The sequence below is a fragment of the Platichthys flesus genome, chromosome 21 (genome assembly GCF_949316205.1).
Source record: "Platichthys flesus chromosome 21, fPlaFle2.1, whole genome shotgun sequence".
NCBI classification, from domain to species: Eukaryota; Metazoa; Chordata; class Actinopteri; order Pleuronectiformes; family Pleuronectidae; genus Platichthys; species Platichthys flesus.
In genome coordinates this window covers 1,523,525-1,646,770 of record NC_084965.1, presented here as the reverse complement: position 1 = coordinate 1,646,770, position 123,246 = coordinate 1,523,525, and the positions used below count along the sequence as shown (strand labels likewise).

Below are 123,246 nucleotides of genomic sequence, written 5' to 3'. Positions count from 1 at the left end.
ATAGGACCCTGCAACTTGATATTACCTTGCATGCCGATAGATAGGACCCGTCAGGTCAAAAGGACCCCACCTGCAGATATGATCCCACAATCCAATAGGACAACTCAGACCAATGGATAGGACCCCCAGGCAGTTTGGACCCCACAGAGCAATAGGACCCCACATCCCAGTAGGACCTCACATCCCAGTAGGACCTCACAGGCTGGCAGGAGCCTGCAGGCCGGGCACCAGGCTCAGCCCCCGTGATGAGGACATTTACATGTATTAAGCATTTGGCCGGTGCTTGAACACGGGGAGTGATTTACAGTGAGCGGGACCTGAGGGCAGAGGCTGACCTTGTGTGAGTCACTGCTCCTCTTTGTTTTATGATCTCAGCTGTGGCTGCACAGTCATGTTCCGTGAACACTGTTATCAGACACCAGGAGACGAGGTGCAGCTTTCCCACAACAAAAAAAACACTCTGTATCTCTGGAATGAACCAATGAACCTTGAAGCTGAGCACTAGCGCAGTGGAATGTGCTGCTGAGGCCTGACTAATGAACAAGCATTTTAGATCTGTGCACTAAGTGGTTCTGTTGTTTCCAGGTTCATGATGTTAAAGATGTTAAAGGATAAACGCTGGCTGGTGTTAACTAAGCAGGAGAGAACGACCTCGACCACTGATCACATTTTACTTGAGTCTACACAACTTTAGGCTGTTTCCTTGATCTAAGAGCAATGTGCTGCACAATATCAGAGAGAACAAACAAAGTGAACATTGAATCATTTTAATTAGAATTTAATTGACTTTGCATTGACTTTCATTCATTGTCGACAGTATTAAACTTGATCCTGAACCTAAACTAAGACCAGTTCATGACTAACCTGATTAGGATCTAGTTTTGGTCCTCATGAGGTCAACTGGTCCTGACAAGGCCAGTGTTCCTACTGGAAAAGGTCCTGAAGAGGAAATAACAATGAGTAACCCCCCCCCCACACACACACACCTGACATCTGCTGACTCATCCTTTAACTTAAATTTAGACGAACCCCACACGCGCCTCAACCTCTTTATTCAGCCAATCAAATCCCCCGTCCACTGTGGGCTGGATGAGGAGGAGACAGGAGGTAGGGTGACCTCATTCTGAATGAGCCTGAAACACTCTGACGTGAACAGACCGGAGGTCGACCTTTGACCCCTGTGAAGGATGCCGCTCCATCGATGCTCCTCTATACGTTTAGCCATGTTAGCTCTGTTAGCTCTGTTAGCTCTATGGATTCAAATGTAGAAACAACTGATCATATCTCAGGAAATGAACCAGTCTGTTTTTGTTGTGTTTTCACGTTTGTCTCTCATGTTGTCGATAAAGTTATGAGAAGCAGGAAATGGGAATTTAAGTGTGCCCTGAATTTTTTCACTCGCAGACTTTCAGATAAACAGCCTCTCCTTGTTTGATTAATCTTTATCTATAGATCCTAAAGTTGGACGTCCCTCTCAGAATCATGCTCTCTGATGAAGTTCAGCTCGTCATTTGTCTTTAAAGCGGAGCTGGGGCGAGATCGGAGGAACTCTGAAGTCGAGGTCGTTTCAAACGAACACCTCATCAAATCAGAGAACTGGCGAGGTCTAAATTAAAATCTCTTTTAAAGCTGGAACACATAACTTTTTATCCGGACTGTAAAATAAAAGATGAATAAAATATATCTCATTCATTATCAATCTGTCTCTGCCTGTGGCCGGCAGTTTGTCTTAAGGTCAAAGTTCAGTGAAGCTGCTGCGAGTTATAGGAGCAGCTTCATCTAAAACTTCATTATATACACATTTTATTTTATTATTGGAATTATTTCTTATTGTTGTTTTCTTGTTGTATCTTTAACCAAGTTGTTTTAAAAGCAATTTTAAATAAAGTTGACCAACTTAATTTGACTGTTTATCTTCAGTGTAATTACAAAATATAAAAAACATCTCAAGCAGTGAATTCAAAATAGCTAAAAGGGATTATTACCTTTTTTGTATGATTGAAATTCTGTGGCAGTATCGACTTGTATTCAATCGAGATGGTTGTTATTGATGATGGAGGAACTTAAATCAACCCAAAGAGCCATGGGGGTGGGGGGGGTCTAATCTCAGACTGGAAACATTGGTGACCACTGGTCCTGAAAATGGCCTCATGTGCCCCACATGCCTCAGAGAGACAGAAAATCACAGGTTGAACTTCTCTTTTGTGTCGTTTCACAACATTTAGAACATTCAGGGCAATAATTTATATTCTATATGGATCATTAAAGCAAAAATATAAATTAACCAATTGGTAGGAGCTTCTCAAATGTGAATATTTACCAGTTCCTTCAGTTTTCAGGACTTAAAATACTGATTGATTCCATCAGCCCCTGATCAACGTCTGTATTTCACAGTATAGTAGAATTGTGTTTGTGTCTGTGTTGAATGGCTTCACGTCGACCTGCAGGGTTCACGTTTGAGTTGACGAGGGACCCGAGTGTGGTAGAAAACCCAAGGAGCATAAAAGAAAAGTTCCCGATGCTCTGATGAGGAGGAAGTTGTCTCTGAGAGGACGGGTGTAACAGTCTGGAGGAGGAAGTCAGCGACGCATGCAGAACCTCAGGAGACTCACTGCCTCGACTTGATGGACAACACCAGGAGTTGTGTAAATCCTCACAGTCAGTGTGTGTCTCTGCAGCCGGCTGTTCGGTATCTCGCTCGGCAGACACACACTTCCAACGCCTCGGTACATATCGCCCTCTTTCTTTTCCTCTTTCACTCACTTTGTCTCCCTCTCATCTCTCAGGTTCCCCCCCCCCTCCACTCGTCTTCCTCACTCTCTGATCTCTCATTCCGTCTAATTAATTCTCTCCTCTCATGTGTCCCAGTCTGCGGGTGATCACTGGTCTCTCACTCATTTATTTGGCAGAGAGTACAGTGTGAGTTGGGCGCCGTGTCCGGGGGGGGGGGGGGGGGGGGGGGGTTTGGTGGTGGTCACATGTCGGCAGGCGCCCGTGTGCTGCCTCTCAGACCACAGGAGGACGGGTTAATGTCTGGAAATGAAGCAGAAATTGAATTTTGAGGCCGGCCGCTTCTTATTTCCGCCGCCTGACCTTCAATTCTCATCCTAAGTGGAGATGGATGAATATTACGATATGTTGTGTACACGGCAGGAAGGCATCCTCGCTGCAGAGGTTTCTAAAAAGCGTCAGGAGGTTTAAAGACCTTGTTATGAGACCATCTCCGGGGGGGGGGGGGGATTTCATGCATTTTGAGATAAACCAAACCGTGACGGTGAATGTGAGCACTTTCACACCTGGATGGCGCCTCTGCCCATCAGCTCCACCTCCTCCCCTTCATATCTCCGATTCAGCTCAGCTGTTCCATGATGGCGGCGCAGCAGGGCGTCCAGAGATCTGCAGCAGGGTCAGAGACTTCCAATCCACCCGGGTGTTATCAGAGTCTTCCTCGAGAGAGAGAGAGAGGAAAAGAAAAACTCCATATCTCGTGTGCACAGGCTCAGGAAACGCAGGCGGGAGATCAAATTATTTTTGGCTCTGGAGGTTTATTCACCGCACTCAAAGGGATGAGTTGATTTTAGTGGGAAAGCGTTAAATTCACTGAGGTTAAACTTTAGAGCTTCACATCTGAGATAAATCCCTGGTGGTGTACGGATTCAATCAGGCAGGGACATGTGAGGGTGTGTAGTCGAGGTGTCGATGCCGGCGCCGTCCTTCACAGTGTGGATCCGTCTGTACAGTTCTTCATCGAGTCCATCAGACCAGGAGCCAGAAGCTTCAGCACCATCTGCGCCTCAGCTTCCACGTCTTCAGAGGAACATGCACAACAGGGCTTATCACAGGAGAGGCACAAAGAGAGAGAGCTGAGCTGGAGGAGGCGTTCTGGTGACAGGAGGCTGAGCTGCAGCTCGTTGTCTAATAACACACAGGATGAGGTTTGTGTGGAGGAATATCACAGGTTGTTCCCGCTGCAGCTTATCTCATCAGCAGCCACGAGGATTCAGGGTTTGAGATATGGAGCGATTCTTAAAACACTAACACTCAACAATGATTTAGGATCAGGAAAAATGAGCTGTTTCCAGATCTGAGCTAAAGTCTGCACATTGTTTCCTCAACGTTTCCAGAGAGGCTGTTTGTGAAAACGCAAATATCCGAGTCAGGTTTCTAACACGTGAAGGTCGTGAAACTGGACCAATACAAATATCTCAGGATGAAGAAGAGGAGCCGTACACATAGAGAGTAGAACAGATTAAGCACTCTCTGAAAGGACACAGGCTCATATGATCAGGTCAGATAAACAGTTTAGCTGCCAAATTAAAAAAATTAAATCAAAATGTAAACTGTAAAAAGTAAAAACACCCAGAACAGAGGCTGCTCGGGCCTCACGTGTGCACAGCAGCCAAACAAAGAGCTGTTTGTCTCATGTGCATCACAACGTGATTTACTCTCTTGACTATAAAGTAAAAAGCTCCGACCACTTTCATCACGTGCAGCATCTCTGACAGCCTCCGTAGTTTAGCTCCATCATGGGTTTGGATCTCAGACCGGCTCTTCCTCTTGTATCTCATCATCTGTTCAACCTGCAGCTTCTCAGGTGGGTGTGATTCTCCTCTGCAGGTCCTCACCTCATCTCCGCTCCACGTTACGTAAACAGGATTAGCTCATCTCTCCATCCTGCACGTTGAAGTCCCCCCCCCGCTCTCCTGTAATCCTTTTCTGCGAATGAGAAGATCAGCCTGTGAGAGCCACATCTGCTGCGCCTCTCTGGCACTTAGGCCTGAGAGAGGAACACGGCGTTCCTCGGTGCCCGCCGAGAGGCCCCGGCTGCACGTGGAAGCAATCTGCCTCTTCCTGAACATGGTCGTCACTGGCTTCCCCCCCGCTGTGTTTGTTTGTGTAAAACGCCCTGTGCACGGGGACGTCCCTCTGCAGAGGTTTAGGCTGAAAAGCCCCAAACGCTGATTAACCCCGGGGGGGGGGGGGGGCAGCGCTGGCAAGAACTCCACCAGGAAGAGGACTCAGCGCTCTGCTATTCACACATGACTCATGTTGTGGGACTGAAATCTGTTGAGGTTCAAGTTGAGGAAAGTGGTGGTTTAGAAAATGATGTTTTCTAAGTGGTGAATCGATGGTTTTCATCTAAATAAAATTACATGAAAACCACAAAAGATCACTTTGCAGGACGGAAGTGGTGCTGGTCACCGAACATCTCTTCAGTTCTTGAGCGGATCCGGATCAAGAGACGACTTTCACAAACATATTTTCACCATTTTCCTGGAAAATACTTCATGGATCTTTAAATGATAAACAAAAAGTAGGACTCTGATATTTGTATTCATTGTGAAAACTGACTTTTAACTCATTGGATTTGTTTTTCATCTGTAGACATGAGATATTAATCATGTCCAGGACTGTGTGAACTTCATTTCTAAGTTTTGGAAATCATAATAAAGGCACAAAGAATTTGTCATCATTGCTGTTATTAATCTTTTTAAAAGATTATTTACTGACGTATCCACGGTGTCAGGTCAGATTTAAGGAAAAAGGTAGAAACCAAATCTGGAAAAAATAAAAATGCATTAAAAGACGTTACAACAACAACAACAACAACAACAACAACAACAACACGGCCTCTGAACTGCTCTGCACCCTCAGCAGCTTCACCCTCTGAACCTGCTCCCTCCTCTTGTAAACCGTCCGCTCTGGGTTCTCTGCCGCTGCCGCTCTGCAACTTCTACGCCCGCAGGTCATTTGTCAAAGTTAAAGTGGAGGAGCAGCAGGTCCTGAGTCTGAAGAGCAGGAGCTGATCCATCTGCCGTCACCTCGCCGGCGGAGGAAGCTGCTGCAGGTCGCTCTGAGGCTCTGAGGCTCTGAGGCTCTGAGGCTCTGAGGCTCTGAGGCTCTGAGTCTCTGAGGCTCTGAGTCTCTGAGGCTCTGAGGCTCTGAGGCTCTGAGGCTCTGAGGCTCTGAGGCTCTGAGTCTCTGAGGCTCTGAGTCTCTGAGGCTCTGAGGATCTGAGTCTCTGAGGCTCTGAGGCTGTGAGTCTCTGAGGCTCTGAGGCTCTGAGTCTCTGAGGCTCTGAGGCTCTGAGGCTGTGATGGAGCTGTTTTACAGCAGCAGCCAACAAGTGGACACGGCATCAGGGCGGGTACTGTAGAGCACACAACGCCTGGAGACCTCACACGCCATATTGCTCTTCACACTACACTAGCTCCATGTCCGGGAAGGCCACACCCTGCTCCTGCTCCTGCTGCTCCTCCTGCTCCTCCTCCTGCTGCTCCTGCTGCTCCTGCTCCTGCTGCTCCTGCTCCTGCTGCAGGGTGGGAAACATGCACCCTTGACATTTAGGTGTGGAGCTCGTGAGCAGCCGAGCATCAACCGCTTTGGAATTTGACCTTCTCGATAAACACGCGTTAAATAAATGTTTTTAAATATTGTTAAATACATTTGCAGATTTCAAACGGTTCAGATTTGATTTCACCTCAAGGATCCAAATGAAACCACGACTGAAGAGCACACGCTACATGTTTCACTGCAGCTGTTTGTCCACCTACAGGAATCATGTAGCGTGTGCTCTTCACGTGATCTTTTCGACTAGGCGTGTGACAGGACGGACATTTCCAGCTCCCGTGTAAACGTGTTCCGTGTTGTGCGACGGCAACAACACGGTGAAGGTCGTGTTCCACGGCTGATCTCCAGTTCCTCCAGCTCTCTGCTGCCAGGAGCCGAGCGCGACCTTCACTGTGTTACTGAGTCAACACACCTGAGAGAGAGAGGCCCCGGAGGAAATCAAACCTCCAACCCTGCGGATGTTACTGCCACTGAACCACACGGGACCCCGACTCCACTGACCACACACCTCACAGCAGCACACACACACACACACACACATGCAGACTCACAATTTGATGTGTTTATACATTCCTGCTGAAGTTGCAGAGAACATCAGACGTGCTGGTGCTGTGTCAGGGCACCAGCGGACAGTGGTCCACCGAGTGACTGATGCCGGCCTCCTACCTCTCAGTGCGGAGTGGCCAGCCGTAGCCGGCTCCTAATTGAGCGTCAGGATGACAGAAGGGATTCTGTGACCAAACATCCATCATGTCCGTCACAGAGCAGACGGAGGTGTCAGGACGCCGGGGGGGTTTGTCTCTCGCCGGGGGGGGGGGGGGGGGGGGGGTCTGATGATGTCAACAACAGGCTTCACACGGTGGTGCGACCTGTTCTGACGGTGCTGGAGATGAATGGAAGGTTGTTTCCGTCTCGTTTATGTTTCCAACAGCGTTCAGACCAGAAACTGTTAAATTACATAGTTTAGAAGACGAAGGGGAAGAGGAAGAGGAAGAAGAAGAGGAAGACGAAGACGAAGAGGAACAGGAAGAGGAAGAGGAAGAAGAAGAGGAACAGAAAGAGGAAGAAGGAGAGGAACAGGAAGAGGAAGAGGAAGAAGAAGAGGAACGGGAAGAGGAAGAGGAAGAGGAAGACGAAGAGGAACAAGAAGAGAAAGAGGACAGCTTTTGGTGATGAGGGACGCCAGTGAGGATGTGCATTAAACAAATTAGCTGGGTTTATGGCCAATACTGCAGCCAGCCACCAGGGGGTGATGGGGACTTTTGGGCGTTGCACATCTGGACGCCATCACCATGTCCATCTTGTTTTATAATCTACGACAGACACACACAGACAAACAGCGGTAAACTTCTGGCTGCAGGTGAAAACAATAATCTCTCTCTGTTGTTCATTTCTTTCTTCCTGTATATTTCTGTAAGAGGAGCAGAGACCCGTCCTCAGAATAATCTTCCGTCCTGATCCCGTCCACTCGTCTCCGAGACGTCGGCGGGTGACGAGCGTTTCAAAACACTTGAACCGTGTGACAGGAGCTCCGCTGTTCTCCGGGAAGGAGGCAGAATAGATGCTTTTAACCTCCCACAGCTTGTATAGGCATCTCAAGCAGCTGCTCACACACACTCACTCAGTATAGACGGAGGCGGCTCTCTGACATTGACACGAGCTGCTGAAACTCTCTCTCTGTCGAGGGACGCTCTCCAGAAGGGTTCTTGTCTTCTGTTCATTTGGAAACAGACTCAAACGAAGCTCGACACATGAGCAGAAAATCAGGAAATGGTTCAATCACAGTTCACAGACACATTTTGGAATAAGAGGCAGAGAAATCTGGAATTTAACCTCAAACCGTGAAGTGAACCAACGCCTCCAAATCCCTCAGGGTTGTCTCGTCCATTCTGTCTGCCGAAGTGTCCTTGGGCAAGGTACTGGATCCAAACGACCGTGCTGGCAGAGTTTGAGTGAAAATCATCGAGACTATAAATAAAAAACATTTGATCTTTTTGGTTATAGCTTGAAAAATGTGTTTTTTAGACCTTATCTTTTGTCATATTGACCTTTGACCTTTGACCGGTCAGCTCCAAACGTTAATCATGTTATTTCCATCAAGTTTGCTGTAAATCCATACGTTCATTTTCTAGTTATTTTATTCTCACACATGGAGAGCTGGGCACAAACAAACCATCCAGATGTTTCTTTGTTGATTCACATTAAACTGTGTTTGTCTGACTTCTCCAACAGAGAGAATCTTTTCTATCGACCCTGAAAGAAACATTAAAGTCTGGATATCTGTGTTTATGTAAAGAATATTCACCGGGGATTTGCATATGGCTGCTCAGCACAAACCAACATAGAACGGTCTCCACCCAACTACCAGTGGAGTCGTTGGTTTATTGGCTTCAGTTTCTGGACCCAGAGATAATGTACATGTTTTACATTTGGTGATTGAACATCAACACACGAAACAAGTCTCATAATCGCCGGCACGTTCATGTTTAATTTAATTTTTTGTGTGTTTGTGTGTTTTCAGTAAAACCGACTCACACACGTGGGTCGTCTCAAAGCGGATGAAGTCGCTGGAGAGGATGTTCTTCATCTTTCCCTCCTCACGAGGACGTTCTGCAGCTCAGGCACCGGAACCCATCGGCTGGCAGCAGCAGTGTGAAGCAGAAATCATCTCCACACCACGTGTCCTCCCCACGCACATCGTTTATGTCCCTCTGCATGAAATATATGTGCCTCCTCCGGCTTCATGCACCCTGGAGGGGGGGGGGGGGGGGGGGGGGGATCACTATTACACTATTACTGCTGCACACGTCAATCAAGGTCTCTAGCAGGACGTCATCAGAGGAACTGGTTTCATTACCTGGTTCCTGAGGCCTGGAGAGCACAGCATGAACTCTAATGGTCCAACTCCACTCATTATTTATTCAGTGAGTATCACCCCCCCCCCTCGGGCGGTGGCATTACGTATTATTGGTCAATAATGGAGTTCACAGCTGGACACGAGTCTAATAACGTGCGATTTGTCCATTAATCCAACGCAGAGCTGGAAACACGTTTCAGAGTGTTTCCATGATTCTGCTGACATGTCCAGAAACAGACTGAGACTCTTTACGAGGTCACATGTTGAACCAGCAAATAGCCCGGCCCCTTCACTCGTTATCCCCTCTGTGTCTATAGCTCAGGGAGGTTTGGTGATTGGTCCGTTCTACTTGTTTAGTTGTTGTTTTAAATTACATATTCAGGTAACTTCAGGTTTAGTGTTTATCTCCTTGATTCCATTCGTTCACTTTACTCGTGGCTTTAACTGTAAATGGATAAAACCACAATTTGCTGCTCATCAATTTTCACCCAGTGACAAAATGGAAAACTACTTTTGCAAAGTCATTAGAATTAGCTATGAAAGTTGAATCTTTAATTTACAAAAGGATTCAGAGTCTTCATTGTTTTGCAGAAGCCTCTTCAGCTTAGTTCTGCTCACCTGGACTCGAGCAGTTTATCCCAATGACCGAGTGAAGACTTGTATGAAAATCAGAAACAGGCTCTGGTCGGTGGGATACGAGTGAAGCAGCACATTTATTAAAAAGTTATTTTATCTGTATAGAAAATTTGAATTTAACGATTTACAGAAAGTACATTTTTTGACCTACAACATTGGGTTCTTAGATATTGCCTCATGTTTCTGAACCATGAGGCATCAGCCCTGAATTCAATTTATATAAATCTGATGGACAATATATGGAATAATTTATATTTTACATAAAATTAGAGCTACAATAATCTGATTGTCAATTTCTTTTGCGATATTAGACCAACTTTAATCTGGGAAATGTCCTTTCCATTTTTTTTCCAGTGGGTCATATAATTTTAATTTCCTGCTCCATGGTTCACTGTTAAAGCTACAGGCCACTGTGTTATCAAAAGGTCAGAGGTTTGATGCCCTGGCAGCCACAGGCAGACCACCGGTGACTCAGTGTAAAGATGAACACCTGAAAGTCACTCCAGATAAGACTCGGTCACAGAAAAGTCAGATCGAGGTTTAAACCAGAACCGACAGATTTTAGTTAAGTGAGTTTGTTAAATGACGTTTGAGCAAAATCCAACTGAGGGAATAAATTCTTCATCATCTAACCTCAAGAATATTCTTTATTCTGCAAGATGAAGATTTACTTTTCTATAATTTATACATAGTTTCATAATTTTGAAACGACAGAAGCCTGAGTGTGCCATCTGGTGGACTACCACTGTTACTACAGCTGCCTCTCAAAAACACGAGGGCCAAATTAAGATTAAGCTTAATATATTACTTAATCCAGACAAAAACAAAGTTATTATAAATTGTGTTTATTTACATGTCAATAAATAGTGCACATTGTGAAATATTTGTACAAATAAATTAAGTGAGATATTGAATTAAGTGCGTACAGTTCTTTTTAAAAATGTGATTTCTCCACTTTGTGCTCTTGTGCAAAAATCAGCATCTTGTGTCCTTCCTACGAGTTCCTGCAGAGAGAAAAACTAATTAACACAATGTAAATCATCATTTTACATATCTGAATACTGTGACACTATAATCTCCATAAAAATCTGATTTTATACACTGGATCTGCTCATGATGGATGAGATGAATTATTAAAATCCAACCTATTGCTTATAAGAATCGTGCCAGTTATGGTATAAATACTTATAATCAATGATCAATCTGAAGTTCTAACGGTTAATTTGTGAGAAATAAAACAGTTTGGAGATAATAAATATATATATTTATATATATCGATTTTAGTTTGTTAGGTTGATTCTGAACAAACCCTGTGATTGTGATTTCTTGTGCATATTCAAGTGTTGCCATCGGGCTTCATTCTTGGAGCCGTCGACGTCGGGCATCAAACCCTTCCATGATTTCTCTGTTGAAGCAGAAATTATAGATTTATTTATCAGCAGAAGTAAACCAACTCCCAAATGACCCAAAAGCTTTGAAACTCAAATATTAATTGATTCATCATAAAAAAGGTTTGGTCCTCGTTTTGAAGCGTTAAATAGTTTCCTTGTCCAGTAAATAACACAGAATTTTTCTCAATTATTTTCATTATTAACACGTCTTATATTCAGTGAATTTTAAAAACCCTGAAGGAAACTTGTTAATTTCCTCGGAGCCCAAATTTACGTTCAGATTTGTTTTCAGTCACTAACACAGAAAACTAACCGATCCTCCCGTGTGAGAAGGGAATCATTAACATGTCATGTGACTCACGTACCAGTTTGCCACCGGTGTGTCCAGTAAATCTGATCCACGTTCCTCCATTTGTCCTGCACAGGAACCGGCATGGCGCAGTTCTCATCCCTCTCCTGGATGTTGTGGCCGTGGTGACAGCGTCTCAGCCGCTCCCATGCGACGGGCTGATGCTGCAGCTCCACGCAGACGCAGTTCTTCTCCCGGAGCTTCTGGTACGCGGCTGCAGGACACTTCTCCTGGTTCTGCTTGGACGCCAGCGGCCTCTTGAAGTCCGCCAGCTTCCTGGGATCCTCGGCTTGCCTCCATTTGGAACCTCTGCGACACGAGCCGTTCTCAGAAGACTCCCCCTCGGTGTCCGGTCCCTGACGGAGACCAAGGACCTCGGGCCCGGAGCCTTTCGTCATCGGTTTCTTGGTGTGATATTTACAGGCGTCGCATGTGGGTACGGGAGATTCGTTCCACTGTTGGAGGGGACCAGCTTTTCTCTTCAAGCTCCTGCTGTCGAGTCCTGGACTGGCTGCCGTGCAGATCCTCTGTTTCACCGAACATCTGGAGCAGAGCCGCTCCCTCGTGGACGCGTACGGGGCGAACGCGTTCTCGTTGAAATTTCTTCGAAGACAGCATTCGTGGTCGGAGAGGCTTCGCCGATCCACCTTCCCTTTGGGTTTGAACCGTTCCTTGGGCTTGCGGACGTTGTTCTGCTCTTTATACTCTGAGTCTAGTTTTCTCCTTCTGACGGGCACGTCCACACCACAGCTGGCTGCAGGTCTGCTCTGCTTCTGGGGCGCTGGTGGCATCTTGCTGCAGTAGTAGACGTTGTCGAAGTCGGCCAACCAGTTGGAGGAGGGGAGGTAGGCGGGTAACGATTCAAACGAAGTGTCCTGATGATCCTGGACCTCCGGGTCTCTTCCACGTTGGTTTCCTTCTCCACTCAGAGGGGAACTACCCAACAGATTAACTGAAGGAGCCACCTCTGCTGTGGGCATCAGTTTGACGAGAGGAGCTTCCTCTGAGACATCCAGGACAGGACTAACCTGGTCTGCAGGACTCTCTGCAGCGGGGACCATGTCCTCAACTTCGTCCTCTGCCAAAGGCGACATGTCGGTCATGGTGAAGACCTCCTCTGCAGGAGCCTCCTCGTTCAGCGTCAGATCATCCTCCGACAACACTTCAGCGACAGCAGCCAGCGTCTCCTCATCAGAGCCTGAGCAGCCATTTTGGATCAGCGAGTCATGGGAGGGGATCAAGGTTTCCTCCACCGACCAAACGGTGGACTCCATCTTGCGCAGCTCATCCAGGTACTTGGGGTCGAAGGGCAGGTGAACAATGTTGAAACGAAAGTTACTGAGGTCTTCCTCCCTCTTCGTCTCATCATCGTCTTCATGAGCTGAGACTTGAGACGCCACATCGGAGACCTCAGCGATGAGCTCCGGATTCCTGGACTCCTCCAGAGCAGAGATGTCTTCACCACCGCCAACTAGAAGAAGGTCAGGACAAGCGTGAAGTGTCTGCTCCGACTGGTCTGCAGGAAGACACAGCCCGTCGTCCTGCAGCAGGCCGCCCTGGAGGAGGGAGCTACACTGGACCACGTCCTGTGTAAACCTGTGGGACACCTCTGCCGTCTCACGAGCGTGCAGAAGCTGCAAGCCCACCGGTGTCGTGCAGCACTCAATCCTCACTTCCTCCGTCTGAATCACGAAGCTGCCAGTCGGTGGCGTCCTGGTCGGGGAAGAGGGCAATGGATCTTCATGCTCCAGGAGATGCTTGACTGGTGAGATCATCTGGCTGGTGGAGACACTGGGGGAGTCGCTGCTGCAGGCTGAGGTAGCCGAGGCGTCCCTGGAAGCCGGCGTGCTGCTCCTCTGGGCCGCAGACAGGGGCTCCGTCTGAACCTGAGAGCTGGTCATTTCTCTGGCCGGCCCGTTCTGCTGGTAGCGGAACCTGCGGGAGTGGTAGGCCATGGTCTGGTAGTACTGAGGGCTCAGCAGGCGTCTGTAGTCCATCAGGTGGAGGTGGGTGTGGGGTACCACAAAGCCAGGGGGCTCCATGTAGGGAGTCGGCTGATAGTGAGGCACCATCGGCATCCCATAACCTTCAACAGAAAACTGAAGTTAGTGACCAACAACATGCTGTGAACCTGTTGATAATTGCAACGGACATCTCACAGAATAAAATAATCTTTGTCCAAACAAAGTGTAGGATATTTTATTTGCATGTTGACTCAGATGTGATTCTGTTTGAAGTCCACGTCCTTCAGTCGCACGTTAACAGCACATTATCCTCACCGATGGTCGATTAAGGATCAAACAAGATACAAAACAGGCTCCAGTGAAACCTCACGTTTCAGTTTTAGCTTCATACGAATTCTAAAGACACATTTGATTCCCAGTTTTAGTCTCACACAGAATTCAAACCAGTAAAACAAACTGGAGCCACCTGCAGATAGCAGCTCTACAGGAACTCATTTCAAACCACAAGAGTGCAGAATGCTAACATGCTAACAATATAAACCAAGGTACTTTATTCAACTGACGGATATTCGTATACAAACACTGGTGATCTGAGGAAATCATGAGGTAAACGTGTACAAAACTGAATCTGTCCCATAGTTTCATATTTCAGTTAAAACCACAAATCTAGACCTCATGGTGGCGCTAGAGGAAAAGTCAGGAGATCAGCCAACTCATGCATTCACCATCTGACCCATAAATGTCTTTACAACAAACTGTAGCAGGAAATTACTGAAATCGTAGAAGTGGCAGGAGACATGTGTGCATCGGAGGACAGGATTCTAAAAAGACCAAATACAACAGTGATTCTGTTCAGTGTAACATTTGCATTTAACAGACCTGCCTGAGACAGAAGGAGACGGAGTCTTCTTACCTAAGCCAGGGTAGCCGTAGTACGGGTTGTAGGACACCGGCATGGGCATCGGCACGGGCCACTGCAGACTCTGCATGGACATGTAAGGCTGCGAGGGCTGGATGTAGAAGAACGGCTTGTGGTGCTGCTCCTCAGCACGCGGAGCTCCTGAGGAGCATGGAGGTGGGTGATGGGGCCCCTGGGCCTGAGCAGCTCCATGTGGAGGCATGGGACCTCGAGGGCCCAGACCGAAGGAGCGGTGCAAGGTGGACGTGGCTGCGTTCATATCTGAGGAAGAGACGAGAGACAAGCGCTCGTTGTTTCCTGGTCACTACACACTGAGAGTTTCAGAGTAACCTCACAGAAGAACCAGTCAAAACGAACTTCTCTAACAAACCAACACGACTTTCCACTACGGGTGAAACTGGAAATCAATGGTGGGGACTGGAGATTCAGCTCTGCTCCTAAAATGTCTCACTGATTGGCCAGAGCTCGGTTCCAGGTGACGATTGTCCAATTAGACCTTAATGACCTGCACTCACGGCCAATGAAAAGTGTTTGTGTGCCACTGGTTCCCTCCCACTGCAGCCCATCACCTCACCTGGGGAAGGTCGGAGCACAGATCAGAGATGGGACAAAAGAGAAGATCATTGTCTCGGATCAGGTTTCTGTGAACACAGGAAACAGGTGTGTGATGCAGAGTGGAACATCGTGTTCATATCAGCTTCTGTCATCACTCCAGACTCGTTTGACCCCTGACTCCTCAGTTCTGAGGTGACATGACAGTTTGTGTGTATTTGTGTGTTTGTAGAATGTTTTATTTATGAAAAATAAACATGCTCTAATAACTTGACTTGACTTTAGAGAATTCTAACACAAATTGTTCATTGTTGATTAATCTGTCATTTTTGGGGGTATTTGCTGATTGTTTGATTATAGTGAAAAATTATTTAATGTGATTTAATGTTTTGTAATTAAGTTGAAAAGAATTTTTCCAAATATTTTGTTTTATCCATTCAACAGCCAATAATGCCTTGAATATTCAATACAGTGATGTGATGCTGCAGATCCACACTTTGGTCTCTTGAGAAAATGTAAAGATTGATGTATTCTATGCCAAGTTGCTTTCAAAAAGGACAGATCCATTATTAAACTAGTTATTTCCGCAAATCAGTGGTTAATTCCTACTGCTCCAATACTCCTACTGATTCAAATAATCATATTGATAATTAGAATATATGCTGTAGTGCTGGCTGATAAGTATTAGATGTTCACTGTGTCTAACCTAAGTAGAATTAATATAAATATATATATTTATACACTGTATCCAGATACAGAGTGAAAAGCTAAACCTGCTTCTTCAGGTTGTCGATCTGATTTAACGGAGACACACATTAACCTGGACATTGGAACAGTGACACAGATGATTTCACAAAGTAACTCAAACACAAAACTTAAATAATAATAACAATACTTTATTGGACTGGCCCCAAACAGTGGCAACACCTTCATTCTCAGCCCGTGTGCCTGGTCGTGAAATCCATTAATCATGAATAGTGAAAGGCAGTGTCTCTGCAGAAACTTTATACTTATATATATTTTTTTAATTTTTATATCCAACAAAAAGAGGCTTCCTGTGCAGTGCATTTCACCTGGTGCTCTAAATCATTACATTACTGGAACATTTACACCTTCAGGGGGACCTGAGGAGAGAAAAGTGAAGTTACAACTGGTTTCCATCAAGTGTTGCAGATTTGTGTCGAGAGAAATGATCATAAACTGTAAATAAAGATGGACGACGTCTCAACTTCCTCCCACTATCCAGACGTGAAGCCAAAATATCAGGAACACGACGTCATCTGGAGACTGAGTGGCAGCAATCGGAGTCGGGATCAATACACACGTTTTATATTTATAAAGAATCTAAGATATGTATTGTTACAATAATCTTATACCTACATTTATTTGATGTGTATTTGGACTTTTTGGTTTAAGCCCCATCCACCAACCTGGTGGAGGCAGAGTTAACAACCAATAGGATTGAGACGCTTCAGCTTCACTGTTCAGGAGTCGTCGAGGCGTCCATCTTTACTTTCCGTCTATAGAAACAGCAGGCCCCTGCAGAATACAACGAGTTTCACCTACAGTTCAACACGTTGATCAAAAGTCGGTCCAGGAACATTAACATCTCGGTTCTCCTCTCATGGACGAGCCTGCGTAAAGAAACGTAAACTTTATATTCAGAGAAGACGTGTGAACAAAGTCAGGGTAGAAGCAGTAAAACATTAGGTCACCTCTCTCCCAGTGTAACGGAGGCGGCTCGTCATCGTTGTCCTCGTCTCTCGGCCGCTGGTACATCACTTTCCTCTGAGAACTCATCTCTGTCAAAGAAAAGTGAAGCTAACCCTCAGCTGCAAGAAACCTCCTCCCCCCCCCCCCCCCCCCCCAACTGGAACCAGTCAGAGCTGGGAGACTAAATCTAAATCAAGACATCAGCGAAGTGATACACTGAAGGTTCTAGAAATGAAATCAAAACAGATTATAAATTTTATTCTCAAAGTTACACTCTGGAAAATTAAATAACCAAAACTTTCAGCCTTGTAATGACACCCTTTACCAGTAGATGGTGCTGGAGCCCCCTCAGCACATCCGTCTTCCATTCGGGGACATCGTTTGAGTTTGAGCATGATTAAGCAAAAACTGCGTGACGCATTCCCACTGAACTTGGTGGACGGTTGTGATTTGGGTCAACACAGAACCAGTTAAATTTTGGTGTGGATCCGAATCAGGGTGTAGATCCAGGAGGGGTTTTCCCACTTTCTTTAACATGGCGAATTAGAACGTTTATCAATGTTTTGCTTTTGATTTTTTCTGAGAAAAACTCGAGGATCTTAATTAAAATAAGGCATATTTAGATATTTACTGTCATTTAGGAGTATGTGAAATTCAATGCTACTTGATTAAATTTAAAAAGGACTGTTTGGCCTCTACATTCTCAATGTGCATGCTTATCTACAGACTATAATACTTTCTGCACTAATGTTCAGATGTAGCTTCTGCTGGCTGGTTTCAGTAAACACATACTGGGCCCACACTGTGAAGAAGAGCCTCCATGCATCTCGTTGTGTTTGTTTAACCTTGTCGTGGCGGAGCGGCTCCTTGTCTCCTCCTCGGGATCAGCTCTCCGTCCGCCCACCTGCTTTTCTCTGCACTGGTCGGATCTTCTCTGCAGACTCGCTCTGTAGAAGAATCCACACGTTTCACACACCTGGGCTATAGATGATTGTTGATTTAAAGATGTGAAAAGCGGAGACCCTCACCCTCACATGTTCTGAACTGCAGCTCGCTGCCAGTCACAGCTCCGAGCTCCCCCCCAGCTGCTTCCTGCTCGCAGAGGCCGTGTCCTCCCTCCTGGTCGAATGGATGCGAGGCGTCTTTGTACTGGTTTCTTTTATACCAGGGTTTTGCTGCCTGTCTCGGTGGGACAGCCTGAGGCTTCCTGGGTGCAGAATGCTTCCTCACCACCACCCTGACCGGCTGCTCACACCCTCTCACATACCTGCCTTCCTCCTCAGAGTCCCCAGCTTCGTCTCTGTAGGCTGTGGAGCTGTGGCCTTTGTTCCGACCTGCACCCTTGGCCAGGTTTCTCCCACAGCAGGCGCACATGAACCTCTTGGAACCCGGCAGCCACACTTCTTCCACTTCTTCGGCAGCTTGAGGCGACACACCCACAACCTCTGCCAGCCTGCGGCCCGTGTACACGTGTTTGGGGAAAAGCTCCACGTCGTCCAGATCTGTGGAGAACATCTCATCCCTGGAGGACAGCTCGTCCAGAGACGGACTGAGGACGCTCATCCGCTCGTGCGTGCTCTGCATGGTGAGGTAGTTGTAGAAGTAGGGGGCTGCAGGGGAGGAGAGGCGGCCGGCTCCGGCAGCTCCAGGCGGCAAAAGGCTCTCAAAGGGCAACTTGAGGATCTGGTAGCTTGCATCTGATTTGGCTTCCTCCCGAGAAGCTGCCTGATGTTCTGACTTGGAGGTGGTGTCGCTGCTCTTAGGTTCCTTGAGGACAGGCTGAGTGGAGAAGGAAGGTGCTAGTGAAGACTTCAGGAGCTCTTCAACATCACATCTGGGAACGCTTGCATCAGTCACAAGGACATCTGACTGGATATCTGTGACCTCTTCGCTCTCCAGAGGGGGAAAGTGTTGATCCTCCACCAGCTGCTCGAGGTCTGGGCAGTCTTCATGAACAGAGGAGCTGTCGAGGGGCAGCTCTTCCTCCATGGCGCCTGACCAGCATCCCTGAGGGCTTAGGGCGTCCAGGCTCCTGTGGCTGGACTCTGCATCATACACGGCTGTTGTGGAGTCACTGAAGGCCACGGCAGGAGTGTCATCCGGCCCTGGAGGCAGGACGTGACCCTGACCTTCACTCTTCTTCTCTTCCCCTGGAGAAAACATCCCAGAGGATTGGGAGGCGACACCAGAGTCAAGTTCTCTCTCGGCGCCCTGCAGCTCGTTGGCTCTGATTTTATCCAGGCACTCAATCAGCTTGTTTATAGCCTCACTGGGATCCGTCTGGGCCTCTGAACAGGCCATTTCTCGATGCCCGTGAGGTTGTGAGTAGGGCTGCTGGCTCCACGGGGGAGCGTGGAACCGAGGCTCAAACATTCGCCTGTTGTCAACCGGATACATGGGAGCCTGTGGGTAAACGTAGCCGGGGTACTGCATGTACTGGTAGGGGGGCATGCAGGGACGGTTGTAATTAAAACCTACAGGAATATTAAAAACATTAATGTGAGATTTCAGGAAATCAACATGGATGGCTGCTGCATCAAGTGGAGTTCAAAGAGCTTGATACCTCCAGGCAAACCATAGTGACTGTAAGGGTTGCTCAGCTGCCAGTGCTGGTAGACGTAATAAGGTTGAGATGGAGGCTGGACGTAGAAAAAAGGTCTTGGGTGGTGAGTTCTCTGTTGTCCATTCCCAAACGTGTGTGACTGTTTGTTTCCATCTAAGAAAGAAGCAGGGGAAGTATCACAATCAACACAAGATGTGAAAACGCTCTACTCGTCACCATATTAAATTGAATTTGGAAAAATGAACATGATTAGAAAATCTTTACCCTCCATTTCACGTTCCTGCTCAACCTTCTGGATAAAACTCTTCCGAGACAACAGCTCCTGGAAATCAAGTTTTTTTTACAGCCAGTTTACCTTTAAACAAAGAGAAGAAGAGAAGCTTCTGGTCGAAGTGAAGCTCGACTCACAGGAGCTGCAACATGTGAGATAATCAGTGGAACAGGAAACAGCTGCTGCTTCAGTCTGATGAGGATCAAATGTTCTGAGACAGAAACTCTCTGATTATAAACTCACACATAGGAAATATTATTCTACGGACCATGAGAGAAAAGAGATGAATACATTTATGCTTAAATAGATTTAAACTAAATTAAAACACATAATTCTGAGAATATCAAGTCAGCAAATTTTTGTATTCTTGTAGATATTACAGCCATATTTCATTAGGAAGCATATCTTCTATGGTAAAATACAATTTCATTATTTCTTTTAAAAAACATGGAGGTTTATTTAATGACTTTTCTTATCTAATTTTCACTTAACTTAAATCTTATATAATCTTATTTTAGCATATGTTATTTTAACATGTCTTATCTTATTTTATATTGTTTAAACTTAGCTTTAATCGTGTATCATCTTATCTCATTTTAACTTGTTTTATCTTAATTTATCTTAATCTGACTCAGTTTATCTCATCTCATTTTAACGTATCCTATGAGAACTTTACTTTAATATAATCTTATCTCATTTCAATTTATCTTAAATTAACTTTAATCCTAATTTATCTCATGTTATTGTATTTTCGCTCTTGTGTTGTTGCAGAGCTGCAGTGCGACCGTCTGTCCGGCAGAGGTCAGTGTGGCTGCAGTGCGTGCGCATGCGCAGTATCCTAACATGGCCGCTGTGGTGATGCGCAGAGCCTCTCCGCTGCTCGTCGCGTCCTCTCGCCTCCTTCGTGTCTGATTTCTGCCGCAGCCGCTCACTCGACTCCTGGAGCTGACGACCGGAGCCACAGCAACGCTTCAGCGTGTGAACAGCCCGCAGGGTCCCCGTCGCCCGCCGCCTGGACGCCCGCAGGTTCCCCCCGCCGAACTCCTCAGGTAGCTAGCCTCCGTCCGCGTAGCCCCGCTAGCTTAGCGCTGCGTGCTAGCAGCAGTGGCCGCTCTCCGCTGCGCTGTCTGGGCGGTTTCCTGCGGGTTTTCTGCGTCAAGTCTGGAACAAGTTCACGAAGGAGCGGATCGCGGTGGATACTAGTGTCCCTCACGGACACCAGCGGGAGATGCTAACACGCTAGCCGACCCCGGAACTGTGCAGTGGAGGGAAGCTAACCGTTAGCTAGCTTGCCGTTGGCTACTTAGCGATATAACGTGACACATCGAAGCTAGCTGGTCACATGTTTTTTATATTTAAAAACTAAACTGGGGATACATGGGAGCGGGTGTTTGGATGTGAACCCCCACAGGACGCAACCAGCCGGTTAGCTAACCCGTGCATGCTAACCAGCTAGCCAACCCCTGGGTTTGTTTTGGACACGGTGGTTAACGGCGACGGGCTAACGGTAGCTAGCTAGCATCGGGCTACTTCCAGTAATGTCGTAAAAAACTTTATAAATGTGTCGCGTTTGCTCCCAGGAAGAGCAGGGACGTCACGTGTGTTTTTGGGATCAGAGAAGCGTGAACACGAACATGCGTTGAGCAGGAAGCTAATGTTGATCACATGACTTCAGGTTGTGTCTCCATCCTGCTCGTGTTGTTGACCTGCGTCCATCAGGGGCCAGACAACACGTTGACAGGTCGTCCATCAGAGACACTAACGCGTCCTGCTGCTGCCTCCAGTCAGAAAGTCTCCTCTCGTGCTTTGGAAACCAGTCAGTATTAGCTCGGTGTGTAGCAGCGATGCTAAGTGAAGGTGGCCGGGGTTTTCTGGGTGTGTTCCCTGCAGCTTTGCTTCAGTGTGGTGACACAGCTCCGGGATGTGCGACCCTGGATTCAACACGTTTTCCTTATGATTTGATGAAGGAGGCATTTCCCAACACGTAGTAGCCTCAGAGATTTGTCTTCATGTCTGCTAAGGGCTGGAGCCAGTGATGGTGAAGTGGCTTTGTGAGATGGGTACCTGCCATAAGGCATCCAGGGTGTGAGCTGTGGAGCTTATGATGTTTTAGTGTAATATTAATATCTGAAATATCTGCTGTTGTTGTGTCTTATTGTCTAGAGTTTACGTCCATGACCCACAAAAGCCTGAAGGTCCCCTGTGATGGACATTATTTAACTGATGATTCAAAGATTATACAAATCTATCTTCAGATTGATTGATAGATACAGCGCTTTAATAATCCCCTGGGAAAAAGCAGTGTTGCAGCAGCTATATTTGTAGATATTATTGTATTTCTTTACTTTAAGCCTGTTTAGCCCTGTGGTCACCTGTGTTGTTTAAAATGTGCTCTATATGAATATAATATATACAAGATATAAAGATCTGAGCCCCAATTTATTCAAAGAACCTTAAATCTAAAATGATGTGACTGGGATATCTTCAGCTGTGAGATGAGTTTGGGACATTTTGATGCTAATAACAAAACATAAACTGCATCGTTGTGGTAACATGAAGTTGATTATGTGTTTTTATATATATTTATTTACAATCAAACCCTTCCCTCTGTTATTCGAGTGCTGTCTGGTTTCGTAGATGTCAGTAGTTTTCGCCCACTTCCTCTCAGACGCCCCTGTTAGCAGCTGTCTGGCTGTCAGTGCTGTTTCTGGCAGCTTTTGATGAAGAGGGAGGGTGTGGGGGAGGGGGGGCGACCTGCATGATGAGGCAGGTTTATCAAACTGCAGATGTTTATCCAAGTGACGTTAAAAAAGAAAATGGAATATGAAGGACGAGCTCATCGATTTACTTTTTGTTCTCGTCTTCTAATTTCTCATTTTGTGTTTCCTGTGTTTTCCAGACGAGCCCTGATGTAACGGTGTTGTGACAGGCGTCGCCCCCCCCCCCCCCCCCCCCTCTACCTCTGGTCCCCGGAGCCTCACTGCATGACCTCAGACGACAGACGTACCCACGGGGGGAAACCGCCCCTTCCTCCGGACGCCTGACGCGTACGCTCGGTGGCCACAACCTCAAAACCGTCTCATCTTTCAACTCATCCTCAGCAGAAGGAGCAGCAGACATCTTTCCACACAGGATCTGAACACCTCCACTCCGGCCAGTGGAGGTGTCGCAGAGCCACTTTCCTTCTCGAATCTATAAGAATAGATATCTTTTTTTCTCCTGGTTGTTTTGTGTCCGGTTCTGCCGGCCGCGTGACTTTTCAAAACTGGGGCGCGATTCATGGGATGCAACCATGTCGGATCTCAGTGAGCGCAGGCCGGTCAACACGGACTACGCTGTCTCCCTGCTGGAGCAGCTCAAGTTCTTTTACGAACAGAAATTACTGACTGATGTTGTGCTGCTGGTGGAGGACACGGAGTTCCCGTGTCACAAGATGGTCTTGGCCACATGTAGCTCCTATTTCAGGTGAGTGCGCCATGTCGTTATCGGCCTCCTGCTCATGGTGTATGGGGGGGGGGGCTGATTGGTGTGCGTTTGTCTTCTACGGTTTCAATAAATAATGCACCACACAGTTAGGGGTGGGGTTGTGATGAAGTGTAGGTATGTTGTTATTATGCAGAGCAGTTATTTACTCTTTAAATGCTCACCTCCTACAGTTACAATGAATAATACATTATATTGTTACCCACACTATACATGCAGGGTGGAAAACGAGGGCTTGATGCGTCCCATGTCCTCTCTCTCCGTCCTCCCTCTGACCTGCACTCACTTTACACTTTAACAATAATAACAACTCTAATCAGAAGGTGTTAGGAAACGCGCAGTACTTGAAGTTTACTTTGTGTGTGTCTGATCCGCTCGAGAGTTTGAAACATTTAAACACACAAAGTAAAACATTTAGCTCTTAGTCCACCTGCCACACACAAGATGAGTTGTGATGCGCACAGCCAGGACTTCAGGGTTCAAGTGACCGGAACGATTCTGAGTCATGATCCGACATCTTCGAGTTAATGTGAAACAAATGGGATCGGTTTTGTGCGACTGAGACACCGGAGAGGAATTCCTCCTGCAGATGATGATGACAGGGTTTTAACTTCATTGTTGCAGAAGAAGTGACGCCCAGTTTCTATCCACGAACATGAATATGACCTCAGGAGGTTTTTATAAGGATCAGTTCAATGTGTGTGTGATTAGAAAAGAGCAGCCGAGTCTGCGTCATGCGCCTGATGCAGGGCCGCTGCCAGAGGGGGCCACCTGGATACAGTAAAGGCTGTAATCAGTTTATCACCACACAAGCTTTACTGCATTGATGTGAAATAGTGAAAAAAATTACTTCCCTATTGAATTTATTTCTTCATCTAGAGGAAACACTGTATGTTTGCAAGTGGAACATACGCAGTGCTCTCTAACCTGTGGTGCTGCAGACGGATCCCTCCGGCCCCCGGGGGCCTCATCTGTACGCACAGCGTTGCATAATAAAGTGTGTGCACTGCGGTGAATGTGACAGAGCAGCAGCCTCGGCTCTGGGAAGAGTCCATCTGTACGTGACAGGGGCTCATGCAGCATTTGGACATGCTATCTACCCTGTCTGTCCCCCCCCCGCCCTGCACTCACAAGCATTCCAAGAAAAGGTCCCGACAACTCAATGCCTCCCTCACACCCACCGCTTCCCAAACTTCCCCGCTGTTTCCCACGCACTCGTTATCTGGTGTGAACATGCAAAGCATTTCCCCTCGAGGGTTAGGAGGTGCTGCCGTGCTTCCTCTGAACTGCTCCTCCCTCCGTCTGCCGGTCGGCTGCGTCTCCTTCACCCTCCGCCTCCTCTCGGGGGGACGGGGGGGCCGGCGGGACTCTGGAGGGAGCTCCTGTTCGAGGGGGAAAGTCTGGTCACGTAGGAGAGATGGAGGGAAAAGGGGAAGTGAGAGAGGAAAGGGGGGGGGGGGTATGCCTGCAGGGTTGCGTAATACAGCCTGGCAGTTTACTCCCTGCTGTGATCAACAGGCCCCCCCCCAAAAAAAACCTTTCAGGAGGACAGAAGTGTTTTTCAGATCAAATATCACGAAAGGCTGCAGCCGACGTTATTGATCAATCCTTTATTGTATTTGATAATCTTTTAATAAAATGTCACTGTCTGTAGAAAGTCAGAATCTTAAACAGGAGCTGTACGGGTTTGTTTTGCTTCAATGAAAACACGGTGACGGTCGATCCAAATCGTTTCAGCCTCACAAGACGACTGAAGTGACGCAAACACACAATCGGCTCATACATGACAACATTAACGTGAACAGCATCACATTCTTTTTAATATGATGTTTACATGAATCTTAATAATAAGAGACTCCCCTGTGTTGTTGTGTTGTCTGCATCACTGCGGCTGAATGTGTTTGTTCCAAAGAGATCAGCAGCGTGAATGTGAAGTATCACCGACCGGGCGCGGCTCCCCCCCGGGGAGAAAGACAATGTGAGAAACTGATGTAGTGAAAAGAGGTTAAAGAGTCTTTGTCATTCTGAGAACTGAAGAGTAGTAACTGGGAGTCGGAGCTGAGTCAGAGCTGCCGGTCTGTGCACAGTCATCCCGGGTGTCGAGTCTGTCCAGCTCCACGTCTCACTCAGTCTCTGTCTGTTAGGAAACCAGGGGTCTGTTTGTTTCACAGGAAAACATCGGATCGTCCACCGCAGGCTAAACGGTTGTTCTGTGTCCGAGGGGTTTCTCCTGTAGACAGGAGAGTTGTAGATATGATGGAAAAGGTTTTATGAATCTGAAGTATCTGTTCTCATGTGCTGCTTAGTCGTGATTATGATGGTTAAGAAACTAGAACTGGTGTCCATGTGTACGGCTTCACTTGTAAAAACTACGTGTGCTTTTTTTGGTACTGAAACATGTGTAAGAATTGTGTGTCTCTAACAATCTGCCCTCATGATTAAACCGTGTCAGAGCAGGTGATAGAAGCCACTTTTCTCTTATTCTCCACTGACGACCCTCCCTTGTCATCGCCCACCCCCCCCACACACAGAGCGATGTTCATGAGCGGCCTCAGCGAGAGCAAGCAGACCCACGTCCACCTGAGGAACGTGGACCCGGCCACCCTGCAGATCATCATCACCTACGCCTACACGGGGAACCTGGCCATCAGCGACAGCACCGTGGAGCCGCTGTACGAGACCGCCTGCTTCCTACAGGTCGGTGCACAGGAAGTCAATGAAACATTCATTTCATTTAAATACCTATTCTTACTTTGGGAGTCCTTATTAATACCTATATCATAGTGAGGGTCTTTATTATTATGATAGTTAATTTATCTTACTAACTGTCTCCTGAAGACATGTTCATTAATTACACAGGTTTTACTGTGACACGTTGTTTTTATATCTGAACACAAAGAGATGATTCAGCTTTTCTCTGACTGTGGTTTCCCTCCGACCTCCTTCCCTTCAGGTGGAGGACGTCCTGCTGCAATGCAGAGACTATCTGGTGAAGAAGATAAATGCTGAGAACTGCGTCCGCATGCTGAGCATCGGAGACCTGTTCAGCTGCAGTGAGCTCAAGCAGTGCGCCAAACGCATGGTGGAGCACAAGTTCCCCATGGTGTACCGACAGGAGGCCTTCCTGCAGCTGTCCCACGAGCTGCTGATCGACGTCCTGAGCAGCGACAACCTCAACGTGGAGAAGGAGGAGACGGTGCGCGAGGCGGCCATGCTGTGGCTGGAGTACAACATGGAGACCCGCTCGCAGCACCTGTCCTCTGTGCTCAGTCAGATCCGCATCGACGCCCTGTCCGAGGTGACGCAGCGCGCCTGGTTCCAGGGCCTGCCGCCCAACGACAAGTCCGTGGTGGTGCAGGGCCTCTACAAGTCCATGCCCAAGTTCTTCAAGCCCCGGTTAGGCATGACCAAGGAGGAGATGCTGATCTTCATGGAGGCCTTGTCGGAAACGCAAGTGGAGGGCTACGTGATGTCGGGGTCCCTGCCCACCACGGTGGTGTGTTACAGTCCGCAGGCGGAGAAGGTGTACAAGCTCAACAACCCCCCCGGAGACCTGCAGAAGGTGGGGACCCTCGTTACACCCGACAACGATGTGTTCATCGCTGGAGGTCAGATCCCTCTCAAAAACTCCATCACCAACCACGGCAAGAGCGGCAAGTTACAGGCCGTGTTCCGCTCGGTCGATGGCTTCTACTGGTTCGATGCCCAGCAAAACGCCTGGGTGCCCAAAACCCCCATGCTGTGTGCCCGCATCAAGCCCTCGCTGGTCTACTGCGAGGGCTACATCTATGCAATCGGGGGCGATAACGTCGGGGGGGAGCTGAACAAGCGCACGGTGGAGCGCTACGACTGCGAGAAGGACGAGTGGAGCATGATGAGCCCTCTGCCCTTCGCCTGGAACTGGAGCACCTCGGTGGTGGCACACGACTGCATCTACGTGATGACCCACGACCTGATGTACTGCTACTTCCCCCGGGCCGACACCTGGGTGGAGATGGCCATGCGCAAGACCAGCCGCTGCTTCGCCTCCGCCGCCGCCTTCGGTGACCTCATCTTCTACATCGGCGGCCTCCACGTGGTCAGCAACTCGGGCGTCCGCCTGCCGACGAGCACCATCGACGGCTCCTCCGTGACCGTGGAGATCTACGACGTCAACAAGAACGAGTGGCGCCTGGCCGCCAACATCCCCGCCAAGCGCTACTCGGACCCGTGCGTGCGGGCGGTGGTGCTCCTCAACTCGTTGTGTATCTTCATGCGTGAAACCCACATGAACGAGCGCGCCAAGTACGCCATCTACCAGTACGACGTGGAGCTGGACAGCTGGTACCTGCGGCAGCCGGTGTCCGAGCGCGTCCTCTGGGACCTGGGGAAGGACTTCCGCTGCGCCGTGGGGAAGCTGTACCCCTCCTGCCTGGAGGAGTCCCCCTGGAAACCCCCCACCTACCTCTTCTCCCCCGACGGGGCGGAGGAGTTCGAGGTGGACGGGGAGCTGGTGACCCTCCCTCACGTATAGCTCTTAACCTCCTCCTCCTCCCCCCCCCCCGCCTCGCTGACCAGACCAGGCATCTGTCACGCTGAGGGATGAACACGAAGGGGGGGGCGTGAGTTCTCTGAGACACGGAAAGGCTTCGCCGGCCTCGTGGACGTTTCTCTGGAGGCGTCGGAGGCTTCGAAGCGACGGAGCCCGACGCAACAAGAAGATTCCCCCGAAAGAAAACTAGTAATCTGAAAATCTCTTTTCTTATTTTGTCATTTGTGACATCTGTTAGATATTACTACAGGCCTGTCATACTGTTTCTACAATGTGATCTCAATGTCAACTGATTTTTGTGAGGATGATGAGGATGATGCACTTAACTGGTAAAAAAAAAGAAAACTCTCGGAATGGCAACTGTACCAAAATCTCCCAGGCCCCCCCCCCTCCCCCCCGCTCTCCGACCGTAGGCTTCCCTCTCTCCTCCTCCTCTTCCTCTTCTCCTCTTCGTCTCCTCCTCTTCTCGCACCACTGATAAAGTGAAACTCTGCAAAACATCTGTTTTTAAATGATCCAACTCACACCCGCTGTCGTCTTGAAGGTTCGGCTCTGAAAAGTTTGTGTTTCGCTTCGTGGTGGAAGTTCAGCTCGAATTAATCCACTTCCAACATCTCATTGACTTTAATGGAGGAAGTTAGTTCTGTGTTAATCCACTGACCCAAAACCTGATGCCTCTGAAAACTAAAGGACCTTGTGAATATAAAGTTAACTCGTTTATTCAGGTCGATAACGAACAGGTTGTTAGAATGTTCTGATGATTCTGAGCGGGGCGGCGTCCGTCCACATTCTTCTTCTGATGATTTCATAAAATGGCAGAACAGTGTAAAGTCGTAGCAGCCCGAACTTGAACCTTTTCAGGTGAGTCAGGCAGTTTGAGATGCTGACGATTTTAAAAATCGACTCATTGATGAATATTGAAATTGGCTGTTGCCTCAGAAATTTGAAAAGATATTTCCATCGTATTACTCTGAGCTCTGAAGCGACGTCTCCAGAACTGTAACAGACATTTCAGACGCTGGAGAATATAACTGTCACAACAATGTCATTACATCAGATACTGTTTTTATAACTAACTCAATTTTAAGTCACATTTGAATCAGATTAAGACTACTTAAAAAGGTAAATAATATATTAATTATTCTGCAGATGGTTTCCCGGATGAATTATCGATTTTATTATTTGTTTTCATTCATTTTCTCAATTTAAACGTCTGTTGTTTCCAAACTGCTCCAAAGAGCAAGAGACGAACTTTTCAGAGCCGCCTTTTAAAACCTGCAACTTCACACATGTAGATCTCTGCTCGGAGTGTTGGTCACCGACAGGATCCGTGGGTTCGATTCCCCTCGAGGCTTCGCAGACGACCGGGGTTCTCCTGGAGAGGGGGTGGGGGGGGCCGACGGGGAAACAAGTGAGCGGGGGAGAGAGCGACTGCAGGTCCGGTCGCCCATCACCTCTCCTCCCTCACCGCTCGGCCCCCCCGACCCCGCTGCAGCGCCTCCACCCCCCCCACCCGTGCACACAGGTCTTCCACACAGCCGGCATTGACACCTCGCCCTGTCCATCGTCACACGATCACGATACTTGTGTTTTTCTTTCCACACGAGTTCTCTGCAAACACACAACTCCACTCAGCACACACGTAGGTTTCAGGCTCATGCATTTTTCTTTCTTTTTTTTTATTCCCAAGCTGCTGAAATATATATATATAATGAAATATATATTTTTCATATGTTTAAAAGACAAACTGTTTTAGTGTGGGGAAAATAACCAGGTCTATTTTGTATTAGTGTCTTTTTTTTTATTTAATATCAGACATTACTGTAGTGTGATTGTGGGTAGACATCCATTTTCCTATCGGATTGAATTTTTTTTCTGAGTGAATTCTTGCTGCTGATTGGTTGTGAGAGGAGAGGGCTGGCCCAGGGCTGTTGCTTCGGGAATCGTCCCAGCAACCACTAGCAGTAGTGGAGGGGGGGGGTGTGGCGGGCTACCTTTAAAAACATGAGCACAGGTGCTTCATGACAAACCCTTACTAGCATGTCTGGCTGCATCATATTCCCATGGCACTGTATTTTGAATGAACGTTAATTTATTAAAAAACATACCAAAAACGTTCCTGAAACTGAGACTCCACGTTTCTTTATTTGAGCTTCGAGCTGCTGATGTTCAGAAGAATCCTCGTTGAGCTCAATGAAGTCTTTACTGGTTTCTCCTACTGGTTTCTGTTCATGTGCAGAAAACACAACTGGTTTTTAAACCTCTGGTCGATTCAAATCAGAGATCTTTGAAAACTGTGGAAGTCGCCTTGTTGCTTTTGACTTTCAGGTCACATCTTTATATTTTATTTCATTACATAGAATTACCTACATTATCAACTATTGTATTTGTTTTTTATTACTTTTGTTTTTCAGTCAACAAATGCATCACCCTTCCCCTTCAGATCCTAAATATCGTGAAAATGTGATGTTTGAAACTGAAAACAGAACTTTCTATGCATTAGTCAATTTACAGAATGTTTTTCTGTAAATTAACTTTTTAAAGTTAATTTACAAATCCATAAATGACAATGTGCTTTGTTTAAATTATAAACAGTTTTATCTGCGTGTGAGAAGTAAGAAATGTTTGGAACAAGAAGTTGATCAACGATACGTTTGAAGAAATGTTAAATTCCCTGTGAGTGACTGAAACGCTCCTGACGTGACCATGTGACGCTGGTGAATTGTTGTTGGGACGACACGCGGCTGCATTTTTGTGTGTCCGTGTTTCACAGCCACAACAACAACCCCCCCCTCTACCAACACACACTGAGTTTGGCTGACCTACATTTTTGCACAGACACAAACCCACGAGGAATAAAAGGCTGCGGCTCTTTAATTCTTTTTTTTAATACAGCAATATAATATAGTTTCACTTTCTTTCCCAAATACATTAAAAGCATCTGTCAATAAAAATACATTCAAATCTTTTTTTTTAAATACAAAAAGAAAAATATATCATCAGAGGGTAAAAAAAAAAAAAAAACCCGGATAATTTCTCAAAACTTAAACCAGAATCAAATTCCAGAAACGAGTCAGTGGCCGAAGAAGATTCTTAAAAGTGTGAAGAGAAAAGAAAGTGAAGAGATCGACCATTTAAAAACATTTCTCAAAGAAGCAGGATGACAGATCACAGCGGTGACACATGCTCGCTGGACCACGACACGTCAACACAACCGAGTGTCGGCAGTTACACTTCTACAGGATTCACAGGAACACAAGGAGCGGCTGCGTTTACACACAGTCGGGACGCGTTCCAGTGTTGTCCTGACAAAACATGGAATATTTATGAGATACGTTCATACATGACAAATAAATACGTTTTTACGATCTGCAAATATTCAATATAGTTCTCCCAATATATATCTATATAGATATGTATATAACGTGAGGGTACAGTAGAAAAGGGGGAACGGGGGGGTTCCTTCATAGTGAACGAGGGAGAATTCATCAGGGAACGAACTGGAGAGTCGGGTTCACGAGGATTCACCAAATAACATCGTGATTGTTTCGGTAACAACGTTCAGATCGTGTCGCAAAATCTCATATTGTTTGTGTTTGTGTACAAACAACATGGATCGAGATGAAGTATTTATTTGAATGATAAGTTAATTTAAAGAAAAAAGCCAAACTTTGTTTCCTGATGTGAGAAATCAGAGAATTATCTGTAATCTGGAGAAAATACATTAAAGTACATAGATTCACAATATTGTAAAAGCAAATAAGGCAAATAGTATTTTCTTGGTTTGGATTTTTGGAGGATGAATAACAATGATTTGATATTAATAAAACCTAATTTATTTAAATTTACTATTTATCACTGGCTCATTTGATTTTTTAACGTGATTAATTTTCCTATCTCTGTAATTGTCACTCTTAAGGAAGTTAACCATGTGTTTCTAGAGCACACCAGTTAAGGGCTCTTGTCATCAAAACCAGTTTATCTAACCTGGGAAATTAATATTTATAAGGATTTCAATTTACAGTTTGACTTTGTTACTTATTTGTTATTTTATTTTTACCGACACCTCAGACGCAGATGGACATTTTATAGAATAATAATAATAATAGTGTTTCCATGTTTATCTACATGAGTAAACCTGACACGTGTTGCAGAAACAAGCAGAATGTTATTACAGGGACGTCAGACTGTAAAATCTAAACTGTTAAAATCTTCAGCTCAGATCCTGGGACACAGATTCACGTGAACACGACAATAGAAACAAACTCTCGAGACAAAAAGCAGCAAAAACCTCAAAAACCCAACAACAACATGTTCAGCGTCAGGAGCTGGTTCAGCTGAGACACACGAGGTCGGTCGGGAGGCAAACGGCTGGAACCTCTGGTTTTTGGTCGGAAGCGGGGGGGGGGGGCCTCTGCCTCACAGTGGATGTGTGTGTACAGTTTGTGTAGTGGCAGTGATGCCTTCATGCCCAGAGTCGTGTCTGGTGAATACGAAGGGAGGAGCCCAGAACATCCATCAGAGGAGCGACTTCCTGGAACCAGCTCTCAGACCGATGACCCTCCGGCGTCTCAGGGGCCAGAAGGTCAGAGGACGACGGGGGGGGGGGGGGGGGGACAGTCACTGAGGGGGCGGGTCTTCACGGCTCCACCTCCACGGCGGCCTCAGGGGAGGCCGGGGGCGTTACAGCTGCGGGGGGGGCCAGCGTGGAGAACCAGGAGGACATGGCCGACTTGGCGCTGGTCAAAGCTCCGCCCACTGACTGACCTGCAGCAAGGGGGGGGGGGGAGATCGGATGTTAGAAAAGAAAACAGGAGAGAAGACATCGCATCCTCTGTGGAAGCATCAGTGTGTGTCGGGAATCGATTTGTGTGTCTCCTCACCCACGGCCTTGCCCGTCTGCACCACGCTGCGGCTGGTGGTCATCATGGCGTTCCCGATCTTCTTCCCTCGCTCGCTGTTCTGCACCGAGCTGCAGAGGAAACAGAGAAACGCTCAGCTGACCAGAAACACACCGCTCTGTCTGCGCTGTGGGGGGGGGGGGGGGGTAGGAGTTCTTCCTCCTTCCAGGAAACAAACAACACAACAGTGCAGCTTAAGGTCGCGCCGACCTCTGAGGAGCGTGTGTGTGTGTGGGGGGGGGGGGGGGGTCAATCAGGATGCCATGAACCCGGGCGGGAGTCCAACACGCAACCTTTATCACTGGATCCCCGCTGACCTGACATTCAGCAGGAATCTCCCTCCTGCATCATCCGGGCCGAGCGGCGGCGTGATTAGAACCGACCACGAGGGTTCGAGTCGGCAGCTGTCACTGCCCCCCCCCCCCCCCCCCCCCGTAATGAGCCAATTAGTTCATCTGAAAATAAGGAGGCGCTCACGTTCACGAACAGAGACTCCACGATCTACTGGTTTAGCTGCTGGGTGGTGGTGGTGGGGCCCACAGCTTCCTGAACACTAGACCTTTAAATTTGGTTATTTTACCATTTCTATGTATTTTATTGTTAATATTTTAGAAGCAGCAAAGTCAAAATTGAATATTGAGTCTGAGTGATTGAGAGAAAAAGCAGTAATATTTGGAGACATTATTTACATATCTATGTATGTTGTTTTACTGTTTATATCATTTTATTTTGTATTTTCCATAATTTCTTTGTTTTTATTTACAAATAATTCAATTTGGGTCTTAAACGAGGTGAAATAATCACATTGAAACTCTTTCTAACGGCTTCACTCTGTTTTTCAACCGCTCGTCCACAGAAACCAGTTTGTTCTGCTGAGCTGGACGCTGGTCGCTCAGGGAGGAGCCACATGACTCCATCTCTGTGCCTGACCCAAATAAACAGCTCCATATACACTAAAGAAAGATCCTCTGACGGCTCGTCACATGACACATGTTCTCTGAGAACATCTCGGCCTCCGGCTGCTCTTTGTCCGACGCCGATGACGAGGAAACACGAAAAGCCTCCGGAGCCACACGGCACCTTCACCAGGAGGGCGAGCGTAGTTTCCTCCTTCTGGTCGAAAATAGAGCAGCAGCAGCAGAGACTGTTTCACCTCCTCAAGAAGCATCCGGACAAAACATCAGAGCTGCATCTGTCCCACTGACCCCAGGTTCCCCCTGTCCCCCCCACTCAGGTTGCAAAACAGCTCCGTGTTTACTGATGCAGGGAGAGAGAGAGAGAGAGAGAGAGAGAGAGAGAGAGAGAGAGAGAGAGAGAGAGAGAGAGAGAGAGAGAGAGAGAGAGAGAGAGAGAGAGAGAGAGAGAGAGAGAGAGAGAGAGAGAGAGAGAGCTGCTCTGGGCTCAGTAAACTGTTCTGAAATTACTTCTGACGGACGAGAAACAAAAACAAGAAGAAAGAAAAGAAGTTCTTTGTCGTTATGTAAGAGTCATACGTCGCTTTATCTAGGATCCACAAATACTGAAACAATTTATTTTCCTATTCCCTGGACGTTCATCTGAATACATGGATCACTGACCAGGGGCCCAACGTGTGAAGAGGCCCCTGGGATTCAGACACACGGAGGACGTGTGACCGAACACCTGAAGGTAAAGTGAGAGCTCTGAAGATCCCGGCCGAGCAGATCAGCCCGTGTTCTCACCATGAAGCGAAGTTAGGGACGGAGACACACTTGATTATCTCTGTAAGTGTGTGTGTGTGTCAGTGTGTGTGTGTGTGTGTGTGGGGGGGGGGGTATTTATCCGTCACTTAACCCTCCAGCCGTGGACGGAGTCGACTTTCCTCCGCACCTCCTGGAATGAAAGCGGAGCCGAGGCTGCAGACGTCTCCAGCTCTGTTTTTGAGAATGAAACTCGTCCATAATTAATGACTGTGGTTGATACAAGAGCCTCACTGCCCCCCCCGCCTCCCCCCCCCACCACGCTGACCACTGCGCTGCTATATCCGACCACAAACACAGCAGGAAGTGAGACGCTGCCTGTCACACCCAGTTTGCACGAGGCTGATGAACTGAATCCGTTTAATGTACATTCTTATACATTTTTCTTTTCTTTTCAGTTTTGCAGATTTCCCTGAAACAACATCGAGGACGATTCCCTGTGATGTTTCCTGAATCCTGAGTTTTTATATTTGTTATTTTCAAGGCAGCAGGACATTTTCACAGTGAACCTGAAGTTTGGAGCTGATGTATGCTGCGTATCACTTGTCACCAACAGGGGGCGACGTCCTGCCTTGAGGGTTCTGCTGCTGCTCTTCAGCCACTTGTCTTGTGTGTTATTCATGTTACACGTGTTGTTGTTGTTGATGTTTTGTGCAGATTTACACAACAGGGAACAATGAAGTTGTCGTGTTTCGAAACAACAGAGATGAAGAACTCACTGTGAGAGGCGGAGCTTCATGTCTGTGACGCTGTACTGACCCTGGAACGGGTGACTGCAGCAGAGGAGAAAACAAACTTATACAATATGGAAATAATATCTTTAGGTAATACAGACTTTAATGTGTTTGTTCTAAACTCTCTGGTTTCATAAAAATCACCTGGAAGAAGATCTTAATCATCATAAATATCACAACGCAGAAAATAATATTGTAGGTGATGACATTTTGACAAAACATACTTTTAAAGATAAAATACATTTATCATGTGATGTAAACAAACTTATAGAAGCTATAGTATCTATCTTATTTCCCCCATCATTCAAAGTTTCTAAATCTGCCCACCTACCCGGGGGTGATGGCGGTCATGGCCGGGTGCTTGTTGCTGTACCACACCCGGTAGTTGTGGCTGATCTTCCACGCTGCCACGAAGGGAGCTCCGTAATCCGCCAGCAGCCGCTCGTTGTCTGAGCAGCGAGGACACGAGGACACGAAGGAGAAGCAGACGAGTCGGTGAACACAAAGAGCAACGCAACTCGATTCACTGTCGTTTTCTCAGTAGAGTAATTCTGTGTGATGATCGCGGTGCGAGCCCGACGCAGTGATTTCAGCGTAACGACTCTAATAACAAAGAATAAATTCAACTGAACGAGGAGCAAAACATTAAGAAAGACCAAATTAAAACCTTTTCTAGCTTTTCAATTATTCCTGGGGGGAAAAAAGTGATAAATTTCAAGAGGAAACGACTCCAGAAAATGTGTAAACTCTAAAAGTCCCACTGATGTCTGCCAGTTATGTGAAGCCCAAACGACTAATGGAGAAATAACCGATCAACAGAAACAAGAGTGAAGTAATAAACGACAGGTAAATGAATGAGGGACAGGGGCCGACCTTGCTGTATTGCAGACGACAGTAGTGAGTGCAGGTAGAGCGTGAACTGGGCTCGGATCCACTCGTCCCCGCCCTCCCAGCCGGTCCCGTCCAGGAAGACGTCGTCCCGGTTCTCCGTCACGTGCTTGACGAGGTAGTCGGCGAAGCGCAGGTCGGCCGTGGTGAGACTCAGGACCTTGCGGAGCTCCGGGTCCTGGATGTGGATCCGAGCTTCCTCCACCTGCGAGGAGAGAGAGGGAACCTTTCACGTTAAAACTACAATCTTCAACCGCCACATTAAAACGTGGATGAGACGGTGAAGAGGAGCCGGACTCACGTCCACGATGGCGTCACTCAGGTGCCGCTGCTGCCGGAAGAGGATGTTGGTGGCCCCGGCCACGAAGCCCCGCACCGTCACGTCTGACAGGAGGTGGTGCTGCTGCAGCGCCATGTAGGGCAGACACAGGTAGCCCTGGAAACACAACAGGAGGAAGGTCAGGGTCTTATCTCCGCCCGGCTGCCTGGTCCACTCGTTACCAGGTGACAGACAGGAGGACGTGTCGGAGTCAGTGTGAGACTCATTTCCTGTTTGGACCTTAAACACAGATGCAGGTTCTATCTGGTGAGTCAGCGGCTGAGCGGAGACGCTGCGGTTACCTTGGTGAAGACGGCGAGTGGCAGGCCGTACTGGTCCTCCTCCAGACCGGACACCAGGCCCTGGGTGACCCCCCCCTGCCCGGTGACCGCCTGCGGCTGCACCGTGATGGGCGTCCCCGGGTGGGAGTCGAATGCGTCTGGCAGCTCTGACCCCGTCTCCTTCCCCTCGGTGGCCTCTTTGGCGCCAGCCTCCTCTAACACGCTCGGGTCCAGGGTCTCCCAGTCGCTCTCCGAGGAGTCGGGCGAGGTGTGTGACGGGGGCTTGAGGAGGTGGTTGTCCCCCTCTGTGCTGGTCCCGGAGGACAGAGACTCGGGGGCTCGCTGGCCGGCGTCCTCCCCCACCAGCTCCAGGGCCGCGCTGGCGATGTCGGTGACGGACACGGAGACGAACTCCTCGGCTCCGGAGAAGCTGTCCACCAGGCTCAGGTCCTCCGACACGCTGCTCCTGGGTCTGTAGTGGGACGAGTCCACCAGGCCGTGCTCGATCATCCCTGAGGACACATGAGCAGGATGATGAGACGTCCTCGATTCAGTCTATTAGAAAACTTCAAACTTTAAACTTCCTGATTCTTCTTGACCTTCAGAACTTATTAAACATTTTATGATTCAAATCTGGAAATACATACATACTCAATACATTAAGATCATTTTAAAGCCTTTAAGTCTGTTTTGTGTCCTGCCTAAAGACGACATGATATTTCTATCCTCAGTTTTTATACTACTGTACAGGTGGGATAAATAAAACCATCAGAAGAGTTAAGCTTTTCTTTTAGTTTGTTCTTTACTGACCTGGAAACAGCGATAAAACCGTCATGAGAGCTCCAACGAGTCTGTTGACCGGAGACACGTAGAACAGAACCTGGAAACATTCCCCACAAATTAAAAATCAAGTCATGTTTCAAAAAGCACTGAATTAATTAAAAGTGGACAAAACGTGTTTGTACCTTCTTCTCCAGCAGAATGAGTTTGAAGAGGATGACAGCCTAACACGGGAGAGAAAGATGTTTACTGGTGTGTTAGAAATATGGAAATATAAACTCTGTTTACAGACAAATAGGATCAGGGAATGTGTTTTCTTCTACCTTGTGTTGAAAGTGCAGGATCAGATCTCTGGGCGATAACCCTGAGGAGAGAGAAACAAGCAGAGCTTCAACTAATGTGGAATTTGCCCTGAGAGAAAAATGCATGAACATTTTTGTGCAGTTAAATCACAGGGTTAAATAGCTGAAGACACAACAACAACAACAACAACTGTGTTCAGAGGAATCTGAGACTGCAGAACAAAACAACAGATGGACATATTTAGTATAAGTTTTACCGACCTAAATAGACCTGCGAGCCCTCCAGAGTGGAACCCCTCAAGGAGCCGTTCATGTGGTCGTAGAGTTCCTGCAGGAGAGAGGACGTGAGCGGAGGACGATAACAAGAGAAGAAGAACTTTCACAAGCAGAACGACTTCTGACCTGCAGAATGGAGATCTGTGAGAAGTCCTTCTCCTCGAAGTAGGCGTGAGTGATGAGCTGCAGCTTCGCCTGGAGGAGGCCGTAGAGCGGCTGGAACAAGAACAGGTTCCGTCAGCAGCAGAACATGCAGGTTCAAACTCATGTTTCTGGATGGGAGTCAGTTGCTCTGGACATTTTCTGGAATTTTCCTTGCAGCCTCTTCATATTTATGGTTACTTAAATAGAAATGTAGAGTCAAACCATTAAATGTCAAAACTCAAATAAATGTTTTTTGTCATAAGAGTTTGATATTGTCCTCGCTGAGTTCATTTCTGGACATTAGAGGAGAAGGACATAATCTCAAAATTCTCTCTGCTCCGACTCATTTTCCTTCTCCTCTCTTTCCCACATGAGCACAATCGTAGCAAAGAGGTCACGACAATATTTCACAGCCCAGTTATCTCATTATTTCCGGCTCTGAAATCAGGTCTTCTTGTGTGACGCCATGAGAGACGTGACTCACCACTCGACTGAGGACGCACACGCTCTTCTGAACCGTCTCTCTGGTGACGTCCGCCTGCCGCACCTTCAGGGCCTGATGGGACATTAAAACATCTGTTTTAAATGTGTATATGAAAATAATCCCTACGTGTAAATATATAAAAACCAGAATCCAAACGTCACTTTTGGAAACGAGGAACAATCGCTCTGCAGCCGACCTCTGGAATGTTTGTATTTTATTTCCTCTGGACCAATCAACACTACCACAGCTCAGTATTAATCTAAACAAACAAGTTATACTCTTTTATTTTGAAAGGCACAGAATCTGTTTCCTACAAGAACCCGAGCTTCGTGGCTCCAGGAGAATAGTTTAGAATAATTTCCCCGGACTGACCTTTGCTTCTATTTGCCGATAACAGGAAACTCCGTACACACACTTCATGTCTCCAGACAGCGGCGGCAGGTGGAAATACACAGTGTCTGTAAAACATCAGGATAAACGCTGTCATATAATAATTCATCTCCTGGATTTACGACATGTGTGACCTGAGAGGGAAAGTGAGCAGAATGAAGAGTCACAGTTGAACCGTCGAGTGCAGCTGCGTTCACGGCTCCACAGCTCGACCTGGTTTCAAGACCAAACTGGATGAACCTGCAGCACGAGGCCGAACTCTTCAAACTGCTGCTCGTTGTCTCTTAAGATCAGAGACGATCATGTGATCATAATAAATCTATAGAAAACCTCTTCAAGCTTCAGATTGTGTCTCAGTCCTGTACGATCCAGAGACACACGTTGAGAAGTGTCTGGAGCTTTTTTCTAAACACTGTGATGAATGATTTATCTCCAGTTCACTTCCACGCTGTCATGAGACGGAATCTGAATCTGGACGGTTTGGAATTGATTTGAAACCGAATGGAAGCGATGCTGTCACAGCTCTCAACCAAGTGTGGTGTGTTTGTCTAATACAGCAGTGAAATCACAGAGTGAGCCTGAGGACGGGATGAAGACATGAGGGTGGAGAGACGCTGCAGATTAACCAGAGTCGACAGGGGAGGCGGAGGCAGGGGGGGGGGGGGGGGTGCAGCAGCAGCAGCGGGGCATCTGGATGGAGGCCACAGCTGCAGTGCATCGACCAATCCTCCTGCAACAAGCCGACAAACATCCCGACTCGCTGCTGCTGCTGCACGTCTGCAAATGTCTCCTTGTGTCCAAACACAAAATATAAAACCCTCAATTTATTAAATGTGCAGAAAACAAAGCTACAGAGTCTTAATCCTTTAGGAGCTCATGTTCTGCTTTCTGGAAAAACATCATTATTCAACTCCAGGATTTATTTTCTGTCAGTCGACGTCGAGGAAATATTGATTAACTGTCACGGCTCTAAATTAAACGTGCAGAGCTTCACAGGTTCTCACTGACACACTTGCCTGAGGTCAGGTTGTTTTAGTCGGGATGTATTCGTGCAGAAAGAGAAAAGATAAACGTCTGAATTAAGATTCAGTTTTTCAGTGACCCACTGAGCTCCTCGTTCACCTGCAGTAAAACATGTCACCAGCACAGTAACAGAATTTGCTTATGGCTGTAGTTTTAAATCCTGAACTTTGAGTTCAAGTTTAAGTTCCTGTTGTTTGACTTCGCTGTGACAGAATGACTGACGCTGGCGAAGCACCAGAGCGCCATGTGTCACGTGACCACAGCCACGCGTCACATGACCACAGCCACAGGTCACGTGACCACAGCAACACCACACAGGACAAGAAGACGGATCAGTGTCACCGACGCTCGGCCCGGTTCTCACTTTACCGCCCGGATACTGTTTCTGATACCGTGACAGAATCAAAGATACTTAAACACACATTAAAACTTAAAGCCCATATCCTCTATTCCAGGTTTTACCCGATAAATAGATTCATAAAATATTGAAACAAACACGATATGATTTGGGGTTTTTTGTATTATTGAGGACACGTACCTTCCTGGTAGTTGTGCGCCCCGTCAGGCAGAGCGAGGAACGGCAGGTACCTCCACTCCTCGGGCGTCAGGTTACTGTCGTGACCCTCGTCCGGCAGCAGAGGAGGGTACGAGAACTCCACCTGAAGGGGGGGGGGGGGAGAGAAGGTGTGGTTAGATTCACTGAGATGTCTCTCATCTATGTATATTTGGAGGTGGGGATGGTACCGTCTTGTATTATATCTTCACCATCTTCTGTCTTTCTTTAACAAGGGACCACCTCCTTGTATTACTGTTTCAATGTATTTGATGTTTTAATATCGTGGTTTCAGGGTCACTTTTAAAATCCTAGTTGATATATTCTGGTTCTGGATGGTTGGACAGAAGACCAGTGACCTAAAGACTTTGCTGTGACTGCTGTTTGACATGTGACAGACGAGAAGAAGCCGACTGATCGATACTGAGAATCCACTGCAGCCCTGATGTGATCACAGAGAACATCCAGCTTCTGTCTAGAAGGTAAAGGTAGAAGAAACATCTGCACGTCAACGGCTGAACCCTTCTAGATCTTTTTCTTGGTGGTTAAGAGCCGAGTCCGTCTAGATAAACCTGAAACCTGCTGGTCCTGAACGCCCCACCCACCACAGACAATGATTCACTCTGAGGATCAACCCCTGCAGCGGCCTGAGGGCGAGTTCGCTCCTCAGTCCAAAGAAGAGCTGCTCACGATAAGAGAGACACCTGGGAGACTGACGGAGAGACAGATGGACGACAGGTCGACGAGGCGGAGGGAGACAGAAAGCCAATCATGTGATACGCAGCAGGAGGTGGCCGACCCTGATCAGATGACCAACAGACACTAACAGGCTCCTCACCTGATACACAGAGCGACGCTCACTGTCTGTTCACTGCTGCTTCGGTCTAGTTAAAGTGTCTCATCGTGTTTTAGCAGCGGAGACAGATGGAGAGCAGTGATGAAGAGGAGGAGGAGGAGGCACAGTGTTGTTAGATGAATTAGAGCCACTTGCGCTGAATGGCTCACGTGCACTCTCACTAATGAAGCAGGTGTTGAAGGAGGTCGGAGGTCACACACGTCGGTGACTGAATCCACTTAAATGTTAATGGCTGCAAAACCGGTTTGTAGACACAGTGACAAGAAAAACCAGCACGTGAGCTTTGTGTGAGGAAGAGTTTCTGTAAAATGTGAATCAAGAAGAAACCAAAGCTCTTTTCTGATAGTTGATTAATCACTTGACTCATTTTTAAAAACTGTTCCCTGGTCTGCAGCTTCTCAAACGTGCAAATCTGCTGCTTTTCATAAACAGACACAAATGTTGACTCTATTATTGAAAGAACTTCTAAAATCACTAAAATCACTTAAAGATTCAAATCCATATATAGGATTTTTACAGCTTTCTCACACTCTCCGACAGAAAGAACAATCAGGAAATGAATTTACAGATTAATCAATGTCTAAGTAGATAACAGCTTTATTGTCTTGGCCTCACTAAACAAACCTGTAGTTGCAGCCAGTTGAGTAACTTTCCTCTCAGGCTCTTTGTGTTTCCTGTTTTCATTTGAAATCTCTTTCCTTATCATGTGCGCAGTGACTTTACTTCCTGTCCAGTTTTCCACCTGTTTCTGATTCGTCAATCAGCTGCAGAGAATTTAAATCCCTGAGTTTCACCGGTCGAGTTTCCACAAACTTCAGGTGAGTCATCGTCTGATTCCTCGAGTTCAGCTCATATCTGCAATCTGGATTTTTTAGCATTTATGTTTAACTGATTTCTGGATGAGTTTGCTTATTTGGAGTCAGATTGTCGTGGTGGTTTTTACCTGGACTGTTTAACCCTCTGTTAATAAATCAGTGAACTACAAATACCATCATGTTTTATTTCCTGTTCTTGGAACCAGTTAAAGACACTGACCTTTAAAAACGAGGTAAAATTCTTCATGAGCAACCAAAAGATCAGTTAGAGTTCAAGGAAACATGAATTCACACATGAAAACCAGTGTTACTGGAGATGGAAGCAACATCTCCACTTCCTCCAATCGTACAAACATGAAGCCAAAACATCTTGAACATGGAGGCTGCCATCTTTAACTGATGAGGTCAGTCTCATGACGTTTTTAAGCCGATGTCTAAAATGATTGAAAACAAAATGATATAAACCATCATTGACAAATTCCACGTGTACTTGGAATTGATTTGGTTTGGGAAAGTTTGTTTATACTGCAGTCAGCCACAAGGGGGCCCTCCACATGTTTTGGCTTCACTTTTAAACTGCTTTCCTGTCATCCATTATTATTTACAATAAAAATACGTCACTAAACATTGTTTTTTCAAGAAGTTCGCAACGATAAATTACCAAATTTTAGAAATCAAGGGACTGAAGTAACACGTTTGAAGACGAGATGCAGCTCGTTTCAAATATTGCATTTGGAGAAATAAACTTCGGAATAAAAGCTGCAACGATTCACGAAGCTGGAATTAATAAATATATGTTTATGCTGCAGCTTCCTTCATCTGCGACACATTGACTCACAACATGACGCGTGGCTCCGGTGTTGTTGTAGTTAATCAAACAGTTTGATATCCGGGAGGAGACTCGAGCTGCACATTGAGAGTCGAACCCAGCGAGGAGGACGCTCTATGACGGGGATGTCCCCGCGGGGTTCGGTCCCTTCGCGGGGACATCTCAGAGACTCCGTCCTGCGGGTTCTGTCAGTGACGCTGTTTGTTGTGAGTTAGCATCGTTAGCCCCGTTAGCTCGCGGCAGCTTCACCCACCTGACAGCCTCTCTTGTGGTGGAACCCCACCACCACGATGTGTAGCACCGGCACTTTGACGTCTCCCGCGGCCAGAGGCTCCATGTCCGCCTCCCCCCCTCGACGCGTTGACGGTGAACGAGACGGTCTCCGCTCCCGGATCAGTGAAAACAACCCGGAGCTCAGCTGCACCGTGTCCGCAGCGAAGAGCGACCACTTCCGCTCTCTGCGGCCCGGGGAGGGGCGGGGCGGCTGGAGCGAGAGCACTCCCTGCTGCGCACTTCCGCTTCTGCTTCTCAAATCATATGATTATACTCATAATTAAATAATTATACTCATAATTTAGTAATTATATTCATAATCAAATAAACTTAATTCATGAAGAACCTTTCAAAGCACTGTTACGAGTTAAAAATGGAAAGTTAATATCAAACAATAGGAAACAGGTTAAAAACAGCATTTAATGCATTGATAACTTGTTTATTTCTGCATATAACAATAAAATCTAGGAACCTTTGAAGCGTTGAAGCCTTCAACCAGAAACCGGGGTCAAAAGATCCAAAATGTTCTTAAGAGCAGGTCTAGAATGAGCCTTAAAAGTCAACCATACAATATTAAAATCAAGGTTAAAATCTACTGGAGGCTAAGCATGTTTATAAGTATAAATACACATTTATACTTATTGTATAAAGCCTAATAATCAACTTTATTTGTATTACACCTTTCATACATGACACAAGGGCTTTACATACAATACAAAAAATCTGAATGCAAATATAAACATCTGAAATGAGTGACACAATTACATATATAGGAAAAGGAAATAAAAAAAGAAATATAATTTGATTACAAAATGCACAAATACAGTAAAGAAAGTGATGGAAAGTATACAGATATGGCTCTATTCATCACAAATAGTGTTTATGTGTTAATTCATTTAGGTGTTTAACTTTTGATAACTGTATTTATACTTCGACATATTTGGTCCATAGGAATTATTGTCATCTAATGAGGAATACTGTTTCTACTGACTCGTGTATACTTATACACATACAGTACTTATTATGTCATATTATTTGATAAATGAACACTAGTAGAGGTACAAAGCGGAACGGTGAGGAACTATCTCGACCTCAGTATTATTATCTCTGTTTGGTGAAAGAATGACGTCATGTATTGACAGCGCCATCACGTGGAACCAGATGAAACGAGAGGACTTGACATTTGATTGGTTCAAGATCACAGATCGATAATAAACAAACAGATCGATAACAAATAAACAAACAAACATCGATCTCTGTGTATTCTGCGTATATACACACACATTGATTATCGATTCATTCGGGTTTGATTGCTTTGGTCTCAGCCAAGGATTCTAATATCGATTGGTTGGGTCTGCACGTGGAATCAAACATGGCGGCAACTCCAACAACGAACCCGTCCCAGCTGCTCCCGCTCGGTTTGTACTTTACCAGTTTGTTACTGGTTTCACTCAAACACGTTGGTGTAAATCCGCGTGTGTTTGTTTCTGTTGAATCTGCGCGTGAGAAGTTTGAACGTGTCCGTGTTGTGGCTCGCTCACTCGTGTTAGCATGATGCTAGCAGCTAGCTAACCTCTCTTGTTAACTCTGCTTCAGATTAAAGAAATAGAGGAAATGTTCTTACAACAGACTCATCCAGTGGAGATTAAAGTCTATGAGCACTTTATTAGGAACACCTGGCTATGACGGACCCTCTGAGCTTCTGCTCTTGGTTCACATCCCATCAGTTTTGATTCAGGTCATGTGACTGAGGATGTCACTGCAGTTCTCAGACATTCAAACAGTGAAAGTTTCTGACCTGCAGCTCCTGACTTGTATCTCCACTAACTTTAAGCTGTGCTGCCACTTGTACAGGTGTTCCTAATAAACTGCTCAAAGACCGTATACAGCAGTACATGTAATATAACGTTTGAAAAAAACAAGATGAATACGTTGGGGTAAATAAATCAACCAGCTTCAATCAGAAAATATTCAAACATTATAAAGCTGGGTAGTATTAATATATCTTTTAATGTACATGTTAAAATGTTTAGGTGAGTAGGTGTGTTTTTATTGTAACTACAGAATTGTCAATCTAGTTCAAGTGATAAAAAGTTCTCAAGGGAAACGAGGAAGAAAATCAATTTCACAAATTTTGAACTTGTCTTTCAGAGCTCGTGGACAAATGCATCGGCTCCCGGATTCACATCGTGATGAAAACAGACAAAGAGATCGTCGGCACCCTGCTGGGTTTCGATGACTTTGTCAGTATCCTTTCAGTCGTCAAATTACAGTCTCTTAAAAATATAAAACAGACTTCCTCCAGTATTTATTAACATGGATGGGTTTTACTGTTTGCTCTGAATTCTGCTCCGGAGTTTGTCCTGAACTCGCTTCCTCAGATATGGTCTTGGAGGATGTGACAGAGTTGTAAGTACATGTTTAGTTTCTCCATTGAGTGAAGCTCAGTCACTTCTGAATCAGCTGCTGTTGAGTTAACTCATCGTGAAAATATCTGTTTCAGTGAAATCACACCGGAGGGACGTAGGATAACCAAACTGGACCAGATCCTCCTGAACGGCAACAACATCACGATGGTACCAAGATACTTAGATTCACTTAAAACATCTGAAAACAGACAACCTCTTAAAATACATACAGATAACTAATGAGGATTGTGTAATATATTTTAAATATTTAATAAATGTTTTGTTCCATCGTCAAAATCTAATAAAATAAACATGTCTGATTTATAATTAAGCACTTTCCGTTCTTATATTATTTCTTATGGTTTATGGACTCATGTCACGTTTAGCTGTGCTGGTAAAGATTTTAGAGGAATTCCCTTTTAGACCTTTAGAGTAAAATCAATTTCCTGTAATATATAGATGTATATATGAATATGTATTTGTTTTGTTTTACAGCTCATACCTGGAGGAGAAGGTCCTGAAGTCTGATCCCAGGGAAACTTGTGTTTTGCTTTGTCTACGTTGTGTTTCTTAGTTGTTGAAATCATCATTATTGTTGTTGGTCTTTCCTCTCGATCTTTAAAGGAGGAAAATGTTTTTGTGGCAAGATGCCTCATTGATTTTGTTGATAAAAAAAAAGGATAAATGAGACGTTAACAATGAATCACATTTATTAAAAAGTTTTGTTACAAATAAATCAGTGCCTCTCATTCTTTCTTCATTTTTTTTATTGCAGTTTTGAATTTAGACAAGTTGAATTCAGTGAAAGTGTTAAAACTCATGTTTATTGAATTGAGTGGAACTCGTAACTTTTGAAGTTACATGTAGAATGATTGAGTCGAGTAAGGTTGAAAACCCAGCTATTGATCCAGCTGTGAAGAATGTGTCCCTCCTCTTCATCCCCTCCTTCAGTACATGGACGGCTTCTCCTCTCCTTTCGGATTGGTCACCTTGTCCAGGTTCTTGTTGACGATGTCGAAAATCTCGACCTGAAGTGAAGAGGGAGGAATAAAGAACATTTGAACTTGTTGGTGCAGCGGGACCTGGTGGTTTACATTTCAGAGGAGGAAGGACAGACTCACGTAGAAGCCGCGGAGGTCGAGAGCGATCACTTTGATCGCAGCGTAGATGCTGTCGTCTTTGTCGTGGACGAGCGAGCGATAGTCCATCTGGAGAGAGAGAGAGTCAGTTATACACATCAAGATCCATTTGATCACGGATTCGCTCAGCTGGAGAGTTCTGAACTTTTTGGGAATGTGATACTTAATTTCTGCCTCTTTAAATATGAATATTAAAACAATGAATGACTTGAAGCCCAGAGCATTTTAAACTCACCACGTGAGTGTTTTTAGAAGCTTTGGCGACAGCGTCTCCCCTTTCTGAGAAGTACCTACATTTCAAATCAAGAAAAACAAAACGTAAACCAGGAAAAGTTTCCATACATTCGTGATCATATATTTTTTTTTATCACCGTTACACTTAGAACAAATATCTAGATTCAACCCACTTGTTGATGTTTGTTTGAAAACCGTCAACGTTGGTTTTCACAGCAGCGATTCTCTCCAAGATTTTCTCCTGTGATGGAGAAATTTGCAGAAATGAAAGACTTGCACTGAAATATGTTAAGATATCAGACAACTCGATTATCACATGAAAAGCAATTAGGGATAATTACGTTATATCTTAATAAATAAGTTCACCTTACACTTTGTTTTTTAGTTTAAATTAATTAGAATCACAGGCTAAAGAAACCAGAGTTACACAATACTATCATATCGGCTATTAGCAGATCAAGATTAAACATTTCTAAATCTTTTGAAAGGACCATGCACCTGAATGACGACTCCAAAGTCATTTCCATCCTCTATTTTTGGGATGAGATGTTGAATCCAGCAGGAAACCTGAAGGGAAACAACACGAGTGAGTTTAACTTCGTGAAATGAGAGTTTAAACATTTTAATATTTACTCTGTGGATATTATTCAGTGTTTGAAAGCAGATCCTGGGCTCAGCGTTCATCTCTGCTCTCACCGTGGTGATGATCCCCCTGAAAGCAACGATCTCAGGTCTCACTTTGTCCAAAGCCGACATGACCTTCTCGTTGCCCTTGATGAAGCCACATCTTGGAGCTGGAGATTAAAAGTCACGAGTTTGTCAAATCTCAGCCTCGACAATAACAACCTTATAAAAATAGATAAAACACCCTACCTTTCTTCTTCTCGCCATCTTCATCCTTGTCGGTCTCCATTTCCTGGACAACCAGTTCATATAGTTTGTTAAGATTGCTTTTGCAAAACCAATTAAAGGTGAATCATAACATGTTATTTAACTTGTTATTAGTTGAATTCACAGAGTAGATTGTGTTGATGAATCAGTCACATGGAATGTCACTATGAAATGGCTTTATTACAACATAACATTAGCATTGCCTTGATAAGTTATATCATAGACTGTAAATAAAGATGGACTTCCCATAAATGACAGAAACTACCTTTGAATAAACTGGATTATTTAATATGATTGTAGCTGACTCCACAGTTTCTATGTCGAATGCTTGATTTTAATTTAATGTGAAATATAACGGTGAAGTGAATTCCTGCTGTGACGCGTGTGACACACAGACTTTCTCTCTGTTCAGGTTGTTGCTTTGAAAGACGACTGTGTGGAGCTGCACTCACCTCCTCTGCTGAGGGGGGGTCAGGTATGGGGATGTCCAGCGGAGCCAGGAGTGAGGAGGAGTCCACGTTCAACGCATCGTCCTGTAAACGTGGACAGAAGAACAGGAAACACAGAGGTTAACTTCTGTTTTCAACTTTATTTCATTATAGCTAAGCGGAGAATCTCCTGCTGTGAAACTTTCATGTTCTCAGCTTCTTCTGAAGAACACAACCTTGAATAAGAAACTCATTTCAAAGACGTGTCTCTATCCAAAGCTCTAGAAAACAGGATTTACTCCAACGTGCATCTTTCAGAATCAGGAACTGTGAATGAACGATGCCGGGCACATAACTGGCCCCTGATCTAGAGAGGTCCTACATCCTGAGTGTCTCACACGTCCATACAAAGTGTGATATGATGAAACTGAACTTTCTGACCTGGAGCAGAGCATCCAGCTGAGATATCTTCATTGGGATGACAGTGGAGAAGAGTTTCTCTGCCTGGAAAACAATCAGGTTATTCAGAAAGCTCAGGAACAAAGTGATTTGTGTTTGAATACATGAGGTTAAGAAGAAGAAGCTGCACTGACCTCATGGTGCAGGTGCTGCTGGACCTTCTCCACCTGCAGGGAACACGAGACGGAAACTGTTCTCACTGCTGAGTCATGTTACACTAAACACTGAGAATCACTGGATTTACTTTCGCTTTCCTCTGCGGGGGAACTTTACCCGACGATGTTTCTCAAAACGCTTCACGCTTCACAAACCGATGGTCTCCACGGTGAAGTTCGTTCTATCTTTAAGCACCTTGACTTGTGTGTGTGTGTTTGTGTGTCTGTGTGTTTGTGTCCGTCCTGAGCAGCTCTAATAACTCACCTTCCCTGCAGCCTCGGGTCTGATCCTCAGGTTCGATGCCTTCGACATGACGACGATGCGAAACAAGATGAAGACGAGATGAAGAGGAACCGTGTGAAGTGTGAGGAGCGGATCTGCAGGGTCGGACGGTTCGGTTGGTACCTTGTGATTTATGTATTTCCTTCTGCAAGTTACTTTCGATTTTACCCCAGTTGGACCAGTTAGCGCCTCCCACTGTCTCCCTCCTTCCGCCACATGCACAACTAACTTCCACCAACTTGTTCGACGACACGAGGAGGAAACATTACATGTTTTTTTAACGGAAGAAAATGTAAATGTAGAAATGCATAAAAAATATTTAAACACAAAATCTTATTTTCCTTTTTTGTTATTCGTTTTTTGGATTCTTAGTTTAGTTTTTAATATGAAAACAATTAAATGTTGAAAGACCGAAATAATAATGTCAACACCTAATCCTGATTATTATTTTGTTTAGCCTCTAGTGGCCACTCGGTGAACAGCAGGTTACCCACAGTCCTCCTCCAGATTCAATCCTGTGAAATCCTTAAAACTGCGTGTTAGTCCTGACTGAGTTCGTTAGAAAAACTGTCTTTAAGTTTCTAATTAACTTTTTAATAAACGTTTTGGAGACGACTGCTTTTTAAGCATAGACTGTATATATAGAGTTTTTAAGTAGCTAGAAACCCCCCGCTTTTATTTTGAAACAGGAAGTGGAGCCGGGACGCTAAACGTCAGTGTTGACTTCCGGGTTTGAAGCTAACGCTAGCCGCTGATCTCCAGTCAGTTCCAGCTGAGTGAGGATGAGACTTCAACACCTTTAAAGCACTTTGTCTCTTCTTCTGTCACTGACGGAGGATCAGTCCCTCTCAGTCCGGACGGAACCAGCGCGAGGAGCCGCTCGAACACGTCAGGTACGAAGTGAGGACGATGTCTCCTCAAACTTTCGGTTTCAAACTATCGAGACATGTTGTTGTCAGCTGTGATTTCCGTCTTTACAATGTCACTTTGAGCTCGAGACTCGTGAAAGGGACACATCCGGTTCTTCTGAGGACTCAGGTCCAGCTGCGGAGGAACGTCACGAGGTTTCCTGCTCGTCTTTATCACATCATTCTCACCTGAGGCTGTTTACTGTCCCCGAGGGAAACTGTTATTAACCTGTACTCTCCCCCCCTCGTAGCTTCATGTGCTGATGAATTATACATTAAATATACTTAAATATACTTTGTACCTCATACTGTCAACTGCACCCTGAAGAAATGTCACATTCAGTTTCGTTTTACTTGTTCTGGTTGTTATGTACTTTTTAATTTAAAATAATCCAGACTGGTGCCTTTGTCAATATCTCAAAAAGTACATGATTAACTGACAATATAATTTATAATACTACTAATATTGCTATTGCATAAGAATTGAACGTGATATGAGCACAAGTTAAATTCTGTAAAGTGAAATACTCTTGAGATCTAATTTATTAATATTATAAGGTGTTTTAAAAGTATGTCTTTAAAGCCTCACCCTGGACGACAGAACCTAGAGTGAAGTCAGAGGAAGTTCACTTGAGTTAGGACGCTCTATAGATAACAGCTGGAGGAAGGAAAGCTCTGTGTGCTTTTTGACTTTCTGCATTTGGTATTGAGAATCTCTCTCTTTTTGTGATAAATCATTTAAAAATGAACTCATCATGAAATGTTGTCATTCCAGCGGCGATGAGCAGCAGCAGCTCTCTCCCCGTGCAGATGGACGAGGTCCGGAGGAGAGCTCAGTCCGTCCTGTCCTCCACCGGCGTCGCCCAGGACGTGAAGGCTCACGTCCAGACGATGGCGAGCATCGCTCTGCCGCTGTCGGAGAAGTACCGGCACCTCACAGCCGAGGACATGCTGAGGGAGAACAGCGCCAGCCGCAGCAAGCAGGAGGTCACCATTCCCTCGTTTCAGATCAGGATAACCTACCTGGGAAATTAGTATTGTTTTTTCAAATGTTATAAATAGGAAAATCTTATACCTGAGCACGAGAGGGAAGAAATAACTAACCTGCTGACGTGACTTGAATATTTCTGTTTAGATATAGGTTGACCCTTGACCTTTATGTAAGTGTAGTGACCCTCAGGACTTTACAGACTCAGCAACTTCCATCTCCACAACAGGTTCTGGAGTCTCTGAGCAGACTGGTGAAGGCCTTGGGTATTCTGGAGAAGTACGGCTGTAACCTGACCTTCCCCAACCGGCCCAAGTACTGGAGGAGCGTCAAGCACAACAACCCGGTGTTCAGAACCACGGTGGACGCCATCAAGGTGAGAGGAACCTGACAAGGTCAATAGTTCTGCCTGAGTGGAGATCTTCCTAAATATGCAGGAAATGTTCAATGTCATTTTGTTTTTAAAGCTGCTTTGATTCAGATTTTGTGCAGAAATGAACATTTAAAAAGAATTACGTGAAATGATAAAGTCAGTGGTGTGTATATGGTTCAACCAGCTCTTTGAACAAAGCTCTCCTTTCACAGGGAGGCCGCAGAGTCCTCTTCCTCTACGGTTACACCAATCAGCAAATCGATGGCCTCAGTTTTCCGGATGAAGTCGTACAACCAGATGCTGAAAAAGTTGCCGCAGTGACGCTGGAGGTCATGACCTTACGCACCGAGGTGGACATGATCGTTAAGGTTTGTGTCTGAGCGCTGTCAATCATCCCACTGCTCTAAATTCTATAAGTGATTCACCATCTTCCATTTGTTTGTTCAGGGAACCCATCCTCACCTAGAGCACTTCAAAGATATCTTCCCATTTCTCGAGCAGCAGGTCTGTACAAACATTACAAACTTCATTTCTGTTACTTAAAGTTTACATTACCCTTCATCTACGTCTTCATCTACTATGAATCAGTGTTTTACTTCACAACACACGATTTAATCAGTTTAAATTTAAATTTTTCACTATTTATTTCCAAACTTTTACACATTTAGCGTGAAAAAACCCTTCACTGTGAATCTGTCTCTTTAGGAATCGGTGGTGAATGACTTGGTGGTTATTCCGCCTGTGGAGGAGCAGCCGGGAGACAAACCACAAGTCCTCTCTCCTTCACCCAAACCTGCCCCGGGCCCCGTGGCACTGCCCCTGCAGCCCTCAGCTGGTGAGCTGCTGCCAAACCAGAGAAACGAAAAGTGAAACCCAATCAAAATCCGGCTTAGATGCTCGTTTATCCTTCATTTGTACCAGTAACATTGAATTTTGTTCCCAGAGGCAACAGATAAGTGTCTTTTACATCATTTGTTGTTTGTGTGTCCAGGATCTCTCGCAGCTTGTAATGTGTGTGGTAAACCCTCGTCACTGGTTTGCTCCTCATGTGACAGTCGGGCCTTCTGTGACGCATGTGACGGGCTCTTTCATCGCCACCCGACCAGAGCCGCTCACAAGAGAGACAAAATACAGAAAAGCAAACTGGGTATGCCTCATCACCACCGGCCTTAAATCAGAAGTAGAGTTATATTTTAACTTGTATGGTGTTAATGGTGTGTGTGTGTTTGTTCCCCACAGAGACCTGTGGTATCTGTGGTGTCTCCACTGTCCAGTCCCAGTGCTCCACCTGTAACCAGAGGTTGTGTCTGAACTGTGACAAACTGTTTCACTCGCACCCCGACCGCAAAGGACACAACCGGTCCGTCCTCGCTGCAGCCAAAACAGCCAGGTGAGGATCTTAAACATTAGAGTTTATTGACAGAAATATAAGTGAATGATATATGTGCTCCTAAGCAAGAAGCCAAATTAAGAACTCCATGGAAGCCTAATGTTTTAAACTCTAATTGTTTTATTTAATGCTTAATTCTTACTGTGTAACTTCCTTTGTTCAAGTCAACATGTGTTCAGGTTGTCTCTCTCTGCCACTGCAGAATAAAACAAACGTCTCTTATTGAAACAAAGGCTCCACGACACCCTGGATGTGATTTCTTTCTTCTGTCCTCTTTCAGTCTGTCTCTGTCTCCTTGGGCGTGTGCACACTGCACCACGGTGAACGAGATGCGAGCTGTTCTCTGCTCGACCTGCGAACGGCCTCGACTCTCCACGGCTGCATCCTCGGCTCAGGACAGTCCGGTTCCCACCTCACCAAACACCGGTGAGACGAAATAACAATAGACTTCAATAATACAGCACGTCATTAATTCAAGTTACAAACTGTGCACTTAATGAGGGAAAATATTAAAACACTTTAGCACTGCAATAATATTAAATTATGTTGACAACACAATAAAATAAGAATGAAGACAGAAGGATAAATACTAGAATTGTGTTCCTTCCCTCAGAGTGGCAGTGTAAGAGCTGCACTGTTATGAATCAAGGCAGCAGCATCCTGTGTGAGGTGTGTGAGCGCCCTCGTCTGGCCACTCGCCCGCCTGTCGCCCCGCTCCTGTCCAGCTCTGGATCTCAGTCTGATATCAACACAAAGGTTTGTCTCCCTGTCACTGTACTCCCTGCTCGGGTACTTAATACTGTACGAGCAGGTAAACAGCAGATTGTGATCCATGCTGCAAAAACAGTTTGAACGATGAACAACTGGTAATATATTTGTCTTTCTTTTCTTTCTCCTTCCCAGTGGACGTGTCAGTTCTGCACCTATGTGAACACCAAGCCCACTGGGGTCTGTGAGATGTGCAGCCTGCCGTGTAAAGACTCTTCTGGCGACTCGGTGCCTCAGTCTCTTCAGCAGCCGCCGTCCATCAGTAAGGATCAAACTCAGCCTGCGGCCGTGAAGCCGACGGCGAGTCCCAGAGTGAACCTGGAGCTGAAGAGACAAAAGATGATGAGGGAGGACGGACTCAGCCTCATCAACCAGATCAGGGTCAGTCTTCATCCGAACGATGGGTGACAACAAATCTAACACAGAATAATTCATAATAATAAACCCTCCTCCATCTTAGGAAGCAGAAAAACAAGATGTCAGCCCGGAGGAGGTGTACGCGGCCCTGTGCGTGTGCGGCGGCAGCAACGTCAACCCCTGTGATTGGCTGACGTCAGAGCTGCCACACCTGCTGGATGAAATCTGCGCTATGGCGGCGTCCGTCCAGCTGAACCGAAAGACCGGGGATTCTGGGATACAAGCCGTGGTGGACAGAGACAGAGAGGAGTCGGCGGAGAGCGAACCCAGCGCCACAGTCGAAGATGTGAAGCTGTCCAGAGCCGAGGCGAAGCTGGCGTGGTTAGCGGCGGGAGGAAACACCGACAGAGCCGTGACGCAGCTGCTGAGGGACCGACAGGCCAAGGTGGGAAAATGAATCTGTCCAACCAGACTCCTCCAGAAACAGAACAAGGTGTCAAGCAGCTCTATGCAACTTCCCTTTACCCTGAACCAGCAGCTGGTTTAACACCAGGTCAAATGTTTGGTGAGTGTGAACAAGGAGAAAGTTTCCTCCTCCACTCCCTGAACGTCTGTTCTCTGTAATTCTGGTGAGTGGGTTCCATCTCCTGTGAGAAGAACTGACCTGAGAACTGAGAGTCTCAGCTTCAACAATCAGCTCCAGTTGAAGAGTGAAGCTGAACTGAGATCAGTTAAAATACACTCTGAAGTGTCTGTGGTGAGGTTGATCAGAGGCTTTCTACAGCTGAGATACCTTCTGGTGAGAAAACAGGACGTCTCCTGAGTCGCTCCCACTTCCTGACCTTGAACAGATAAATCAGAACAAAGAAGGTTCTGTGGAGCGTGGGGGGGGGGAGCCTGGTACGACCATCTCCACCGTGGTTGATGATCAGAGCCTGACACGAAGAAGAAGAAGAACCACATCCACGAGTTAGAAAGAAGTTACACGGGGGGGGGGGGCGGAACCACAGCGTTACATACATGTGGTTTCGGTGTTAAAACAGTTGTGTGTCACATAGAGATTAGCACGCTGACTTATCAATGTCTCCAGAGCCTGAACAATATTATGAGATGAGCTTTTCACAGACACATATCAGACTTATGTTTTCTGATATGAAATCAGTTCATTTGCAGAATAAGTAGACCTTTTGTTTACAGGTTACGAAATAAAATGTCCCCCTTGGCATAGAGTCCTGTGGTTTACAACAGTTTCTGCGGTGTTCTGTGATTTAGTGAGAGACTTCCTGATCGAGGGTTTAAGAGGTTTACCACCTAGATTCCAGCGTATTAGACACTTCCTGTATCACATCTGTAAACATCTCCCTGAGCGTCTCCTTCTTGTGTCCAGATGAGGGAGCTCCACTCTCTGGGCTTCAGGGATGTGACCCAGTGTGAGGAGGCTCTGCGGCTGAGTGGAGGTGAGGTCAAAGGGGCTTTGTCTCTGCTCCAGCGCCCCCTACTGGAGCCTTTCCACCAGCGTATCTGGACCACCCAGCTCGAGCCGCCGATCGATCCCCAGAACCCGGACAAACAGGTCGGTGTGCGGCGAATTACAGACGTCAACGATTTGAATATTCAAATCTTGTACGTGTGCTGACGTGAAAACGTGTTATGTACTGAAAGAGACAAACATTCCTTCACATCGGGGGTGTGGTGTTTAATGCACCTTCTTTAACCCCTTGTTGTCCTCCCCTCAGAGGATGTGCAGGCGTCTGCTGGCGTTGTACGACCTGCCCAGCTGGGGGCGCTGTGAGCTGGTGCTGGCCTTGCTTCAAGAGCCCGATGTCACCTACTCCCTGGAGGACGTGGTCCAAGCTGTGAAGGAGTCACATGACAAGGACTTCATCAGGCGGCTCCTCAAGAACGAGTGTCCGTGCTGCCTGTGCATCTTCCCTCGGTGCAAGGTGAGTCCGTGACGGGACGTTCACATGAACCTGTGTCTGGAAAGTTCTTTAGCTGAAGCACGTTGTGTTTCTGTACATTTAAGACTTTGATTGAAGATCAGGTTCCTCTGTTATTAAAGTTTTATGCAGAAACCAAGTTATTAGAATTTGTCTCGCCCCTGTATTATTTTAAACGATATCCGACTTCTGTAGCTTTGCTCTCATCTGCGGGGGGGGTTCATCATTTCCTCCACATCTGTTTCTTCTTTTCCAGATGCAGTCCCTGACCTCCTGTCAGTGCTCGGTGTGTCACGAGTGTTTCGGTCAGCACTTTACTGTGGCTGTGAGAGATAAACACATCAGAGACATGGTGTGTCCCGTCTGTGGAGAGCCCGACATCAATGTCCCCGAGCAACTGGACAGCTACTTCTCCACACTGGACATACAGGTGAGCCGAGGAAGACGAGCATCTCTGTACTGAGTATGTTCAGAAAGATACTGGTATACAAATGTACAGAATATATTTCTTATAATGGTTTTAACAACATTTTGTCTCTGCAGCTGCGCGACTGTCTGGAGCCTGAAGTCTACGATCTGTTTCATAAAAAGTTGACGGAGCACGCTCTCATGAAAGATCCAAAGTTCCTCTGGTGTTGTCACGTGAGTTCATGATTTGTTAGTCAAAAGTCATAAACATCCTTATAAATAGACTCTTATCTGAAACACAAACAAATATTGTACGTGTACATGTCATTAAACCATTTTTATAATAGAAATATGAAAATAAAAACTGTTTCATTCTGGAATTTTTCTTTTTATGGCTAGAAAAACAAAAATGTATTAAATAATTGGAGAATAAAACGTACATATGAACATGTGTGTGAATAATTTAAATGAATGTGAATAATAACCTCATCTGTTTAATTGTGTCAGTGCATCTCTGGGTTCATCAACGATGGAGACCAGCTGAAGGTCACATGTCCGTCATGCCGCAAAAGCTTTTGTACCCAGTGCAAGAAACCTGTGAGTATGAGTTCGGTTTGTTATCATTTTTCATCCCATTTAGCAGCTGATGTTTGATTAAAAGTTCCTCTGGCACAGACCGTTGACCCTGTCTCTCTCTCTGGGGTCAGTGGGAGCCTCAGCACCAGAACCTGTCCTGTGAGCAGTTCCAGCAGTGGAAGAGGGAGAACGACCCCGAGTACCAGAGGCAGGGCCTGGCCGGCTACCTGAGAGACAACGGCATCAGTGAGTCGCTGCCAACTCAACTTTACCTTCAACCACGAGATTCACTTCAGTACTTTTACCTCCTGACTCGTACTTTCATTTGAAACCTTCCACTCTTACTGGGATGATTTACTCATTTATCATCCTGAGTGTTTGTCTGACTGGTTTTTATGAGCTGATCCTGATACAAAGAAAAGGAAGTTAAAAAGTGGATGTTGTTTTCTCATGGTGGAAGCAACAGGCTGTTGGAGCTGTCATTGTTTTGTCATTCTATGTCGTGATAACTTTAACGTTTGAAACTTTTGCTTATTTTGAAAGCTAGACTTCTTCTTGTAATGGTTGTTGTAGAGAGATATTCCTACTTTTAGATTAGTGAATCTGTGTGTTCATACTCTGCAGATGTTCATCCAGGCCTTCTGACCCCAGCTTTCTGATTCAACTCAAGCTTTTAGTATTTCATTAACAGGACAAACATTTGTCTGTGGTCTCTTGCAGCCTGTCCTCACTGCAGGTTCCAGTACGACCTGACCAAAGGCGGCTGCATGCACTTCTGCTGCTCCCAGTGCAGGTACCAGTTCTGCAGCGGCTGCAACAACCCGTACCACAAGGTGAGATGGATGCACATCGGCAAAGTCTCACAGTTGGAGTCAAAAATCCATCTTTTGTGGACAGGAAGCAGACTTTTCAAGTTCTGGGCCTCATCAGTATTTGTTCTGTGTGTCGTGCAGACGGGATGTAAGACGCCTCAGTGCAGTATCCCCGGTCTACATGCACATCACCCCCGAGACTGTCTCTTCTATCTGAGAGACTGGGAACCACCGAGGCTCCAGGCCCTGCTGCAGGTGACGGTGCTGCTCATGGTTGACGTCATAATGCCAAAGAAAATTCCCCTTAGCCACTCATTCAAATAGCTCGTTTACATCAGTCTGAAAGCATAAATCTTCTATTAGTTATCGTGTGTATGAAATCAGGAAATTCTCTAGTTTTGTTTGGGACCTTCTGGTGGTTCTGACTTTCTTTGTAGAACATCTCAGCTTTCACTTGATGACATAAGAGTTAACTTACTTTAAAAATATATATTTTTAATTTCCTTACAACATCAGCTCCAGTTGGAAACTCTCTCCTTCCTGAATTCTACATCTCTAGAATAAACATGAGATCAGTAGAAAATGTATTGTGTTGTTAATTAAAGCATCATCAGTGTGTTAATATCAACAGTTGTGTAGCTATCCCTGATCATGTGTCCTGTTGAAGTGAACTCTCCACTCTGACCCATTCACTCACAAACCTGTTATTAGAATTCATAGATTTGTGTTTCCACTTCCAGAGGAGCGGAGTGGAGTTCAACACGGATCCTTCCACTGGAACTCAAAGTGGTACAACATCTGTGTTCTACTCGTCTTGTCTGGAGACAGTTCTCATTGTTTAACACAAAAATACACAAAGTACAGTAAACTTTGTTGAGGAGGAATCCGTGTTGAACTTGTTTCTCTCGTCTCTGAACCAGACACTTGTGGAGTGATGGAGCAGAAAGATGAAGGAGCTGAACACAGCGATTCACCGTGTGGCCTCAAAACACAGCCGGGACAAGCCGGGCTCTGCGAGTGAGTGTCCTTCCTTCTCTCTCTCTCTTTATCTCTCTATCTATTTAATCATTTATCACCTCCCTTGCTTCAGGAGACACTACCGTGAGTACCTGGTGAGTCTGATCAACGCTCACTCGGTGGACCCGGCTCTGCAGTACGACACCGCGGAGCTGGTTCGAGCCTGTGAGCGATACCGGGTGGACGTGCAGCGAGGAGAGAGCGAGGACGACAACACGTTCCACGCTCGGCTGCTGCAGGTGAGGCGCTCAGAGTCCACGTCACATTTAACGAGCCGCACGTCACATCTGACTGTGGAGCTTTGAAAGGCCCATTTTAATTGTCTGGTAATTAATGTGATATTTATGTTGGAGGCCCTGTGAGTTGTTTGGTTGTGGTTCCACATGTTAACACTTGGCTACAAATATGTTGCACAACAATAGGATCTAATTTCGGGGGTTGTGACACATGCACATCGTGACACATGCATGACGGAGTGAGACGTGTTGTTTCGATGTCACAGCATTCTTTTAAATAAGACTGGTTTGACTCAACAAACCAGCAGCAGAGATCCTCAGTGGTTTCCATGAAGGCAGCTTGTCCGATGTTCTCTTCATAAATTCCAGACACTAAATTTAGCCGAGGAGCTTGATAACATTTCAATCACGGTTCCAGAAATAGAAATTCCACCTGGCTGGTTGCCTTTCAAATTTAAATCTCTCACCTCTTTTCAAAAGTGCTCAACATTATACACTTTTTAATGGTTGTACTGGTGCCGCGGAAAACAAATGAATCATCTTGATCTCGTTGACTAAGTAAGATTGGTGTTTTTGTTCCCTGACAGAACCTGAGTGAGGTTCCTCTCGGAGAAAAGGTTCCACGCAACAAATGAAGATTCTCCTCAGCGCCTCAGTGCCGGGCTCCGGGAAGAAAGATCTGAAAGTCAGACTGTTGACGAACGAGAGGTTGAATCATCTGCAGAGAACTTCGAGTCGTCATTCGGCGAATCACGAGTCCGATTTCTGTCGTTTCTGCTGTTTTCTATAAATCTATATATTTTTTCCCTCGTTGATCATAAAGAGAAAATTGTTTTTGAATAAGAAACAATTCTTGGTTAACTTCTCCTGATTCTCGTCGGGTCTTTAAAATGTTGGAACTTCATCTCAGGTCGTGTGATGCTTGATGTAAACTTTACAAAAACTTTAAAACGAATGTATCTGTGTTTTATTCGAATATTATAAGAATCTGATTTATTTTATGCACATAATGTACGTTAACATTTATATATCTGAACAGGGGAAAGGTATTCTGAAGAATTATATATACAAATATTATTATTCACTGTCTGGAGGGTTTTAATGTTCTCTATTAACGATGAATGACTCAAGCTCAAATAAACTATATGACTATTTTAAAATGAGGATATACTCGCTCACAGTTTTTTGTCTCAGTTGAGAGATTTTGTCGTTATACACTTTTCAATCTTTTTGGCACGAAATGAACAAATTGTGAAGACATTTACTCAGATAATGTACTTAAGTTTAATTTAGAGGTACTTTATTTTACTGAAATATTTTCTTTTCATTGTACTTTATACTTTTACTCCACTACAGTTAAGAAGGCAAATGTACTTTTACTGTCCGACATCTAACACTGTTAATTAAATTAATAAGATTCATTTATAATTTAATGGGAAACTCTAATTTTAAAACTCAAAGTATCGGACCAACCAGGAGAAGTTGATGAATCCTAATCTGTGTGAGGAACAGTTTAAATGTGGAGTTTAAACATGTCCAAACATAACCCAGTTTAATACACAGTATGAGTTCAGTGTGTATATAAATATATATATAGATGTAAAAGAAGCTGCTTAGTATAAGACAATTTGTCATGAAGGACTTATTGAGAAAGGCTGAGATTAAATACATTTGTACTTTGAATATGTAGATTAAATCATTAAGTGTTTGTAAATAATCCTTTTTTAACACGTTTACATAATTTCTCTTTTTCATTCACACGTTCTAAATAAATCAATCAAATGAATGAATCGTATTTTTGTGACATTTTGGGAAACTTTGAGCTGAGAACGTGAAAAACAGAAAATAAACCAACTCCACTTTGAGTGTAAAGCAGTGTCTCCGCGCGTTGTCGCCCCCTGGCGGCGCTGGAGCACGCCGCTTCCACTAAGTCACGTGACTTCTGAGAAAGGGAGCGAGCTGCTTCGGTGCACTGATCCGCTGCAGAGCGTCTGAGAGGCGGCTACAGGCAGAGCGTGTGTCCGCTGCTCCGAGGGAACCGCAGGTAAACTCCATGTTTGTGTCTGTTCTCCAGAACCGAACCGGATCCTGGTTGTGTGTTTGTGTTTCTCAGGATCCGCAGCGACTCGAGGACTCACGCGTTTCTCTCTGTTTAGTCTCTTTTCATTCACTTGTTTATTCTTCTCCTTGTTTATTGTCACTCGTTGTTTATTTTCAAAAACAGTCACGATAACAAACGTGTGAAGTGTAAATATGGGTCTGGACGTGTAGCTGCTGACTTCCTGTTTGTGTTTGTGTGTTTGTGTTAAAGAAGTAAAGCTGCGGGACTCGAACCAGACTCCGTTGAAAAAACATTTTAGATCTGTTATAGCGTGGGCGTTTATCTGGGGGGGGGGGGGGGGGGGTCGTCATGTCATTAAGTCGCTATTTGACCTTTTTAATTATTTCTATAATCTCATTGTTGTTTGTTCGGACACTTTAATGAAGAACGTGTTATTCGCGTGTTATAGTGAGAACGTGTTGGTTTCCGGTTTGTTTCATTTTGTGTTGTTTTTGTTTTCAGATTAAGAATCATGGCCGCAGGAAGAATGCGCTGCACGCGACGACTGAGATCCTGGATGATCGAACAGGTGAGTGTGTGTGTGTGTGAGAAAGAGAGAGCGAGAGAGCGATAGAGGGGAGTATGAGTGTGTGTGTGTGTGTGCGTGAGGGAGAGAGAGGTTGTGTGTGTGTGTCTGTGTGTGTGTGAGGAGGAAGGGAGGGAGAAGGAAAAGGGAAACCAGGAGATAAACATCAACACAGCCTAATTTCAAAGGAGGTTCCACAGGAAGCTCGTTCTCTCCTCATCATGTTCATCAGAAACCAGACGACACGTTTGAAAACTTTTAAAACTTATAAATCCGGTTGAGTTTGATTGACAGGTTCTGAATGTTGTATAAAACCAAAGAGATTCTATTTACATAAAATGATGGAAAATTTAAAATCTGATTGAATATTTTAAATTTTAAGGAATATTTAGTAACTGGCGATCATTTATTTTGTCGACTGATTGATTGAAAGTCTATTTCTACCTATAGATTAATCAGCTGATCATTTCCACGCCAGGTTCCTGATATTAATACGTTTTGAATCGTTTGTTTTCATCTCTTGATTGTTTTACTCGTGGGTTTAGTTTCCCCTGAGTCCTGTCTGCAGGCGTCTCCTCCGGGTTGTAAACAGTGTGTGTTTCTGAACTCTTCAGGTCAGCAGTGGGAAGTACTCGGGGCTGGAGTGGGACGACGAGGCCAAGACCATGTTCCGCATCCCGTGGAAACACGCCGGGAAGCAGGACTTCCGCAAAGACGAGGACGCCGCCATCTTTAAGGTCAGCCTGCCCTTCTGGGTCAAAACCATCCGTCCTCTCTAACCAGACTTCTGTGGAGCAGCCGGACTTGAACCCACGTGTCCTCTCATGTCCGCAGGCGTGGGCCGAGTTCAAGGGGAAGCTGACGGACGGCGGTCAGGACAACCCGGCCATCTGGAAGACGCGTCTGCGCTGCGCCCTCAACAAGAGCCCGGAGTTCGAGGAGGTGATGGAGCGGGGGCAGCTGGACATCTCCGAGCCCTACAAGGTCTACCGCCTGGTGCCCTTCAGCGAGCAGGGTGAGAGGAGCCACTCAGAGAACCTGAGGTCCCACCGCAGCCTCAGAGCCATGTTCTCCATCTCCTGCAAACAGAAAACATTCTTTAATATAATATTAACATTGAATGTATTTTATAATATATACCAGAGGTTTAGAACAAGAAGAACAAGTAGTTAAAGTCTCACTTTCCATCGTTTAACAAAGAGGTTTTCTGAATAATCAAGTTGTGTCATCACAGATAACGAATCTGTTTTGATAACAGAAGAATCACTTATTGATTATTTATTGATTAAATAATATTCTCCGTTTTCAGCTTCTCACATTGGAGCTGATGTTTTTTCCTCGTACATCATTTTAAAATAATCAGAGCAAAGTCAGGATGAGGCTGAGGAACCTGTTATTTTCAGAATGAGTCAATATCACATGTGACTTATGTAATATGGTGTTTGATCAGACTGGTTGATCACATTGGTTCTCATGAAAGAACGTAAGAAGCTTTTCAGTTTCTAATAACAAGACTCATTAACATGATTCATTTTTTCTAATGTTCTGGTTCGATTACATAACTTAACTTTCTTATGTTTTCTCCATTACTTAGATTTAAGATTCTCCTGAAGTTGTTTTTGACTTCCCTGATTTGAACCCGTTGCCCTGAACGTCTCATTCACTTCACTTTACAGCAGCTGCAGATAAACCTGCTGAGCTGTCGCGTGTTGGCTCACTGAGAGAAAAGGTCAAAGTTCAATCACCACGATTTCAATCCACTTTATTAAAAATCACCTCGTTCTCAGCGTCTCTGTGTGTTTGAGTCATGAACTCAGAGTGGGACAGATCCAGCAGAGACATGAGTCAACACTGAGATCAGAGTTCAACCCGCCCAGCAACACAAACAGCTGTGTGTCTTTCATCCTCGTGTGTGTGTAACTCTTTCAAGTGTTTTGTTGTTTGCAGAAGTTTTGAACGGTTTGTTTTGTCGTCTTTTCAGGTTTGTCGCTTCCTGAAGAGAAAAGCAGAAAGAAAAGCAGCAGGAAGTCGAAGAGGAGGAGCAGCGAGTTCGAGAGCGACGAAGAGGACGATGTTCACGTCAAGCAGATAAAGACGGAGGAGGTCTCGTCTCAGATGGTGAGTCACTCACACTCTCCTGTCTGTGTCTCACGCCCCCTGGTGTCCAGAGGCGTTAACACAACCAGTCATCTGTTTCAAACTGGATTATTACTGGACTTCTGCAGCCATGAAGCTCACACACGGCTGAATGAACTGATAATTCAAATGTTGTATGAACCTGTTCACTGGTGAAGTAACGACATGACACAAACATCCTGTCCCCCGAGTGTCTCTAAACATCTGTCTCTCTCTCTCCCCCCCCCCCCCCCCCCCCCCCCCCCCCCGCTGTCTTCCTGCTTCTCAGTGTGACCACAAGGTTCTGCCTCAGAGCGACGTCCTGGTCCCGACCGACGAGCCCGTCCAGCACAGCACCGTCACCATCCAGAGAGACGGTGAGTTCCACCTGAAGGTTCTGGAGCTTCTGCATGAGAAACACTTTGAGTTCACGTCTGAAAACAGCTGGACAGCGTTAACACATCTGGACGCTGCTCACCTCACCTCATAGAATCTGAATCTGAATCTCAAAGTCCTTCTATCTTCTGTGTGCAGTGGTGGACGAGATCCAGGTGGATGTCCGGTATGAGGAGAACGTTCCTGCTTCACATGAAGGTGAAGAACTGAAAAAGTGCAGCTGCTGTGAAATGCTGGACAGTTTTGTGAGTGTGAGTCTTTTGTTTTGGGAGTAAAAGCATCATCTTGTGTTTGTGTGTCCAGGCGACTCCATCAACGTGGCGCTTCACTACTTAGGGAAGGAGGTTCTCCAATGCCAGATCCTGGGCTCTGATGTCCGGATCACCTACCTCCCTTCCTCCCTCGTTCCCCCGACGCCCTCCAACGTCCTGAAGGGCCGGTTCCCACGCATCCCTCTGCCGGAGCCGCCCTCCACGCTGTCGGCCGGCCCCGAGCTGCAGGCGCTGCAAACCCTGCTGCCCTTCATGGAGAAGGGGGTGGTGCTGACCTCCACGGAGCAGGGGGTGTACGGCAAGAGGTACTGCCAGGGGCGGGTCTTCTGGACGGGGCCGCACTCGACCACGGGGGGGGCGCACAAGATGGAGAGAGACTCTGAGCCGGTGCTGCTCTTCAGCAGAGACGCCTTCAAGCAACGTGAGTGATCTCAGCATCAGAACCAAGAGAGGAGAAGATCCACTGGTTCTTTACAGCTGATCGGGATCTTACATCAGAGCAGGAACCAGTCAGAGCTGGAACCAGTCAGAGCAGGGACCAATCAGAGCAGGGACCAGTCAGAACAGGAACCAATCGGAGCAGGGACCAATCAGAGCAGGGACCAATCAGAGCAGGGACCAATCAGAGCAGACTAAGCTTTTAGGGCCAAGAGCTAACTTTTGGGTTTCACAGGGAAACAGTGAGCGGCCAGTTTCAGAACGACTCTGGTTCCAGATGTAAAATTCTCTAGAAATAAATAAGAGTGGAACTAAACATCCCATAAACCGCTAGAAAGAGAAATCATGGTCACACTGTGGTAAACGTGAAGTGACGCTGGGTAGTGTGGCTTCTAGAGCTGATCATCAAAGCTTTTTTACTTCTGGAACCAAAATGTTGAACTTTATTTTCTATATTAATTCTTAAATTGTTTGTATATAAAATTCTAAACCCTAGATCATTCTAACATAGGGTAAAAGAGTCGAGAAGATAAATCAGAGAAACTTTCTTACAATAATCGATGCTCAGCTTTAAATCTACAGATGTTTTGATCACAGCAACTTATTCATCATTGTTGTATTAACGTCAGTGTTTGTGTCCCGGTGGTTCAGAGCTGGATCCTTTCTGCTCGACCGGAGGAGACCCGCCTCAGTGCGGCTTCACTCTGTGTTTCGGAGAAGAGTTGAGTGACAGCGACGATCCGTCTGAGAAGCTCATCATCGCTCAGGTGAGGATCCTCCACACGTCACGTTTCAATTCAACACATCTGACTTTTAGAGACTGACCAGAGCAGCACAGTAAGGACAGAGCGTTGATTCCTGCTCCTCTCTGCTGCAGGTCACGCTGCCGTGGGCGGAGCAGCAGGTGCAGAACGCTCGCACCTTCTGCAACTCCATCAACTTCTTCAAGTCTCTGGCCAGTCAGTCGCCGCTGGGAGAGATCACCCTGAACCTGGTGGCCGTGCCTTCGCCCACGACGCCCGAGACGATCATGTGGGCGACGCTCTGAACGCACCAGGCGGCGTGAGGGCTTCATTCCACAAACGAGACACAATCCCCCAGGTGGTCGCCTGGAAGCACTACACGAAACTGAGAGGTCGTCTTCCCTCTTTAAATAATGTGACTCTGTTATTGTCATTTAACCCAAGCCAGTGGTTCCCAACTGGAAGACCAGGACTCCCACAACGTTCCACCACATCACTTTGTGTTTGTTGACCAGACCTTTTTTTATTCTAATGAAACAAAGAAACTTTGTTTGACCTTGTTCCCAGTGTACACGCAGAGGTCAAAGGTTGGGAACCACAGCTTTTTCAAACTTATAATTGTGTTTAAACTATAGCACTATAGAAACCTTGTGAAATATTATTTTACTATTAACAATAAAAAAGGGAAACATAGCTGAAGCAGTGATATTAATCAAAAGTAGTTCAGTAGAGCAGTAGTGGGAAGAAAATGCATATTACTATTTTTATCTTACCACAAAGTCTCTTCATCTAAAACACAAACTTCAGTTGTTTTTGTTGTGAAACACAGACGTGAGTAAACACAAGTAGCTCGACTGTCGTCCTTTAATAAAGTTTCACTGTTGATGAAACAGGCAGAAAAAAGCAGCCTACATTTCAGTGCATTTTAGGAGTTATTGTTATTACTACGTTAATATTATAAAGGAGTGAAACTTGATCATAGTGTTTTAAAAGTTGCACTGAACTCTGACATGGTTCAGACATTTTTAAGGTTTACCGTCAGTGTCTGTTCTGACGGCTTCTGGATAACAAGCGATCAGAAAACATGTTGAAGTGAAGACGTCTGCCCTGCGGGGAAACCAGTCTGTTGAAGCTCAGAGTTGAGAAACGGGGAAAGGTCACATCCTGTGTGGCACGTTTCCTCTTTCAAACCACGCGACACGCTTTCCAAACTTCACATTAGAAAAGAAACTCTGCAAGATGCCAAAGGCAGCGACCCAGTGAGTCACAGAAAAATGTTTGAAATTTCAAGACGTCACTTAACAGGAGTTTAGAGGAGGCGTGGGCCGCATGATGCTAGATGCTCAGTTCATTAGGAACACGTAGCTGAAACTAATCCAGTTCGATTCAGACGTTCATGAAGGTTCGACCTGAATCATCACCTGCTTCTCACATTTCTGAGCTTCAAAAGACCCAACCTGCTGCAGGACTTTCCTACTGTAACGTGTTTATCATATTTTGTCTAGCTCTGCCGCTTCATGTTCATATCTGTGGGAATAGCAATGTGGATTTCTCCTTCAGATCAGCAGGTCTGGACCACAAGGCATAGTCTGACAGGAGGGGGGGGGGGGGGGTGGGGTGGGAGAAGGATTACACACAGATCATCTATCGATCTATAAACATTTTCTTACTCAAGCTTGTTCTATGTCATGTCTCTGTTCAGTTGACAAAAAGCATTACAAATAAACGTCTTCCTAAACTCTGGTGTTGAACATGTGCTGTTTTTTCAGGTTATAAAAAAAGAAAAGGAAAATCACATTTGTAAATAAAGAGGACGACGGGTCAGATCATAAATAAATCCGCACTCTGGTAAAAACGGCTGCTTCAGTTCTAGATGTTCCCGTTGGCCGGCGACGCCAGCTCTGCGATCTTGGTGTTCAGTTTCTGATTGGTCCAGTCCTTCGTGATGTCATCCAGGTGACTATCGAAGTCCACCAGCTGCATGTGATCGCCCGCCTCCAGCATCTGACCGGCGATCGCCCGAGTCTCCTCCCACTGCCGCAGCATTATCCTGGACCACACGGGACATCAGTGTTAATACAGCAGGGGAGGGGGGGGCAGACAGATGTAACGATGTGTTGATTCAAAGTTTCTGCAGGTTTCAACAAGATCGATTTAAGAAGTATTGAGACCATATGAATAAAGCTCAAGACCCATGTGAAGTGGGAAAGATTTGAAAATCCAGAGTCGCAGGATCACAAATTAGATCAGACCATCGACTCCATGAGCAGCAGCTTCCTGTGAAGTTTCTAACAAGTGTTGATCTTGTTTAACGAGTGAAAACCTCAGGAGCCGACATGATGATAAAAAGATCCTGTGAACTTCGTTTTAAAAATTAAAAATAAAAGCGTAAATTGATTTGAACGCCGAGCCAGCAGCTGTTTCTTACGTGTGTTTGTCTTTGAGCAGCCATCTGGAGTCTTTGCGCTCATACATCACGATGGGAGGAACCCGACAGTCTGCAGACATCTTACTACTGTCGAGCTGAGAAATAAAATACAGATATATTCATATGAACTGGGGCAGCAAAGGAATCTAATGGCGTTAAATCCACTTACCATTAACAGAACAGCATTATCGAACTGCTCAGCGATCTTATCGGCGATCTTCATTGCACACGGCGTCGGGCTGTGGGGATGAAAACACCCGACGTTAAAAGAAAAGGTCAAGAAACGGGCTGAACTGACGAAGGGTGAGAGGAAGAGAAGAGAAACCAGGCTGGAGAACTGACCTACTGTCTGTCACACAGGCGTTGGCTTGATAGTATCCCACAATCCTCTGCTGCGTCTGCGAACACCACACGTCCACCTGAAACACACGAGCACCACAGACGTCTTCAAATCGTGTCTGTGCTCGTTAAGACTCATCAACATCCACCCAGCTTCTCACAGTGTGCTCATAGAACACACACGTGGCCACTTCAGGGGATAAACAACAAGTTCTCAGAGAGCCTGAGGCCGAGTTAACAAAGAGAATAAAACAGAATAAACAAAACTCAATTTGTTTTTCTTGTGCATTAAATATATAAGCTAAACAATAACGCAAATCGATGACACACTGGAGTCCGGTGCTCGTGGGTGGTGATGGAACTACACAAAGCATCGAACTGCAACTTCAGCCCTTTGAATCTCTCTCTATTTGAATCTCTCTCTATTTGAATCTTCTCTCTATTTGAATCTCTCTCTATTTGAATCTCTCTCTATTTGAATCTCTCTCTTTGAATCTTCTCTATTTGAATGCGTTTTCCCAACTGGCTGCCCGTCGCCCTCCCTCCGCCCCTGTGCATCGAACCAGTGAGCGGGGGGGGGGGCCCACCTGTGTGAGGGCCAGCTGGGTGATGGGGGCCAGGGGCAGGTGCGCGTGCAGCAGCGGCACGCAGTCCGTCACGCACACAGCGCCCCCTGGCGAGCTGGACGACAGCAGCAGCCCGTTGATGCTGCACCGTGGGAACAGGGACGCGTGCAGGAACATCTTCACGTAGGCCCGACAGGACAGCTCCACTTCCCCCATGACGGCGGCTGGACGAGATGCTCCTGAATGGGGGGGCACAGGAAACACTGCTGTTACACCGGCTGTTAGCATTAGCATGCGAGCTAATGGAGGGCAGCTGGCTTTGATCTCACCTGTTGCTGAATGTGATTAAAAGGTGAAGTTGCAGCTTCCGGAATCAGCAACAGAATAAAGATGTTTAAATGTGTTTACGTGTGTTTTGTTTTTAAATCCTGCTCACGAGCTGCGGATGCTACTGTCGCACTCAGTGGGCTAATAACAACCGTTCTTCCGGTACCGCCCACATGGCTGACATGGAGGGACACGATTGGCCGGGGCGGTGACGTTCTGTCTTTCAATTTGAGCAACAGAGAGTCAATCATTGTATTCGTTAGGCTTCAGGTTCAGTGCAATGCTCTCGTTTGACGGCAGCGCCCTCTAGCGGCGTGGTTGTCGCGTGACGCGATAAAAGTAGGTTAAATTAACTTTTAACATATAAAGTTGGTTTATATTTATATGAACTTCATAGTTACGATCATTAAAACGGGAGCAAACTTCGTTTATATTAAATATAAAGGGTTAATGTTTTTACATTGTTGAATTATGATAATGTAAATTATAAAGTAGTTTATCAATTGTGGAAAAATAGGGTTTAGGTTTATAAATAAGGGATCAAATAGCAATTATACTAAAAAATAGGGGGAAAAGTAAGCTTAAGTTCATATGCAAGTAATACATATAAGTAGGTTAGGTTAATTGATGACTGTCCAATTTGTTTTATATAGTATAGGGATTCAAATTGGCTTTAACATGATACATTTATATAAGGTGTTAAAAGTAAAATTCACAAATCAAGAAAATGTTCCAACAATCACAAAAAAAATTGACATATATTTCAGTTTCAGACTGATGTCTAAGTTTCAGTGAAAACACAGAACAGAAAACCAGTTGATCCAGCAGATGTTTCCATTTTACCAGATCTTTTACCTCCTGCCTAACAAATCCGTGATAAGATGAAAGCATCATAAGTTTCTCTCATCTAGTTTGAAGTCTGTCTTGTTCAGATGTCTTGAAACTCTGCACGAGGTCAGACTGAGGGCTCCATGATCCATTACTTATCCTTATCATCAGCAGTAACCGAGGTTGATCCAGGGAGTTATATAACAACTGAAGGAAAGGTCACACAGAAATAATCACAAACAGTGCAAACGGTTCTCATTAGGGCAGAAGTTACAAGGGTAAAGGACGACATGAGCCAATGTTTAGTAAAGAACTCAAACTCGTCTGATAAGGCAGTATCTGAATATTCATGCTGGTGTTTAACAACATCTCCTCAGATTCTCCTACCAGAACTAATACGTCCTTTAGTAAACAAGAATTAAGAGAACTCTGATATTGTAAATCTTAAAGCTTTAGGGGGGTGTATGTGAAATGGGCTTGATATTTTTTTGTAAAGTTACAGAAGCTCCTTCAACCCACAAGAGACCTCACACACAAGGTATGAAACTCGTGTCTTTCTCACCTGATGGATCTCAGTCCACCTCGGCTGATAAGAACCCCTTTGAGCTACCAGGCTTTTGTTTTCAAAAGATTCTCAACCAATATCAATACACATTAGTTTATTTAAATATATCCATTAATGGCTCAGTTCATATATCCATGCTGTGGTGCCTGAAAGGAAAAAAAAGGTTTTTCAAAATATATTGGAAACTTGAAATCAACCATCTGCAGAGATCAACGTACCCGTCACATGTCCACTCAGTTTGAAGCTGCTCAGGAACTTCAGGCAGCACCCTCTGGGCATCTTGAGCACGCAGCTAGTTTGCAAAGGCAGAGGGCCGTGTGCTCTGCATGAGTGGGAAACCAGTATCGTGTTGCACCTGCTGCAGTGGGTAGCTAAGCTGCTTGCGCTGGTAACGAGGTCGCTTGAATGGGTAGACTGGCAGCTGGGGCACATGAAGCAGTATTTAGCCAAACTAAAATGTAGAATATAACTTAGAAGTTGAACACATCAAATATTAACCTGTGGCACCTGCGATTGCTTGGGCGGGTAAGCAGACAGCTGGGGCACCTGCTGGGGCGGGTACACAGGCATCTGAGGCTGTTGGGGCACTTGCTGGGATTGCTGGGGCTCCTGCAATTTTATATTGGTCAAATATTAATGTAGAACTTAACGTGATAGAAATATTCATAAAAGAAATACTCACCTGCGGCTGCTCTGGTACCTGTGGCTGCATGGGAGGGTAGCCATATTGTTGAGGTAACTGTAACTGAATGGGATGAATATTTTGAAGCACAAGGTCATGTGCTCACTTCAGATGGGGAACTGGGAATCAGTTTTGTGCTGTGGCTTCTTGCCTCGGAGCTCGAGGCATCACCAAGTGGTCCAGTGCTCAATGAAGATCTGTCTCCAGTGTTAAACTTTTTTTTTATAAAGCTAAAGAGATAAAGTAGCTTTATTGTCGATTTCTTAACATGTTCAGAACTTACAAGGAATCGATACGACGGGGGGACTGGAATTTTCTGTGGGCTTGTGTTGTTTGTTGCTTCGAACTGTGCAAAGAAGCTGTTGAGGTCGTTGAGCAGAGAGATGTTGTCGTCGCAGGTCTGTGATGCAGGTTCTTATCTGTGATGGTCTGGATGCCCTGCCACAGGCTGCGTGTGTCTCTGCTGTCCTTGTAGTGTCTGATGATCTTTTTGGAGTAGTCCTTATTTGCTCTTCTGATGCCCCGGGACAGGCTGGCTCTCGTTGTTCTCAGAACAAATTCTATCCCCGGCTCTGAAGGCTTGGTCTCTGGCCCTCAGCAGCCGATGGACAGCTCCTGTCAGCCATGGCTTCTTGTTAGCCCGAGTGATGATGGTCTTTGTGTGGGTCAAATCATCTGTGCATTTGCGGATGTAGGAGAGAACAGTGTCTGTAAGCTCCTCATTGTCTATGTAATTGTTGTGTGTAGCTGCTTGTATCGTATATTCTCGTAAGCCGAGAGGTCAATGATAGTGAAGTTGATGCTGAAGGAATAATTCTCTGCAGACCCAGAACTTTCTTGTACAGTTAAAGTTTATTACACAGAAGTCTTTACAGGTCAGCACGGACTCTAGAAATCCAGAGACAGTCACACGCCAATAGAGAAGCCCGCTTTGCAGGAGTTGAGGCCACATTATATAGAGGTTGCATACGCCCATGACAATCCCATGGTTGTGGTGCATGACTGCATCTGAGCGCATAACATGTAGATGAAACGATGAATTCATAAGGACATGCCTCGTGCTTAATAGACAAAAACCAAAGTTCTATATTTATCCATTAACAGATCAGAGATCATTCCCAAGGGGAATGAACTAACAAGAAATGCACAGATGATTTGCTGAGAATCTGAAGATGAGGGCCACATGCTTAAACATGTGTTTCTGGTTCATACCCAGGTTAAAGGAGGCAGAATATACCACACTGTCTTGAACACATCCCAGTCTGTTGTCACAAGACAGTCCTGAAGAGCACACCTTGATCCATCCGGCCACACTGTAATCTCTTTCCGGACCGGTCTCTCCACTTTCACTCTGGGCATATATGCTGGCATCAGCATAACAGTGATGTGGTCGGAAAGTCCGATGTGGGGAGGGGGGGGGGTGGGGGGGGGGGGTGGCCTTGTATGCTCCTGTGTGTGCCAGTTAAACCTTCAGGAAAGGTTTAACTGGCACATGATCGGGTCCGAGCCTGTAAGCTGTTAAACCAACATCTGAGTCTCTGCATCAAACCAATTGTGCAATTTCACAGATTTACTACACTTACCATCAGCATCCACCTAGAAGAGCCATCCTCTAGACTAGACTAGAGTCTCACCGGATTTCATTTGTTAAAAAAACAAATCAAACAAACATGCATGCATCATAAATAAAAGTATTCATCTGGATTTTAAACCATCAAATTGATTCATGTGTAAATTATTTCCTCTTTTAATCAGTGCGACTGAAGCAGGATGAACAGTCACTGATTCTAATGTCAGCACTACATCGTTTTTAGTTTTAATATTACAAAATAAAGTACAGCATTTTAATTATAATATCCAGGCATAAATTAACAAATTTGAATATGGTAACATGAAAAAAAATGATATTTAAATTATTTTATAAAGAATTAGGGCATGTAAAAATACGAATAACATCATCATATATAAATATAACGTAAAATAATATAATATAACGTAAATAATGTAATATACTATAATATACGTTTCTGTAGTCTTATCTAAAGAACTACATTTCCCATCAATACGCATATTACGAAACGCGTACCTTACTTCCTGAAGCTAGTTTTCAAAATAAAACAATTACTGCTGGTCATTGTTATGAAACCTACCCAAACATAGACTTTTATTTTGAAATCGGGTTCATTCCCCGGTGATTCGTCGACCTCTTGCGGAGACACGGATCAGACCGGGACAACCCGGGACAACCCGGGACCTGATGCAGTGACAGACCGGGACAGACCGGGACCTGAGGCAGGGACGGACCGACCCCCGGCAGGGACACACCGCCGCCATGAGGCTCCTTCTGGCCGCAGCCCTGCTGCTGTCGGCGGCCTCGTACTTCGTCTACCTGCCGCTGCCGAGCGGAGTCTGTGAGCCCTGGAAGCTGATGCTGCTGGACGCGCTGTTCCGGAGCATCATGCAGGCGGTGAGACGGGGGGGGGGGGGGTCAGGAGACAGGTGGGGGGGGGGGGGGACAGGAGACAGGTGTGTGTGTGTGGGGGGGGGGGGGGGGGGTTTAGAGAGGGGAGAGAGAGACAGGAGACAGGGGGAGACAGGTTGAAGAGATGGTGATCAACCAGTGACACACCAGGATAAATACAGAATAAAACAGATCATTATAAAGTGACCTGATGTAAAAGATTATTAATAATAATCATAACTTATTTACACCTGAATCACTGAGGTTGATTCACCATAGACACAATCAGACCACTCACAGTGTTACTTTGCTAGCTAAGAATAGAAAACTTAATTCTGTGATTCAGAAGTAGAACCATCCCAGAGTAGATCATGATCAGTAACACTGTGATAGACTGAGAAGAACGTGCAGAGCCAGAGGTCAGAGGTCAAACACAGTAGAAGGACCCTGAATCGACCTCTAACCTGCAGCTCGTTGACACGCGAGGCTCCTGAGCTTCAGTCCGCAGGCCGCACACCCTCGTTAAATCTCATAATCCGATGCAACAATGCAGTGGAACGAGTTTTCAAAGTCTCTCCGTGCAGGGACAGGTTTTCACGCCCTGCTCAGTGTTTCCCCGGAGCGGCAGGGAATCTGACCCCGGGTCAGGGAGCGGCTCGGGACTCTCCTCCCCTGAATGATCCCATCTCCACGTCTGTGTCTGCAGAGCGACGTGGCTCACTCCCTGGGTCTGTGCCACCGCGTCCACCTGCTGAACCGGGTGGTGTCCTGGGTGGAGAACACCGAGGCCCGCTCCTGCCCCGCCGTGCACGTGAGCGACTCCACGCTGGGCGGCGTCCCCGCCCGGGTCTTCCAGGCGAAGGGCGGGGCGGAGCTGAAGAGAGGAATCATATACTTCCACGGCGGGGGGTGGGCCCTCGGCAGCGGACGTGAGTGAAAAATATCCTAAACAGTCATCATAAAGTTCCTGGGTGAATGAAATGTGACAGAACTCAGTAGAATATGTATAATAAGTATATTTGACCCCAGTAACCATCACTTTGACCTCATTGTGCCTCAGGGATGCGATCCTACGACCTTCTTTGCCGGAAAATGGCGGAGGATCTGGACGCTGTCGTCATGTCTGTGGAGTAAGTTCTGACTTTTGTGAAGTTTGAAACACGACTTCTCTCTCCAGCTCCACATGAGGTCATTGTGTCTTCCTGCCACAGTTACCGTCTCGCCCCGGAGGCGGTGTTCCCAGATCAGTACCACGATGCGCTGGCGGCGGCGCGGGACTTCCTGTCTGCAGAGGTTTTAAAGCGCCACGGCATCGACCCGGAGAGAGTGTGCGTGTCTGGAGACAGCGCGGGGGGGAACCTGGCCGCCGCTGTGGCTCAGGAGGTGAACGAAACAAACGCACATCCCACGGTTTCTGGGTTTCATCAGTAACGTCCAGGATTCAGAACTTTATTCATTGTTCAAAGAAGCAACAAACTGTTTCCCGGGTGGTAATGGAGACTTTGTTCGGTAAAGTTCTGGTGTTTGATTATTTGATTCTGATCTGAATCTGGTTCCACAGCTCGGCTCGGACGACAGCGTGACCACGAGGTTCAAGGCCCAGGCGCTGATCTACCCGGTGCTTCAGGCCCTGGACTTCCACACCTCGTCCTACCAGCAGAACCGGGCCGTGCCCATCCTCTACCGGCCCATCATGGCTCGTTTCTGGCTGCAGTACCTCGGCGCCGACTCCTCCCTGGTGCCCCTCCTGCTCGCCAACAACCACAGCTCCCTGGACCAGCCGGCCATCGGCGCCGACACCCGCTCCAAACTGGACTGGACCTCTCTGGTGCCGGGCGAGCGCAGGAAGCACTACCGGCCGCTGGTCAGGGACACGGGATCCCCGGGGCTGCTGGGGGAGCTGCCGGCGCTGATGGACGTGAGGGCGGCGCCGCTGCTGGCAGAGCAGAGGGTTCTGGGTCGGGCGCCCACAGCCTACGTGATGACGTGTGAGTTTGACGTGCTGCGGGACGACGGGCTCATGTACGTGAAGCGGCTGCAGGACGCCGGCGTCCCGGTGACCAGCGACCACTACGAGGACGGCTTCCACGGCTGCATGGTGTTCGCCTACCTGCCCATGCTGTCCAGCGTGGGACGGAGGAGCATGAACAACTACATCCGCTGGCTGGACCGGAACCTTTAGACCAATCAGGACGCGTGGAACCAAAGGACCCTGGAGCAGGAGGTGTGGTCTCTGCCCCGCGGAGGAGGCGTGTCTTATTTAAACCGTGACTGTTTCCTGTGAGATGTGAAGTTCAACAACATGGAACTCAGTCAACAACTCAGAATCCAAAGCTCACGGACGAGACGCTGCAATGACACGATGATCGTTTGAGATATGATTCATAATTTTAGCCACTTGCAGTCGAATCATCCTCGAAAACGACGGATTTTGCACGTTTTTAAAAAATAGCTTTGACGCAGCGGATTTGAGTTCATCTCCAAAAACGTTATATCGTTGCTCATTCACTTTGAATTCTGAAATACCGCCTCCTGCTGTTCATGTGCTTAACTGCATCATGTGGACGTGCAGACGCGGATTGAAAACCACTGGACCTGTAGATCAGAAGTTTAATAAACCACAAATCAAACGCACTGATTCATAAAACCCCAAAAAATCTGATGTCACCAAAAACTATGCTTTTAGAAAATTTTGATTTATTTAAAGAAGAAAATCCAGGGATATATAATTTAAGTCCAAAAGGTCTTATAATGATGTTAGTAATAATGATACCAATAATACTAATGATGATAATAATAAGAATTTGTGAAACAATACAAACTAACTACTGATTTAATCTGTGACACTACTTCCTGTGGCATTCCAAAATGTGAGCTAAGAGAAAAGAATTAATGTTTAGAATTATCTTGATTTCACTTTTTTATTTCGACAGTTTTATCAGAAACACAGAGTCTGTTGTGTAGAAATTTGTATTTAAAACTTCAATAATGCAAAACTCGGAGTTAACCACTATATTATTTAACTATTTACTGTTTGATATTTCATATCAGGGACAATCAGCAGCTCATCTTCACTGAGGCGTCTTTACTCGCTGTAAACTGAGACATCAGTCGACAACGTTTGGGGAACAAATACATTTAAATTCAAATTTCTCATAAACAAAACTTTCTTTCAGTTAAAATGGTTAAAAATATATAAATATAAGATTAATGAAACTACCTAACAAGCTCTTACCCGACCTGGTGTAACGATCACAGAGGAAGGAAAGATGGTTTTTATTCTTTTGTGATTCACTGAGACACTGAAACAATCCTGTGTGTGTGTGTGTGTGGTAAAAGTGTGCGTTCACAGCTGTGTAGACTCACTGGCTTGTGTATTAATGTGTATTTGGAAGCGTCTCTCGCTCTCTGACGATCTGATGACCACTGTGGAGTCGGGCCAACGCCACGGCGTCCTCCATGAGGCTCATGATGAAAGCTGTGAAACAAATGAGAGATGCACTGTCTCTCCCTGGGAGACAAGTTGTCCCCTTCGGACTCTCGGGTTCCCCCCCCCCCCCCCCCACACACCCCTGAGACCGACTCTAATCCAAAGTAACGAAGCGACAACAGCGAGCGGCGGACAGGGCTTTGGCCCCGGGCCCCGAACGCAGTGAGCAGAGAGCGTGACCCCGAGGGCCTCACATCACCCACCACACATGATGACGTGGTGTCAGTGATCATCACTTTACTCCCAGCATGCAATGCAAATGACATTACGCACACATTTCTAGAAAGCAGTGACTTTGTTCAACACGTGTGTGCATTGAGCTCAGTCCCTTTAAAATCTGTTAATGGATTTCCACTGCGGAGAAAAGCTTTCAAACGTTTCTCGGGGCTGTAATTTGAATGGCATGTGTGAAATTGTGCGTAAAATGGTTTTATATTGGATAAATAAGATTTTATTATGCGTCTGGGTTTTGCCACTGGTCGTCTCGACCAAGTTAAAACACAAAATCGGCCCCAGATGAGCTCCGGCCGCACAAATACGTCCCATATAGAAGCTGATGTGTTCGTGGCGGTGTCGACTGGTGGTGCGTCGGGTTACGTCTCGTTTTCTTTATGTTTTATTCTTTTCCACAATGTTCTGCACGTTCATCACCGTGTGTTTGTCTGAGCAATGCGCTGGTGGAACTCTGGAATCGAACAATATCTAGAACTTTAAAATTGATTTTAGACTTGAAGAAAAGACGCGACAGGTGATTTAGTCACAGTTAGAAAAAAGAAATATTGAAATCTATTTTTTTCTGTTATCTACATTCCTAGAAAATCTTGTGTGTTAATTGTGCGACACTGAATATTGTATATTTGTTAGAAATGAGGGGAAATATTATCATATTGATTCATGTTTTGTTTTCCGGTGACACTTTATTTCAAACATTTCTTTAAATGTATTTGTACGAATCTAAGATGGTGTTTTATCAGGTGTTTTGTTAATGATGAGTATTTGTCAGCAAGTATAACTTGAAAATATATATGCTTTATATTTTTATCTTTTAAAACATTATCTGTTTATACAGCAGCTTTCATACATGTGAACTCGTTGCTTATAAATGCATTACACTGAAAAAAATGTAGAAAGAATTACTTAAATTGTTGACATACAAATTAGTGATTAAAGTTATATTAAAACATTTAATAACTGATTTTAAAAACTGTTAATTTGTGTGTCACCGATTGAAGTATTTTTTAAGTTGGTCAGCATTTGCTCATAGTACATTTTAGTATTTAGAGTTTCACTGTAAATTTTACATCTGTAGGTTTATGTCAGTTTAACAAAACTAGTTTCATTTACTATTTCCTCACATAGAAGAAATCTTAATAATCAACAGCGAAAATTGTAAACGTTGAAAATTCATTCTCCGGACGTCTTGAATGTCAAATCCTTCAAGTGGAAATAAAGAAATTGTTGCAGCCGTCAGATATAAATTCACATTTATATAATTAATATGAAAACGATGTGAATACGAATTCCACTCAGCAGCGTTTTACAAGCTGACGTGATGAATTCATTTACAGGCACATGTGGTTTATCAGCAGTAAACACGGAACTTCACATACGATGAATCACGTGCCGACACGACGTGGCTCTCAGACCTTCACATGTGAAACATAATATTTTATGTGGACAGATGCCAGCGTGGTTATTAAAACTAAAATGTTGTGTTATGATTGATGGTGAAAGATTCCTCACATCTCCTCTTTAGTTTTTATGTTTGTTTTAATGTTGTTTTGTTCGGTTTTTGTGAAACTTGACAATCGAGAGTTGGTTCAGTCGACTCCAGATGTGTTTGTTCTGTGATTTGTAAAATTATTAAAAAAACTCACTCACACAGAATCATTGCAGCAATATTCCTCTTTGTGATGATTATTAAACTGTGTTCATATTGTTTATGAGGAACGTTTAAGTTTGAATCACTCAGCTACTGTATCTGCACACAATGCAAAATATGACTTGAGATTTATTTATGAAAACACTGATTGCAGTTGATTCTTCTTCTCGTTTGCAAAAATCAGTTTTTGTTCCCATTTATTTTTATAGAAATAAAAATGATTCATAACCTGAACAAACTGTAAGGATGTCATTTTGTGAATAATAATAAAAACCAGTTTATCAATTTCTTTCTCATTTCTTTTGCTATAACAGATGAGTAACGCTTTCAAAAATATATTAACCAATTTAAAATTGTATTATATTATTACCAGCATATACCATAGAACTACAGGTGTAAGATGTGAAAATATAAAAATAATTATATTATATCAAATATTGCAGTTATTAAACTATTACTAATGTATTAGTTGCTATAGGTATCATAGTGTTATTAATAAGGATTATACCATCTATTAAATATAATACTTATATTTATAAAGTATATATAGTTTATCATTGAATTATACTACACAAACAATACTTTTAACAAAGCACAAATACCCTAATTCCATTTAAATTAAATTGGTTATTTAAGATAAAATTATGTTGCCATTTAAAAGTATTACGAAATATTTATGACTATTAGTTACCATGGATATGGAAATATGGAGTTTATTAAGAACTGAGTCATATTAAATTATTACAGTTGGGTTTTATACCACGGGCATTAAAAGTCTAATAAACTGTTGAAATGTACAGATGGTTATTAATGACAGATTTAAATCATTATTTTTAAGGATCAGAACCTTGAGCATAAAACACAGGAGATGGCGCCAGAACCTCCTCCTGCACATCAGCGTCCAATCGGTAAATCAGCTGTTATGAATATGTGTACATATTATTTATCACATGAATCATGTGTCTTTTATTCCGTTTCTTCTTGTTTTTATCTCAAAGTTTTATGAACATCATAAAACTTTACGGTTTCTCTTTGAGTCCCGGGATTGAAAAGGTACTGAAGTGTAAATCCATCAGAGTTTGAGTCTTTGCTGTTGATTTATTCCTCTGATCTGAGGTCCTGTGATATTGGAGAGTAATAAAAACACGTCCAGAGCCACAGATCTGCCAGATTTTCTCCATCTGTCATCCTGGTGAAGAACTGCTCTTTTTCCGCTGCTCTACCTCGGAGCGTATATCAAAGGAACCTCTGGCCTCGGCCTCGTCCTGCTCTCACACCGGAGCTGGTGCTGCTCAGGTCGAAGCTGCAGAGACAGAAACCAAACCCATCAGGCGGTGGCGTGACAGATTGTAACCTGCCTGTCGGATCACGTGATCAGAGATGACAGGGAACATGCTGACAGACAGGTCTGTGTGTGTCTGTCTGTGTGTGTGTGTTGTGCTATTAGCAACCAGGCCTTCAACACCAGACCTGCAGCGCCACAGGGCATGCACACACCGAACACACTTGATTAGTGTGCGATTGCCCATCAGGACCTGATTACCCAGAAGTCTCTCTCTCTCTTTGTGTGTGTGAGTGTGAGTGTGTGTGTGTGTGTGTGTGTGTGTGTGTGTGTGTGTGTGTGTGTGTGGTTCATGGATCAGTGAAGCAACAGTCGGCTGCCAAACATCCTCCACGTGTGAGCGCTCAATCTGTGGATATTCACTCAGCCATCGTTGTTCCAGAACCACTTGATCCCATTTAGAGTGACAGCGAAGCGGAGAGATTATTCCACTTATCCCTCGGTGCAATCTGTCCTCAGATCAGAGGCTGGATCCTTCAGGAAGAACAATTCAAAGCAGAACGAGTCGTTACAGGTCAACAAGTCCTGTCACATCTCGGAGGATCTGAGAGATGCAGATTCTCTTTGCTCGCGTATGAAAGAGAAAAGCTGTTTTAGTTTCTGCAGCCGTCTGTTTCCCACAATGCACTCTGCAGCAGTGGATTATAAATGCTGCTAGGAGGGGGGGGTTGGGGGGGGGAACTCTCTTTAACTCGTTTAAAAAGTTGCGTCTCGATTCTGTTCAACATCTAAACGTGGAAAAACTTGATGTTCTCGCTGAAATGTGACGACGGTGAGAAAATAAAGGAAAATATCATCTTGTTTAATTGTTAATATTTAAATTAGATTTATTTTGTAAACTAAACACAAATAGAGAATCGGCCCCGAACAGAATTTAATGTCTGACCAGTTGTACGATTGGAACTGGAACCGAGTTAAAGAACGTGAAGTCCTTGTCGTGTTTCTTCTTCAAGTTGGATTCATACAAACAACCGAACATTGAAGGGGCCCAACAGCTCACATTTGGCCCCGAGGCTCCAGCTTCAGCTTTCCACGCCTCTGGGTTTCGTTTAGAGAACTTCCCCCCCCCGCTGCCCAGATGGGAAGAAGAAAGTTGGTGCAACATTTCTCTGTTGAAAAAACGATCAGGTACGACTGTGACCCAGCAGAGATGAGGCCGTGTCGGGCTGCAGCGCCACATGCACGTCAGTTTGTGATCATCCAGAGGCCTGACTCACCCCCCCCCCCCCCCCGGTGCTGCCCGTTAATCACCGGGTGCAGAGATGATCATTTCTAAAGAAAACACAGCGGTGAGAATGTGAAAGGAAAGTCAGAGCGACGGGGAATTCACCCGGGAGAATGTTATCGCTGCGACTAAAGGTCATATTGTTCACTTCTTCCTGACAGGCGGAGGGAGAGAGGGAGGGAGAGAGAGAGAGGGAAGGGAGTGTAATGCAATTTGGGAAGGAGGTTAAGGGAGGGGGCGAGCGAGGGAGGGTGAAAGTGCAGAAAAAGAGAGGGAGAGCGGAGGGTGGAGGGAGGGAGGGAGGACAGAGAAAGATTGGTAGGGAGGGAAACCACAATGTGGGCCTCAAAGTGCACAAGGACACATTCGAGCTTGTTGCACACACACAAAGACTTGAACACAAAGCCACAAACACACATGTGTAAATATGTAACAACACAATATGGCCAGAAGTATGTGGACGTTACCACGGGCACAATGTGCTCCTGCAACCCACTGAGCTCTTGTGGTTTTATATTTTCCATCAGATGTTGAACGTGGCTGCGGAGACGCTCAGGGGGGGGGCGGGGGGGGGGGGGGGGGGGGGCTTCTCCATGTTGAGACAGGACAGAGACAAACTGTGCCACAAGCCTGGGAGCAAACTAGTGTCTTAAATATTATTGCACTGTGACGTTAATGCCAAAACAGTTTCAGCCTCGGCAGAAAACTTCTTATGAAGATGTTGCTTGTAGTAAAAAGACTAAATTGAGAAAATATGTTGTCGGGGCCTTTTGAATTTTCTCTCATTGGAACCGAACAAACCCAAGAAATAATAAAATCAAACATTCTTGTGAACATCTGGATAAGAAAATTTAAAAAAATATTGTGCCTATAGAGTAATGAGAACCATTTCTCACTCCAATCAAAGACCGAGCTGTGAGTTACAGGATAAACGCGTCAATATGAATGTATCTTTCTATTATTTCATGTTTTCAAACACACAGAGATTAACACGCAGAGAAAAACCCTGAAACACAAACTCCAGCGCTCGAAGCCGCTGATTGGACGATCCTCAGCCTCACATTTTACACCCTGAGCCAATTGAGGCCGAGCGTAGGGATGTCAGGGGGGTGGACGGCTGGGAAACGAGTCTCAGGAGACGCAGGACTTCACGTCCCCTCGTCCACCAGTGAGATTTGTGTTTGCACATTAACCAGAGTCGACACGTGCAGATCCCGAATCTGCCAAAGAAAACATGAAGTGACCTCCAGCAGTGATGATGACGAGGAGCTAAGGAGGAAGATGATTCACTGCATCAACAGTTTTGTGTTCACAGTAGGGGAGGCGAGGTCAAAGGTCAATAAGGACTGATACACCGAGCGCTGCTGCTTGTTTCCCACGTGAAACCAGCGACTGTCGAAACACGAAGCTGAAATCTCCCGAGCATGGGCGTCGCCATCTTGCACTGGTGACATCATCTGTAGGGGTGGAGCCGAGGTCGATGTCGGGGTCGCAAACTACGTCCAATGACAGGAAGCACCTTTTAGAATAAATTATTTTATCATGAATTTTGATTTTGTTTTATTTTGTTAGGTCCATGTCCCATCTGCCAACATGGAGGAAGCTGTACTTATACTGCAGCCAGCCACCAGGGGGTGATCACAATCTTTTTGTAAACTTCACCGGCTGATATCTGAGGCCTTGTCTTCACAAATTCACACATTTACGAAATTCTGGATACACAAGCTTTGTTTTTATTAAAATCCAAACACAAAAGTGACGACAAGTTCTCGAACATGCCTGACCAGTGGGGGGCGATAGAGGTAGCATGAATGACCGGTTGTTGTACTTTGTGGCACATTGTCGTGATACAATAGACACAATAGTTATTCACACTATAATGACGTTTGTAAAAATCTCTGTTTAGTGACTTTAAACTTAGTTTGTGGATTCAGACACCGAGGAAGAGGTTTGTTGAACGTGAACAAAAACCAAACTGTGACCGAAACTTGACCACGTGGTTCATTGTGTTACCAGGACGTGAAGGTCGCACACGTTCCTGTCCTATCTGATGTTTGCTCTTCTCTGCTCTAACAAACTGTGGATGCTCTTCACACACATGGTTTTCATAGGACGGAGATGAAAACTTAATCCTGCAGAATCATCGTGTTTTTGTTGTTTGGCAGCAAAAACACACAAAGTATGTGAGCAGCCTGTCCGCGTACTTCTGGCCAGACGGGACACATACACGCACAAATACATATACATATACATACACACACAATCCCACACATTAGTAATTGTATCTACAAGGGCTCTCTCTCTCTGGAATAGAGGCCTCCTCGATCGCCCGCTTCACTCTGAACTCCTGATTCCTGAAATGAAGCGAAGCAGTGAGCGAGAAGGTTCACACACACACAATCACACACACATACATACACACAATCACAAACACGCACACAAACACACACACATAATCACACACACACACACGTCGACATAAACTATAAAAAAATGTCTGACAAAAGCAAGTGGAGCCAAAAAAACTTTGGAAGCTTTGGAAAGTCCCCAAAAGTTTCCTGTTTGCTCATCGGTCAGCTCTCGAGTTTCCGCCACCTCTCCCATCCAGGGGTGCATGTGTGTGTGTGTGTGTGTAGGTGTGTGTGATTACATGGGCCAGATATGAAGTGATATTGTTCAGTATTTATGCTGAAGAGACAAAGGAAAGTCATAATTTGCTTCTAATCATATTCTACTTCCACAAACTTTACAATGAAGTTCATTATTTAAATTTCACTTGACACTTAAGAAACGAAGCTTTTTAAATCAAAGTGAGAAGCAAACATTTGTGTTATTTTTGTTTAAATTAATCATTTGTTAATCTCATAAAAAGTGTGTATTTGTAAAACTCAGTATAAAATAATTGACTTTAACCAAAGAGATGTTAAATGTAAATATTAATATTAGTAGGTTTTTATAAAGCACAGTCAAGAAAACGACAATACATAAAAAAAACAAACACAAAAGTAAAAATGAACTAAAATGATTTATTGTTCTGTTTCGTTCTGAGCAGTCAAACTCTGGAGTTTGACGGAACCTGTGGGAACCGACTGGCCTCACGTTCGAATCCCAACACACAGTGAAGGAAACGTCTCTTTCTGTTCGTGCTCTCGTGATCGAGTCCTCGAGGAACACGTCTCATTTCTCACACGTCCGTCAAACCGTGTTTTTACAACAGACGCAGCAGTGAACGGTTGATTCAGGATGGAAACTCAGTTCAGTCTCAGTTTGTTCTAAATTCTCCCCGAGAGGCAGATCGAACAAAAAATGTGTTTTACTCTCAACAAGCAAGAAAGTCAACTGAAGGAAATTCAAAATGCATCAACACACAAAGGAAACACACTCAGTGAATAACACAGGACGCACATGAAGCACGTGGAACTTCTTCTTCTGTGAGCTCAGCGTCGAGTCGAGGACCTGGACGTCCCTGGTGAACAGTGAGCTGGTGACTTCAGACACATGATCAACTTCACTAACTCCACCAGAGCTTCTCTGTCACGTCTCAACATGAAGTGGAAAAAGGCCTCGGAACCCAAACACTGATAAAGTGAAGGTCGACAAACATCTTCACTATCACCGCTAATGTTTGAATTTCAGAGAAGAACAAGAAAACAAACCTGATTTAGAGAGAGGTGGATGAGAAACCCAGGGACGGAGGGAGAGAACGAGGGAGAACAAAGGTTTTGGGAGCAGGGAGGGAGGGAGTGGACTTTGCGGGGGAGTCGGTCAGCTCTCCTGGTCGGATCCCTATCGAGAGTTGGCCGGCGTTCAGAACTCCACTCACAGAGCGTGTGCTGGAGCCGGCAGCCATCACAATGTGGGGCCTGGAATCTTTTCACCCGCTCACGTTTCGGGAGAATTAAATCAGTTTCTGGACAAACAGCTCGTCCTCCGGAGGGACGGGTCTCTTTTAGAGCAGAGACCCGTGTTCTGGTCCACGTTAGGGAGCAGGACAAACCTGCAGCGGCTGTGGTTCACGTCTCCAGGGAATTCATTTAAGTCAGTGAAATATTCACTTAAGAGCCCAGGTCCATGTGTGCTCGCCTCTCTCCGGCCTCCACAGTGAGGACGTCCTCTGGAGCCTCACATAATCACACTGTGCTCCATCACACACACACACACGGACACACAATTTGCACACTGTTACCCCCCGCAGCCCCTGCAGGCATGCCTGGTGGAGCGGAGTGAAACCTAAGCGGAGAGTGTCTCCCCGGGGGGGTTGCGGAGCGTAGGAGCCAGATTGAGGCCAGATGTTGCAGATGCAGGAACGAGCCAACAGGCCCAGGATTCATTTATAGGCTCAGCTCGCCTAACTGCACGACAATGCACTGGAAATAACACGGCCAGGGGTTTTCATTACTGCACCGACGGGGTCACCATGTCACGGCCGTCCTGGAGCAAAGCGTAGAGTTGTTTGATTAGCTCTTAAAAACCTGGGTGGTCAAACTGAGGCTTGTGGAGACAGACAGGGACTCCGCAAAATATGTGGAAAATTAGGTCCGAACATTTTGTGTAATAAGTTTGTTTCTCGTGTGATTGTTCCGGGTCCGATCCGTTTACATCAACAAGAACATGTGGGGAACATCCAGAAAAGGGGCGGAGCCTGTAGAGCAGCAGGAGGCCGGACATGGCGTATAAACTCATCGTTTAAGTTATCACCAAAAGATCTGGACTCTCCTTGTCTGTCCAAGTGGATGTCTTCGTCTTCTACGTGTACAGCTCCTCTTCTTCATGACTGTCACGTGTTAGAAACCTCATCAACACTGACACCTTGACGTTGTCCTGCTGTTTTCTGATTTCCGGACATTTCACTCGGATGCTGCAGCAAAAGTTCCAGAAAATGTCCGGAGCCACAGCCTCAGACATTCAGTCTCACTTACAGAACTTCTAGAAAGCTTCAGGGAGATGTCTGGACCTCAGTGCAGGTCTGTAAAGGGTTAAAGTAAAGAGGCGATGACCTTATCAGCTTGTTTCGCTGTTTCAAACCTTCAGTGTCAGGAAATGTCGCAGCAGCAGAAACAGAAACTTCATCTACAAAGAGATCTCAAAGAGAGACAGAATGATTGAAGCCACTTTTCTCCAGAGTGACTCGTGGAGGTGAAGATCGTTCTCGTTCTCTTGGGGTTGGAACTGTTCCTTGTTAGTCACAGTCCACATGAAGGCACCGGGCACCTGGACCTGAAGTTCTCCTCCACACAAACTGCTCGTGTGACGCGTCAATCGGGAACAAGTGAATCGGAGAGGTTTGAAACGTGGAGGTTCAGAGACAGAGTGAAAAGCTTCACAGATGTGATGAGTCGTCAAAACGATGGAGCTGCTGCACGCGCTCAGACGGGTCCACTGAGTTTTCAGCCGGGAGCAAAGAATAAGATATACTTCGTGAGGGAGATTCAATCTGGTCGCTCACAGCAGGAGGAGAGAGTGAAAGATGAATTGTCCTTTTCGAGCACTTTGACACGAAGCCACTGAAACATGAAGACACATGAAGCAAACTTTTATTAAAGCTGGAAACACAACGGTGCATCCTCACACTAACTTTCCACCTCATAAACACACTGTGAAATATTGTGCAACTATATCCACATACAATAAATGTGGCAATATCAGTCTGCACCAAAACCCAAAGTAAGACACTCAGATACAGTGTTCTGCAAATATATTGATATATGATGATGAAATCAATTTAAATACAATACCTTTGATTTGTGCGTCGGTCTTTGAATAATCCAACAAATATTAATTTAAATTACATGTTGAGATGCACTAAATTAGATTTAATAATAGTAGTTAATCACTTCTTATGAAAAGAGTTTTAATATAGATAAATACATGGATTTGAAATGTTTCCAGATCAAATAAGATTTAATTAGGTTTAATTAGAGTGAAAACTGATAAATGGAAACTGCTCTAATTTTAACAACATCTGTAAATGTCTAAGAGGATGGAGTCTACTCTGGATATTTCAACTTCATTATTAATGAATTCATATTTTGTTCTACCTTATATGCTGAAGGGACAGAAGCCACGTTATAAACCACACAACACAATCTACAGGTTTGTATTGACTCCTTGTTGTTGTGTTGTCCAACACTGGCTCTGACACACACTCAAACCTCTGATCCCTCCTTTCACATTTGGTTTTTATTCTTAATGATGTCAAAGAAATAAAAGTCAGAAGACAAGAGACGAAACAGAGGCTGTGAGTTCATCAGGTTTGGACTCTTTTCTCATCACTGTCTGATCTTCAACCTTCTGTGAGACGATGTGGAAGCTTCACCAGGCCGGCACCGAGCTCGAGGGACAAGAGGACATCATGTCTTCATAACCAGCTCCCAGGATTCCACCATCATCCAAGAGAATCTCCACTGCATGGAGATTTCACAGATATTTCTTCTTTTTAACCCATTTGTGTCCTGGGAGGATCATCCTCCTCCATCCATCCTCCCTGATGGATGCTGGAGATATGATGATGGAAAAGGTGAAGAGCTTTGGAGCCAAAACAGATAAAACTGTGGAAAGAAAAGTCTGGAACATCAGAACTCTTTTTCCTTTCATTTAAACAACCTGCCAACTTGGCTGCATGTGGTTGTGGTATAGAAGTCAGACAGGACTTTGAAGTGAGGCTTAGTTCATGTTTATCCCCTTGAAGGAGCCTTTGGTTATAGAAGTTAAAGCAGTCAGAAGGTCAACTTTAGCTCCAGTGACTTTTCAACACAACTCATGTACGTGCCGGAGCTCAGCTGCAGCTTTAAAAGCAGATCTCTGCTGTACAAGGTGTTTTTCTCACAGCAGCTCAGATCTGCAGCTCAGATACGAGACAATAAACTCAGTTATCAGTGTTTTCTCAGCGCAGAACAAACAATAATCTCACCAGGAGAAATTCAAAGAGGGAAAGGCTCTTGTTCTTCAGGTCGGCTCCTCCTCCTCTTCCTCCTCCTCCTCAACCTCCTCCTCCTGGGCGCAGGGGACGGGGAGGGTAGAAGCGAAGGAGCCACCTCTCTGCCATTGTTCTTGTTCTGGAGGTCCGGGGACGGGACGGGACGGCGCTGGTTGGGAACCCGGACGGCGCTCGGTCGTTATGACGGGCTCCGGTCCGAAGCTCGGGGTCCTGCTGCTGCTCGCGGTGCTGCTGCAGACTGTGGTCGTCACCATCACCGTGCTGCACTTCACCACGGCGCTCAACGCGGTAAGGACGGGCCGGGGAGCGGAGCGAGGCGCCGGGGACGCGCGGAGGCTTTTACGCACCGCGGCGCAGCGCAGTGCGCATCGCGGGGCTGGAACTCACTGACCCTGCGCACTTTACCGCGACCACCGCAGACCAATGTTAGTTATTATCTGCGGTGACAGCTCGGGAGAAACATCGTGTTTACCGTGAAACCGCAAAGGCCACATTGAAAAGTTAAAACAAGTCGGTTCTGCGCAACTTGACTTCACGAAGACACGTTCTCCATTTCTCTGGATGTGTAATCACAAGAGAAACAGAGACAACAAATAAGTAAAGATCTCCAGAGGTGGAGTGAGGCTCTTATTGTGATATCTGTGATTGTGAGGAAGTTTTTACAGAGCTGTGTGTGTCTGTGTGTGTGTGTGTGTGTGCGTGTTGAACTCACCCTGCTCCTCCTGCTGAGCTCCTCTGGTCACCTGGATTCAGTCCAACACAACTCTCAGTCTGTGTTTACAGAAATTAATCATTAATCCGGACGAGATGAAGCAGCAATAACTGGAGAAGTGAAACCCAAACAGACTCAAAGCAAAGAAGCAGGGTCACGTGATCTCCACCCGGGTTTCTATTAAAGTCTGAGACTCTGATTAGGACAGAATAATAAAAGCTGATTTATGGCTGTTTCTTCTCCAATGGTGCTGTGAAAAATGGGTAATTTTCAATGAGAGCTTTGGTTCTGACTGCACAGTGAGCTCCACCTCCACGAGGCCTTGGTGTGATTGCTGGATGATGTTTCTTGACCTCCTCCTCTCTGCAGATGAAGGAGACGTTCGCCAGGAGCAGCGTTTCCTGCCTGACGGGCGCCGACCTGCAGAGCACCACGGTGGTTCGAGGGGATCCGTGCTGGCAGGTCACTCAGCAGCTCCACCTGCTCATCGAGAAGGTAACGAGATATGACAGCGCGGAACCCCCCCCCCCTGAACCACCTGACCCCTGATCCCCCCCCCCCACTGTCACCTCTCACACCTCAGACTTTAACTCACGTGCAGGCTGCACAGAGGGGAAGGCAGGTTGATGGAGGGGGTCTGACCCGGGAGACATTAGAGTCACACTAGAAAAGCAATAAAACACAAAATGAGATAGAGCAGGTGAAGCTTGAACAGAGGTGACGTGTCTCAGGGAACAACAGTGTGTGATGTAAACAAGCTGACAGTGCTGGCAGAGGTCAGGTATTCAGGAAACCCGTTCCACCGGTGAGCAGAACAGAAAATAAAAGCTGCTCCTCTTTGCTCGTGATCCGGGGAACACAAACAACAGCAAAACCTCGGAGTGCTTCCTCTGACACACAGGGGGCTGGGGGGGCGAGGGTGTCGGCTTCATCTCTTCTTCTCACCACCACCTGTTCAAATCCAGTGTTTTAATTAAGTCTAAAAGCTGACACTGTTAAAATGAGCCTCAGGTAGAAAGAGAAAATCCACAAACCGGACTCTTCTGTTGAACGTCTTGAAACGTCGCAGGAAAATAAATCTTTGAACCGGAGCTTCGGCTTTGCACATTCTCTCGTTCTCAAGTATTCACTTGATCCAGCACCAGTAGATGTTTTACTGGATGTGCAGGTTTTTCCCAGTTTAGGTGAATTATCTCACCTTGGAGGCAGGAAAGGTCTGAAAGAGGATTTAGATTCACGGGTTCTGACAATGACGTCTGTGCCTTAAATTTAATTTAATTTAAACATCTCGAAGGAAACATTGTCTGACCTGCGATAGACGCTCGTTACACATTCCCACTGCTGCTCTGTGTAACGAGCATCCGCCAGAAACTGGATCTTTCCAATTATATGTCCCACTTCCTGATTCAGTCGCTCTATCTCTTGAATCAAAGCTTCAGGGGCCAATCAGATTTCCGCTGGGGCCAATGCCCCCCTGGCCCCACCCTTGGATTCACCCCTGGCCAGAAACAACAACAGCGGCTCCGAACCAGTTTCTCTTTGTTTGTTTAGAAGCTGAATTTAGCATCACTGCGCCACATTACCACCGTTCACAGACGTCAGCATCGAACATTATCTCTGATTCCTTGATGTAGCCTCTATCGCCACCTACTGGCCCGGCTGCAGTGGTTGTTTTTTGTGTTCTCGTCTGGATGGAGATATTTCTTAAAACAAAGGAAAAGGAAATACCCGTTCAAACAAATACCTGCAGGGGATTGGACGAGGCCCGAGTCCGAGGCGGGGATGACAGGTTCACATATTTAACGGACATTGTTCTTCTTGCTGTGTTTAACAAGGTTCCATGAGGGTTTTCTAATTGTCGTTAGGTCGTTAGAATTTAGATTCCAGGAGAAATGGAATCAGGATTTCTTGGGTTTGATTTGTAGCTTTCTTTGCTTAATGGTTTCAAGTTGAGCCAAATCCAGTAATTTGAGTGTTTCTGGTTCAGCTGCAGAAAATGAGTGTGACCTGTGTGTATCAGTATTTGTTGATTGAGTATGAATGACTCAGTGGTTATTTGGCCAGCTGCAGAGTTCTCTGTCCGCCTGCTCTGGATCAGAAACTCCCCCACCCACTGGAGTTTAGAGACATTACTAATTCCCCCCCCCCACACACACGCTTCAGCTGCAACAGCCAACAAAGAAAAACCTGATTTATTTTCATACTTTCATTTGCACCTGGGAGTTTTCTCCTCCTGATTATGTTCTAGTTCTGTTTTACACGAGTTGCTCTTTTATGGAACATGCTCAACGAGTCGGAGAACTTCTCCAGATGTTTTTGCCGTACAAGGCAAGTTGTGACCGTGCAGCCGCAGCCTGGAGGAACGAGCATCTTTCTTTATTAACGTGTTTCTAAATTGGATTGTTATCACCTCATCAAGGAGTTTGTGTGTCCGTCTGTTACTCAGCAGCTTTACACAAACACTGCTTGAATGATTAGGTCTCAGCCCCGGAGGCAGATCCATTTTCTTTAACGTTCTTTAACATTTTAACTGATTTCTCAGAGAAGGATTCATGGATCTAGTGAATTTAAACGTGGTGTCATGAGGAGGCTGCTGGGCCTCGGTGGAGGTTGTTGTTTCTAATGTTTATTGTTGTTCTTGTCTTTTCTTTCTCTTTCTTGAGACGAGGAAGTGAATTAAAGAAGTCTCTCAAGGAGTCACTTCATGATCTCTTGAAGATATTTAGAAAGTGAACAATACGATGAAGAGTTTTGTGATTGATTAACTGACAGATAATTAATGTGCAGCTATTTGAATAATCCGATCAGCAGCAGCAGAAGGTCTCTCCACTTCCACGATCATCCTCTCTGAGTTTGGAGCTGGAGCTTGGAGCAGAGCTGGAGTTTGGGCGACAGGCGACTGTAAAACACGTTTTCTTCCCCATCAACACCAGTAAACACTCGTGTTGGGAAAATGCCGATGTCCCCTTTGACCTCATTTTTTTATCATTTTTCTTTCGCTCCATAAAAACACTTCCTGATTCTGCCTCGCATTGCATTTAGTGAGAGCGGTTAAGGAAATAAACATGGCTGTGACGTGGGCAGATTGATTTTCACACTGATAGAAGTTCCTCCGAGCCTGATGACCCAACATCCGCTGGTGCTGCTGGGAAACAGGCTCGACTCCACGTTACAGGGTCGTCGTAAACATTAAGACGACTGTGATATTTGTAGCTTTGTCTGATTTACTACGGGGGGGTATGTGCAGTCCGGGTGCCAGAGGATTCTTACATTCCTGTCGGTCAACTTTAGGGTTTGACTTTGCTCCGAGGATCAGTCTGACGTCTTTCTCGTTTCAGACAAACGTCTTAAGTTTTAAGATGTTTCTCTTTGAAAACGACAAATGTTTGAACTGTTTTTAAAAATCTCCTCTTGGAACGAGCAGGTTTTGGACTCAAAAATCCAAAAGTATCGAACACATTGTTCATTTTGCTCTTTTCATGTGATTCCTTGGCATCAAGTGAAAAACAGACTTAGACTCTAATGTCTCTTTAACGTTAAACAAAAGTTTAAATACCAGAGGAACGTGAACGGCAAGACTTGTGACGTACGAGGAAACTTAGGCCTCGTGAACACAGTGAACAGATCCCACAGTCATTATCCTCATTATTATTATTAATATAATTATAATCATCATCATTATTATTAGTAGGGACTTCCTGTTCATCAGATCTCAGCTCCGAACATTAGAAGAGGAAGAAAAAAAGAGCTCAGATGCACAATGAGCTCCTTCATAGCTTGATGTGATCCTGTAGTTTAATCAGCAAAGGAATGCACTCACCTGCACACACAGACAGACACACACACACAGACACACACTCATCTCCCTTTACTCCCAGGTTTCTTTCATATAGTTTGTTTTCGTTCCCGTCCTCTTTCTCCTCCTCCTCCGACTCCGCTGCTTTCTGAAATAACACCACTCGGGTATTTTCTGACTCGGCCGCCTGATTAAATTTAGTTGGGAACATAAACATGATGCTGGGACATGTTGAGCCGGGACGTCACATTCTGCTTTTAACTCAGGACAAAGTGAAATGTGGCTTTAAAAGTCCCCTTCAAATCAAACTGGGATATTTATACTCAAAACATCTGTAAAGATGTTTATTTATTCCATGTATTTCATTGAGCTGCATTATTGTGAAGCTCAACAACTGGGAAGCCAAAGCGAGTCTTCCAAAAATATCCAGTGAAAAATAGATGAAATAATCAGGTTTAAAAAAGCCAACTTCACCAATCAGTCAATATCTATAACTGGAAAATCTTACAAATAAAATACGGTTTACTCATTTCAACTTCTAATGTAAGGTTTTAATTCTATTTATATTATTTTAGTCCAATCAGTTTGTAGCTGTGCAGAAACAGATAATACAGATATTCATGATCCTTAAAGCATCAGGTGAAGATCGTTAAGTACGATTCAGCTTGGAGGAAGATCGGGTTCTAAATTCAAGGTAATAAAATATATATATTTTTAGAACAATGACAAATATAAGTTGCTTTTGATGACAAGAAATAAATATTAAGTACACCCTGAGATTATTTACGTATTTCTAATTCAAATTATCTGGATTTTAGGCCTCAGAAACTCTTAAATATGCTAAAAGATAGGGTCATTAAACTTCTCATGAATACTGACAGACTTCAGAAATGTTTTCTCCCGTTCCAACCTCTGCTGGTAACCAGTGAGAACTGCAGCCACACCAGTGAAACATCGACAAAATCCTCCTTTTCTCTCCGATTCTCTCGCTTTTCTTCATCAGGCTGTTTTCTGATTTCTCTTTGTGAACTCACATGAACACATGCAGAGAGGACCGCTCTCCTCAGTTTGGCAGAGGTCACGTCTTCTGAAGCTAATTGGTTGAAGGAATGTAAAAGACGAGGAAGAGGGAAGAGGCCGATTACCAGCGACGGATCTGTTACCCGACCTGAACGTGAAGTCTGAAGAGTTTCAGGGTCGAGGCCGAGCAGCCGCTGCTTGGCATCGATGTGGTTTGAGCTGAACACAAAGATTTTTATGTTTTTTAAATTGAAACCTGGTATTTAGCCTCATTTCTCTGGATTCTCTAAAGTTTTCTGTTTGTGTTTCTTGCTCAAGTTTAGGAGAAATTGAGTTTGTTCTTGTTTGAGGTACAGATTGAAGATGAGGGTCCGACTGTGACTGTAAATGCATCAGAGCTGCTTTAATGCATCTTTAATAAATGGATCCTCTGGTTTCTTCACAGTCTCTGTCTCAACGTTACCAGCGGCAGATTTCCTCGGCAGTAAGAGGTGAGACCCACAAACGGATCAATAACCGATCAAAAATATACCTTGTCCTTAAAGAACTAGTAACAGGTTGTGTTGGTTTTCATTTATTCTACATGTTTTTGCTTCATGGCCCTTTTGTCTCCTTTGGTCCAATTAGATGAGGTGTCTCGGGTGCTGCCCTCACTTGTGATGGAGGACAGGGCTTCACCTCGCCCCAAAGTGGCAGCTCACGTCACCGGCAGCTTCGTGCCCAAACTGGAGCGAGAGGGCGGCGGTGAGTCGTTCAGGCGTGGGAGTGGATTCGGGTTAAAGTCGACTGTTTACATGGGTTTAATGTTTGTCAACAAACAACAGAGCAACTTTTCAAATTGAATCCGTCTGCACAGAACTACAGTTACATTACAATCTGTTTAGAATCATCTCTAAAAGGTAAACAGACATCGAAACACGAGGCTGACGATGAACTCAATTCGTCATCGCATCATTATGACAAATAAACAAAGAGGCAAAAACAAAATCCTCACATCAAGATGTTTTTAAAGTTGGAACTGAAGCTTATTTACTTCAATACGTTTCAACAAAACTATGGAAACTTGCTTCTGCCAGAAATAAAGAATATTATAACACATCTATACTTTCACTTATTCGAGTATAGATTTTGCAATATCATATCAAAAAGAATATCTACCTCCAAACTGTTTGTGGAATTGGTTTTGTTAAGATGTAATATTTTGATTAAAAAATCAAAAATTGTTAATATGTGATTATTAAATGAGGAAAGATTGTTTCTGCTTTTTATAATAGATTTAATAAATTAAATAAATAATGATTTTTTAACAATATATTATATAAAACATTCTGTGTTAATAATTATAGTAAGTTATTATTGATATTTCTATTTGTAAATGTACATATTTTGGTAAGTGTAGGTTTATTACTTCATCACTATGGGGGAGTAGAGTTATTCCCATGTGCTTCTAATTGGATCCTTAGAGAAACCAAACTGCTTCTGCCAGGAAAAGATTAAAAATATATAAAAGTGAGGAATGATCAATAAAATGGAATAAAAACATTTTAATAAAGCGCTTTGCTTTTAAGTTTCAGTTTAAACTTAGCATCATTTTCATTACCTACCTAATTTTTATATCTTTCATCTCATAATTATGACCTGATGGAACTCACATTAAACACATATGTATTTTGTTTATTATTTATAATATTTCATCTTCCTCTTGGCTGAAATGATCCGTCACAAACCGTCTCCCGGCGTGTTTTCATTCATCGGATTCTGAACGTGTTTGTTTTTGTTTTGTGCTCCAGCCCCGGTCTCGGCGGGGGGGCGGCGGGTTCAGGGCCAGAAGATCTCGTGGTGGGAGGGGCAGAAGGGGCTGGCCTTCCTCCAGGACGTCCAGCTGGTGGACGGGGAGCTGGTGGTGCCGCAGCCCGGCCTCTACTACGTCTACGCCCAGACCTACTTCAGACACACGGCCTCGCTGGAGGAGGAGGAGGACGGGGAGGAGGGGGAGGACAGAGGGAGGCCCCTGCTGCAGTACGTCTACAAGAAGGTGGGAGTTCAACTTTTAGTCTTTTATACTTATTATATTACCTACAAACCAGCTCTCCCCTTCTCACTCACCTCCTCTCTCTGTCCAGGTGAGCTCCTACCCGGTTCCCATCCTGCTGATGAAGACGAGTCGGACCTCCTGCTGGTCCCGGGGCTCCCAGTTCTCCCTGCACTCCGCCCACCAGGGGGGGCTGTTCCCGCTGAACGCCGGCGACCGCCTGTTTGTCACGGTGACGAACGCCTCCGCCGTGGACATGGACGAGAAGAGCAGCTTCTTCGGGGCTTTTCTCATCAGCTAGACGACCAGCAGAGGGAGCTGTGGTCACGATTGTGTCGCTCATTGACTCCTCCTCCTCCTCCTCCTCCTCCTTCTTCTCACTCGTGAAGTGAAAATCCGACGCTAGAAGTCGCAGGTTCGTTCAGAATCTCAACCGAACACTGGAGCCGTCGGTGAAGACTTAAGAAGAACGTGAGGTTGTGTATATTGTGATTTTAAATATGTCCGAGTGAGCGTGACCCACAGAGACATTTCTTGGATGCGTCCGTACACTCACGTAAAGTCGTACACATACGTTTGATCTACTGCTTCTTAGTCACGTTTGCTCGACATGGAGTTCACATCCAGCCGCGGTCTGCAGCTGCTCTTTAATTCCGTCCACAAGTGGTTCTTCAATCCACAAAAGCCCAGGCATCACTCAGCAGCGTCTTCTCCTCGGCTCAAAGATGGATCCTCTCTGTTGTCCCAGGAGGGGTCGACTTTACATGTTCATTTCTCACATTAGAAGTGAACACATGCAAGCAACATGTGCCCAGTGGACACATGGTCGTATTTACATGATCTCGAAGGAGGACGTGTGTGCGAAGCCCAAAACCTCAGAACCCCAAGTTGCCTAGTTGTGACTGCAGGCAACGTTAAAGTGATGCTGGAAAAGTTGTAGTAATTAGTGTGAGGTGGTTTTACTTCAGCGTGACGTAAACAACTTTAATAATTAACTCACCTTTAGCAGACTCTAGATTCTCCACAAGGGGGCACTGCTGGGACCTCAGCTATGCACGCGCCACCTACAGGACAAAACAGTCACAGCACCGGTTGTGTACTTTGTATGAATGAAATCATTTGTTATCAATTTCACGACAAAGGTTCAGTGTTTTCTTCTGAGAAATGTTTGTGCGTAACCTTCCTCAGATGGTTCAGCATTAAATGAAAGACACGGCGAGGCGCTGACATCCGCATGTTGAAGATTAAAGCAGCATCTTCATCACCTCGTCCTTCACGGGTTTGTAAAGTCAAATTCAAAACACTGCCGCTTGTGTTTTTGTTGGCAGCCGCATCACAGCCTCTCGCTCAGCTGTCAGTCGCGTTGGCTCGTCCGCCCCGAGCGCTCTCCAACTGGTGCATTAAACGCTGCCTAATGGTTGGTATTCCTGGGCATTCATGTCATGTGGGATCAGATGCAGATGTGACCTGCAGACGTGGAGAACATCACTCACATCGTCGGCTTCTGCTCGTTCTCCATGGAGCTCTGCTGCCGGCCATGTGGCGCAGGGAGCTGCTGGAGTGGAAACTGCAGTGAAGCCTCAGATTCACAGAGAACATCACTAATTATTGATTATTGAACTGAAGGAGAACTGGAGGCATCAGAGAATATATACGACTGAAGAACAAATTCTTCCTTAATGAAAGACTGAACACCTCTCATCAGCTGAAGAAGCTGCGATATAAAATACAGGTTACGATCATCTGCTAATCAAAATGTCATATTTAAACTTTAAATGCATCCATAACAAATCCGATAAGTGGATTTTAAACAATAGCACAATTATTAAAGTCAAGAATTAAGTCAGTTATATTCACTGGTTCCTTCAGCTCTACTTTGGAAAATCTAACAAAAGTCAATTCAAAAGAAATTCTTAGAAAAGCTTTTTGTAATAATCAGAGTCCGACTGATATTTGGTGGCAGATACATATATTTGTTAAATCAAATATCGATATGTACATGTTGTAATATTATTGTTCTTTATGATCTTTCTATGTGCACACTGTCTCTGATTTTGTATTGGATATTAAAAAGAAACCTCAACTATTTTAACGTAAAACACACAAAAGTAAATCCAGATCTTCCCTGCAATGTTTATACTGTTTTTTATATCGGCGCATCAACACCAGAACTATTTTTATCAACCACATATCGGTCAGGCTCTGGTGATAAGTTCCCATAAAGATTCACAACACCAATAAGACACAAAGGACTGTAGCACTGTAGCATTTCTGTAAATAAAAGATTTCTCCTCAGTGTCTTGATTTTGTTATGAATGTGTGTGTATATATATTTGAAGTGGTTTTAGTTTTGGTTTCCACAGAAATTACTTTTAACACTCGAGATAAATCTGTTGTAAATGGACGCAGCACAAACACCAACAAGAATCCGGATCAACGCAAAACACAATGAAAAATGTATTTTTTTACCAAGTAGATCGAAACGAATGTGAATGTAAATATGAAAATGTTTTGTCTGTAAATATGTGAAATAAAGACAATGTTAAAAAGTAAAAGGCTCAGTTCCAGTGTCTGGTTTTTCTTACCTTCGGGTTCTCCGAGGTTGTTTCTGATTTCCTGATGATCAGTTGTGCAGATTTCAGATCAGAATCAAGATACAAAACAAAGTCATAACAACATCTATAGGATTTAGTTTTTTACACAATGCACCCAGGAAACAAATAAACAAAACTTTACGATAAATCTGCACCAATTATGGTTTGGTACGGATTTTATAGATTCAATTTAATATCTCTCTATTTAAATTTTGTAAATTGTTTGTCTTGTACTTTGAGTGTGAACATTTAAATTCCCAGTGCATCAGAAGCAAAGCTGTGATGTGTAAAAACCATTAAATAAAAAACACAACGTATATTCAGTATTAACCTTAAATTGGAAAGAAAATGCACTTTCTAAAAGAAGGAAGGAGCAAAGACGTCTGTAAACAAACAACTCGTAAACATTTGTCCACGTTTTTAAATTTGACAGAGCAGCAGCGACGTTAAGTAATAAAAAGTTGTTCCAGTTGCATCGTTGGACGTTTACAGGGATGCTGCGCCCCCTGCTGGTGCACATTGGAAGCTGCAGAGAGACAAAGCAACAACATCCAGAAGGAAAACGAATAACCACACAACACTTTGGTAAGTTTTTGATTTTCTTTCTTTTTTGTGGAAATATGTTACAGTTATATTACAGGTATTTAAATGCCCCGAGGGAGAACACAAATCGTTTGGAGACACCAGGAACTCACACTAAGAAGAAGACGGCAACGTAACCGAGACAGAGACGGTCCAAACCGGAGGGACAGACCGGACAGGCAGAGGAGGTGAAAGCGAAGCCCGACACCTGTCCTCGCGTCAGGGGACATCCAATAAATACTGCAAGTGTTGTTAACGGACTGAACAGAAAGACGAGGAAACCAGCTGCGCTCTCCTTCTTCAGTCCTCCGGGGGGGGGGGGGGGGGGGGTTAGCAGCGTGAGTGGAGCTTTGAGAAAATCTGGTGGAACCCAGAGCGAGGAGGCTGCGATCAACCAGAGACTTTAACACAGGGACGAAACGTGGCGGCTTGAAAATGTGTGGACGGGGTGAGAAAGTGAGAAAAGTGCTTCAGTCAACAACAAACCAGAGAAGTTTCCTCTTCTGTCTCCACCACCGGTTCATCCATGACACATTTAAAAGGCTTCTTTTTTTTTTTTTTAGTCACAACAACTTTGTAGCAGGATTCATATTCAAACCTGATGTTTAGAAGTTTCTTTGCAGTTTAAGATATCAGAGATTTGAGCATTACATTTTCACGTAGCAGACTGGTATGATCTCATCTTTATAAAACACGAGTCAACGTTCACCCGTGTGAAAAAGCTCCGGTTCAAAGCAGCTCTGCCTCGGCCTCCATCGATTTGAACTTATAAAATATATCATAAAATGTTTTCTCAAATGGAAACTGATGAGTCCACGTACAAAAAGTTCTTTCCTTTATATAAATTACACGTCTCTGATGATGATGGTGATGTCTCTGTTCCTGCTAATAATGTTCATCTCCAACCAAAGCCTTCCCCTCACACACACACACACACACACACACACACTCGCTCTCACACAGACACAAACACAGAGGCCGTGACCGAGGTCAACACCCCCCACTGAGCTACACAACATGCTCTACACGTTACCCATACTAGAGAACAGAAACTATCCCCTCTGAAATGAAACCTCTGCACATACAGTGACGCTACATCTCCTCCTTCTTCTCCTTCTCCTCTTCCACAACATGGTGCAGGTCCGGGCGATGGACGGAGGGCGACCCCTGGTCTCCAGCTGGTGACCCTCACTACCGCCTGTCACTGTAGCTGCCTTGTTCTGGTTCCGCCTCTGCAGGTCCCTGACACGACCCGATGGAAAACGTCTTGTGGGCGGGGCGGGGGAATGTGCGATACGACTGACAGGAGGAGGGGCGGAGCCTCAACAGTCAAACCGCATCTCCAGTGAGTCATCGAAGCCCCTGTTGTCGTGGCCCGCCCCCGACAGGAAGCTGGCTGTGACGGGGGTGCCCGTGGCGGTGCTGACGTTGAGGAGTGTGTTTCCGGGGGAGCTGGTGGTCGGGCTGCGGAGGGCCGCCGCCGTGATACTGGTGAGGTTGATTCCCAGCGTGAGTCGGGTTTGTTCCAGAGCTTTCTCCGGCACGGCGAAGGCTTCGAGCTTCTTCTCTCCGTTGGCCATGTAGGAGTTCTGGCAGCCGCGGCAGATACAGTCCAGACACGCCTGCGAACACAACAACAATAAACAATAACAACAGGTCTGATGAGACGTCATTTAAAGTATTTGAGAGAACGGTTTCTTCCCGTGTAAGAGATAAAACTATTTTAAACCGCTAACAAACACAAGTTGTCAGTTAAATTGCACAAACCGGCAGTTTGTTGAGATGTGTACATGTTAGGTTGTGTTTGTGTTGTTCTCACCTTGCGGTTGGAGTAGCAGGGGCAGCGCTGCCCCCTGCAGGTCAACACCGAGGGGTTCTGTGTGGCTCGGCCGCACTTGCAGCCCTTCTTCTCCACAGGCTTCTTGTACAGTGGCTTTGAGGGGCTGGGTGGGTGTGTCAGGGGGTGGGGGTGAGGGGGCAGGCGGTCACGGGCCTGTGCACGAGGCTTGGGAGCCCCCTGCCTGGCTTTGGTGTAAGCCTTCTTTGTGGACCCGTGATGCTCCACTGTCTTTTTCAGTGCCTTGTTGGAGACCAGCACAGTCTTCCCCACTTTAGGGGGGCCGCCATTCGGCACCGGGGCCAGGTGAGGGTGAGGGTGGGGGGAGACTGCAGGAAACGTAGGCTCCTGCTTGGTGGTGGCACCCGGGTTGGGGTGGTGGGGGGAGCTGTTGGCACCGAGGGGGGGCCCTTGTAAGAGGCTGGAGATGGGGAGGGGCTGCACCTTCTCGCTGTCGCTTTCTGAGCGGGAGCGCTTGCGGTGGCACCGAGGGGGGGCTCGAGGGATGACTGTGGAGGGCTGAGGGGGGGGCTGCAAGGAGGGCTGCGGGTGGGACTGGAGGGGGCGGGGGCTGTTCTCTGGGGGGAGGGAGGGGATGAGGCGGGAGGAGTCCGGGCCAGACGGGCAGTGCTGCCCGTTGAGGCTTGACTGGGGTACAGAGGGGGGGCAGTCTGGCTGGGGGGTGGGCTCAGGGCCGGGGTCCGGGTCCGAGTCCGTCTCCAGAGTCCTGAGCACCTCCTCCACACTCAGCAACAACGGCCCCTGCTTCAGGTCGTCCCCGAAGCTGCTGATGTCACAGAGCCCCGCCCCCCCGGCCCCGGTGACGCCCACACACACCGGGATCTCCGTGGAGAAGCTTTCCTGCTTCACGGCCCCGCCCCCCGAGTCTATGATGACGGGCTGCAGAGAGTCCGAGCTGACCAGCCCGTTGCAGCCATGGAGTCCGTTGATGCTCGGCTCCTCCCCCCTGAGCTCCTTCTCAGGAGAAGCTTCGTTGGGATGGAGCACGTCCGAGGTGGAGGCCGTTTGAGACAGCCCCCCCGACTCCGAGACGTCCTCCGCCTCCGGCTCGCTCTCGGCCAACTTCAGGCCCTCGTTGAGGATGGCCTGGAGATCCGGCGAGTCGCTGGCGGCGCTGGCTATGTGAGGGGCGAGGGGCGACTGGGTGATGTAGAGACAGAGCTTCCTGTAGCAGTGGACAAGCAGAGACAGCTGCCTGTTCTCCTCAAAGCGGGAGTAGTCCTTACACCAGCTACAGGAGGGCTTCAGCTGCATCCTCTGACCCTTACAGCCCCGACAGACGTAGTGCTGACAGGACGAGTCGGTGGGAGCGATGGGGTCCTGCAGCAGGTTACCTGCAGGCCGGGGGGGGGGGGGGAGATGATTGATAACATTAACACACTTCACAGGAACAGTGCACATCAGCTTACAGTGATGATTAATCCCCTGACGCTCACAGGATCCAGAAGAAGCAGCAGCGTCTGCCAACACAAGCAGGGCAATGAAATCCTCATCCGACAGAATCATCTCTGCTCCGGACAAGCTGCGGTCGTGACTTTACACGTTTTACAAACCCTCACTTCCTCATCTGCTGTGCTGCAGTAGCTTCCTGAACTGATACGCCCCCCCCCCCGACCTGAGCGGAGCGTGGCAACTCGCCCGGCGGCTGACAACCCGCTCTTTGAGACCAGCTTCCTGAGCGACGCTGGTCACCAGGGAGTGCAGCTGCAGATCGGGGGGGGGGGGGTGAAGGTCCATTCAGGGCTGCCGGTGGGATAAACCCAACACAACTGCACAACGCAGATACACAACACAGTGTTTGGAGTGCCTTCACATCGATGTATTATTAAGGTTCACAGTGAAGACGGCCGGGTTGTCTGTGAGTGTTCATCATCTTCACCTCACACCCAGTCGGGGAAATGTAAAATGAAACATCAATAATTCAGATATAAATCGACGTATCTGTGTGTTTACTGAGGAGCGGTGCACGAAGTGTCACCTGAAGAGCCACCAACACAACAAGAACACAAAAACACAGCTCCTCCACACACTGGGACGAAGGGGGAGTCGCTGCATTATGAATGAGGAGGAGAAACCATGCATTAAAGATAATACCTAAATAAATCCAGGGCAGTATTTATTTACAGCAGCAGAGACTGAAGTGGATCTCCTGTGGTCACATTTACATTCTGCAAATAAAGAGGTGTGTTCTGAACCCTGGTTTTCTCCCCTTCTTTTAATTAAAGAGGATATATTTAACTTTTTGACAGATTCCAGGGGTGAAGCGCGTGTTCGCTCAGAGGGGGGGTGTGTCAGGTGGGTGTAGCTGTGATGCGTTCACCAAGCTTCGGGAATCTCTGTTGTCACGTTTCAGAAACAGGACTCACTGGCAAAACAATGGGTTTTCATTCGGTCTATTTTATATGAGATTACTATAAATACTTGTATGTACAAAATAATATATGGAAGATAAAGGAGAGCAACGGGTATGTGGACAAAATAGATCTGTGCTTAAGAGAAAGACTTGTTTACATCTACCAACACTTCCGATTACGCAAAAGAGGCTGATTCTCATATTTCCAACTGTCCTCGAATGCATCACTATTTAAAAGGCTCGCCCCCAGTGCGCGCACAGCTGACAGCAACACACGTTAGAGAACACGCACAGACACACAAACACACACATACACAGGAAAGAACGTGATTAAAGTGATTAATAATAAAAGGCACTGACCGCAGACCAGGCAGGACAGGGACTGACGGAAGAAGGGCAGCAGCCGGCAGAGCTCCGCGAGGGCCCGGGGGTCTCGGGGGTCGCACCGCAGCACCGAGCGACTCGCGGACACGTAGAGAGAGGTCGCGTTCACCGGGTTCATCTCCGCTGCCTGGCCCCGGGGCTCCGGTCCGCTCCAGAGAGAGTCGTTAATACGTTAAAAAACACAAGAGCCACCCGGTGACACGCGCGTGCTTCTGTCAGCGGGAGTCCGGGGGGCTTGGCGGGGCGCATAGAGGGGGTGTCAGGGTGTCGGTGTCCCGGCGGTAGAGCCACACATGCGGCCGTCTGTGCACGGAGCACAGCCCCCAGTCACATCCGACCCATGCTCCGCGGGTCCCGGCTGGAAAAGAACCGCTGCTGCCGATGGGGCCGTGAGCTCACAGGCATGCGTAAACACGTCGGTTGATCCGGGGCGGGGGTTTCCATACACGCCGCGCGGAGCCCTCTGCTCCTCCGGGGCCCGTTAACGGTGCTGACGGCCGGTTAGCTCGCAGCGCCTCGGAGCATCAAACGCGGGCTCTCTTGACAAACTGATCCCGTCTGCAAAGCTTTCCCCCCGGAGGTCCCACGGTCCACATGCATGCTCGTCCTGGAGGCTGGCGGTGCTGCACGGCGCGTGTCTCATCCCCCGCGGCCGGGTGCGCGGCTCGGCTCCGCGGTGCACCGCCTGCGGGGGCTCGTCACGGCTCTTGTTATTGTTCGCGGAGATTCATGGCGGCGGCTCGAAAACAAAACAGGCCGCCCCGGCTCCGGACGCTGCCCCCGGAGGAGGAACCCCGGCGGCTGCGGGTCGCAGGTGGCGGCGGCGGCGGGTGGAGGAAGACACGGGGTGATTATCAGAGTAAAACGGGTTTCTCGGCTCCCACGCTTCTCTCGGCGCACGGAACAACCAGCCAGCGGGAGCAGCGGGCTCTCGTGACAGCGCTGGCCGCCTGAGCGGCACCGGGAAGCCGCCTACAGAAGCAGGCCGCTCCCCTCTGCTCGGGAGTAGCGGGGCTCCGCCGCGGCCGCTGCTCGCCTTGGCGGGAACGAAGCAGGGGAACCCGCGGGTACAGACGGGGTCGTGTCCCGCGGCGGCTGGTGCTCGAGCTCCGGAGGAACCGAGGACCGGGAGTGAATTAAATCCCCACTCGTGGATGTTGCTATCGTTAGCCGCACGGCATTCCTCATACCGCCCGTCGCCGCTCCACAAACAAGGGGGCGCTGTTGCACACGTCTCGCGAGAGCACGCACCGCGGTTATTTTAAAATCGATTTATTTATTTACTTTGAACCATTCTAAAATTACACAGCTGATTTAGTTTATATAATATCACGTGCAATATACAAATTATCATCTGTTTAAATACCCTTTATTATTATTAAATCTATTGTTTATATATGTATTTATAAACTCGAATGTGTGTGTGTGTGCATCTGTTGTGTGTAAACTATGCACTGATAATAAAGGCATTGAACTGAATTGAACGTTACTCATACAAATTACCAGAAATGTCAATTAGAGTCTTACACAATTGGTTATAATAATTAGATTAAAGGATAAGTGGTGTACTTGCTATTAAATATCCATGAATTGCTAAATGTATTTTAAGATTGTGTAGTAGTTGAAAAGGTGTTAATATAATTTGAAGGTTCCAAGAAAGACTTAAAACATTAACTTTGACAGAGCTGAAGAGATTAGTACTTTAATATGAGTTAGCATGTAATATGTCAAACCGACTGGATATTACTTATGCGATTGTGTTGAAGTAAAACAAATACTAATACTACTTTGGGTTTGTGGGGTTAATCACATGCACTGACGGAAAATTTGTAGAATGTATAATTTAAACTCCTCTTTGTGTCATTATAAACTTCATAATAAATGTAGAGGAATATGTCACGTGTTGACACCCGTGTTTGCATGTGCGGCGATGATGAAAGTCCGTGTGACGCTGTCGGAGAACACGCTGCGTAAACGAAGAAGAGGAAGAGAGGACTCGTCATTCCAGTCTTTTATATTAGTGTGTCGGTTAAAATAGATGCAGAGACACACAAATAGAAAAGTTTGCATGACGAAAACACAAAGATACCATCAATTCATTCATGTTGTCTTTACCTTTGTCTTTCTTCCTCACTATTCCTGCTTTCCCTTCGTCTTCCTCACTGGCCAGGACTTTACACTTTTAGGGTTAAAGTGTAAATGGCAGTGTTTATATCCCAGTTATTCTGGCTTCACTTCTGGAAAGTGGAAGGAAACGGTGTCCTCCATCTTTACTAGCTTCCTCTTTTCAAACTATGACGCTCGGTGCTGCCTGTGCTTTTGTTTCGTCTGACCGTGATGGTCTGGTTACATATCTCTATCTTTATTAATTTAAAAAGAACGGTCACTTTGTCATATCTCAACTTGTCAGTGTTTCAGTTTCTCTAATGCTTCAACAGTTTTGAACGCCTTATGAAAAGCAGCCACATATTTTAAAGTCTACATATTTTAACTGGGCTGTAACCGCGGCTCCATCAAGACCGCGAGACAGAGATAAGCCAATAGGGGGCGCTGAGTTCAGAAGACTACAGAGTAATGTAACTTTAAAGTTAAAGAAATGTTATTTGCTGCAGCTACATTCCATGTGTGTGAGTAATTCCTCAGACACCAGTCATGCTAACATGACTGGTGTCTGAGGTTATTGTAGTAGCACTGGATGCTAAAGATAGTCGTCTGGCCAGTCTGTGGGTGATATTCTTAATGTGTCTCCGAGCAGGACATGTGTTTGGGGGATTCCCTTCAGTTTCACACACATACAAGGAGGCAGCAGCGTATCATCCGTTGAGAAGGTGATCGGCTGCAATCTGCCATCTCTACAGGACCTGTTGCCTCTAGGTCCCTGAGGCGTGCAGGTAAGATTGTGGCTGATCCTTCCCACCCGGGTCACAAACTCTTTGAGGCTCTTCCATCAGGACCAAAACCGCCCGCCACAAGACCAGCTTCTTCCCGGCTGGAGTTGGCCTCATCAACAAGGCCCGGGACCCCCACCTGACTCGGACTTTTATTCTACCCCCACTCCTCAAGGATGTGTCAAATTAACACATTATCTCATATTATATAATACTGTATTACATTACATATTGCAATCGGACACTGTTTACTGTTTTGCATTTTGCATTTCACTTTTTACTTCACTTTTTATATCTTTTATCTTTCATATATTTTTATTCAGAAATGTTTATGTCAAAATAAATGCTACTTTGTATAAATATTGGAAAAAAGTGAGTAAATAAGAAGTAAACAGTGCGTAAATATATACTGGTTTTCTAATTTGTTTTGCTTTTCCTATGTGTGTTGTATTTATTGCGTTTTATGTTTCTATGTTCATTGTATGCACCAATAACCAGAGTAAATTCCTTTTAGGTGTAAACCTACTTGGCAATAAAATACTTCTGATTCTGATTCTGATTCTGAAAATAAACTGATCCTGCTCCCTGAAATCATTGATAAATGTCTGGATCTGTGGAGTAATAATCAAACTGGAGACCAATAAGGAAGTGGCTGAAAGTTCAGAATTCAACGATTTCCTTTAATTCAATCGGCATCGAAGAACTCAGATGATCTGTTGCAACATTTAGTTATTCAACCGTGTCAGTGAAACTTCAAACCCCAAATAACCACAAATGAAGAACCATATTTAATCTATTGAATCCTATAAATTCAGTGTTTTCCATTTGATAAATTCTCAACTGGGTTAAAAAGTAAGAAAACCCCTTTATCTCCATCATGTTTTGGTCATATATTCTGCTTACGTGTTTTCACAGTTGGCTGCAAAGGCCTATGATTAAGTACAGTGGTATATTGTTTAGTAGAGGTCATTGTTTCAGTTCCAATTCTGACTAAACTAATGTATCAGTGAATGAGACATGACCTGACCGGGTGTGGTTGACTGAGGCTCTCCCTGAAAGTGGAAGTTGTTCTGTGGGTTTAAAAAGGAGAATTGAAAGAGAATCGATTATTACTAACACAAGAGAAATCAATTGTACTCATAGTTCAACTCTATATAACCCAGAGACGGGGTTAAAGAGAAGTCCAAACTTCTTGATCACCTCTTGATGGTTGTTGATCGAGGTCTTAAACACCATCTCAGTCATGTTAGCAGATGGGACATAGACCAAACTAAAAAGGCAAAGCTCACATTAAATACATTTTTCTGTTTCGGTCATTTCAGGAGGTTCGTGTCTCACTGATTTTCAAATGTCGATGTTTCCGGTAGGTTTGGTTCTAACTTGTTATTTGATGATGTAGAAACAGGGTGAAAGGTCATAATTGACCGACCTGCTCGTGATTGGTTCATCACACACTAGAAAGACACTATTATTAATGATTTCAAAAAGTAGGCCATTGCTTTATTAATCGATTCTTCTTTAACGACCTGGTTGAAGTTTTGCCTCCAAGAACATTTTGAATAACTTTATAACTGAATCCACTTCAGAGGCTTTTGGTCGACAGGCTCACATTTCTTGCTGTGATAAGCTGCTTGTCACGAAGTCCTTGATATCGTGTTTTATTCTTCCGCCTGTGAACTCTGGATGGAAGCATCAGTGAAACGTGGCTTTATCAACTGGAAACCAGAGAAACCACAGCAGCCAGAGATTAAACCCTGTCACGACATGTTAAAGAACCTGATCATATATGGACATGGCAACATATTCCAAGACCTCCTGAGTCTGTGTGAGTCTTTATCTCCCATCTTGTCATCAGGGCAGCGCAGTTATTTCCATTCCAGAAACGTTGCTGGTGACAGCGGTGGTTCCTCTTTCTTGCATGAAGCTGCTGCATATAAGACTGCCCCCCCGGCCTCCGTCACTATTGGACTCGGAGCAGTTAACGAGCTGAACAGTGAAGACGAGTGCAGCTCTGATCCAGTCACTGTTTGAAGATGTGGACCACGGATTCTGGACGCTGGATTTTCCTTCTGACTCTGGCTGCTGTTATGATCGTCTCCACGTCACAAGGTAATGTGTGATTGACACTTGTTTTCTGCTTTGTGTAAAATGTGTGCATATGGAATTTGAATCCATTGAAAAGAGGGAGCAGCTGACTGCAGCAGAGATCACACCTGACATGAATAGTCGATTAATCAATTTGTACATCAACAGAATATTTATTGCAAAACATTTGAATAATTTCTTTATCTAAAATGTTGGTTTGCTGTGTAAGAATCTGCTTATTTTCTTTGTGTGATATGATAATAAACTGAATAAACTCTAATACACTATATTACACAATATAGACAAAACCATTAATCAATTTATCAAAACAGTAAACAGGAGATTAATCACTTTGAATACTTTCTTCCTGCAGCCTGAACCAAGGAGAAATCCCAGAATGCAAATACACCAAAACTTCAATGAATAATGAGGCTTAATGATATTTTCAATAACTATTTAATGAGTATTATACAGAGATAAATTAAAGACTTAATAAGGCTGTTTAATGCCACACATGTTTAACTACATGATCACACTGGGATGAAGGTATGAAATATTAAGCAAACCATTTTTGTTGATAAATAGAATCGACTAATTGCTGATATATCTTGATTATTCGTTTATGTCATAAAATATTTTAAAATAGATTTTTGTACTTTTCTAAAACCTTTTTTTAATAAAGTGAACTTAGTTCTCAAACTTTTCCACCTGCAGATCTCGATAATGTGAACGTTGTTATGTAAAGTTCCAAACACACGGAGGAGAAAGCCTGTTCTGGGATTGAGTTAAGATAAATAAACTTTATTAATGTCGTCTGACATTGACCTGAAGTCATTCCCTTCTTCCCCGATGACGTGTGGTGTAAAGTACTGAGTAATGACAGTGTGTCTCTCTCTTTTTCTCTGTGTGTGTTTCAGCAGTTAGATTTATCGATCCTAACTGCTGTCACAATTTCAGCACTGTGACGAGACCTTACAACAAGTGTCTTCACCTGAAGAAAAACGGACCCTGTAAGGTGGACGCCTACATGTGAGTACACACCACGTTAAAACTCTTTAGCTTCATTGAGGTTAGGTGTGGTTGCACAGGACCATGACTGTTTGAATGATTCTCAACTCTCGTGATCTTGCAACAACTAAGCTGTAAAATGTCTCAACGTGCCAGCTGCATGTCTAATTGTTTTGTGCATTTGTTTCCTTTCTGTAGGGTTAAAATCAAAATGACAGGAAACTGGTCGTGCATCAAACCCAAAAACTTTGTACGCGATAAAAAGGTAAGAATCACACATTAAAACATCATTAACAGTGAATGTGCAGATGAGTTTATTCAGTAAAACAATCTGATATTCATCAGTACATTGAGAGTATTTGTTTAGGTCTGGAGAATCAAAACAGTTTTCAACTAAACTAAACTATGTCAGGTTTCATTAGGACCTAGATATAAATTATGTTATATATTACAAACTAAGCAACAGTGAATAACGCAATGAAATTAGCTCCTCAGCAAACAACTATAACATGAAATTATATCTATCTGTTAATATCAGTCATGTACTTATATGAAGTATGCACATTTTACTAATATTAACTTTCACGTGTACTACATTATCTTTAACAGTATCTTTAAACAGTGGTGTTACAGAGATAATTACTAAGATGGTGGATATCCCTTGTATTCTATAGAGCTGTACACATGCTTCTCTTTAAATGGGTAGAAAACGAGTGGAATTAAAAGAAGCTATAAATAAAAGAGTTCAGTTTATCATTACAACAGATGATCAAGCATTTCCTGATTTTTTTCAGACTTATCTAATTATGCTTTCCTGTTTCCTCTCCTCTACATTGCAGATTCCGTGCCGTTCACGTATTTCTCGCCGATGATGACAATGACGGAGCAACACTGTGGAGCTGATTTATTATTTATGCTGTTTACTCTATTGACTATTTAAAATTATACATATTTTTGTATTTAATTTTATATACCACTAAAAGTATTTATTTGGCAGTAAAGCCGCAAGTTACACAAATGAGTTGTACTTTTTGAACCTGGAATGACATTTTTTTGGATTCTTGAATAAATCATCAACAATTATGAGAATAAAAATACAAATGACTCATTGTTTCAAAACCTGCAGCGTCCGGGTCTGTCCCAGACTTCCCAGTGAGGAGGTGATTCACTGCATGAACTCGGGATTTCCTTCCACCGAGATATTGAGTGAATGCTGTGACACTTCTGTAAACAAAACAAAACCATATTTAGACAGATTTCACTTATAAATCAATTTTGATTCTGTTCAATGGGTGAGATGTCAAATAAATTATGTCAAGATATCAATGCTCAAATTCATCGATATCAATAAGTACCAGGATAGATGTTAAATATTACTTTATTTGTATCAAGTTTAAAGACGGATTATTGCTCCTGAGGGAAAGTTGTGCTTTTAAACTTTTCTTTATCGACAGAAAACACTTTTAACACATTTTTACAAATCTCAGGTCAATCAATTGTTTGTCATAACTCCTCAATCCTCACAGCAAAACATATCGATATGTATATTGCTATCCTATTCATGAAACTTACTGATTGATATTGTTTCATTGCCAAGCTCTAACTTTTAGTCCTTGAGTTTATTTCCTAAAGCAAGGCAGGTTGGCTGCAGGTTCTGTTTTTGATCACTAGATGGAGACAAAGTGGAGACAACCAATCAACTGACTTGTCTCCGTCTCATCTTTACAGGGACAATTATTGTTTTAACAGATTCTGTGCGTCTCAGACACGTCAGTCCTCACTTTAACCTCCAGGGGGAGACCAAGAGTCATGAAACGTTTAAGGTTAACATCGCATCTATAACTATTCTCTGTGTTTAACATTGTCTGTCTGACACGAAGATTCAGATGCTGATGACAAAGCTTTTGTTTTCATTATGATTCTGATCTGATGACAGATACTTCAACTCAAACCCATCATGTTATTTATGATAAAAACCTGTTTCCTCTTGTGAAAACACAAAGCTCAAAGATTTCACTTGATGAAAAGGAATAACTAATAACCATAAACTATTTACGCAACATCTCTTAAATCAAGTTACCCAGAGCTTCACATGGAAATGATCAGCAGAGCTTGTTCCTGTGTGAAGAAAATGAAGAGGAATTAAATCCACCATGTTCTTGTAGAAACTTTTATTAATTTAGATTTAACATAAATTCATTTTATTGACTTCAGTCATCATCCCTGCTGTCAGTGGTGGACGGTAACTCATCAGAGACATGAGCCGGTGTGATGTCACTTCCTTTCTCCCTCCACCCTCTGATTCAGACTGTGTCATGAGGGAGGGAGGATTTCTCTCTTTCTGGCTGTCGACCTGTATCAGCAGTGAAAAGTGTGGAGAAGGTTGACGTCTGCAGTAAAGTGTCCGTCAACCTGTCCCCGGTTCACGAGCTGCAGATGAGTTTCCCTTACATCTGGTGTGAAACCAACAAACCTGACCATCCTGTCACCAGGTCCAGAGCCGCAGAGCATGACACAGCATGATGGGCCATAACGTCTTCACTGGTGGAAGTGTGAATAAGACCCTGGGTGGTGATCAGTGTGGCACATGACCCAGTCATACTTCCAAAAGTGTCTTAATCAGCGTATTTGCTTCCTCTTTTCTTGTATCGTTGTTTCACCGGAGGGAGGGGGGGGGGCGGGCGGTTTCAAGGAAACACCATTCACCCTCACGCATGGAAACCATGAAGTCACATAGTTTCCATCGTAAACTGACAGTTCATCACAATCGTTATTCATCATTCCAGCTTTCTGTCCATTTATTTATCTGAGAAGTTGAATTAAGATTAAAATGCATTTATTAGTCCCAAACAGATGCACAGACACACTCATGCAGGTAGGGAAATGTAACTTCTGCTTTTGACCCATCTGGTGCAGGACACGCAGAGCAGTGAGCGACCATGTATGGCGCTCGGGGAGCAAGGTGCCTTGCTCAGGGGCACTAGACAGGGTAGGGAGACTCTTGGATTTTCGGCAGATCAATGCAGGTTCGTCTTTTTGTTGTCTCTCCGTGGAGTCGAACCAGAGACCTTCTCTGCCCATAGTCCAAGTTTCTGCCACTAGACCACCACCTCCTGTACTAACAAAGAGGTGTTTTAGTTTGTCCGTCTGGGAGTTAGCAGGATTCTAACTACTGGAGGTCTGGGTGTCTGTGTGGACGGTTACAACTTTATGGAAGAGTGAGCACACAGAATAAAGAACTGCACGGAGCTGTGAAATGCAGCAACAGAGCAAACCAGTTAGAAATCTCTTGTGCTGTTACCAGAGGTTTTAAAATGTTTAGTGACATAAGCACACATCATTTCAAAAGGTTGGAATTAGAAGAATGCAGCTGCTGCTCTGTCTTCAGCTCTTTGCTTACACTAGACAGAAATCTTTCACACAGAAATCTAATTTGGCTTTTTTAAGGTTTTTCCTTCAGTGGGAAACTGTAAGAAACTGCTGACTGCACGAGAAGCTCTGGTTAAAACACCCGGTGTGTTGCAAGCAGAGAAAAAGGAAAGTAGGAAGGAAGTCTGGTTTATTTTAATCTTAACAGTCTCAGTGGGGAATTTTATCTCAATTTGTGGCCACTCATCCGCTCAGCCTCTGTTCCTCTAAGTGCTGAGCCTCAAATCCAACCTGGTGGGAGAAGCTGGAAACCAGTGCTCCTCACTGGAATGTGAAGAGCAGAGAAAACTGTTGAATTTAGGTGAATTAGTTAATTCTTAGAGGTTAAGAGACAAACAAACTTCTCTGCTTTGAGTTACAGTTTGATTCTTCTATGATGGGGAATCCTCAAACTACCAGTTCAACCCGAAACTCTCTGCTCCGATATATTCCACAGAGATGATGACGACGGGTTTCTTGGAAAAGATCCACTGGAGGTCTTTGGCCCTGTGATGCTGCACCGGCCATAGACCATTGAGGAGAAGCTCCTTGAGGAGACCCACATGGGCACAAGGAGATCCTGCTCCATCACCCCCACCCTAAACCCTGAAATACGTTTAAAGATATCATATCATATATCATATTGAACCGTAGATGGACGACATGACGGCTCCCAGACGTGAAGACAAAGTGTCTCCATCGCACCCTGATGGTTGGCCCCTGTGTAGGCCACAAACCTCCATGTTAGCAGATGGGACAGGTCGTTTCCTATCCCACTGACTTGTTCTGGTTGAGAGGGACTCCTGATGGATGGAGATGTGTACGAGTGACACATGATCCTTTCCTCTTTTACACACTAAACTAAACATAAATGTCAAAGGCGCTTTGTCAAACTCTCCTTGGATCAAACTGTGCTTCAGCAGCTTTCCGGCTTCCAGCAAATTCTGAAAGGATCCAAAAGCCTTCCATTGATTTTATGGATGTGAACAAAGACACCTTTGCTTTTGCAGTTTGATATTTTGAGAAAACAAAAACTGAAAGAATGAGGATGCTTCTGCTTCTGACCCGGTGTCATCCTGTCATCTCCTGCTTCCTTCCTCTAATTCTGATCGAAACACATTGTCACCATTCGGCCTCACATCAGCTCTTCTTGGAAGTCCCAGTCTCTGATGCCCACACTGTTCAGTTCACTGTCTGTGGGACATGTGTGTGAGCTGGTGACTGGACCGTTAAGATTAAGATTAAGATGCATTTATTCGTCCCAAACACATGCACAGACATGCAGAGGCACACTCACGCAGGTAGGGACCTTTAATCTCTGCTTTTGACCCATCTGGTGCAGGACACACAGAGCAGTGAGCGACCATGTACGGCGCTCGGGGAGCAGATGTTGGGGGAGTAAGGTGCCTTGCTCAGGGGTACTAGACAGGGTAGGGATAATCCTCTTGGATTCATGGACAGATCAATCCAGGTTAATCTTTTTGTTGTTTCTCCGTGGAGTCGAACCAGAGACGAACCAGAGACCTTCTCTGCCCATAGTCCAAGTTTCTGCCACTAGACCACCGCCTTACTGCCGTGTGCTCCTCGGATTCCAGTGAACGAGAAGATCAAAGTGAAAAAATATTCTAAATGTTTTATTCAGCTGCACAAAATGGCAGCGTTCGTATCCATGATATTTTGGCTTCATTTCTGGATATTGGGACAAAGAGGAGACACGTCCTAAATCATCTTTATTTACAGTCTATGGTTTGAATATCCCAGTATATAGTTGTGTAGATTTGTTGCATAACAATAAAAATACATCAGGAGGAGTAAGAAGAGTATAAAAGAAGACGTATTTTATTTGGTGCGACTGAGGCCTTGTCTTCACTGCTCCAGATGTGTTTTGGAACAGACTCTGAGCTCGTTGATTCACAGGCTTTGGTTTAACTTCACAGAAGATAAAGTGTTGTTATATATTATTCAAACTGAATTGAACTCTTTGATAGGAAAACATTCACCTTGAGGGTCAAATATCTATCTCTTATTGAGAAATGAAACACCCTTCAAGTGAGACAGACTTAACTTACGGATGAAACAAGTTGTAACATGCCCATGACCTCAGACTGCTGAGCGATTACCAATGCATGCAATCAGATAAACTGGAAAACCCTTGACTTAACGTTCATGATGAAAGTGCTTCCTGTCAGTCAATTCGTGGAAACCCCCCCCCCCCCCCCCCCCCCGTCAATCGGCTGGTCATTCATTGAGAAAACAGAGGGACGATGGAAACAAGTTGGAAAAGATGACTAACCACTTCTGCTTTTTCCAGGTCTTAAATATCCGATGTTTTCAGATGTCTGTCAGTTCACCAAGATCTCTGGAGAGGACAGAACAAAACGAATCACTCTGTTCAGTATTTATTAATCTCAACTCTAACTTATCAAAGATGATCAGCTCTGGAAACCTGGTGAGAAGTGCACTGGTCGCCATCGTCCTGGTGGCTGTGGTGGAGTCGGGGTCGGCAGGTAAGACGGAGTCTTCAAGAAACAAGCTTCAGGATGTTGCAGATGATTTGTCCTCCTGTGATAACTCTGGTCTTCTCTCATCCATCTTCAGCTCAGAAGCTGGCGACCTGCTGCAAGACGGTCAACAGAAATCCCATCACTGAGCCCATCACAGGATACATGGTGCAGCAGGCGAACCCCCCATGTGTCAACGCTGTGATGTGAGTAGGATTTCATAAAGATTTAATTGTTTGATGCAGTTTGATTAGTGGCATGGAGAAGGTTTCTCTTCCAGTCCCTCAGGGTGAGTCCCTTCTCACCCTGAGAGTCTGTCCTCTGTGACTCTGGTGAGTGGGTTCCATCTCCTGTGAGAAGAACTGACTCAGGGCTTCAACTAGTCACATTCAGCTCCAGTTGAAGAGTGAAGCTGAACCCAGATCAGTTAAAAAGACTCTAAAGTCATTAAAAACCGGAGTTTATCTCCAATATTCAGCAGGAATCTGTTCAAACATGAAGAATCATGGAGAGTTTGGTGGATTTGTTGCAGCTGCAGCTCTTCTGGGTCAGGAAGCGGAGTAACCACATGTGGCTGCAGGGGGCGCTGTGGCTCTGCAAAAGTTACAAAGTGTTGCTTAACCTAGTCCGAGTGTGGAAAGTTCTAATGTTGAATATGTTTGTGATTCTTGCAGTTTTCAGACAAAGTCGGGTCTCTACTGCAGTTACCTCAACGCTAAGTGGGTTCTACCTAAGATCAGAGAATTCATGTGAGTTTCTGATTGTTGTTCATTTATCCACATTCTCACATTTATCATCACTCATTCATAACTTCTTCAAATCCCTCACGGTCTACTTTTTATCATCCGTCTCACAGGAAAGCAAAAGCTCAGTCGACTCTTCCTCCCACGGTGTCCCTCCTCTCCATCATCACATCCAGCGCCTCCCCTTCATCATCCTCTGCTCCTCCTCCCTCCTCCACTCTTCCCTCCTCTGCTCTTCCCTCCTCTTCCCTCCCCTCCTCCGCTCTCCCCTCCTCCGCTCTCCCCTCCATCTCCTCCACATCTGAGATGCCTGCTGATGAAACCTCCACCTCCAGCAGCCACCAGTAGAGCAGCATCACCTCCACCTTCAAGGACCTTCGTCTAGAAGTCACCGCCTCTGGCCTCAACACTGCTGTAAACTAAATGTTTTAAAACAAAAAGCACTTGAAAAGCACAGTACTGTTCTATTAGTTTCTTTTAATAGGTTTTTATGACCGGAACTATTTATTAGTTTAATTTAATTGACCATTGCTGAAAGAAGAAAGAAGTGATGTATTTATTAGAATTTGTATTCACAAGTTACTGTAAACAACACTATGAATATTGTCATGTGCTTATACTGATAGAGAGCACAAATGTATTTAGTAAATATAGCTGTTTAGGATTATTTATTGATTTTAAAGCTTGTGACTGTGCAACTCTTGAAAACGTTGGTCAGAAATAAATGTTGCACCTGTGAACTGGTTTCTCCTCTGACTTCATTCCTTCAGCCTGTGAGCCTCAGTTTTTATCCAGATGAATGAAACATGACATCAGGGTCAGTCCGTCGTTTGAAATGTCCACGAGGATCCTGTCCACCGTCCTCCTGCTCAGGGTGACTAAGACAGAGATATTATCAATGGTGCACCAGTGTCAGCTGGTCACACGTGCTGGGATGAAGCAACAGCAAAAACTGAACTGAAACATTCACTGTGGTTCGTAAGTTCTCCATTTTCTACTTCCAGTGGCAGAAAGGAAAATGAAAAGAGTTTCTTCTACTGGTTTAGAAAAATAATATTTCAATAACAAAATATTTGTTCTTTAATCCTGAGCAGAAAATGAGACTCAGTGGATCTTAGCTTAACTTTTTAAACTGTCACAATATATTTAACAACAAACTGTTTCTCGACCTGCTTGTGACATCATCCTGTGCCACTGCACTTCACTTTATAACTTTTCTTTATAAACCACTACAGCGAAAGGTGTTTATGATAAACATACTTATTCTATTAACTTTCTTTAAAATATGTTTTATTCTCTTGTCAGTCCGACCAGCTGCTGTAGCAACTGAATGTCTCCAGCGTGTGGATCAATAAAGTTTTATCTTATCTCTTAAAAGTATGACTAAACTAACAATACAAAAACTCATTAATATTAACACCAATAACACGTGTTAATATTAGCTATAACAAATTCTTAAATTGAATTAAATAAACATTTAAAACCTATGATCATGACTTCAGACACCAGGAAGTGAACTTACAGTTCATAGCTTAGCTAAAGCATTAGCCGCATTAGCTAGCTCCCTGCTAGCATCTTGAACTTTCTTCCTTTATTTAGCTGAGTGAATTTTTTTTGTAGCTGAGATCTTTTTAAAATTGTGATGTTAAAATATCCCCGGAGAATCCTCTTCCTCCCTGGGTTGGTGTTCTGCTTTTCTATCATCTTCCTCTTCACCAATCAGGTTTTCACTCTCACTTGTCTTTGGCTCGGCCGACTGACTCTCACCTTTTTAGCCGACCTCTTTAAAAATGCTCTGTAAACTCCAACCTGAGCGAAGAACCACTTCTCCAATCCTAAATCAATACCAGCACTCCCAGTAGGACAGAGAGAGTCGGAGTTTGTTCTCTTCTGTTTACCAGTGGAACAAGATGCTCTCTTCCTCATTGACCTCTGACCTCTGGCAGCACGGGTCAGTGTGAACTGTCGAGTGCAGATAAACAGGAGAGATGAGTTAAACGAAACCAGAACTGGTTTGTAGAACTCATTTCTCTCTGTTGTTCTTTCTTCAGTGTCTCAGCTTCGTCTGCCTCATTCTCACAAATGTTTTGGTTTTATTGTTCATATAATAAATGATCGTCCCAATAACAAAAACACAAACGTGACTCAGCCTTCACAATAAAAGCTTTTAAAATAAATGAAATTACAGGTTTACACTTCGCTTTTTAATGAAACCTGCAGCGAATTATAGTAATTTATTATAGTTTAAGATACAGAACATAACATATTTTTTTAAGAACTTGGATTTGGCCCGTATTCAGAGACATGAACAACAACATGGACTCTGCAGACTCACGTGAGCCCCAGTAACACGTTCCCTCACCTCCCACATGAATCTGCTCTTCATCATCCCAGTGGACATCGAGGAGGTCGGCCAGACCTCCAGACCAGATCTCTGTGGTGGTTTAAAGGTTTTTATAGAATCTTCTTTTTTTTTTAATTTAGACTCGTAAAAAGGATTTAAATGTACAATAATTGGGTTGAAAACGAAAACAAGTGAGATCCTTAACTTGAATCGGCCACAAGTAAAAAGAATAATTACAAATACTCAGCTTCCCTGGGCCCAGAAAAACTAAAACTAATGTTATAATTATGATTGTCAAAATCTGTGATTCTCCACCAACACATTATGTAATATCTTTGTTATAAATGTGATTAAACAACATATTTCTATTACATCATTTCTTTATGGCTTGCTTTTAATAATTGGGGTTTAATTCTATTTGTTTTGAAGATTAAAAAAGTTTAAATGTAGTTGTGTAACATGTTTAGTGACATTAACACAAAGACTTCAGAGCAAGTTACCAGCAGGTGATACATTCAGCCGGGACTGAGGAATACTTTTAAATGACAGAGAATATGTAGGAATATCAGAAATAATATCAAATTATAGAGGGAGAGTACATTTTCTGCTCCACGGGATTCCATCAGGAACAGTTCGAAGGACTGTGAAATCTGGGAAATCAGAAAAATCCAGGGTGAAAAAGTCTTTCTCCTCAGAAGCGTCTGTGAGTCACAGGTTGAGATGCAGGTGAAAGTCTCTGTGTGTCCGGCGTCTCTTTGAATACGAGTTCTGAGAGTTTAAAAACAAAAAGACGTCCTCGTCCCTCGTCGCCACCTGTTGGTTTGAGAGCTGCAAGCCCGCCTCCACCTGCCACCTGCACCCATTGGACGGTACTAGCTGTCAATCACCCTGCGCCCCACTGCGTGCTCTTTGGTCTATCTGACTCTAAATGGACCATAATTTATAAAATGAACCTCAGTTGTGTTGAAGACTTGAAACCAGAGATCGAGACATTAATTTCTACAGAAACATCTTTTTGCATCAAGAGGAGTCGCCCCCTGCTGGCCACTAGGGAGAATACAGGTTTCAGGCACTTCTGCAGTGGCTTCACTGTCCAGACCTCGAGTCTCCGTCTGGTCGGAGGACGGTGGTCTCCGTCTGCAGGATGGACTGGGCGCGGGAGCTTCTGGGAAACTGGGTGGAGCTCTCGGTGCCGTTCCGACCGACCGACGCGGCGTGCGGCCTGTAGTCCCGCCCCACCCACTGCTTGAGGGACACGCCCCTCCACGACCTCCTCAGCTCGCTCTGGACCTGATTGTACACAAATCAAAGTTAAGATAAAAGTCTGTGAGACAGAGAATCATGAGGTTAATGTGTCACTGTGTGGAGACTCACCTCGCTGTTCAGGAAGCAGTACAGGACGGCCACGATCAGACCCTGAAACACACAAACACACAACGTTTAGAGATTTAAAAACACTTTGTAATGATGCACTCGAGGTCCTGGTCTACAAGCTGTGGTCACTGTGAGATCTAGAAACACATCACACGCTACCTGGAAGGATCCGAGGCCGAGGTCGAATTGATTCACAGGCTTTGGTTTATCTTCACAGAAGAGTGTGTTGTTATATATTCTCCAAACTGAATTGAACTCTTTGATAGGAAAACATTCACCTTGAGGGTCAAATATCTTAAACATTATTTATTCTTATTGAGAAATGAAACACCCTTGAAGTGAGTCAGACTTAACTTACAGATGAAACAAGTTGTAACATGCCCATGACCTCAGACTGCTGAGCGATTACCAATGCATGCAATCAGATAAACTGGAAAACCCTTGACTTAACTTTCATGATGAAAGTGCTTCCTGTCAGTCATTTCGTGACAATCGGCTGGTCATTCATTGAGAAAAAAGAGGGACGATGGAAACAAGTTGGAAAAGATGACTAACCACTTCTGCTTTTTCCAGGTCTTAAATATCCGATGTGTTCAGACGTCTGTCAGTTCACCAAGATCTCTGGAGAGGACAGAACAAAACGAATCACTCTGTTCAGTATTTATTAATCTCAACTCTAACTTATCAAAGATGATCAGCTCTGGAAACCTGGTGAGAAGTGCACTGGTCGCCATCGTCCTGGTGGCTGTGATGGAGTCGGGGTCGGCAGGTAAGACGGAGTCTTCAAGAAACAAGCTTCAGGATGTTGCAGATGATTTGTCCTCCTGTGATAACTCTGGTCTTCTCTCATCCATCTTCAGCTCAGAAGCTGGCGACCTGCTGCAAGACGGTCGACAGAAATCCCATCACTGAGCCCATCACAGGATACATGGTGCAGCAGGCGAACCCTCCATGTGTCAAAGCTGTGATGTGAGTAGGATTTCATAAAGATTTAATTGTTTGATGCAGTTTGATTAGTGGCATGGAGAAGGTTTCTCTTCCAGTCCCTCAGGGTGAGTCCCTTCTCACCCTGAGAGTCTGTCCTCTGTGACTCTGGTGAGTGGGTTCCATCTCCTGTGAGAAGAACTGACTCAGGGCTTCAACTAGTCACATTCAGCTCCAGTTGAAGAGTGAAGCTGAACCCAGATCAGTTAAAAAGACTCTAAAGTCATTAAAAACTGGAGTTTATCTCCAATATTCAGCAGGAATCTGTTCAAACATGAAGAATCATGGAGAGTTTGGTGGATTTGTTGCAGCTGCAGCTCTTCTGGGTCAGGAAGCGGAGTAACCACATGTGGCTGCAGGGGGCGCTGTGGCTCTGCAAAAGTTACAAAGTGTTGCTTAACCTAGTCCGAGTGTGGAAAGTTCTAATGTTGAATATGTTTGTGATTCTTGCAGTTTTCAGACAAAGTCGGGTCTCTACTGCAGTTACCTCAACGCTAAGTGGGTTCTACCTAAGATCAGAGAATTCATGTGAGTTTCTGATTGATGTTCATTTATCCACATTCTCACGTTTATCATCACTCATTCATAACTTCTTCAAATCCCTCACGGTCTACTTTTTATCATCCGTCTCACAGGAAAGCAAAAGCTCAGTCGACTCTTCCTCCCACGGTGTCCCTCCTCTCCATCATCACATCCAGCGCCTCCCCTTCATCATCCTCTGCTCCTCCTCCCTCCTCTGCTCTTCCCTCCTCTTCTCTCCCCTCCTCTGCTCTCCCCTCCTCTGCTCTTCCCTCCATCTTCTCCACATCTGAGATGCCTGCTGATGAAACCTCCACCTCCAGCAGCCACCAGTAGAGCAGCATCACCTCCACCTTCAAGGACCTTCGTCTAGAAGTCACCGCCTCTGGCCTCAACACTGCTGTAAACTAAATGTTTTAAAACAAAAAGCACTTGAAAAGCACAGTACTGTTCTATTAGTTTCTTTTAATAGGTTTTTATGACCGGAACTATTTATTAGTTTAATTTAATTGACCATTGCTGAAAGAAGAAAGAAGTGATGTATTTATTAGAATTTGTATTCACAAGTTACTGTAAACAACACTATGAATATTGTCATGTGCTTATACTGATAGAGAGCACAAATGTATTTATGAAATTGAACTGTTTAGGATTATTTATTGATTTTAAAGCTTGTGACAGTGCAACTCTTGAAAACGTTGGTCAGAAATAAATGTTGCACCTGTGAACTGGTTTCTCCTCTGACTTCATTCCTTCAGCCTGTGAGCCTCAGTTTTTATCCAGATGAATGAAACATGACATCAGGGTCAGTCTGTCGTTTGAAATGTCCACGAGGATCCTGTCCATCGTCCTCCTGCTCAGGGTGACTAAGACAGAGATATTATCAATGGTGCACCAGTGTCAGCTGGTCACACGTACTGGGATGAAGCAACAGCAAAAACTGAACTGAAACATTCACTGTGGTTCGTAAGTTCTCCATTTTCTACTTCCAGTGGCAGAAAGGAAAATGAAAAGAGTTTCTTCTACTGGTTTAGAAAAACAATATTTCAATAATAAAATATTTGTTCTTTAATCCTGAGCAGAAAATGAGACTCAGTGGATCTTAGCTTAACTTTTTAAACTGTCACAATATATTTAACAACAAACTGTTTCTCGACCTGCTTGTGACATCATCCTGTGCCACAGCACTTCACTTTATAACTTTTCTTTATAAACTACTACAGCGAAAGGTGTTTATGATAAACATACTTATTCTATTAACTTTCTTTAAAATATGTTTTATTCTCTTGTCAGTCCGACCAGCTGCTGTAGCAACTGAATGTCTCCAGCGTGTGGATCAATAAAGTTTTATCTTATCTCTTAAAAGTATGACTAAACTAACAATACAAAAACTCATTAATATTAACACCAATAACACGTGTTAATATTAGCTATAACAAATTCTTAAATTGAATTAAATAAACATTTAAAACCACTTAACAT

General features: G+C 45.1%; 12 protein-coding genes and 1 long non-coding RNA gene across 14 annotated transcripts; 5 read left to right on the top strand and 8 right to left on the bottom strand.

The window, feature by feature from the left end:
• Positions 1 to 10,673: 10,673 nt before the first annotated feature.
• Positions 10,674 to 14,890, bottom strand: LOC133932542 (uncharacterized). The gene is made up of 4 exons (XM_062379264.1): positions 14,462 to 14,890; positions 11,601 to 13,670; positions 11,154 to 11,249; positions 10,674 to 10,848 (listed from the first exon to the last, which is right to left on the bottom strand). Exons 1-4 carry the CDS (start codon positions 14,724 to 14,726, stop codon positions 10,820 to 10,822), a joined length of 2,460 nt encoding a protein of 819 aa, XP_062235248.1. The 5' UTR covers positions 14,727 to 14,890; the 3' UTR covers positions 10,674 to 10,819.
• A 1,004-nt stretch (positions 14,891 to 15,894) lies between these two features.
• Positions 15,895 to 19,746, bottom strand: buc (bucky ball). Its single transcript, XM_062379263.1, has 7 exons — positions 19,560 to 19,746; positions 19,296 to 19,448; positions 17,761 to 19,206; positions 17,578 to 17,679; positions 16,735 to 16,821; positions 16,586 to 16,653; positions 15,895 to 16,143 (listed from the first exon to the last, which is right to left on the bottom strand). Exons 1-6 carry the CDS (start codon positions 19,564 to 19,566, stop codon positions 16,622 to 16,624), a joined length of 1,827 nt encoding a protein of 608 aa, XP_062235247.1. The 5' UTR covers positions 19,567 to 19,746; the 3' UTR covers positions 15,895 to 16,143; positions 16,586 to 16,621.
• A 2,760-nt stretch (positions 19,747 to 22,506) lies between these two features.
• Positions 22,507 to 29,719, top strand: kbtbd2 (kelch repeat and BTB (POZ) domain containing 2). The gene is made up of 3 exons (XM_062379262.1): positions 22,507 to 23,031; positions 25,581 to 25,746; positions 26,003 to 29,719. Exons 1-3 carry the CDS (start codon positions 22,859 to 22,861, stop codon positions 27,560 to 27,562), a joined length of 1,899 nt encoding a protein of 632 aa, XP_062235246.1. The 5' UTR covers positions 22,507 to 22,858; the 3' UTR covers positions 27,563 to 29,719.
• A 717-nt stretch (positions 29,720 to 30,436) lies between these two features.
• Positions 30,437 to 43,328, bottom strand: avl9 (AVL9 homolog (S. cerevisiase)). Its single transcript, XM_062379261.1, has 16 exons — positions 43,127 to 43,328; positions 40,359 to 40,479; positions 38,780 to 38,865; positions 38,408 to 38,479; positions 37,906 to 37,995; positions 37,765 to 37,831; positions 37,525 to 37,565; positions 37,387 to 37,425; positions 37,232 to 37,301; positions 36,443 to 36,933; positions 36,123 to 36,257; positions 35,807 to 36,026; positions 35,265 to 35,382; positions 34,919 to 34,972; positions 32,464 to 32,552; positions 30,437 to 32,347 (listed from the first exon to the last, which is right to left on the bottom strand). Exons 1-16 carry the CDS (start codon positions 43,208 to 43,210, stop codon positions 32,220 to 32,222), a joined length of 1,905 nt encoding a protein of 634 aa, XP_062235245.1. The 5' UTR covers positions 43,211 to 43,328; the 3' UTR covers positions 30,437 to 32,219.
• Positions 43,329 to 44,405: 1,077 nt separating this feature from the next.
• lsm5 (LSM5 homolog, U6 small nuclear RNA and mRNA degradation associated) lies at positions 44,406 to 46,290 on the top strand. Its single transcript, XM_062379752.1, has 5 exons — positions 44,406 to 44,564; positions 45,298 to 45,393; positions 45,528 to 45,555; positions 45,650 to 45,722; positions 46,050 to 46,290. The coding sequence occupies exons 1-5, from the start codon at positions 44,519 to 44,521 to the stop codon at positions 46,080 to 46,082; spliced, it is 276 nt and encodes a 91-aa protein (XP_062235736.1). The 5' UTR covers positions 44,406 to 44,518; the 3' UTR covers positions 46,083 to 46,290.
• Positions 46,243 to 49,381, bottom strand: psme2 (proteasome activator subunit 2). Of its 2 annotated transcripts, XM_062379750.1 has the most exons (12): positions 49,267 to 49,381; positions 49,126 to 49,180; positions 48,840 to 48,872; positions 48,688 to 48,750; positions 48,271 to 48,351; positions 47,801 to 47,843; positions 47,624 to 47,721; positions 47,426 to 47,494; positions 47,101 to 47,168; positions 46,929 to 46,983; positions 46,676 to 46,762; positions 46,243 to 46,582 (listed from the first exon to the last, which is right to left on the bottom strand). In XM_062379750.1, exons 2-12 carry the CDS (start codon positions 49,171 to 49,173, stop codon positions 46,502 to 46,504), a joined length of 726 nt encoding a protein of 241 aa, XP_062235734.1. In that variant the 5' UTR covers positions 49,174 to 49,180; positions 49,267 to 49,381; the 3' UTR covers positions 46,243 to 46,501. The 2 variants fall into 2 exon arrangements, with proteins under 2 accessions (XP_062235734.1, XP_062235733.1); XM_062379749.1 differs by having other exon boundaries at positions 49,126 to 49,330.
• A 469-nt stretch (positions 49,382 to 49,850) lies between these two features.
• Positions 49,851 to 67,249, top strand: LOC133932877 (E3 ubiquitin-protein ligase RNF31-like). Its single transcript, XM_062379753.1, has 33 exons — positions 49,851 to 50,036; positions 50,827 to 51,038; positions 51,269 to 51,415; positions 51,625 to 51,780; positions 51,860 to 51,916; positions 52,118 to 52,247; positions 52,404 to 52,559; positions 52,652 to 52,802; positions 53,083 to 53,228; positions 53,416 to 53,558; positions 53,706 to 53,951; positions 54,031 to 54,372; positions 55,315 to 55,500; positions 55,664 to 55,870; positions 56,124 to 56,297; positions 56,411 to 56,509; positions 56,783 to 56,872; positions 56,983 to 57,097; positions 57,572 to 57,684; positions 57,805 to 57,918; positions 58,404 to 58,452; positions 58,584 to 58,680; positions 58,754 to 58,960; positions 59,034 to 59,042; positions 60,876 to 60,924; positions 62,158 to 62,280; positions 62,378 to 62,558; positions 63,525 to 63,661; positions 63,948 to 64,035; positions 64,193 to 64,252; positions 64,358 to 64,747; positions 65,416 to 65,531; positions 65,642 to 67,249. Exons 2-33 carry the CDS (start codon positions 50,832 to 50,834, stop codon positions 65,810 to 65,812), a joined length of 4,656 nt encoding a protein of 1,551 aa, XP_062235737.1. The 5' UTR covers positions 49,851 to 50,036; positions 50,827 to 50,831; the 3' UTR covers positions 65,813 to 67,249.
• On the bottom strand, positions 66,358 to 69,329 carry emc9 (ER membrane protein complex subunit 9). Its single transcript, XM_062379751.1, has 6 exons — positions 69,170 to 69,329; positions 68,862 to 69,079; positions 68,278 to 68,354; positions 68,105 to 68,174; positions 67,936 to 68,030; positions 66,358 to 67,557 (listed from the first exon to the last, which is right to left on the bottom strand). The coding sequence occupies exons 2-6, from the start codon at positions 69,054 to 69,056 to the stop codon at positions 67,377 to 67,379; spliced, it is 618 nt and encodes a 205-aa protein (XP_062235735.1). The 5' UTR covers positions 69,057 to 69,079; positions 69,170 to 69,329; the 3' UTR covers positions 66,358 to 67,376.
• A 4,093-nt stretch (positions 69,330 to 73,422) lies between these two features.
• Positions 73,423 to 79,237, top strand: LOC133932796 (neutral cholesterol ester hydrolase 1-like). Its single transcript, XM_062379644.1, has 5 exons — positions 73,423 to 73,709; positions 74,410 to 74,632; positions 74,764 to 74,833; positions 74,915 to 75,086; positions 75,265 to 79,237. Exons 1-5 carry the CDS (start codon positions 73,575 to 73,577, stop codon positions 75,883 to 75,885), a joined length of 1,221 nt encoding a protein of 406 aa, XP_062235628.1. The 5' UTR covers positions 73,423 to 73,574; the 3' UTR covers positions 75,886 to 79,237.
• A 535-nt stretch (positions 79,238 to 79,772) lies between these two features.
• On the bottom strand, positions 79,773 to 89,403 carry LOC133932713 (uncharacterized). Its single transcript, XR_009911978.1, has 2 exons — positions 89,292 to 89,403; positions 79,773 to 80,378 (listed from the first exon to the last, which is right to left on the bottom strand). It is a non-coding gene; the product is annotated as an uncharacterized LOC133932713 (long non-coding RNA).
• LOC133932712 (tumor necrosis factor ligand superfamily member 10-like) lies at positions 88,633 to 98,694 on the top strand. The gene is made up of 6 exons (XM_062379524.1): positions 88,633 to 88,867; positions 89,661 to 89,786; positions 94,553 to 94,598; positions 94,735 to 94,851; positions 95,898 to 96,142; positions 96,231 to 98,694. The coding sequence occupies exons 1-6, from the start codon at positions 88,760 to 88,762 to the stop codon at positions 96,438 to 96,440; spliced, it is 852 nt and encodes a 283-aa protein (XP_062235508.1). The 5' UTR covers positions 88,633 to 88,759; the 3' UTR covers positions 96,441 to 98,694.
• Positions 98,695 to 99,177: 483 nt separating this feature from the next.
• LOC133932899 (E3 ubiquitin-protein ligase MSL2-like) lies at positions 99,178 to 105,329 on the bottom strand. Its single transcript, XM_062379781.1, has 3 exons — positions 103,887 to 105,329; positions 101,135 to 102,507; positions 99,178 to 100,937 (listed from the first exon to the last, which is right to left on the bottom strand). Exons 1-3 carry the CDS (start codon positions 104,026 to 104,028, stop codon positions 100,638 to 100,640), a joined length of 1,815 nt encoding a protein of 604 aa, XP_062235765.1. The 5' UTR covers positions 104,029 to 105,329; the 3' UTR covers positions 99,178 to 100,637.
• A 13,946-nt stretch (positions 105,330 to 119,275) lies between these two features.
• Positions 119,276 to 120,646, bottom strand: LOC133933035 (vasoactive intestinal polypeptide receptor 2-like). The gene is made up of 3 exons (XM_062379989.1): positions 120,620 to 120,646; positions 120,262 to 120,303; positions 119,276 to 120,177 (listed from the first exon to the last, which is right to left on the bottom strand). The coding sequence occupies exons 1-3, from the start codon at positions 120,644 to 120,646 to the stop codon at positions 119,974 to 119,976; spliced, it is 273 nt and encodes a 90-aa protein (XP_062235973.1). The 3' UTR covers positions 119,276 to 119,973.
• Positions 120,647 to 123,246: the final 2,600 nt, after the last annotated feature.

Coding starts and splice junctions, on each gene's coding strand:
- LOC133932542 (XM_062379264.1), bottom strand. CDS start 14,726: ATGAACGCAGCCACGTCCACCTTGCACCGCTCCTTCGGTCTGGGCCCT. Junction 13,671..14,461: donor CTACGGCTACCCTGGCTTAG/GTAAGAAGACTC, acceptor TTTCTGTTGAAG/GTTATGGGATGCCGATGGTG. Junction 11,250..11,600: donor GACACACCGGTGGCAAACTG/GTACGTGAGTCA, acceptor CTGCTTCAACAG/AGAAATCATGGAAGGGTTTG.
- buc (XM_062379263.1), bottom strand. Junction 17,680..17,760: donor GCAGTTCAGAACATGTGAGG/GTGAGGGTCTCC, acceptor ATTCTTCTACAG/AGCGAGTCTGCAGAGAAGAT. Junction 16,654..16,734: donor TCCGTTACACTGGGAGAGAG/GTGACCTAATGT, acceptor TTCTTTACGCAG/GCTCGTCCATGAGAGGAGAA.
- kbtbd2 (XM_062379262.1), top strand. CDS start 22,859: ATGTCGGATCTCAGTGAGCGCAGGCCGGTCAACACGGACTACGCTGTC. Junction 23,032..25,580: donor ACATGTAGCTCCTATTTCAG/GTGAGTGCGCCA, acceptor CCCCACACACAG/AGCGATGTTCATGAGCGGCC. Junction 25,747..26,002: donor AGACCGCCTGCTTCCTACAG/GTCGGTGCACAG, acceptor CCTTCCCTTCAG/GTGGAGGACGTCCTGCTGCA.
- avl9 (XM_062379261.1), bottom strand. CDS start 43,210: ATGGAGCCTCTGGCCGCGGGAGACGTCAAAGTGCCGGTGCTACACATC. Junction 38,480..38,779: donor ATCGGCAAATAGAAGCAAAG/GTCAGTCCGGGG, acceptor ATGTCCCATCAG/GCCCTGAAGGTGCGGCAGGC. Junction 37,302..37,386: donor TCATTCTGCTGGAGAAGAAG/GTACAAACACGT, acceptor GAATGTTTCCAG/GTTCTGTTCTACGTGTCTCC.
- lsm5 (XM_062379752.1), top strand. CDS start 44,519: ATGGCGGCAACTCCAACAACGAACCCGTCCCAGCTGCTCCCGCTCG. Junction 44,565..45,297: donor GTCCCAGCTGCTCCCGCTCG/GTTTGTACTTTA, acceptor CTTGTCTTTCAG/AGCTCGTGGACAAATGCATC. Junction 45,556..45,649: donor TTGGAGGATGTGACAGAGTT/GTAAGTACATGT, acceptor TATCTGTTTCAG/TGAAATCACACCGGAGGGAC.
- psme2 (XM_062379750.1), bottom strand. CDS start 49,173: ATGTCGAAGGCATCGAACCTGAGGATCAGACCCGAGGCTGCAGGGAAG. Junction 47,495..47,623: donor TCAGGGGGATCATCACCACG/GTGAGAGCAGAG, acceptor GTTTCCCTTCAG/GTTTCCTGCTGGATTCAACA. Junction 46,583..46,675: donor TCGACCTCCGCGGCTTCTAC/GTGAGTCTGTCC, acceptor TCTTCACTTCAG/GTCGAGATTTTCGACATCGT.
- LOC133932877 (XM_062379753.1), top strand. CDS start 50,832: ATGAGCAGCAGCAGCTCTCTCCCCGTGCAGATGGACGAGGTCCGGAGG. Junction 54,373..55,314: donor TGAGGGACCGACAGGCCAAG/GTGGGAAAATGA, acceptor TCTTGTGTCCAG/ATGAGGGAGCTCCACTCTCT. Junction 57,685..57,804: donor GCAACAACCCGTACCACAAG/GTGAGATGGATG, acceptor TGTGTCGTGCAG/ACGGGATGTAAGACGCCTCA.
- emc9 (XM_062379751.1), bottom strand. CDS start 69,056: ATGGGGGAAGTGGAGCTGTCCTGTCGGGCCTACGTGAAGATGTTCCTG. Junction 68,355..68,861: donor CCCAGCTGGCCCTCACACAG/GTGGGCCCCCCC, acceptor CGTGTGTTTCAG/GTGGACGTGTGGTGTTCGCA. Junction 68,175..68,277: donor GCCTGTGTGACAGACAGTAG/GTCAGTTCTCCA, acceptor TCATCCCCACAG/CCCGACGCCGTGTGCAATGA.
- LOC133932796 (XM_062379644.1), top strand. CDS start 73,575: ATGAGGCTCCTTCTGGCCGCAGCCCTGCTGCTGTCGGCGGCCTCGTAC. Junction 73,710..74,409: donor TCCGGAGCATCATGCAGGCG/GTGAGACGGGGG, acceptor CTGTGTCTGCAG/AGCGACGTGGCTCACTCCCT. Junction 74,633..74,763: donor GTGGGCCCTCGGCAGCGGAC/GTGAGTGAAAAA, acceptor ATTGTGCCTCAG/GGATGCGATCCTACGACCTT.
- LOC133932712 (XM_062379524.1), top strand. CDS start 88,760: ATGACGGGCTCCGGTCCGAAGCTCGGGGTCCTGCTGCTGCTCGCGGTG. Junction 94,599..94,734: donor GATTTCCTCGGCAGTAAGAG/GTGAGACCCACA, acceptor TGGTCCAATTAG/ATGAGGTGTCTCGGGTGCTG. Junction 94,852..95,897: donor ACTGGAGCGAGAGGGCGGCG/GTGAGTCGTTCA, acceptor TTTGTGCTCCAG/CCCCGGTCTCGGCGGGGGGG.
- LOC133932899 (XM_062379781.1), bottom strand. CDS start 104,028: ATGAACCCGGTGAACGCGACCTCTCTCTACGTGTCCGCGAGTCGCTCG. Junction 102,508..103,886: donor CCTGTCCTGCCTGGTCTGCG/GTCAGTGCCTTT, acceptor CCCGGCCTGCAG/GTAACCTGCTGCAGGACCCC. Junction 100,938..101,134: donor CCTGCTACTCCAACCGCAAG/GTGAGAACAACA, acceptor TTGTGTTCGCAG/GCGTGTCTGGACTGTATCTG.
- LOC133933035 (XM_062379989.1), bottom strand. CDS start 120,646: ATGGGCATGTTACAACTTGTTTCATCT. Junction 120,304..120,619: donor TGTTACAACTTGTTTCATCT/GTAAGTTAAGTC, acceptor TGTGTGTTTCAG/GGTCTGATCGTGGCCGTCCT. Junction 120,178..120,261: donor ACTGCTTCCTGAACAGCGAG/GTGAGTCTCCAC, acceptor GTGTACAATCAG/GTCCAGAGCGAGCTGAGGAG.